Below are 121896 nucleotides of genomic sequence, written 5' to 3'. Positions count from 1 at the left end.
AACTTTCTGGGTTTTCTTGTTTTGGTTTTTAATATATTGTGAAAAAACATTTTAATAGATCATTTATTCTCTTTCAAAGGAAATTTGCAGTTTGTACTACAACTATTTTGGTTATATTCTAGAACTTTTTCCAGAGTTGAAAACACTACTAGGGCTAAGTTTCTGATTAAAGACCAAATTGTTATCCTCTCTTGTAAAAACCTTTATGAATGTTGTCCTGTTTACCAATTTAAATATATATATATATATCCTTAAGCTTAAGAATATTGACAGGAACATTCACATACAGTTAGACACAAGAAAAAGCCTATGGAAGGTGAGCCTGACACCTGCCTGTTGAACATCAGCTGGTCTTGGACTGCATGTCCTTGCACTTGCCTTCTTTCCAGTGTGATTGGAAGCAGCTTCTACTACAACTTGGACAGCCCTGGAAATTTTCCTGAGATAATCAGCAGACTGAGAGAATGACTTGCCCAGCTTTTGAAGGGGCTAAAAGACCAGGGATGATTTGCATTTGGCCCCTGGCAAGATGTGCCTGTAAATAAGGTGTCATTAATTTACTTGTTTTATGTCACTGAATTATTGAGGCACTGGATGCTGCTAAATCAATAATAATCAATATCAGCAAGTGCATGAACAGCATTTTTTTCTTTGCTCTTTCAGCTACGTAGCAGATGCTCAGCTGGAATAACTCTGCTCCCTGCCTCCAGGGGCCCCAGCAGCAGTCCAGTTGGGACTTCACACCTCTAACTCCTGCATAGCATAAAACCATGGACACAGGAGACTGCACAACCCTTAGACTCCTCTCTACAGTTTAAGATGCAGTGCCTGGTGTTGTTTAAGCAGTGCTCATTTTCACTTAATTTCATTTCTGGTACTTTCTGTGGTTTGTCTTCCATCTATCAAAACAGGGATCGAAACAAGGCACTGAAGCACCCAGTTCAATGTATTCCTTTAGATAGGAAAGTATTACTTGCAAAAAAAAAGTTTTTCTACCCTCAGGAATTGTAGCAGCAAATGAGAAATTGGATTCTTTGTGTCATTCTACCATACATTACTAAAGAGTCAGGAAACCTCACTAATAGGAAGTGCTAGAACTGCTTTTTTTTCTGATATTGCAATTACTTCTTTTACAGATACAATTAATCTTCTCTCTGCCTGCAGTCAGTATATTTACCACAAAGTACCATTCCCAAAATCCTTGTTATATACCCTCAAAGCAGCACTGTTTACATTCACACTTAGTATTTATTAGGCAGGGCCTGAAGAGTTTGCATATCTGCATCCAACATTTCTCCACAGCTTTCCATTTCTCACACTTATCTTTGAAACAGCTGGAAGTAATTGCTAGAAAGCTCTGATAATCCTATTCAGATAAGCCACAAGTAATACCACATTTGTATCATCCAACAGTGTTCAAGTAAACCAGAATGTAAAGCAACCAGCCTACATAGATAACAATCTTTGTAATACAGCTTTTTAAACTTTATTTGGTTATTCCATCAAGTGCAGGTTAATAGGTGTATTTTGTGGCATGTAAGTCATTTATAAAAGGGTACAAAAAGCAGCCACACATCCAACAACCCAGCAACATTTATTTAGAAAAACACTACAACTCTTGAAAACAGGACTTCTTTTTAATGCAGCTAAGTGGAAATTATCAGTTTTCTTTTCTTCAAGATTACACCCAAGTTTCATATATGGCATGATCCCCAGCTGTGCAAATGCTTAAGCTGCATTCATGTTAACAGATGTTAAATATTTCAGTTTCTGAAACCATGACCACAAAATGGAGAATTTCAATGGCTACATTTGGATATGCAAATTTGAAATGTCAGTCTTGATGAGCAAGTGGAATGCTTTTGTTTCCTCCAACTTATGGATTCTTTGATTTCAAATCTAAAAGAAACAGATGTGATCATGCCACCTGACCTCCCAAATTCCTGCAAAATTCCTGCAGTACACAGAATTACCCCTTGTGATCACTGCCTGGTTTACTCTCTCATACTTAGCATCAAGCAAAGAGCAAACCCAGGCTGGGTACTGCAGAGCATCTGATTCTTCTGTGACCCAGAAAATCTACACTGGCCTTTAAAGTTAAGCAAGTGCAAAACCTCAGTCAAGTAATGCCATTTGCTGTGAAAACTTTGCAATTTTTTAATTGGATCAAATTATGCCCAGGAAACCAGAGTAGGTACAGTCACGTGAAGCAATAAAGTGCAAGTTGCAGCCTCCGATGCACTGCTGAAGCTTTTACAAGATAAAAATCCACTTCTTTCTGAGACAGCTCTCTCTACAGAGTGACTTTCTACTTCTGCCTGTTTAATTGTTGTGCTTGGACACAGATTACAAATTTACCTTAGATACTTGTTCACAGCAAGAAAATAAATGTATGATGCAGACAGATACAAATATTCACTCAGTTTTAGCTCAGGAGAAGAAATTCTGTGAGAAATAGATTGCCAAGTAACAAATGGTGATTTTCAGGCCACAGACAGGGTAGTATTACAGAGACAACAGATAATTTTTTAGTCATCAGGCAGAGGGCTGTATTTCTCTCGTCCTATTTCCCATAAATATTTCTCTATACTTCAGCTTTCAGTATCTTTCATCAGCCCTCCCTTCTACTTGACATCATTTTAACTAGCTACCCTGTTTCTATTTCTTCCTTTTCTGAGATGTGCAACCATTCTTTCTATACTTGTCTATAATTTGCCTAAACAGCAGCTGATCACATGGTTATAACAGCAAGTATCCACCACAATAGCCAAAATTTTAAAAAAAAATCTAGGAAGCTCCCATGACATTAAGAGGCAGTGAACACAGCCTCGCTTCTTGATGGTAAAAGATGTTTCTCAACTGGTAGAGTTTTCACTCTAACATATTACTTTGAAACAAAAGAAAAAAATTTAAACACATGCTTCTAAAGTTCCATATACAACTTGATATTCATTCAAAGAATAAAAACCCCTCTGACAGACCTACAAGATAAACCATGTTGTGCTACATTCAGCAGCTGCAGTGCAATGCACAGGCTCACTGAAGCCTGTTGGCAAATTTGGTGTAAGTGACAAGGTAATAATTAAAAACTTACTGATAAAAACTAATCAAGTGCAGCTCTAGCCCTGTGAAGAATTTAATTCATCTAGCTCTCCACAACCTTCCAGTGCATGCTAACTACAGGAATGGATTAAAAAAGCATGTCCTTTACTTTGGACTCTGGTACTGTTTATAGCAGGGTCACTACATTCAGCATGTACTGTTAGGCAAAGTGGGTGAATTAAGAGTTCCACCCAGTTTTGCTAGTTATGGGGTTTCTTTAAACTGGGGCTATTTGACTGTGAAATACAAAAAGGCTATTTGAGGAGTAGGGCCAAATTTTCTTCCCTGACTTAATTTAGAAACCACAGTCATGGTGTGAGGCAGATGCTGTTCTGATCCAGTACTGCAAACAACTATTAATGGGTGCTACATACTTTGGGAGAGCTTAGAGTACAGAGCACTACTCCTGAGAAATTTGCTATCTACTTATATAATTCTTCAGATAGATCTGACACCTTTTTATAAACTTTTTACTGATCTAAGTCAAAAAGCAACTCAAAAATCTAACTTAGGTAAACAATCTTACAAATCCAAGTGAACAAACCCAGTCCCACTGCTCACTGACAAATACCAGTTTGCTTTTGCAGCACCTGATCACATGTCAAGAAACCACTTTGAATGCACATATGTCAGTACACAAGTTGAATGCACATATGTCCATTTTACAGCAGAGTTATCAAACAGGCTAAAACTACTTAAGATCCCAGAAGGAAGCAGGGTTAGGCTAGAGCATCATTCGATATGAGAGCAGTAGTCGTTCTTCCAGCACAGTACCAGTGCTCACTAACTTTGGGCTGTTGTTCTGTCTGCAGTTTGATCCACTGCTGCCCAGTTACTGATGTAGCATTTTCTCTAAAGTGCTTTCTAGTGAAGTTAGCATCTCCTTGCTTTTGTTTGAAACATCTGCCATCAGAAAACCTTCCGAGACATCAGCCCAGACCATCCCCATGTTGCTGTTGTTTTACTTTACACTAGGTAAGTTCACTGTATTCTTTACACAGAGATTCTGGTCTAATATCAGTTTTTTAGCCCTTGTATTTAATAGATTTAATCAAACCTACTAGATTTGATGTCCAGATTGGGGATGTTAACAGGTGATTTTTACAGTCAGCATTTCTCAGCTCTTATCTTTACTAATCCCAACTAACCATTTCCATTGCCATTTTAAGGGCTGAGTTGTTACTGTAACATTGCAATCCTACTGACAGCATCTCTCAGCATGCTGTCAGAATCCATGACCAGCATGCAGGAGAACGTCAAACCCAATTGTTCATCACTGACCACAAACACTCAATCCACTGATAAGAAATGCTTGTCCGGTTCAAAACGCATCCTGCTCTGCAGAAACTTCTGGCATTTGTTTGAACACAAAATTCAAGCATGATACAAAGACCAGAGGGTAAAATCTCTGGAGTCTGGCTGGAGTATCATATATCTAGGAAGATTAGACATCAGTGTTGCTACCAGTAACATGAGACTTCAGTGAGCATCTCCCATTGTGTGCTATGCACGTTTCACTGAAACACCAGTGCCTGTGGCTTATCTTTCCAGACTCAGCTCTCCACAAGAAAAAGCAGTCAATTAGCTAAAAGTCCTGCATAGACAAGTTCAATTACATCTATTGCTGCAGACCCCTATGAGGATAAACTATATGCAGGACCAACAGGGTTGATAATTAACAATCAAATTATAAAGCAGAAATTAAGTTACAGTAATCTACAAAAGAGTTAAGCTTGGAGGCAAAAGATGAAAAAGCCTACCAAAAAAACCTATGATAGCTTGTTCAAAATGAATTACTCAGTCTAATGCTTGCCCTTTAAGTCATTCCAGGCTTACTACAATATATCTGCTAGTGTTTTGGCCTCTAGATAACCTGCCTAGTAAATCAAAGCTAAACAGTGCATAATTAAAACATAGTCTGGTTCAGATTATAGAATATACAATTTATTTTTACAAGTAAGGAGACAAACCCCATAATTCACTTGACATTTCACCACTCTTTTGAAATATAGTCTTTCCACTGGTGAAAATAAACTGCCTAGCAGCTGTGTTATATATTTTACCTAAATGTATATTTAGATCCATGATATGTACAGTCTAACAGATTTGTAGCAGTTTTAAAGAGCAGAGACAGTCCCTACTCAGCTTTCACACAGTCAGGCTGGGAAAACATGGTAATAAATGGCATTTGGGTAAATAGAAGAACAGTAGAGACCAGCAGGACACTTCATTAGCACCATTTTATTGAGAAATGGCCTTCACCTTGTTTGGATTCCTTCATTCCAACCTGTGTCTGCAGGACCCCCATGCTCAGAACCAGTGAGGTAACAACAGCACAAATTTCACAGTTAAAATTCCAATGATAAGCCCAACACCACTGACCTCTGTAAACACAGTGGTTTGTACTGGGAGGGATATCCAGGCAAAGCTGCTGCTGTATGTCTCAAGAATGCACCCTGCCAACACACATTCTATCCTCAAACTCGCAGAATTTCAGATAAATCCCTAATATCTGGCTCATATCCTGCTCTCCTCAGTTCATTTCCCTGCTCCAGCCACCCCATTTTTTACAGCATAGATGTTGAAAGCACACTGAATCATTCTGTACATCCTTAGCTGGAATGCCAATTCCATATATTTTCTAATAGCTACATAATTAAGCCCATACACCTGATGGAAGATGCAAGGGAAAAGGGAACAGTCTCTGCACATTCTTGTCCCCTTTTCTGTGGCTCCCACTCCATCACAGACAGAACAACTGCATCCTACTTTCCTCAGTCATAAGCAATGGTAACCGTGGCACATTTTGAAGAAGTAACACAACAGTTTCTCCAGCTACAAGCTTTGAGACAGTTTCTGCAAGGAAAACAAAACCTTAATCTCAAGATAAGAGATCACCGTCTTCTTTACAACAGCCCTCAGCGCTGTTTATTACTTGCTACTCCATGACTGCAGGAAAGTCTGTATTACACCAGATAGAGAAGATGATTTCCTATTGTTACTGTGAGACAAGGTTTGTGTTAATGCTGTGCCACAATCCTGAGGCAACTGAGCTCACAGGCAGCACCAGAGGCTGCACCTTGCCTTTGACAAAGAGCTGCTGGGAAGGTTTCAGCTGAAAACAAGCACCTGCTTCAGGCTAAATTATATACATTTTCTATATTGCTACTTCAAAGATCTCCTTGCAACCAGGCCTTCCCAGGATTTCTGACACTGCCAGTGCTGCTGATAAATTACATCACCTAAAATGGAAGGGGGGAAGGATATTTCAATAATAAGGAAAGACCAATAGTCCTTAGCAAAACTTACTTGTGTTAAATCACAGTCTTGGGAATCACTGAGTACCAGTGGCTCTTTCTCAGTAAAGTGTTTACTGCAGACAGCAGCCAAGGGCAACCCCACAAAATTCTACCCAGAAACATATACAAGAAGAAGCAACTTCTTTTTTGTACATTTTTTTTTTTTTGTTCTGACATGTATAAATTATCTTTTTTGCCCTTTTATATTATCACGTGTTAGTTACACTGGATTTTTTACCATCAACACCACAATTTCCATTCATGTGAGCAATCTGTGGCTCATTTCAATCTCCAAACAAGAAGTTATTCCATTGGCACAGCCTGAATCACTGTCAGAGGAAGGGTTAACCCTTGGGGTCATGTGGCTGTTATGGTATGAGGGACAGTGCTCTGAATAGAATTTCTCCTGTCCAATGAATGCTGTCTAAAGGTGGTGTAAGCACACAACATCCCAGGCAGGATGGCTCCCTCCATAGGCAAGCAGGATAGCCAACACTCACCTGGGCAAAAGGTGCCCCACACATCTCAGAAGGTGAACACTTTTCTCAGGTGTTTCTCAGCTTTAGGAGACTGGATGGTTAACTACCCACACAGTGCAATGGGCAATGCTGTATGAGAATCATCCTTGCTCCCTGAGCACCCTGCAGGCCACACTGAGGTGGTTTGGGACAACTCACATTTGGCTGCCCTCTCTGCTTCTCAGAAACCCTGATTCAGGTGGGCTCCTATTAGCTGGTTTGTAAATTAAAGGTACAAGGCACTGGTCCATGTCCTTCCTCCCTTCCCTGAACCACTGACACCAAGGGACTGTTGGATCAGGTTGCATTTTTCCCCTTGAGAAATACTATGGGACTCATTTGCCTGGACAGGCAAAGGTTTTATGTGGCCTCCCATCATAGCTTCAGGCTACTGCTCCCAAGAATCATCTCCAAACCTAGTGAGCCTGAAAAATTCAGCCCCCCAAGGGATCCTAAACTTTTACATAATCTTGGCTGCATTTTACAATTTCTCATGTCTAAGCAGATCTTAGTAATACACTGCTACTTGTTCTTTCCTAAAGGGAAATCAGTGGAAGAGCAAAGAGTAATTCCCACCTCCAGGTATTGGAACAAAACCACTCAGGTTCAGCCTCCTCTCAAGCCTTCCTCTAGGGTATTTTAAACCCAGAAGGTACCACCATGGACATAATTCAACAGCTTGTCCTCCAACGGTGGGGAAATCCCTGCAGGGCATTTTTGAGCTAACAAAAATAATCCCTGGCAAACATGTTATGTGTTTCTCAACTTCAGGAGGCTGGATGATTAGTTATGCACAGAGAGCAATAGGCAATGCTCTGTGAAAAGCACCCTTGCTCCCTGACCACGCTGCAGGCCACACTAAGCTCATTTGGGACACCTCTTGTGTGGCTTTCCTCTCTGGTACTTGGGAATCCTAATTCAGGTAAGGTAGCTTTTTTTTTTTTTTTTTTTTGACACAAACCACCACCAAGACTTCTGATAGAGGAGAAATCAGGTTTTCAAGAAAAATTCTTCATTGAGTATGTTTAAGTATGTAGCCTCAGCTCAACAACCCCTAGGTTTTTACTGACAACCCCTAAAGCGCTAGAAGGAGGCTCTTGTGTTTAGCAAATGATGCTTTCTCTATCTTAACACTGGAAATAAACTATGACACCACTTTGACTCACTGGGTGTCCTTAGGAGCTTAAAAGTGCTCAGCACAGATTAGGAGCAGCAAAGGACACCAGCTGCAGAGCACATCAAGAATGATCCATGTGACAAAGTAGCAAGTGTCTGAGAATGTTCTGTTGCTGGTACTCAGGTAGCAAATTGGTTGTTCAGCACTGTAGAACACAAGAAAAGAGTTCAAGAAGAGGGATGTCCATGAGAACATTCCTTCATCTTCCACTAGATTTATGTGCTAAGCATGATGCCATATGGTCTGGAATATCCCTTGGGTCAGCTGGGGTCAATTCTCCTGACTGTGTGTCCCCTCCCAAATCCTTGTGCCCCTCCAGCATCCTCACTGGCAGGGGCAGTACAAGAAACAGAGAAGGCCTTGATGTTGTACAAGCCCTGCTCAGCAGTAACCAAAACATCCCTGTGTTATCAGCAGTGTGTTCAGCACAAATCCAAAACACAGGCCCCCATGTCTGCTACTGTGGAGAAAATCAACTCTACCCCAGCCAAAACCAGCACACATGGAGAAAGCAGCTTGTACATTTTGAAAACACTAAAGCCCCTAATTAGCCATGCACAAAAACTGATTATGACATAGGACAGTTAAGAGACATGAAAGCAAGACTTAACTGAGGTGAGCACAAAGCCTGTGACAGGTTAGGTACAAAACCCCAGAATCCAGCACAGCCTGTTTTACCCAGCTTGTCCCCACTGTGTGGCTTGGATATGTCTATGGCACAAACCCTTTCGAGCACAGACACTGGGGGAAAACATCAGTCTGAAACTGAAATCTGCTTTTTGCCGCCTGACTGTCACAAGGCAAAACCCAAAGCAGCGAGGGCTGTCACAGCTTCCTCTCTTGCCACTCACTCCCAGGTGCCACAGGAGCCACTGTCTGATGGACTGAGAAAGGTGCCAGAGCAGCTTGCTGGGTCCTTGAGTGGAAACTTCCATTGTGGGACTCAGCTGCTCATTAAGGGAAGCTACCCAGCCATTTCAGCCTCACAGGTGTGGAGATGCAGCAGCTCTCCAGGTCACCGTGCACAGCAGCAATTTCCAGGAAACAAAAACCAACGGTGTGGAAAACATGAATAAAACATACCCTGTGCAAGGCAATAAAGAAAAGCCCTTATCACAAGCTGAAATAATAACACACCACTGGTTCTTCAAGACATGCCCCCCCCAAAACAACTAAACTGTTTAAAGGATAACTTTTAATGGGGTATAGCTCAGAAAATATTTTAGGTACTAAAACTGGTGCCATTTTTACAGTGACTATTTTTACTATCAGGTATCCTGACAGGGTATTTTCACTTGGGTTTCCTAAGGTGCTTCAGCTGCACATGCATTAGCCTTATGAGCTAATTTCATTCAGAGATTTCTCACCTGCCCAGAAACAGGCCCATGTCACCATACTTCTGTGGAATTCCTGTCAAAATGTTCCCCCTTTCCATGCAACACCAGACATCAGAAGTACAGTTCTGCTAACTCAAGCTGGCATCTCCTTCTCAGGGACTCCCCACTAGGAGCAGTCATTGTTAATCTTGGACACCTGTAGCACTTTGGGACATCCTTACAGCTGTTACACTGGAAAATGGGGCACACTGGGCTGCCAGGGTTGCAACTCTAACCCATCCAGAGCCAGATCCCAGCCACATGAAAGGCATAGGACAGGTTTATAACAGCACCTAGCACACAAAACAACTGGTGAACCCCCAAAACTAGCAACCTAGTTACACTTGCTGTGAGATAGAATCAGGGTTTCATTTCTGAAGCCCTTAAAATGTGAGGTAACAGATTCCTTTCCCATGGACTCTATCTAACATGTAGAAACGCTAAGCTGGCTCCCCGGTGCTCTCAGGATAAATCAATCCATTAAGTACAAAGGGCTTCCTACCAAAATGGAACATATTTCAATGCAGTGATTTGTTCTAGGCACAGCAGCTTAAGAATTGATTGCCAGCTATGGGTGAGAAAGAAAAGCCAACCACTTGCACAGATTCCCACCTCTTTAAGTACAAACTAATACCACAATCAATGCTGATAGCAGCCAGAAGCAATTGCAGAATGTCAACAATGGAAGAAACTGCCTGACAGCTCTACAAGTGTGGCAAACAACAAGCTTGGAGGAGCACATGGAACACCTTTAAACATCTCTTAACTACCAGAATTGTTTTAGACCCTCAGGAGCAGGTAGCAGCTGGCTGGTATCTTGCTCCTAAACACTTGAGCAAAAACAAGTCATCAGGAATGAGCATATTGCTTTGTTCCAGCTCCCACAACATGCATAAACACACCTAAGCATCCCCAGTGCCTGCTCTCAGCACAGGTGGGTTTATAAGAAACGCTTTGATACAAGGGAGTTTTCTGCCATACCTCCTCTTCCAACCAGCTGCAGTTTCCAGTAGGATTCCTCTGCACAGGCTGCTGCATGCAACAGCTTGGCAATGAGATTAATGGTCACAAGGCAACAAAACTGACATCAGGGTAAAACCAGATTCATCCTTGGGCAAAGAGGAACAACTGGCTATGAAATGGAATGCCTGCACAGCAGGATGTGTAATTGAATTGTCAGTCATCTTTTTCAATTAAAAATTATGCAAGAGTCCAGCATGTGATGAAGTACTACAAGTGATAATCCAATCTGTGTCCTTTGGAGGCCTTTTACCCATCTGTCTCCCAAAGGCTGTCCACATTCATGCCAGGAGGCAGTGTGCTGATGGGATTTCATGACCAGCATCAGCCTGTAAGTCATATTCAGGACGAGCCAAATGCCACAGACTCTAGCTGTCAGCAGAAGGCATTTCTGAACAACCCCACCACTCTGCTCACAAGAGCCCACCCACCTGCAAGGTAGGGCAGTCTGATTTGAAAATCACCCACCTGCCCTTTGATTCTCCCCAAGTATCCAGCTGGGTCACTCATCAGCTCTAATGTCGATGTCTCTCACTAGAAGGCAAAGGCACAGCTGTTATTAGCTTTTCACCCATGTTTGGTAACTCCCAGGAAAATGTTTTCCTGACTTAAGTAAGGCAAGCAACAGCAGAGTGCTTCACATGTGGCAATAGATCCTCTAGCATCTCACTTTCTGATCAAGGAATTTAAATATGTATTCCATTAGTTAAAGTCAAACTGTCAGATGAAATGTGATTACCTTATTGGAAAACAGAATGTACCCTTCCACCCAGACCCAAAAGTTAGTGCAGTTATTATTTGATTGCTTTGTTGTCTGGTCATAAATTTCTGATGCAGTTCTGCCTCAAATACAAGCATCACAGAATAAAAACAATTAAAGGCTACAGCACAGCTGCTGTGCAGAACTGGGTAAGGTACAAGTCTTTTCACCTTCAAATCACTTGACAGATTGAAAAAGCTTCAGGCTTGAACAGACCTTTAGGTCATGGTGTGTGTCCTCCTGTAGGTCAGACCCTTGAGTTGCACTGTTGCCTTTGGACTAAACTCAGCCAGTATTAACTGACTAAGCCACTTCCCAGGCAGCCATTCTGGATTTCAAGACAGCAAAGCAGTGGAAGCCTACCCTTGTCCTTCAACAGTTCCAGAGCTTGGTTCCAGAGTTGAATTCCTGCTCTGAGGAACTGCTTTGCTCATTACAGTTGCATATTTTCATTTTTTACCCATTTGTTATTGCACCTCTCACCCTAGTTCAGTGAATATGTTTTGCATGGAAGAAAAAGCATAGTTAGCCACTCTATGGGCTTCTGAGAGAACTCAACAGCCTAAATTCTTCAGGTCCTCCCTAAAAATAATTCACCTTTTTTAAAATCAGTCTGACCACACTTTACCCTATTGTCCACACGTTTTAACACAGCTTTAAAAACATATACAAATATTTCAGGCTTATTTCTCTTAATGGCTTAATCCAGTACCAATATGCAACACAAAAAGCAATGAAATACTGACACACCTGTGTCTAATTTGCATGCAGCCATTTCAAGCACTATTTTGCATTAATTACTCCCTCCACATGGACTGCCTTGCCTTACCAGTCTGCCTTCACTGTAACACAGCACCCACAAACACCATTCCATTAGCTATTTAATGCAGACTGCAAACAGAAATGCTGAACTAAGGCTGTCTCTAACAAAAAGTCCCAGCTGATAAGGATTCCTTAATCAACAGCTAGGATGACATCAGTTTGCTAACTCTTATCCTGTCAGCTCTGAACAGCCAGATCTGGCAAATCACAAGCACCTGTGAAGCTGGGTACCTCTTGTCCCCTGCACAGTTACTTTTTTCAGCCCTACTTAGCTTGTATGCCAGCACCTGTTTCCCTTTAAGTCATATTGACCTGCACTGATACATTCCCATCCTGTAGTTCTTTTTTTGAGTGAATCACATTACTGTTTTGATATATTTTCCCTGGGAATACTGACAGAATAGCCAGCCTATGGATGAGCCCAAAATTAATGTGAACTCCTAGTCCAGTGATCAACTCCCATCAACTTACATCTGCCACAAAGAGGAGAAACAGCACTTACAATACAAAGGCAAATTTCAGCTAAAAACCACACATAAAAATTCAGTGTAAAATTGGAATAGGTATTTTTTTCACTGTGAAAGTTGGAGCAACTTTTGCAAGTGGCAACAAAAAATCCTTATGATCCTGTCTTGGGTCTTCAGTTACCCCTACAGTGCAAATACCCCTTCTTAGGTCATGCATACTGCATTAGCCCCTCTGGCTGGCTGTGCATCCTGAATTCCCCAATAGCCTCCAGGAAATTCATAATCTTACCCTCTCTGCTAATCCTCCCCTGGCTGGTAATCTTTATTCTGCATGGAAGAAAAAAGCATCTGATCAGAGAAGATGCCCTCAGGTGATGGGAGCAGGTATTGAGCTCCATCAGCAAAACCCCACAGATCAAAGCTATTGACAAGCTGCTGGTAAAGGAGGTTTACCAAGGCAGATCTGGATTTTCAGCCCTTCAAAAAGATTACAACAATGGAAATAGCACAGGCTGGGAGCATATTCAAGTAACAAGACATCTTACAAAGATTATGAGAATTTGAAAGAAACTCTCACTACTCCCTGGTTTTATCCATTACTGAAAAGTAGAAATACATCACAACAGTTGTCTATTTTCAGATAATAAGCATGCTAATTCAAAGGACACAAACCTAACCATAATTCTGTCTATAATGCCACAAACTATTCAGGGTCACGACAAAATGCCACATCCAACAGAAATGTACAAGGCAAGGCAGTAGAAACTAAGAAAGTGATTATTCCTCATTCCTCAGATCAGATTATAGCTGGTCATGGACTTTGACCATGTGAAATAGTTACAAAGTACTTCACATACCTCACCATTTTCCTCTAATTTTATAGTCAGTGCAGTACCTTGGGACTCTTCATACCTAGTAGAGACCAGCTAGACAGACAATGCTGGAGAAAGGAGTTTCTCTCCTTCCTGGTTCTTAAAAACCCTCCAAAACCATCAGTGGCAATCGCTTTAGTGGTGTGCAAAAACAGTGCCTGTTTTGAAAGCAAAGTCACAGCAGCTGGAAGTGTTTTGTACCCAGAAACAAAGCATCATACAGGCAATAGTGGAAGCATTATATACCCTGAAATATGGAAGTTACAACCATGATTACAGCATTTGAAAGCCAACAAAAATGTAATCATGCTAGAACTCACCCAAAGCTGTGAGGTAACTGATAACATGTGTTTTCCTCAGTCCTTGCCCCAAACAATCCACATATGCTATGCTGTGAAAATATACCAATTGCTTAATTTACAGCATTGTAACTGATCTAGTTCCAGTTCCCCTGCCATGGGCAGGAACACCTGCTCCTAGAACAGGTTGTTCAAAGCCCCTTTTAAGCTGGCCTTGAACACTTCTAGGGATGGGACACCCACAACCTCTCTGGGGAATGTGTGCCAGTGTCTCACCACCCTCAGAGTAAGGAATTCCATTCTAATATCTAATCTAAGCCTGCTGTCTTTCAATTTAAAGCCATTAGCCCTGGGGTACCCGAGGACTGGACACAGCATTCTGAGTGGGATCCCACCAGAGCAGAGCAGAGGGGCAGCATCCCGTCCCTCTCCCTGCTGGCCACACTGCTCTGCATGCAGCCCAGGGCACATTTGGCATTCTGGGCTGTGGGCACACATTGCAAGCTCATATTGTGCTGCTTTTCCATGAGCACCCCAAGTCCTTGTCCTCAGGGCTGCTCTCAGTGCATTCTCTGCCCAGCCTGCATTTGTGCTCGGGATTGCCTCAGCCCACCTGCAGAGCCTTGCACTGGGCCTTGTTGAATTGAGGTTCAGGGCTCACACAGCCCCACCTCTGAAGCCTGGCAAGGTGCTATGGGTGCCATCCCTTCCCTCAAGAGTCATAATTTCAAGTTTACAACGTTGCAACAAAATGAATGCTGCGCAGTCACTATGAACCTAGGCTGATCCCCTACTTTTCAGTCTAATGTTCTCAGTCTGGTAAACTGCTTTACTTTGCTTTTGGATTATCTTTTGCAATTAATAACAAAGTTAAAATAGTGACTACCACAAAGAATAAAAACAGGATTTCATAGAGAAGTCATTTATCATCTGTAAAGCAAAGTCAATAAGCTTTAAACAAAAAAAAGGAAATGGATTTGCATGGGTGTTGTCCCCCCTGACAGATTACTTACATTGTTTCCAGGTTTCTTCATAGAAAGAAAATGAAACATTTTTAGATAAATGTAGCTCATTGTACTAAGATTTTTTTTTTAATTTTTATAATACTAAAACCTCATCCCAATTTCAGTCCCACATTATACTTAAAAACATTTTATGTATTGTTTTGATCATCCTGTGAGGCCCTGTGGTAATTTTTACTCCCTTACTCTGAGCAAAGTTCTCTTTTTGTCATTTTTAGCTTGGGTGAAGGGAAGACTTTCTGGTACCGGGGGACAGCTAGTTGAAGTCAAGAAGTACAACCTAAGCCCTGCCTATGGAAACAAGCTTTGTAACCTGCTCTGAATGCAGCTAAAGGCTCGCAAATCGACAGAGCCCAGAGGCCAATTCATTTGCTCTCCCGTGCCCGCTGCGGCTGAGCAGCGCCGAGTCCCAGAACAGAAGCGGGAATGTGCCGCTGCTCCAGGAGCGCTGGGGCCTCCGCGCGGCTCCTGCGCGCCCGGCTCTCCATCTAGCGGGCAGCTGCCGGCTCTGGATCCCGGATGAAGCACGGGGGAGCCCGGGGCCAGCGCTGGGGAATGGCCTGGGGGGCTCGGCACTGCCCTGCACGCAGTTTGTTAAGGGAACTTCCCAGTCTGGCCGCCCAGGAGCCGCTGTGGCAGCCACACTCCCGCTGCCCGGGCTGTCACTGCTGGGACCGAAGGCAGTTCCAGCTCCCCACACTCACACAGCTTTCCCCTGCTGGCTGGACCCCAGGTTTCCCATAGCAATGTCCCACTCTTCTGGACCCTCAAAGTTATTTAATGGTGGTGCAGCAACACCCTAACAGCTGGAGTTGTGCTTTCAACAAGCGAACTTGAACAAAGGATTATACTTTCACAGTATATATAGCGTATATGTAAATATATATAACTTTCACAGACATTTACATTTTCACAGTCTGCGTGCCCATTCCAGTGGTGATATTTAGTCTGGGGTGTTCTCGCTGTTCATCAGCTCCTGGTGTGTCTCAGGGTGAGCAATCAGTCCTTGGCATGGTCAGAGCCCCTTGCTGGGGGCTCCTGACATTCCTCCCACCCAGGGCACAGCCTGTAGCCACCAGCACTATGTGTATTCCTCATCATCCCTCTGTTTTAATTGAGCATACCTGCTGATTTACTTTAAGGAAAAAGAAATATAAAGAAAACTTCCAAGGTATTGAACCACTGCCCTTACAAGTAATAAATAAAGGTAACAGAATTAAGGACAACAAAGATTGCCATGGAGTGGTAATGATTAGCTATATAAAATCATGAAGGATTCTCAAAAGTCACCTGTTGATCAATTGGTAGATCATTTAACTACTCATGTAGTGTGAGAATGGTGGATCCAGTTTTCCTTACCTAAAACTGTCAACTGCAGAATAAGAACAAAGTAAGACAGTGTATAGTCTCTGCCATTTATGTTCCCATTTGGATTTTTGTGAGAAAATGTTCATTAACACTTCCATGTCCAGGCTGTATATCATGTACCTGTATCTCCAGTGGGCTGGACTGATACCACTGAGCATACTTTCGCCACTCTTCAAACTCTTTGCATATATATAACATACTGGACCAGGTGCTCCAAGCCATTCCCTTTACTTGTTCCTGTAATGCCTCTAGTGTGGGCTGGGCAATGGATTACAGCAATATCTGCAGGTAACTGCACTTACTGGAATAAATTAGGTCTTCCCTGCTGATGTGAAAATTACACTCTCTTTCCATAGCATTCCTGTTGTATTACATACCCCAAATGCTGCATGTGTCAAGTATACAAGTTCTGTCCCTCATGTATTCATCCTTGCTGGAAGTGGCTCTGCTTCCCTCACCTGTCCCTGGCCCACCATTGCACTCCCAGATGAGATCTGGGAATGTTGTCGGCACAATCAGATAAATCAGTCTGTGGCTTGCAATATGCATCACCAAAGGTCATCTTGGTTTTGAGGCTTGAGTTGGCCACTTCAGGTCTGTCCTTTCAGAAATGGTTTAGTAGAACTGTTTACTGCTTTCTAGAAGTTAGTCCTGGCCCACAGGGAGAAAAGCTATGAACACACATTGCTATGGCTTTTTAGGGCAGGATTCTTCTTTGAGTACCAGACTGAAGCAGCAAACAACATAAATCAGAATGTATACAAATGGCATACATGGCACACCTCCATCTGCAAAGGGCATGCTCCAGGAGGAGAGCTTTGTGCAGAAGCCAGAGCACAAGCAAAAAGAAAAACAACAGGCTCCAAACTAGTAGTGACTTTGTCAGGATTTCTCTTGAAAGTAGAGAAAATTCTCAGCCACTACCACTTTGAACAAGTTACAAGTAATTTCCCTTGGAAATCGGTGGTCAAAATACCCCTCAGCCTACTCTCACCATTTATGTTGTCACTTTGCTCTTACTTTTATGATGATATTGTACTGAGATGTGCAGCACTTGCACAGCAAAGAACATAATAATTGTGTCTATATTCACCAGACAGTTCATTACTGAGTAGTAGTGTCAACACACCTCAAAATGAGGCACTTCTTTACAAACAATGACAAGTGTTAAGTATAGCAAGTGTGCATGCTGCTCATTCCGGTTTAAAGATTTTGATTTAACAGCAATTAGTTTCTGCTGTGTTTGACATCCTGAAACTCATTAATTCCTTTCTTCAGGGATGTTTGTCTTGTTTTTCTAAGCCATTAAAGAACTGAAAAATATTATGGATCCAAAGTATGGAGCTAGATATGCAACTGAGTGAATAATTGAGCGGATGGAGTTTCCAACAGACTGGAGATAACCAAGCATAGAAGCCTCTGAAGACCAAAATATTTGTCATGTTTTTTAAATGTGTGTATCTGGCAAAGCAAGGATGGATAAGGAGTGCCCAACTCCAGACTGATAAAAATCAGAAGGGTCACTTTCATACTTCATTGCTGTGCATAAGCATTTCAAGTTAGTCCTGCTTATCACATGACACCTTGACTTGCATTTCATAAACAAAGAAAGAAAAAAAAAAGTTTTCATTTAACATTTTCAGGAGCTGAAAATGCAATTACAAAAATCTGTTCTATTTCAAGTTACTGTTTAAGAAAAAAAATGAAAACAAAACCACAGGTCCTTACAACACTTAAACCAAGTGGCTTATGTCAGCCTTTATTAGAATAATTACAACTAAAAGAAACATGGTGTTTCTATTTTCACAGCAGAACACGCATCATAGAAAGTAAAGGGCTACAAAGCTATAGCAATACAGTGGAAAAAAAATTAAATAAACCAAACCCAAAGCTTGCTGCAGATTACAGCTTCTTTAAAATGAAAACCACAGAGCAGAGTGCAATGCAGGAGCATCAATCTAAGCTCAAAGAACTGGGAGCCTGTCACACCAAACATGGTATCAGCTAACTGTGTCCTAAGCTGTGGTGAAAGCAGGAGATGGGGAAGTGAAGATGGTGTTTTGTTTGTTTCCCAGTCCTGCTCAACTCCCCCTGCCAGCACAGCAGGCAGGTGACTGCGTCCATTGGGACAGTGGGGCATGGTCACTGAGCCATCTGGGCCTCCATGGCTTGTGCTGTCCACTCTGGGGCTGTCTGACTGATCTTCTCCAGAAGGTTGTTCACCTGGAAACACAGGGACTGAATCTGCTTGTCCCAAGTTGGCAAAGCTTCACGAGCTGAAAAGAAAAAACAACCAATATTAAACAAAGTTAAGTCTTAGCAATTCCCTTGCCTTGTCAACTGCAACCCTTCCTTTTGCCACTTCCCTCACCTAGCTCACAGAGGAAGCTTTCCTTGCAGTGACACCAGGATCACTTCTGTACTCAAAAGCTGCAATTATTTTGGCTGCCTGTTACAAGCCTAACTCCCGCACTGAAGCAGATTGGAACAGAGAACTTGCAAGTGAACCTGTTCCTAGAAGGAGACTGATGGAATAAATTCACTCTTTCCTGTGGGTAAGAGGATGCAAAGACCTCTGCAGGGAGTGGGTGAAGCGTCAAAGGTTGTCCTTTATGGCCAACTCTGCCACCTCCTGGCTACAGCAGGACGAGCAAGCTCACTTCAGGCAAAAGGGATTATTCATAAACTTATTTCCCTTACCCTGGCAGGGACCACCTCAAAAAGCTCACTCTGAAAGGTGCTAAAAAAAGAAATAATACTGTGGTTGCACTTACTCTCAAAATGAACAATTCCATCAATCTGATCAATAAAGCCATTCATGCGACCCTCAGTTATCATCTGAGAAGCGATCTTCTCTGCCTAGAATAACAAGGACAGATGTCAGAAACTTAGCTCATTCTCAGAGAAATTAGAAATTATTCAGACTTAACAGTCTTAAGGGTTTTTAACCAGATTCACATATGGGGGGGGAGGGGGAAAAGAACCTACAGACAGCACTCATTAAATGATTAGACAATCAGTGGCATCTAACTCTACTGCTGTTCATACCACATTGTGCCACTCTCATTCTCATAAGATGTGCTAGATACTTAACATTCCTCATAACATGGAATCTTGAATTATTCCCTAATATTTAACTAATTTTCCTAATATTTACCAGAGACGTTTTCTCATGCCATTCATGCTCCTTGTTTAAAAAAAAAAAAAAAAAAAAAAAAGAAAGAGACAGGAAAGAGATACCTTGGCCGCAGGGATCTCTAGTAATGCTCCAAGCTCTTCAAAGGTAATGTTGTTGTAAAGTTTGCTTGCAGATAGTAAGTTGTGTTCAATAACAGCTCTGTCCAGAATACTGGAACCTTTAGGGTTAGATGAGGAAAAAAACCCCAAAACATTACTGTAAGATTGAAATATTGGTTTATATAGTACAGCAAATCAAAAAATGCTTCTCTTTCTTTTTCTGAAGTGTTACATGTGCAGAAGGTCCAGATGCATCTGCCTTGGATCACTGTTAAGCTGTGCAGAGACAGCAGACAGAAACAAATGGATGGCACATGGCTGATTTTAAAACAGATAAACCTTTAATTTCTAAACAAGTGAAGAATTGGAAGCTACAAGACTGTCTGAATTGAGGGGGTTTGACCTCCTGTGATCTTAGCTTGACAAGTGGAAAGACCCTTGAGGGTTTTCTTACTATTCATTATGGCTCTTGGGGGTACAATTAACCTGTCTCTTACTCTGCTTGTGATAAACCCTTATCTGATGTCTCTCTCTTTGACTGAACAGTTTTCAACAGTATAACTCATTTCCTCCTTAACCTCCAGCTGAAGATAAGCGTATTATTAAACACCAGCTAACCTGCATTGTTTAAGGACAAACAGTACAGGTTATAAAATAAACAAAGTCACCAAGGGAAGGAATGCAGCATATTGCTAGCAAGTACCTTTAACACAGTTTTCACTTCTGCAAGTACATGGTTACTTATTTTCCCTAATCAATAACTATTTTTTAACTAGGAAGGTTTTCCTGATTCAGAGGTATTTAATGCTTATGTATTTTTCCACTTTCACATTCTTCCAAGCTAGAAAACTGAGACCAGAGTGTTTAGGATACAAGCTAAGCCATTACTTGACACTTTTTCTGACTGTTCAGATGTTCAAGATTTAGTGGCATGTCAGTGGAGACGTATGCAAGGGCCAAACCATCCCCTCACCACGTCACCTTCCTGTGAAGTCACGAACCAGTTCCAATAAATGTATCATCAGTGCAGACCATTTATGGCCTGCATGCATGTCACAGGTTTCTAGGCACCCTACTCTTAACAGTGCCTGAGAAGCTTGCGAGGACAGATACTCCATCAGAAACACTGGGAAGTTGTCAGTGAAGAGGACTGCACATGGACAGGGAAAGAAAATGTGACAAGTTATCTTCCAGAAGAGTATTTCAAAACCTTAATGGCAAATCAGAAAGATGAACTACATCTAAGAAGCTTTACTATATAATTATACATGCTGAAAAATATTTTTTAAATGATGATATAAGCAATAATAAATTCTTTTCCATGACACTTCTTGACTGATTTGGGAAGTCTAACTCCCATGGATGAACATCTAGCCTTACAAGGTTTTAGAGAAGTGTGTACCATCAGCTGTAGTTGCTTTCTGATGAGGCATTAGCATAGCTGCAAACTCTTGCAGTTGATTTCCACGGATAATTCTGTCGAGATACATTTTCTCCAAGATCCCATAGGCTGCAAGCTGCTGGCATCTCTCATCCTTGAAGAGAGTAGCAAGCATGCGGGAGCGCTGTTGTCCTAGGAAAGTCAAGAGGAATTCTCATAACTGACCACCAAAACACTAAGTACTTAGAGGTAAACAGGAGGAAGTTACCTTTTTTCCCCAATGCATGCAAATAAAAGCCCACAAAGCTCTATTGAAGAAGGAATTTGGCTGTGTTCAGTTCAAAGGCAAAGACACTGAACTAATCCAACTCTGAGCTAACAGTTTGCCAACACGTAATTCTGACATCGTGTTCACAGCTTTGGATTCCTCACCAAATTTTAGTCATACAAATAATACACAAGCTGACTTGTTTCATGGGAAATACCTTTTACACAAAAATGTGAGGTGTATTTTACCTGCTGATGCCAAAATAGTACAATGCAGCGCGTGTTTCAGTGCCTCCAGCCGCTCAGTCTCATGGACTATGCTCTTGTAGGACAGCTCGTTGTACCTTTGGGCAGCCTCAATGAACTTCCTTCTGTAGTCAAGTACTCGAGCATAGCAAACCTAGAAAGGAAGGACAGCTCAGAAAAAGAAAAGCAGCAGAGGTGGCTGCATAACACAGGTGTGTAAAATGTGCACACTGTCAAGTGATTGCTCCCATAAATATTGCTCTTCTGCGTCCTAGGGAAATGTGTGCCTTCAAAGAATTAGCTTGACTTGACAAGTCCTTGCTAAAGTATCAGGGAAATCAATTGAAAGGACATTTCCCACCACTGTTCACATGTTAAACATTGCAAATGTTGAAAAGCCAAGTATTGAGCCTAAGCAATTGAAATATTGTACAGCTGATACTGCACTTGTGTGAGTTTCCCCTTCACTACTGGCACAGACAGCTACCCCTTAGCCATTTATGTTTCAAGTATTTGCTTTTCCCTTTCAGCACAGGAACATCACCTGATAGCTCTTCCTTTCTTTGTGCTTTTCTAAGATTCACAGAAAATATTTACACTTTCAACCGAGTGCACACTTCAAAACCTTATATAGGATGAAGGAAAAAGGAAAGGGAAGTCAACAAACAAAAACCACCAAATGCTGAATTACTGCTCATGGCACATCTGCTTTGTGTCACAGAATTTTAAACATTACCACATCTTGACCAATTCTGCTACACTGTTGTAATTACTGCTCATCAGTTACTAAAATGGTTTGAGAAATTTGTGTATGAACTATGTACACAGTAAACCCACAAAAAAGCAGAAATGTCAGCAGTCAATTTACTACTTAAGACTTTAAGCTACTTTTATGTATGGGACACTTAATTAGTGGGGGGTGGGAGGTACTACTGTCTCTAATATTTTTGTAGCTTTTTCCCCCCACTTATATTTATAGACAAAGGTGGAGGCAATATTTTCAACAATATTTCAGATTTTTTTAGCCTAGTTTTTATTTTCTATCAGTAAAGCTGGCATTTATGGAACCATTACAGAGTTATTTCCAAATGGTAAGGAATGAGCTGTTTAATAACTGTTAAGATGTGTCTCTCAAGCTCCCAAAACCATATAGCTTTTCCCTTTGTCTCTTTTCTCATGATGAAAGTTCTAGTGGCAGTGCATTAAACACCTCAAGGTAGAATTGTTTCCCTTTAGAAAGAGAAAGTAATAAAGCAGGTTAGACAACCTTATAATGGATTTGCAGCTGTTCATTAGTTGATTCATTCTGAAGCAGGGAAGCTCGATTGATGTAAGCTTCTGCTTGAACTGGGTCATCATCTTCCAAATACAGCCTGGCAATTTTCAGGTAGGTCTCAAGCTTATAATCTACATTGTACTGCCTGTAGAAGAAAGAAAAAAGCAAGTCTCAGAGTTGTTCCAGAACTACCTTTGCTCTTAGCTGCTCTAACATTTGTTATGATTCTTAAGCACTGGGCAACATTCGCTTTACCCTGCTTTCTTCTTCCCTACTGCCAAGTTAGTGCTTTCTGTACAAAGTAAGGAAATTTGAAATGAATGCAAATACAGAACTGGCTCCTGCAAACACCACTAGAAATAATGATGCCCACCAAGACACAAATGTACACTCTCATAATCAGTTTTTTCTGAAGTTTGCCACCAGTGATGAGCCACTTGAGTTAAGAATCAACCTTGCAGTGCAACAAATAGGTCCAAACAGGCAAAACCTACAGCAATTCCTTCTATGTGCACAATGAGAAAGGGGAAAGGACTGACTGACAAGAGAAAACTAACTGCAAGGGTTCTACACCTAAAAAACCCAAACAAACTAAACTAAAACACACCTCACCTCACAAACGCACAAAAGAATCCCCAACTACATTGGTTAATATCCAAATCTGGTTTCAAACCATCTCTTAATTCTGAACTGAGAAGGTGGACGCATTGAAAAACTGCCACCTTCCAAGGACCTTTCAGTAACTTTAGAAACACTTCCACAAAAGTACTATCAAAAAGACTTGTTTATCAAGAAGAATAAATAATAGTGGGTAACTTCTGGTGCAGCAAACCCCAAAATTCTCACTTGCAGGTTTAGTTCAGTACAGAGAGGGCAGGTATAGCTAACCCCACAGAACTGGGTATAACATACTTTTGCCCAGTTTCCAAAGGGATCCCCACCAACACTTGTGCTGCATTTCTCCAGTCTTCTTCTTTCTCATAGATTGATGCAAGATGTTGCCTTATTGAAGCCACCTGAAAGACAATAAAATCAACAGCAAAAGTAATCATCATTGATAAAGCTTTTAAAAAGATTAAACAAATCTTTCACGAACTGGAACACCAAGAATCACAAGCCATTTCTTGCAGTTACATCTCAAATCATGCATGTGAAGTAGGAATGAGGTGATGTGTGATTAGATCCTAATGAAGAAACTTCTGCTTTGGAGGGCAGCTGTCAGCAGGTAAAGTATTAGTGCTTACAACCTGGGTTTTTAACCAGAAGTGTGGGTAAAAAAAAAGAAATCATCTGATGTGTTGGATTTAATTTATGCATGATGAATGAATCACATGGTGAATCACATGCAAGCCTGTTTAGCTCAGAGTAAAAGCTCCTTAAAAAAAGACAAAGAGAAGCAAATAAAAATCATGGCAGAAACTGCCTTGACTTTCTACTCCAATAATAGATCCTAAGGCCTTTTTATATAAACAATTTCTCTAAGAACTCTCAGATGATACTATGCATTTGGACAACAAAACACAGAATTGAACTGACAAAGCAAACCAGCATATTCAGTAGTTAAGCAGAATTGCATTCCAAGAAAATATTTTTTCCTGATAAAATGATTATGGCCAAAATAAACACACAGAGAAAATTTATTTATTTTGAAACAAAAGCTATTTTTCAAGGTGCATGCTCTTCACACCACCTGTCTGTTCTACTGCTCAGGTAAAAGGCAATACAGTGAGTAGCAGCCTGTCTCTCCAGACACCTCCCCCAGCTCAAGGACTTTTTCATTGTAACAAGCCAATTAGGGAAGCAGAGGAATTATGTGTCCATCACCATGATAAAGTGACAGCCTGTAATCTTTGCACAGTCCTAAGTGCTCTCTGCATTTAGCTCAGGTTTTCCATGTACAGGACTGAAAAACCAGACTCTAAGTAGAAATAGCTGTTTTGAGCAGCTTTTTGAAAGACTTGAAATAGTCAGCAGACAAGGAGGGGAAAAACTAAAGCCAAACCCATGAGCCAAAACCCATCTCACCATTGATCTCTCACCTGTTCTTCAAATGAAATAACTCTGGGTTGTATCTTTTCCAAGGTGAAGTGGTAAATTTCTTTGGCTGTGCTGTCAGGGAGATTTGGAAGATGTGTACAGAAATCTGTGAGCAGCTGCCGTGAGATCACCAGACTGACATTCTCATTCACCACTGGTTCAGAGATGCACAGAAGAAAAACACAGAATAGAGGCAAAATTTTGCAGTGCCTTCACTACAGGTGATAATTTGCTTTTACATTTAATTTGAATATTTAAATTTTAAAAACTATGCAAACAAAGGGGATTTTTTTTCTTTTTTTTTATAAAGGTGGGTCATTCTTTTCTTTCAGAAACTGTTTACACTAGAGGTCACCAGACTTATAACTCCTGGCAGATAAATTAATTTTTCATCTGATTTATAGTCCTCGGTTACTGAAATATCTTGGACAAAGTACCTGTTTGGGCTAAAGCTCATTGAGATTATTCTCAACTTTAAAAATTATAGCAGATATAATTTACAGAGATGTTCAACAAGCCAGACACCCAGTACAACACAAAACAAACAAACAAACAAACAAACAAAACCCCTAACAATTTCTTGGCAGTTTTACAAATGGATGAAGAAAGAGGCTGTCAGTTTAAATACCACTTGGCATCCAGTATAAACTTCAGCACTCAAGAGAGACTGCTTTGTTTTCACCTTTCACTGCTGACAGGTTGGAAAGCTGTAATAACCACAAAGCTTACAAACCCATTCCCTCTTCACTTCTGGATGTGGTGATGAGGGTTCCTCTTCCTGTTGTGTTTGAGTTCCAACAGGACAAAAGTACATTGCATTTACACAGTCTCATGTAGAGCTAACAGACACAAATACACAACCCCACATAGCTCTGGCCTTCACTCACTGTACAACCACTCACACCACTTATGCACTTACTTGCTTCTACAAAAGCTTTCAGAGCTTCAAGCTGCTCCACACCCGACAGCTGAATGGCTTTTTCCAATATTTGACGGTACCTGTCCATAAATAAATTTTAAAAAGGTGTTAAAAACCACACATTTTTTCACTAAGAGCTTCTGACTCTCTGTGTACTTTCTATGTCAGAGCCCTATTTTTGCTCATATTTCCTATACCTTGAGATGGCAATTCTCCAGTTTGCTCCCAAGTGTCATGAACATTCACCTGGAATTGGTACTTGGCTCTTCTTAAATCCCGGGACTAGATTCTCAGATGACAGAGCTCAATAATTTTGTTATCTAAGAACATACGTGCAATTTTGTAAGTTTAAAATAATAATAATAATAAAATGCCCAGGATAGCACATTGAAAAAATAATGAAAACTGTATTGCTCATAGATTCAGATTAATCAAGGTAATCAAATGTTCAAAATGCCATATTCAATGTGACTGAGAAATAGTGTTGTGATAAATATTGTTACAGCCACGTGACACCAACACAGGTGTACCCCACGTGTTTTCAAGAGTTTATTTTGCAAAAAACACTAAGTTGTGTTTTATTGTTTCAGCAAGCTAATGAAACTTTTCCTCAGTGTGTGTCACACCGATGAAGTACTACATCCACGTGGAAGCCACGTTTTGAGGGGAAAATTTGCAAGGTTTTACACGAAAATCCTACAAGTGACACAGCCCCCCTAGAACACAAGCAACTGGGCAGGGAATCAAAGAATTCCAGGTGACAGATCCGCTTCTGACTGCACCCTGGGAGTGAAAACCTATGTGACACACCGCACCACGAGAAGCCCAACCCCTGTCCAAAACAGGCGCCTAATGAAAAGGTAATAATTCTTCACAGTAACAGGAGGGTCGCTGACACACACACGGCAGCAGAGGAAAACAAACTCCCCGGCCTCTCGCTGTGGCACACCCAGGGGCAGCAGCAGAGCCCTGAGGGAGGCCGAGCGGACACCTGGGAGCCCGTGAATGAAAAAAACCACACAGCCATGAAGTGAAACCTTTCTGTCTCCTCTTTTATTCCAGAAAACGCAGCCGCTGGACACGACCCACCCTCACCCCCACACCCCGCGGGCGGCTCGCACCGCTCGCCCCAACGCGGGGAGGCGGCAGCGGAGGCGGCCGGCAACTCACTTTCCCGCCAGGTCCTTGTGGGAGCCGCTGGAGTTCATCAGCTGCGCCAAGTCCTGCCTCACCGCGCCCGCCGCCATCTTGGGAGCCGCCTCCCCCCACCATGGAGCCGCGCGCGCCGCCGGGGGGGGTTGGGGAGCGCGCGTGTCACGTGACGGGGAGCGCGCGCAGGCCGCGGGAGGGGCGCGGGCGGGCCGGCCCCGCGCGCGGTTGGTTGGGCTGGGGGGGGGATATCCCACGGAGATAAGGATCCCACGGGATTTCCACCGCGAGTGGGATGAGGCCGGACCACCGCCGCCTCCTCCTCCACGGGTGGCGCCCGCGCGCGGCCCCGGAAGCGGACGGCGGGGAGGGGCGGTCCCGGAAGCGCGGGGCGCTGCGCCGGCGGTTGCCAGGGCGGCGCGGTATTATGGGATGTGGCGGGGGAATGGCGCGGGGCGCGTGATTTTGAACAAACGCGGCGGCGGGATCGGCGCGGGCGCGGCCGCCGCCGCCGCGGCCGCCGGGAGCAGCACCGGGGGGCGCCGGCACCGGCGACAGGCGCCGCTAGCGAAGGAAGAAGAAGAGCGCCCGCCCGCCCGGTGAGTGCGAGGGGCGGGAAAGCGGCGGCGGGAGGACAGGGAAGGGGGCGCGGGCACGGCTGACAGCCACCTCCCGCCGGGAAGGAAGAGGCCCGGCCTCGCCGGGCGCTCTCCCTGCGGAGGGCCGGGCTCCCCGGGATGGCGCGGACAGTCGGTCCCGGCCGCCTCTCCGCCGCGGGGGTGCCCGCCTGGCGCGTCGCCTCCCCGCCGCTCGCCGGGGCCAGCTGCGCGCGGGGGCGCGGCGGCCCGCGGAGCGGCGCGGTTCCCCCGCGGAGCGGCGCGGTTCCCCCTCGGAGCGGGGTCTGCGCGGGACCCGCCGGTGCGGAAGGGGCTGGGGTTCGCGGCTCGGGGGCGGCGCCGGGGCGGGGCGGCGGGGGCAGGTGCGGCGGGGGCGGGAGCGGCGGTGACGGGCTGAAAATGGCGGATCTTTCGAAATGCGGCGGCGGCCGCCGGCGCTGACGGGCCCGGGCCGCTCCCGCCAGGTGAGAGCCGGCCCGGGGGGCGCGGGGGCAGCGGCCGCACCGCGCGGGGCCGGCGGCCGCCGGGGCTCGCCGCGCCGGGCCCGGGGTTGGCGGGGCCCGGTGCCCCGGCCCGGGGCAGCGAGTCGGGCGGCTCCGGGGCCCGGCGGCTCGCCGGCATGCGGAGTTCGGGAAGAGCGGGGCGCGGCCCCGGGGGGTGAGGACGCCGCGGCTGTGTCAGCGGGATGCGCGCTCCGGCTGTGCCCCGCGGAGCGGGTGCGGTGCTTCCACAGCTCACCCCGTGCCGGCGCGCAGCTGTGGCCTGGGCGTGCGCTGCCCGGCTGGGGACAGCCCCCAGCTCCAAGGGAACGTGTCCGCTTCTGGTCTCCTCAGCACAAGAAAAACAAGGAACTCCTGGAGAGGGGCCAGTGGAGGCCACGGTGATGATAAGGGATCTGGAGCATCTCTCGTATGAAGAGAGACTGCGGGAGCTGGGCTTGTTTAGTCTAGAGAAGACTGATGTCATTAATGCATATAAATATCTCAAAAGCGGGTGCCAAGAGGATGGTGCCAGAGTTTTGGTGATGCTCAGCAACAGGATATGGATAAATTGCTATAAGCAAAAACACAAGAAGTTTCACCTCAACATGAGGAAGAACTTTATGTTGAGGGTGGCAGAGCATTGGAACAGGCTGCCCTGGGAGGTTGTGGAATCTCTGTGGTCTGTGTCCTGTGTCACCTGTGCCAAGTGGCCTTGTCTTGTCAGAGAGGTAGGACAAGATCATTTCCAGAGGTGCCTTTCAAACTTGACGATTCTGTGAATGTAGCCAGACCATCTTTTGGGTTAGTCCCAGTTTTCTTGTCACCATCTTGCTTGTTATGAGGTATATCAGTATTCAGATTGTTTTTAGTTGTTTGTGGCTTGAATTTGAAGCATGTCATGTATTAATTATGCTTGATATTGAGGATTTGGGTTCTGGAAAGCCTGTGGCATTGAGACCACATGAAACTGTCCACTGAAATATACTGTAATCAGGAGGAAAGCTCTCAGAATTAAGATGTCAGGTGAGGAAAGGACAGATATTTTCATTACCTTTCCTTAGTTTCATCCTTCTGAACAGTTTCTTGAAATATATTAAGGTTGCTGTAGGAAATACTGACTATAGAAAAATAACTTGAAGTGTTCTTTGCAATGTTTACATGAAACTGGCAATAACAATCAGGTTACTCAATCCTTGAGTATGTGGTTATCTTCTTCACAATAGCTGCTGGCATATTGGAGGCAAGAAGAATAGTAGGATATCAGCTGAATATATTTCTTCTGTCAGTGGAATCTTTTTGTGAAATAAAATGCTTTAGACTTGTGTTTTTTTCTTTTTAAATTATTATTTGTCAGGATATCCAGTTTACACCTCTATCACTGAGTTACATGTTAGTTACATGCCCTGTACAGAGTTGCACCAACCTAGAGAGAGATGTGTGGTTGTATTTCTCTGTAGGCCAAACAATCTTACAGGCTGGCTTGGAGAGTGTGTTTGAAAACGCAGCCCAGCCTTCCTAATGGGATAAAAATGTACATTATGCTTGTTGTGATGGCATAAGCTACAGCAGTGTGTTATGCAGGGCTGCTTGTTCAGCTTACATATCAAGAACTATCTGCTGAAGTTTGGTTTGCTTATACTTTGATGTCCAGCTCAGATTGCTTGTAACTAAAGGCTCTGAACAGTTCTGTCAGGATTCTTGAGAAGTTTTAAATGCTTTCAGGTGGAGTACCGGCAAACCACAGGTGTATAAGAAAGGTGATGATGAAGAGTACTGTCAGAATTCAGCCTTAGAGATGTTGTTATCTTGTGAATTACAATATATTTTATTTTAGATTTGGAAAAACCCTCAAAGCCCCTTAGGTTCCTTTCCCTTACACTGGCTTGTTCCCTTACATCAGAGCTAAGGTAGATTGGAGGGGTTGTGTTTTGATTTCTGCTTCAGCAACAAACTGTGGTTCCTTATCTGTCACTTGGTGTGATTGTTCTCTATATGTGCTATAGAGGTAGTGCTCACATGCTGTGAGAAGCACATCCTAATGTCCTGCAGAGGCTGTGCACTACAGCAGTGCAAGGGTCTGGTGGGCCTCTTCATAGCAAGTACCTAGGAGATAGACTCTGATTTTTTTTTCAGGTTTTTTATTATTATAATTATTTTCAGGAGCTCCCAAAGAGAAGTGGAAAATGTTTCTTGAATTCTTGTTTCAAAAGTTTGTATTTTGCCAGGCCTTTTAGATGAATAGCTTGGTTTCCTCAGTTGCTCAGAAAGCTGATAAGCAACATGTGGCTTTCAGTACAGCCTGTGACTAGGCTTGCTCACCTGACAACATTAGAAATCTGCAAAGGAATATTCTTGCACAAGAAAGAGGGAGACTAACAAAATAATCGCTTAGTCATGGGGTGCAAAGCTATGTGAAGTAGAGATTCCCATGTTCCAGATCTGGATGTAGGTTGGCAGCTCCTTAATTTGTGCATCACTCCCCTTCAGAAGCTATCCTGCTATTGGACGTGCTGCCCATGTGAGGGGTATGCCCTTGGTGTTGGGCTCTGCTTTAATCTGTTGTATGCGTTCTAGGTACCTACAGAATCCCCATTTTTAGGGACTGACTTGTTTTCTTCCTGGGCTGGACACCATTGTCAGTGGCATGGAGAAAATGGGTTTGTGACAACCTACAGTTGGTTTTGGATGGCTTTGTTCCTGCCTGGCTCCTTCATCTGGGTTGCTCTTGCAGCTCTCAGTTATACAGATGTTTGCTAGCACAAGGAGGGAAAATGGATGGAAACAAAAAGGCAGATGCTGAAGGCGGACAGGAGACCTTTAGCAGCAGTGCTGGCATAGAGCACAGAAGGAGTTGAAATACAGGGAAAGTAATACTGCTGCTCGTGTACACACAAAGTAGCAAATGATGGTGTTTGAAGTAACTGTGCAATAAAGGTATTGCTAGGATATTGCTCATACTAAGTCCTATAAAATTGTAGCAGGTGCTTTTTTTATTAGTGTATAATTATCAGTTCATTGACATATAAGGAGTTTCAGCTTTTTCTTTTCCTTTTAAAATTATAATGGAAGCATAAGTGACTCAGAACTTGCCAAGGGAAGAAGGATCTCTTCATAACTTGTATGTGGACAAGTTTGGTTTTTTTTTTTCCTCTATCCAGTCTTAAAAAGAAATCAGCTAGCACCACCATTATAAACATGGCAGTGGGAACATGAGCTTAAGCTATCTTCCCATGGAAAAAAAAATGAAACAAACCCAAAAACCTCAACTGTGTAATATAAAATTCTCATGTACGTATCATTTTACAAGTGTCAGTTTAAACATGTAGGTGTTGCTGATTTGTGTACCTTGCCCATTCTTCTGATCTGCTGCACACAGTTGTTTGTGCGGTGTCTCAGGCAGCAAGCACTCACTTAGCAGAATGTAGAGTAATGGAAAGGGAATGGTGTGCGTTGGTTGAGGGAATTATGGTTGCCTTGGGAACTATTTTGTGACTATAGATGGTTAATTTGTGGTAGAAGAACACCTGGTATTAAATATTCCTTGTAACTGTTGGAAAAAAGACTGGATACTTACACTGGTAATGTATTCAGCATCTGATAAGGAATGATGTTGAGTTTTTTTCCTTCCTGTTGTATGCCATTGGTATTGTATTTTCTAAACCTAGAGCTGCGATCCTTGGGGAAGCATGTAGACAAACTGCCTCCATGACTTGTCTTATGTGGGCATTGGGAAAGAGAATGGAAATTTTGTCTGTGTTCCACATACATATTTTGTTACTGTGTTAATGCTTTCACTCTGCTATTACATATGCAAACATGGTGAGTTTGCAGTCTTAGGTGATTAATTTTTCCACTTACCCTTGTTAATCATAGCTTCCTCATGGATTCATCTTTTCCTAGTTTCATGACACGTGTTTTATTAAAGCATATCTAGCTTAGTAAGCTTAAACAAAAGCCTCTCTGTTGAAAAAACACAGTGCTGAGTGATTTTGTAATTCTTTGCTTTATGACAAAACAAACTTTTCAGTTTTAGAGACAAAGCATGGAGTGTCAGAGAGAGTAAGAAAATGGGGACGCCTAAAATGAATGACACTGTTTTACCCATTATTGGAAAAAATAGCAAAATTGAAGAATGGCAGTTAATTAGGAGAAATGTAGTACAGCAAGATCACCTACATGCAATTGTGCTCTTTTGTTTGACAACATGTCAGCAGAGCAGGGTGAGTTTTTATTATATATATACTTCTGTGGAGGCTTTTCTAACGAATGAAAGCATGTCGGGTGTCAATAGTTTCTTAAGAACTGCATTTCCTATTTTTTCGTGTTCTTTGTGAATTTCAGTTGCCTGAAATAGTTGATGTGCTTGTTTGTATTTGTCAAAAAGGGATATGAGAACACGGCAAATAAGGAGATTACCTAGCCTGTTCTTTAGTTTGTTTTGCTTATAAAATGACCCAATAAAAGGATTTGTTTTCCTCTTGAAATCAACTTAGGCAAACAAGTGACCTTCACTTTCTAAACGGTGACTTGATTCTACTTTGCATAGGTAGGTGTTCTAAATCCTTTGCATTAGCAAGCAGTCAAGAATCTCTGGGAACTATGAACCTTGTGCTGTTATGCATTAATCTTCTCCTAAAATAAGTTTTCTCTTTGCTGGGAGAATTCCTGGACCATTAAATGACCAGTGGGTGTTTTTCCATTTGTAGAGATTAGTTTTGGTGCCAATAGTGTGAACTAGCTACACTGCAATGACCAGCAAGGCTGTAGTCAGTTTTGCAGTCAATGATATTGGCAAAGTTTGTCACTCCTGTTTCTTGTGGACAAAAACAAACAAACAAAAAAGTGCATTTCCCCAAGAGAGAAGCAGAAAATAGGCAAGAGGGAGACTACTTGTGAATTTTTGCCATTTGGAATGACTGGGAAAAATAAGAGCTCATTCTTTGTTGAGCAGGAAGGTGAGTTTTGATGTTATGTCAGCAAGAAGAAGTAGGTTTAATAAAAGGTTTTGACAAATTTGATGTCCTGGATTCTTAACTAAAATTCTTAATGGCATTGATAAATGCAGATGCTATAAAATTTTACGAACAACATCCCATAGTTATTTTCAAGTTTTATTGCTGCTGCTGAGTTGGTTTCAATGGACTGTACGGTTTGACACAGAGCTGTTTGGGTGTGTGTCCTGAGCTGGTTTGTGGGAGAATTTACAGAGTGACAGCCTGTGATTCAGGTGTGTCCAGCTCTTTGTGGGTGTGTGGTGCTGTTCACTGTGTAGTGATGAACTAGGGCAGCTGAGTCACACAGAGAACCAGCCAACTTACAGGTCAGCTCCAGTGTCCTGCCATATGTTAATCAAAATTATGAACTGACAAAAGCTGTCCAAAAAAAAAAGTTGACAAAAGCTTCATTTGTATATACAAATTGGTTTTAGATGTAGTAAAGAGCTTGATCTTCCTACATTAAAAAAAGCCAAACAGCTTTTTTCCATGAGAAAATACAGTTAAGTCTTTGCATACTATTGTTTCTTCACTTAGTAATTCTGAGAAGGAGATGAACATTCTAGATCTGTGTCAACTCGGACAGTGTTGACTTGTTCAATGGGTGGTTGAGCATATCTGCCATGGAAATCAAATTTAGAAGAGTATTCTGTAAAGACGGATTTAGGGCTTTTCTCAAGGCCTGCTGCTTGTTTAGGTTGGGTATTAGGAAAGGGTTCCTCCCCCAGAGAGGGATTGGGCACTGGAATAGACTTCCCAGTGAGCAGCATGGAGAGTGCACGCAGAGCTCTTCTTCCTAAGCGGCATTGGCATCTTACCTTCAATAAAGCTTCTCCAGGGATAGAATAAGATACAGTGTCAATACATCGCTGCACCACTTTCAGCGTACTGAAAACAAAGGTTGTAAGAGATACAGTGTAGTCCTAGTCACTGAAATGTTTCTTTCTGGCTAGTCCTGTCTGTAAGTTTTTGGGGTTTTTTTGAAGTGCTTATCCAAAGCTGTTGTCTTTCTTACCTACAGCTAATGAAACTTAAGAGTTTGTGTCTCAGAAGCTCTTGTTATGTTATGTTATGACATATGAGACCTCAGAGGTCTGAGCAGCTTGCATTTGAAGTGACCCACACGGTACTAGAGCAGGGATGAAGATTCCACAGAAATTCCTATTTGTCCTGTTGAATTGATCTCAACTCAAAATCTTAATGTGGAATTTCATTCCACAAAGGTCAGTCAGCTATTGCACAATCATAGTTGTTTAAGTTTTCCCAAAAAGAATGCAGAAGTGCTTTAGTATCTAGGATTGAAGGGGGAAGGAGGTGTTAATAGTGGTTTTTGAAGGAACTTGAATCAAATCCTGGTTTGCCTCTAGGTGAGCTATTTATCTTCAAGCTCAGCCCTTCTGCAAGTGAATATATTCTGTACTTGTGGAGTGTTGTCCTGTTTAAAGCTGGTAGAACTGCTGAGATTGCAGCTAGAAGCATGTTTTCCTGCAAATCACTGCAAGGTAACTGCTTAGACTATCTTTGTTTTAATGCTCTACTTGAGTAAAAAATTAAGAAAGCCAACCTAGATAAGTTTAAAAAGTGGTAGTGGCCATAGCAGTTTTCACTGCTGTTCAGATCTTGACAGCACTACCTTTAAAGCACTGCACTTTTTTGTCTTAAGGTTTTTCTCTAGTTTTCATTTCTGTGGTCTAGCTTTGAAAAGAATCATGATTGCAGAAGCCACATAGTGAACTAAGCTTTCAGGACAAAATTTTCTATGCCATTATAGCATATTTTTTTGAAATTAAATACCTCACTGCAATCAGTGTACTGTGGGAGGTTTTTGTTTCAGTTAGAATGAACTTCATGTGTTGTACCTAATGGGGCAGTGCTAGTGTAGTATAGGTGAGATGCACTTGGATCATCATTGTGCTTCCCAGTTGGCAAAGTCTCAGTAAAACTGGTAGGTTAGGATTCTGTTATGATTAATTCTTGTTCATACATACAGCTCTAAAATGTACTCTTGCTGACATTGCTGGCAGCAAGCCTGATCTTAAGGGTGTGCAATATGATAACACCTGCTGAAAGTCTGTGAGGAACTTGATATCAAGTCTATGATGGTAGTTTTCACACTTGTTGTTCAGTGTTCATGGTGTGATATTGCTGTGTCCTCCGAATTCTTCTGTAGCCTCACATTCAAGGAGTGTCTGGAGTTTGGAAAGCACGACCTTTATTTCAAGCTGTATGTAGAAGACAAAAATCTGCCTTTTTTTTTTCTTTTTGGCCTAGTGATAAGCACTCCTCACATTTCAGGTGTGTTTGATGTTTGGTTTTTTATCAGTCAAGCTAAGTTCACTACATGTTTATTCAGTGTAACTTTAGATTCGCAGTGCCTTACTATTGGTCTACTAAACACAACAAAAAATTAAATGACTTGAAGTTATTTTAGAGCTTTTTACTTTTGGTCTCACCCCAAAGTTTGTATGGAACATAAGGTTAGAAGCACTTGATTAAATGTAAAGACCCTGGAATCCACGAACCCAAAATTTGTATTGTTCACTGTAGTGAACACCTTCAGAATGTATTTAGTGGTCATAGCACCTGTGCAGTTCTGTGTTTTGTGCTATGGCATGTTTTGAAAATGACTGAAACTGGCATGCAAACCAAGGGAAAGGTGAAGGGAAATGTTCTCATTTTTAGTTTCTATTTTATTTTTAATTTGCCTAAAGCTCTACTTGAAAGTATAACATTGTTTCCCATTACAGAAACAATCTGAACTGCTTTGAAGTATTCTGCATGGAATGTTATTTCCAGTACTTTCCTGGAAAGTTGCTGTGAGTGAGGTGTGTGGTAAACAAGCAGTGTTTAAGACTTTAATGACTGAGTGCTTGAAATTTTGTTGTGTTTTGTTCAGTAATACTGCTCAGTACCTCTCAACAGCTGGAATGTTCTTCTTTAATAATCTTATTTTGTAATAGGTCGTACCTTTGGGCAATGTAGTATTTTCTTGTGGTGGAAAGGGGCTTGTCCAATCCACAGCTAGATATTCCTGTGTTTTGAAACGCTGGTTTTCTAGGAAACAATGCAATCACTTGTACATGTAATGTAATTCAACCATTTGCAATTTGTATGACATGTTTCTTTTATCCAAAACCTAGTTATAGCTTTTTTCCTTTTTCTTTCCACCTTCCATTTTGCCCGAAAGGCTCTGACTCATGGGGATTTTTAGTTATGTACTCTTTCTAAGGACCTTGTTAGTTTAATTGTAAAAATTGCTTTTGTACTTGGTGTGCGTTATTGTATTTCTATGGTAGCATGCTGAGATTCCTTCTATGTGAGAAAAAGTTTTGATGTGAAGAAAACAGCTATAGGTCACAGGATAGCTGAGTCTTAAAGTGTATTTGTAGCAGCTGTTGCGGTGAAGGAAGAAGATGCAGTTGTGTAAAACATTTCTATTTTGAAGACAGTAAGACATTAATATTTTTGAAAACTTAATTTTTTTTTTCTTTACAGTGTGTCTGCAAAGAACATAATCTCTTTCTTCCTCTCTGTATTGAGTTTTTTGGGCAGGAGTGGGTGCTCATGTTTTAAGCGTCCTTGTCAATATTTTGTACTATTATCTGTTAATTATATTGGATAATTGCAACATGCTTTTATTTTTTATTTCCACTGGATTGTACTTAAATTGTTGCACCTTCTAGCTGCTCAGAGAATCACAGAATGGGTGGGGTTGCAAGGGATCTCTGGAGATCATCTAGTCTAACAGAACCTAGGGCAGGCTACATGTGTTTGTGTCTAGGTGGGTTTCTGTAGAAGAGGACACACTGCAACCTCTCTGGGCAGCAGTTCTAGATAGTGACCCCACTGTTCCTAAATCACCCCAGGATGCCATTGGCCTTCTTGACCAGAGGGGCACACACTGCTGGCTTGCATGAAACTGCTCTCATGGAACTCCCAGGTTCTTCTCCACAGAGCTGCTTTCCAGCAGGTAAACCCCCAGCCTGTACTGGTGTGTAGGATTATTCCTCACCAGGTGTAGGACCCTGCACTTATTTTTGATGGATTTCATTATGTTCCTCTCTGTCCAAGTCTTACTGAATTGTAGCACAATCTCTTGATGTATTAGCCATGCCTCCCAGCTTTGAATCATCCACAGACTTGCTGAGGATGCACTCTGTCCCTTCATTCAGATCATTTAACAGGTTCAGCAGGACTAGACCCAGTACTGACCCCTTGGAGAGCACTCCTGGCTGCAGGCCTCCAACCAGACTCTGCTCCAGATCACAACCCTCAGTTTCCCTCTTATGACAACTTTAGTCTAAAACCCTCCTCACCATCCAGACAAGCCTATGGACAAAGATCTCTTTCCTTTCTCTATCAGATGGATCCCCCAGTGCCACACAGACCAGGTTTCTGAAGCAAGTCCCATGGTCTGAGCACACAAGCCCCAAGCAAAGGGAGTAGATGGGGCTGCCTTAGCATCTTTCCTGCTGTGATGGGTGTTTCCTCTTTGTCTGCAGAGCAGTGAAGCAGTTTGGCAAGGGCACCTCAGCCTTCGGGAGAAGTCTCTTCCTCCTGCCAGTCCTTGCCATTGCAAGCCTCCATGCTTCAGCATTATTTCCCCTGTCCCTTCTGGGTGTGCTGGTGGGGGAGTTTTTGGCTGTGAACTGTTGAGTCTCCTGCAGCCTGTGCTTGGAACCAGCAATCCAACTCTTTCCTACTACCTGCTGCAGGAGATCCAACATCTGGGTACACCTTTTGCAGACAGGTCTGCTACCTGTCCCTACCTTGGCAGAAAGGTCTAGGCACTGGCACTTGAGGGCTGGGCATTTCAAATTGCTTAATCTCAAAGTATTAAGGTCCCAAAAAATTTGATTTCTTCAGCTCAGCAGCCTTCAGGAGTTTACATAGTTGCTAGGATAGGAGAGAGCAGATAAGCAGAAGCTGAAAAATTTGAAAAGCAACTAAAATGTAATTGACAGCATCTCATACTTCTCACTTAAATCCTCAAGGATCCATTCTGTATTTCCCCTTTTTCCTCCTGCTCTTGACTTTGTTCTAATGAATAGACTTAGGAACGAAATATATTGTGTTTTTAAACCTTTGCTAGTTAAGGTTAAAATATGCCAATTTTATGAATGCAACCATGTAATGTGGGATTTTTGAGTTTAAAAATATGAGCCATAGCCTGCTTGCAGTCCTCTGCTGCACCCTGATTGGAAAGAGAAGAGATGGTGTTGGCACATTTTTGTCTCAGCTGTGGAAAATCCAAATGTCGCCCCTTTTGTACTGACTAAATGTTGATCCTGCATTCTTTTATATTCATTTTCATTAGAGTCCACTGTACTTGCAGTGAACAATTACTTGTTAGGTTGTTCACTCTTACTTTTCTGCTATTCATCTGACTCAGATTTTCAGCTTCACTCTGCCCTTTTTTGGGGGCAGGCTTCACTGTTCTTCTTTATACTTCTTTTTTAAAGGTTTTTGCATAGTTTTAGCTCGGAAGTTGAAAATATTTGCTCTCGTTGGCTCTTAAGGGTGCTACTTTTAAGTGTATCTGTCCCAGCTTTAAAGAACTACTAACAGATACTGCTGTATCTGGCAATGTTACTTAGTTTCGCTTAGCATTTTCTTACTGGTCCCAAGACAATCCCTGCTGCTTCAGGGGTACCTTAGATGTGTTGCATTTATGAGGCTTTTGATTTTGGGTAGTGTGGGTTTGTGTTGTACTTCAAGAGGTGTTCATATAAAAGCTGTTACTGATTTGGTTTCCTTATTTTCTGGTGAAAGTGACACTTGGGAATTTGGTTAAAAAATGAGCATTGCCAGTGATTTGAGGCAGGTTTGGTCAGTGTTCCTAGATGTGTTGGGTTATTCCAGAGTGTTCCCATGGCTGAGCACCAGCAGTCCAGCAGCCACAAATGATGATGAGTGCCTTGGCTCTCTGCTCTGTTGCTGTGGCCTTGCTAACATGCATCACCTTCTCAGGTGGTCTCAGCAGTGGTAAAGCTGGTCTCAGTAGCCTTGTTTCTGTATAATCTGAATTTATAAATGTGTGTTTTGCTTGCCTGCAATACATAGTCCTACTGGTAGCTTTGTAACCTGTCACCCTACTCTAACTGCTCATGGTTGCAGGCAGGAAGGTTGGCTATTCTTAGTGAAATAGAGACATTTCTTCATGTAATAAAATGCAGTTATTGTAAAATACAGGATATTTTTATGTCTTGCATTTGTTTACTTCTTTGTAGATCACTGTGCTTAATTATATTGATATTTTATTTTCCTGTTTAGTGTGGTTGTTCTGGTAATTTATCAACAAAGGTGTTGATATGATTGATCTCAATACTTTTAATGGAGTTTCTTAGAGATTTTGCAGTGACATGCTAGATGGAGAGAAAAGATCAAAATTCACAGATACCTGTCAGACACCATTCTGTATTTTTGCCTATAATCCTGATCTTCTTTATCCTCTTCCTTACAAATCCTCTTTATCCTTTACACCATCATATATATATTTTTCTTCCTGAATATCAAGAATAGGAATCTGTTTTGTGAGTAAGATGAATACAGGTGGTTTGCTCAAGCTGAGAGTTTGTTCCTCTCCTTCTCGTTACCATGCCTAGCATTTTTCTAAGTTGTTGGTCCAGGACTTTGCTGACAATATGCTTTAGTCTAACTTTTTTTTTTTTTTTAATGTGTTTGGCTGGTTGGGTGTTCTGAGCTAGCTGTGTTTACAAATCTTCATTATATGATTTTTTTTTGTGAACTTTTATTTAATTGTGTGGCCATTGTTTTTGTAGGCTAAAATTGTGTTTAGTAATCTGAACCTAGGATATTTGCTGAGTTTCCTAGTCCGAAGCTTAAGCTTAAACACTTCCTTGGTCTAGATTGTTTTTTTTTCCTTCAAGGTTTGAGTAAACACAAAGTGATTAATCTTTTCAAGGGGTTGTAGTTAGCACTTATGCATTATTCAGTACTCAAAACATAGGTGCTAAGTGAAGGAAACTTTGAAGGGTTTAAATAGTTAAAACTATTTGCTACCCTTTCTTGACGATCTCAAGGCTGTTAGGCTCTTAAGAGGTTGGCATGCTTTTACTGTTGCTAATCGCTTTAGTAGTGGAGCTGGAAAAATGGAAACTGTATAAAAGCATTAGTAAAAAACAAACAGCTGAACTGTTGAGAAATTCTGGCTAGATACCAAGAAGTAAAAATCTGCAGGGATGTTGAAGATGCCTTTGACAGCAGCCTCTGGTGTAGCCAGGATGAAATTTTCATGGTTGGCTTTCATGTATCTATTCCAGTCATGTCCAACCTGCAGTGAAGAAATGGACCAAGTGGGTTGTGTTACAGTTCTTGTTTGCTGTTGTTGAGCACACTAGCCTGAATGCAATAATGAAAGCTAAGTTTAAAATTACCTGATAACTTCAAATCTTCCTATGTGATTGGCATATGTTGTTAATCCAGTAACTATGAGTAATGTTTCTTTCTTTTTCACTTCTCAGTTTCTGATTCCAGAGTAGATGTGATATTTCTTTTTCTTCTGCATTCTGATTTGCAGTGGTTAGTTTGGACTCAAAATGCTGTTTAAAAGCCTGACTCCATGTATTTTAATATAAACATGCTTTCAACTAGATATAGGTATTTAATAAGTACTTACTGCTTTGTAACATAACCAAATGGCAAGGATAAAGAATGCAAATACCTGATGAACTATAAAACTACTTAGATATATTTAAGTATTTTATGATCATACTGTTAAAAGATGCTAAGAATGGCCTTTCTTCTTGGGAAAAACATGTACAAACGGAATACAAAGCAAGTTATTTAAAACTATTTATAATTACAGAGTGAGGTGGGTTTCCCCCTGTCCAATTTAGATTATTCTCTCCTTTTCAAACTTGGAGGCAATTATTACATGGATTGTGCTTGACACTAGGAGTCTAACTTCTGGATCCAAGGCCTATGGGCATATCAGTATAGAACGAGATGATGCTTTGGTTTGAGGTTTATTTTTTTTGTGTCTGAAATAGTTTGAAGTTTTGCTATCTGAGCTGCAAGCCTTTTCAAGTAGCTGAGGTGACAGTCAAGTGACACAGCTCAGAAGAAGGCCTAGTGACCTTAACGTATGCTGTATTCAAAAACAGTCTACTTTGGAGTAATCATCTATGCAGTTAACCTATTTGACTTTAAGGCAGCAATATGATAGTACTACTAATGTGTCTCTTGGAGCTGGCTGTTTTGTCTAGGGCTGCTTACCAGGGCTGGCATCACTGTGCAGGCATTACTGGGGGAGAAATGCTTTCCATAGGAGGTATTTTTGGCAGTGACATCAGATAACTTTGTATCTTTAAATGCCTGCCAATAAGGGAGCTGGGAGTTTGACTGTCAGTGCAGTCCTTTTGGAGCTCAGGCTTCTTGAGTGTCAGGGCAGTTTGGTCTGGCTGGCACTCTGAGGTGAGGGGGGTCAGAGTGGCACCCTTGGCAATCAGGGAGGCCAGGACTGTTCCAGCATAGTCTCTGGAGCTCGGTGTGGAAACTGTGTAATTCTAGCAGGGCTTTTTTCCCCAATCCTTCCACCTTGTGGGTGAAATGCAGCTGTTTGGTAGTTAGCTGCTGTACAAAACGGGCCCACAATGACTCCAGAGGAAATAATGTCACTTGGGCATTTGGTTGGTGTCTTCACTGGCATGGTTCCTCATGAATTAGTATTAAAACTCAGCTCTGCTTTTCCTAGCAAGTAGGAAACAGAATTTGCAAGGGTTTTGTCCCCTTGAGCTTATAATTAGTACTCAGGAGCATGTAGGCAGACCCACATGGTGTGCTCACCCGTCCCGGGCCCAAGTGTGCTCATGGGGTCAGCAAGTGCAGAAAATGCCTTATTAAGCTGATCTGTTTTCAGACTCTTGACACTGATACAACCTTAAGGGAATGGTACAGTTCCACCATTTCCAGCAATGTCTTTAGGTTTTCTCAAGTGGAAGTGGCTCTGGCTTTGAATCTCGCTGCAGGTGTTTGTTTAATATATAATTTGGGTGATCTTAAAAAAAAATCCCTTTTTTTTCATACAGTGTGTTATTTGTTTTGTTTTTAGAACACCTTTAAAATGAATAATGAATTTGTGTGTTATAAATTTTCTGGTGAGTATTGAAGTAAAAAAATTACTGAGCTCTTTTCATAGCTGGCATCAAGGGATTATCTCTTCATCTTGTGAGTGGCAGGGCTTTGGATTGATCCTGTGGTAGGTGGCTGTTGATTGAGCTTTTGGGGTTGTTCAAGTCCATCACTAAATAGTCATTTGATTTTATCAGAGATTTCCAAAATGAAAATTTGGTGATAATGCTACATCTGGTATGGATAATAAATCTCTTGAGTAAGATAACCTGCTAATCAGTGTTGGCATGTATAAGAAAACATCATCATCTATTTGATTTTTTAAAAGCTGTTTATCTCTTGCTTTATATTTCAGTGGGTTTAAATGTCTGTGCCTATATTTTCAGGGGGGAAGCACTGCTTCTTGGTGTACTGTGGTGTAAAGAGTGGAGTGGTAATGCCTTTATTTTACTTCAGCAAATGATGTTGTAAAGGTTTGATATAAATTATTACCAAGACTCAATTCAGCCTAGTAGGTTATATTTTGTTAACAGTTTTTTTTCCCATGATATCCCTCCTGTGCATGCACAATACTTTCAGTCTGAAAAAAATTGACTGTATTTTCTTCTTTGGTAATTTTATTCATAAAGCTTTGAAAATATGTGTTTTCTGGAAGCCAATAACTTTTTAAAATATTGCAGTACCTGCTCCGGCCATCACTGCCACAGCTACTAAGATGGAGGTGGTTTCAGCAGAAGTGAACAGCTTGCTCCCTGAGGAAATCATGGACACTGGCATAACTCTGGTGGAAGATGACAGCATTGAGGCTGTTATTGTGTCTTCGCCAATGGGAGAGTCTATTCCCATGGAAACAGAACTGGAAGAAATAGTGAACATAAACTCCACCAGCGACTCCTCAGCCACGACTACAGCCACAGTCACCACGGAATCGGTCCCTGTGCCCAGCAGCCACTCAGGAGATACAGCACTGACCACCACAGCCCCAAGCCCTGATGTGAATGCAGCTGTAAAGCCTGCCTTCCCAGGTGGCCTCCATAAACTTGGTGCTCAGACCCCTGTCACTATCTCAGCTAATCAGATTATTCTGAACAAGGCCACTGATATTAAAATAGGCAGTCAGAGTATTAAACCAGATGGGCAAAAGCTGATTGTAACAACTTTGGGCAAGTCTGGCCAGCCCATTGTTTTAGCACTACCCCACAGCCAGCTCCCGCAGTCGCAGAAGGCCGTGTCCCAAGCCCAGGGTGGAGAGTCCAAGGTACAAGGCCAGCAGATCAAAGTTGTCATTGGAGGTCGGTCGGAAGTGAAACCTGTTGTGGGTGTCTCAGCTTTGACGCAGGGAAGTCAGCTGATAAACACTGCGGCCCAGCCCTCTGTCTTGCAGTCCCAGCAAGTAAAAACAGTACAGGTAAAATGAGTTATGCTGATGAAACTTCCTAAAACCAGTTCTGTTGCTGCAATTGTTGTCTGTTTCCTGCACTGATTGACACACTGTTGCTTTCAGCCTTTGCATTTGTTCTTTGTATTAAAAAATACAATGCTGCTCTTAGCCCATGCTTTCATCTGTTGATGCGTTTGCCATTTTATGCTGTTTGCCTCTAGCTACTGTCTAGAAACTTAGGGTTTGCCTCAGAGAAAGTGAACTATTCAGTAAATTGAAGATAATTTTATCATTATTTTCATTTATAAAAATAAATTCTACATACTCTCAGGAAGACTGAATTCAACTTTATATGCCTGTTGTTGTTTACTCAAAGTATACCCTCCTTTATGGAAGAGTACCTTCTGCCTATTACGTTCAGTTTGTTTAAATAAACTCTCTGAAAAAACTTCTAGCATCTGTAAAAAAACAGAAGGGTGTATCTGGTCTGCTTCAAATCTAGTTATCATAAGCTGAACATTCAAGGTTTGGTTCCTAATCTCTGGCATGGATCTTGAGATATTTGAAACCACAGAGAATCTGCTTGGATCTGAAAATGTGTTGAAAAGACTTGGGTTATGACTCAAAGAGTCTGATTCTCATCTGTTATGTGGCAGAACTAAATGTGAGTGACTTTGTTCTATTGGTAGTGAGGCAGAAATGAGACTTCTTAAAGTGAAAGACAATTAGAACTCAATGCAGATTATGATGGGAAAATATTTATTTTACTGCCTAAATGAAATGTGAAATTAAACTCTTAAGTATGCTATTAAAAATAATCAGCTGCACATAAAAATGACAAAGTTTAAAGAATTTTATTAGCCAAATGTTCCTTGATTAGTATTTCATGGCAGGTGAATAAGATCAATATTTTCTCTAAAGTTGCAGATGATTTCTACTGCACTAATTTCATTCTCCTTTTTTGTTGCTACATCATATCTGGAAACATTTAGTAATGGCCATTTGAAACATAGATGGTTGTCAGTATAGTTTTCAAGAAAGTCTCTGCACTTTAGTCATCATAGGAACATTTAAGAGTGGATCAGTTCCTGTTGCTTGACTTCATTATTCACTGCCAAGTGACAGATACAGGAAACTGAGGGAACGACTTAGCTGTGTTGTGGTTTTTCCTTGCATGAGATGATTTGTGCTGTCAGTGACTGCAATCAGTGGCTTGGCCATTGACCTCTGCAATCTGCCATTGGAAATTCTACACATTCCTTACTAATGAACTTGCATCCATTTATTAAAAATTGCAAAGTGGGTAAATTGCAGTTTGGGTAAATTTGTCTTCTTGTGGTTTCTTTTTGTTAAGCCATTGGTTCCCTTTGCAAAACAGACTGAATTGTTAGCACTTGACACTGCTTTTTTCCCAGGAGGAGGGAGTAGAAACAAGACAAGGTCAGCACCCAATATTGCAGGGGAAATGTTTACATTAGCACTTCATAGACAGTGCTCTTCCCTGTAGAAAATTTCTGAAGTATCAGAGTGATATATGAGGCTGGGTGAGTGATTCTGGCTCTACTCTACCCTGAATGACAGGGGAGGTAACCCACACCTTGAGTCTCTGTCTTAGAAAATGAAGTGATTCATTTACCCCATCACCCTGAACAAGCCCCTTAAACTTTCAGTGAGTGGAAAAGGAGGCTGTGAATGCCTCCCTGATGCCCCCGTGGATCTTGTGTAATTTATTTCTTGTGAATCAGGTATTTCAGAGAGGGCAGCACAAGACTTTGACTTGGTACTGAGAATGACTTGGTACAGATTAGATGTCAAAGAGCTCTTATCAGTTCTTGTGGTCACTCTCACAAAGGCTTTGCATATCAGAGAAATTCAATTGTCTTGACATCTAATCTAATCTTGTAATCTAATTCTGATAGTTGAAGTTCTCAGCACCTGAGGCATAATTGGTAGAGTTCAGCAAAATGTTTCTTGGAATTTGACTCCTTCACTTACATTTCTAGGTGTGAGACTCTGAGGTGCTAAGTGTGGCAGGGCCTTTGGCCTCATCTATATCCAGAGGTTAATTACTGTCCTTATAGCAGCTTGTCCTGATTTGAAACTAGGGCCATGGATGTGTGGGGAAAAACAGCCGGGCAAGTACATCTGCTTTCAGCCTGTGGCTCTTGCCTGCCTACAGCCTTAAAAGCAGTGGTGTGCCTGCTGCTTTACTGCTTTAGTCCAGGTTTATTAAGCAGCAGTTTGGCCTTGCATGTGACTCTGAACCAGGTGTCCAGACACATCACCATGGCTGCTGTTAAGCCTGTCTTTTTCTTGTTTTGTGTGATAACTGGCTCCGGTTTTAAGTGTCCATACCATTGTTGCTACCATGGCAAGGCAGCTGCTAAGCCATTGTTGTGGCTTTATTTCATCATTGAAAAGGGACCCTGTGCACTCTCTAGCCTCAGACTCCCATTCGTAGCTCAGTTTCTTTATCTCTGAAGTTAAGGTGCTCTTTTCTATTTCTAGAGTCCCTGATTTTTCATACTTGGCCAAATATAAATGACAATAGAAAAGTGGGTACATGGACAGGTCATCTAGGGAGTGGATTTATAGTGTATTAGCTCCTTTGTGGTAGCTGACTATGTGGATATCCAGCAGTAATGTGCAGTACAAGTGTGCCTATTTCTGTGTGATTAGAACAGTCTGAAAACAAAGTTCAGCTGTATGAACTTGCTAGTTCATCTTTAGTGGAGCGTGTTTAGGAAGACAGACTTGACACTTGAAGTCAAGTTGCCTGCAGGTAAATCTCTTGACTTCTGTAGGGGGAAGAAAGTTGGTGTGCGCTCCTAAATATAATAACGTTCCTACAAAAGAACTTGTTGCTCTGGGGAATATATTTGCAGTCTAACTCAAAGTAATTCGCACAGAGCATGCTTAGCTTGCATAGGCAGGGGGATGATGTTATGCTCCTTGTGATCAGAACAGGCAATGGCAAAGTGTTTCAGCGAACTTGCCTATTCTGAAGTATCTGAGTGACATCTTGATTATTTCCTCTGCCTTCTCCAGTCTTTACTGAAATGGGCAGTGAGTTTCCCAGTGGTGCAGAGGAGCTTCTCCCTGGTGGATGGGGTTATCCACTGCCATAAACCTCAGAAAGGCTTGCTTGGCAGGAGTGCTGTTCCTCATTTATAAACAACCACATTTGTCTTGCTGTTTCCTAAGCCCTGAGGGGAATCACTTGTTTATTAGACCTCCCTCTTTGTAGACAAACAGTTCACCTAAAAAGCAGAGGGAAATTTATTTGAAGAGAATACTGCAAGTCGAGCATGAGGGAAGCAGGGCTACTTGTGTTGATCTGTTATTTTGGGATTTTAAAGGTTTTTTTCTGAAATACTTTGTGTTAATGGTTGGTAGTATTTCACACACATTCGTGTAAGTCTTTTAAGCACATTTATTGACTGTTACTGGGAAACAACTGCTGTTATCCAGAGCTGGCTGTTCTGCTGAATGCTCATAATGTTCTGAGCTAGACTTAGCTCTCACTTCAGAGAAAAAGCAATAGCAGTTGAGTTGCAATAATACCTTCCGGCAAGGTAAGATTAATTTAAGCAAAACAGAAATCTGAAATCGAGCAGATAAAATGTGTAGAATTAATCAGAAATTAAAGTGTGTCCAAGCTGAAAAAAAAAAAAGTTACAGATAAAATGTTTGCTCATCTCTCAGTTGTATCTGTGCTAAGATAATGGAATCATTGAAATTTAGAAATGACTTTGAGTTAAATTTGTGAACAGGGCTGTGAATGAAGCTTGCTTCTTCAAACAACTTATGTTTCAAAGTTTTACTTAATATATTTCCAAAAATAACAGGTTTCTTTCTCCTCTCTTTAATTTTAGAGCCTTGAGAATCATGTATCACCCATAAAGCACCACTGTGCCTGAGGAGCACTTAGTGTAACTGTGGAGCAGCATGTGGCTTCCTTTAAATGAGATCCATTTTTTGTGAGTGCCTGGTGTCAGAGCTGCTCCTTGCTGGCTTCCCTGCCTGGGTGTAGCTCTGGCACACAGAGGTGCCCTTGGCTTTCCACACCAGCCTGCTGGGAGGGCTCCAATGCCATAGCAGAGGGAGCTCCAGCTTCCCTGGCAGTACCATGACTGTGCTATTGGGAGCTGGGGCAGCCTCATGTTTGCTTTTTGTGGAGCAGCTGAGGAGTTTATGTGCTGTTGAATACTTTGGTTTTGCCTTATGTGGTTGTAAAAAAAAGATGTTTTCAGGCAACAAATTCTATAGATAGGGTTTTGTGGAGGAAACCATAACTTCCAGCCTATTCAATTGCTTCATTTGAGCACTTGTAATTTTCTCAGGCTGTCAAAAGTAGCTGTCAGCTCTGTATCTTTGCATGTCAGGCAGATTTCTGATTTAGCTGCTTGAGTAAGAAAGGAGTCTCCGTGCCCTTGAGAGGTGGCTCCCCAAGTGGATACTAATGTTGTGCCTCTCTGATATTGCTGGAGTTGATGGTTAGTGCCCATGGGATGTGGTGGAGGAGAGGCAGCATGTACCTCACCTGTGGAGTGGGCAGGTGTAAGGGCTTCAGTAAATGTGAGCAGTGTGCTCACATAGACCCAGGCCACATCCACAGGCAGCCTCTGCAGTCAGCAGGTTAAAAGTCTTTGGGAAAAGTTAGCCGCTCTCTAAATTGAACTATTTTCTAACTGGATGCTTATGTATAAAAACTGCTGGAATAAATGCATTTGGTAATTAACGTCTCTCCGTGTGGAAGGGAAGAAAAATCTTCTTTAAAACTTTAAAGACTATATTCTCCTGCATACAAAGATTAAGCTGAAATAATCTGTCATTGAATTGCTGTACGTGTTCTTGGTCCAGCTGTGTTTCAGGAGACTGGATTGCAATATGAAAACAGATCCCCTTGTACCTGGAGCTAGCCAACTGATTTTTCACGGCTAGTGAGTACTTAAAACTTGCAGGCACTGATGATCCATGTGCTTTCGGGAAACTGTTGCAGAAAGCATTTTCCCCATTTGCAAAACAAGTCTGCTGCTATGTCAAAATGGTCAAGAGATGTTTCAGAGCAGTAGTAGTCATATTTAAATCACTGGGGACAAGTTTTGTCCTGGTTGGCTGAAAAAGAAGTGACTTCATTTAAAGCTTCAAATACTGAGAGTTGTGTATTTAATTTTAACATTTTTGTGTAGACCAACCACACATAAGAAATAATTTCAGTAGCTTGAAAATGAGGTGTTTGCGCAGAGGGGTATGTCCTGAAAAAGCTGAGAGGGATTTGGCTATCCTACTTTGGTAGCTGGCATTCTGAATTGTCAAGGTTAATCTCCTAGTTCTTTCCACAAAGAGAAGTGGAGATGAAATGCAAGATACAGAGTTATTCTTCTAATTATGTGTGCAAGTATTGCCCTTTTTAATTTTTAATGTACTTAACAATACAATAATTTAGATCCAAAATGCTCAAGTTACTTTAGATCTTTTTTCCTCCATCTTTTAGATTGCGAAGAAGACTCGAACCCCAACTTCTGGCCCGGTGATCACCAAGCTGATATTTGCAAAACCAATCAATAGCAAAGCTGTTACAGGGCAGACCACTCAAGTGTCACCAGTCATTGCAGGTTGTACTACTTTGACTTGTTTTGCTTTGCCATTTTTTAAAGGCTTTTCAAAGAAATGGTAATTGTAGAAATTCTTCTGTCTCAACACTTTTACATTTCTGTCAAAGTACCTCAAGCAATTAAAAAAAAAATCAGAAAACTTTTTCGGTAGAAGCAGATAAATGCAGTTGTTGGTACCTTTATACTTAGCTAATTTAGAATAATCTTGGTGATTGCAGAGTTGCTTTTACTGCAAGGTACTTTTAGTTCATGGATTTTAGGGAGGAGAAAAAAAATACCCAAGTGCCACAGAAAAGATTGCTTGATGAACGGAAAATACTTGTAGAAACATTTTATAAATACACAGGGGGAAAGGGAGACACATGCTTTTGATTATTTTAATCTGCTTATCATTGGACTTAAATGTAATACATGCAAGTAACAGAAAAATGTTTGAATGAAGAAAGTGACTTAAACCTGTGTTGTTTTTGTTAAGTTGCTCACCTACTTCAAAAATAACAATTGCAGAAGTATCTAGGAAAGTTATTAAGGCAAATAACAAATAGTCTTTCTGTTTGGAAAACAACTCTATATATCCTTATAAAAAAATAAAAGCCCAACTGATCACAGAACAACAGCAAAACCACCAACAAAATTAAAGTGTAATACCTTTTATATAATGGCAGTGTATCTAATGTTGCTAAACATCTTGGACATCTAATTTTTCTGAAAAAGACAAATGTAGGAAGCTGGTGTCGTCTTTAGAGCTTTGAAAGATGTCTAGCTGTTTACAGATTGATCAGCCTAAGTAGACCTAAAATATTTTTCAGGTATTTAAACAAATTTGTTAAGTCTGTACAGCACTGGGTCTTGAGCTGGTTTTAAAAAGGATTCAAAACACTGATAGATGCCAATGAATGGCACATAGCTGGAACATAATCTTTTTCTTGAATTGCCAGGCTGCCTGTAGCCTGACATGTGTTTCAGGTGAAAGAGGAATTCCCCATCCCACTCCCCAGTTTGTCTTCTTTCTCAAATTCCCTACCAAATATATAGACCTATTAGAAGATTACTGTGCTTATAAATACTTGAATTAAGTCCAAACAAAAAACCCAACCTGAAAACATTAAAAATTACTTGCAGTTTTTACATCAGTATTTTGAAAAATCACCTGTGCATGAGCCATCACTAAAACAATCACTGGGAGGTAAAGTTGCTTCATTAATTGAGAGGGAAATCTGTAAATACTGGTTTTCCCTCACCATTCCAAACAGCCAGCACAACTTGCCAGCTTTGAAAGGCTGGCATCACTTTAGAGAAGGTGTAGCATTTCTGGTTTGTGTTTTGACTTTTTATGCATGTTTTCCTGAATCTGATGAATGTTTTTAATTGCCTGGAAATACCTGCAAGCTCAGGTGGAAGTTGTAAACTTGAAAGACTTGTCAACATAAGCAACCAGATTCTCTTTGGGAAGCTGATGGGAGGAGGAGATGTAGTGAAAAGGGGAGAGCTGTCACCAAGAAAATAACTCAAAGGATTGAAACGTCTAGGTGGTGAATTTCCCCACAGACTGACATTCTTCAGGTTGCATATGGCTTTAGCAGCTGCTGGCAACTATCTATGCTGTTAGACTGCACAAAAGTGGTTATTTTAGAGCACACAGACTTCTGAAGAAATCAACTTGCCATGAGGATAGTGTTTTTTCTTATTAGTTCCAGTTGACTGTAATTGTTATGCCACTAGTTGATTTTGGATGGAAAAGTTATGCTGGTATTTGTTTGATTGTTTCTTATTTTTATAAATTTAGTACAAGAGAATGGGGGACAGAAGCTATGACAGAAATGAGTCTGAGCCAAAGTGGAGCAGAGGGAAAGCTTAGTGGTCAAGCATTCTTTGGAAAGAAACTTAGAAAGTATGGGGAAAAAAAATCTGTTTTCCATTCTGGGACTTTGCAGTATTCCTGAAACTGATGTCATGATTTGGAGCTGCCATTTTTGATGTTTACTCTTCTTTGGCATTGTAAAAATTGAGAGAATATATGACATGAAAACATTGGTGGCAGTGTGACTAAAAACTGATAGGCAGTGAAAGAGGCAACCATCAACAGAAAAGAAAAAACCTCAGAGCTGATTGTAGACAAACGAAACATCTTTTCATATTTTTATTGGTCACTGTAAAAGAGCTCGTGTTTGATGGCTGAGGTTTCCAAGGAAGTAGTCCCCCACAGATGCTCAGTTTCTCTGTGCATTGGCAGCAGCCCAGGGCTTTCCCAGGAAACTGCCAGCTGGCTGGGTGTTTGTGTGTGGTGCAGGTGTACTGGAGTGCTCTGCTCCTCAGGATGCTCTTCTGGCTGTCAAGAATTATCAGCTGAATGGCATGGAAAGCTCAATGTGCATTTGGGCTCCTTTTTTAAGCCCGAGCAAACTGTCTTTTTGTTTGTAATAACAGCAATTGTTTTCTTCTTTTTGGCTAAATCTAATTTAAAGAACATCAATGTCCTTCCTGTCAGGTCGTACACTCTCAGAAGTAGGGATAAATTGCACAAAAGGCAAGGAAAACTTTGCTTTAAAGGTTACTGTGACCAGGGATAACTGGAGCTGATGGTATCTTCATTGTTTATAGGTAGGGTTTTTTCGCAGTCTGCTCCAGGGACACCACCAAAGACAATAACCATCTCTGAGAGTGGAGTCATTGGATCATCTTTGAGCACAACAACACAACAGACACCGAATAAAATAGCTATCTCACCACTCAAATCCCCCAATAAGGTAAGGACTGTTCTGGCTGTAGCCTTCTATCCCTCCTGCAGAGTGGTCTGAATGGAGTTCTCTGTGTCTTTGCTACAAGCTGTTTATTATCTCTCCAGAGATAATAAACATGTCTCCAGAGTCCATAAAAATATCTCCAGAGTCTCCATTTTGCATCACAATGCTCTGTGGTAATGCCCTAAATTAGATTTTTTTCAATTGGCTCCCTTACTGTGGTTTTAACTAGATATGCATTACTGCACAGTTTCCCTTTCCTGCCATTTCCTGCCAGTCCCTAAGCATCGATTCTAAAAGCAGCTGTTCACTCTTAGCCAAGCACTCAAACTATTTTTAATGCCTTTGTAAAACATCAACAGGCTGTTTAAGAGGAGACCTCAATATTAATAGGTCAGCACTTATTAACCACTGCCTGCTATTGCACAGGCAATTTAGTCTTCCCTGATCACTTCTGAAGTGAATGAGATTTACAATGGTCCTTGCACAGAGCTGGGCATTGGCACAGGTCAAGGTGACTCTTGTATTTTAGATTTGATAATTGTCCTGAGAAGAGGAATATTGCTGGAGAAGGGGAGGTGGGGGGACAAGATGCACAATGCAAGCAAACTAAAATAACATATATAAAACAAAGTAAGAATAAAGAATTATTTTAGTTTGGCTATGCTTTAGTGATGCAATGTTATACAGATGGAGTAAAAGACTTGTGTTTCACAATTATTAGTAAGAGAAGCAACGTAAATAAAAAGTTAATTTTTATTCTAAAGTTACTTTTTTTAACTAGAAGTGAGTGTGAAAAAACTGTTTAGGGTTACCTCTTGAATTTACTGTTGATAAGCAATTCTAGGTATTTGATTTTTCTTAAAACATAAGGAAGTTTAGAACGGAAAGTAGAAAACCAGCCTTTGAAGGGGTGTGGTTATATAGAGTGCTTAAACACTGCACTCTGAAGAAATGTGGTGAGAAGATTGGATCTCTGTGGGAAACTGCAGTGTAGATTTGAAAGTACTGATGTTCTTATACTTTGCTGAATCAGTAGTGTGAGGTGAGAAATTTCTTTTCTTTTGAACAGCTTTTCTTTAAAATTCTTCCTTATGATGAAATAGTCATTGTACCAATTACAATGCCTTTATTTAGAACATCCCTCTTGACAATGCTCAGGCTTTAATGGGGCAATTTCCTTAAAAAAAACTCGACAAAACAAGTGGAAAGACAACCCCTTACTCCCATCGAGATGCTGTGCTAGATTTCTGCAGGAGCATTTTGGTGCTGGAAACCAGTGATGCCTTCAAGTTCCTAAGGGCTCTATTAGCTGTTGTCACAGCTGGACCCGTGTGAGTTGTGGTTAAATGCAGCATCCTTGTTCACAGAGCTCTGTTCTGGTGGAGAGCTGTTCTGTCCTGAGGAGGGGAATGTATATGTACAGGGTCCTGTATCCTGCACAGAGGTTTAAACTGCTTTTTGTTTTGCCAAGCAGCTAACAGTGGTGTCAGTGGCCTCCCAGCCTCCCAACTCCCCCCAGAAGACGGTGGGCGTCCCACTGAATGTAGCGTTAGGACAGCAGATCCTCACAGTGCAGCAGTCAGCACCCTCCTCCCCTGGGAAGGCCATAGTCAACCACACAACCACCCAGGTACAGACTGACTTTCCTTTGTCTTCTGCTGTGTCTGTGTCATTGCTTGCTGGAAACTGGAGTGTTGGACCACGGCCTGGCAGCGGTCTGTCTGCCGGTGTTCTTGGAATGGTGTTTGCTTAGGAATTGGCAAAAGTAATGCCCCAAGGAGTGTATGCTTCTTCAGTTGAGGGGTGCAAACCATTGCAAGCCCATACAAGGGCATACTGTTAGAAAGTAACTTTCCAACCTGGAAAGCCCCACTTGGTGCAAATTCTTGTTTCTGTGTGCTGAATCTCCCAAGTCACATGAAGAACTCTGTGACACGAGGAGGAGTTCTTTGGTTGGTTCTCTTTCTTCTGCCAATGTTTCTATGCCACTGCCTAGGTATTTCTGAGGTTTGCAGTGCTGGAGTTCATATCCCTGCTGTAGAGGTCTGGGCTGAAACCTACAGAACCAGAAATTATTTATTATGTGTCTCATTTCTAGAAAAACGGGATTTTCCATAATAGTTTTTATAAACATTTTTGCATTAATTAATCACAACACAAAACTGACCTTTCTTACAAATGACAGCTTTTGCTGTTTTCCTCTTTTGTGGTCTTAGGTAAATCTTTTTTTATCACAATATCTGTTCTCTAGTTCTGGTAAATATGAAGGGATGTGTATGGATATAAATATATCCAGAGTATGGATATAGCTGGGAGTGGGCACACATGTACAGCATGAGACAAGAGATTCAGATAGATTTTCTCGGTCTTATCTTACTGATATGGGAAATAATTGGAATGCTGATATGGGAGTATGGACACCATAGAAATTTGAACTGTTTTTTTCCCCAGGGAAAACTGTCTTCTGAAATAGTTGTTAAAAGGTTTAGTCTCTCTAATGTAAGCACTCTAAGTGAGTGAATGGAGATGTCTGTGGGAGTTCCTGTTGCAAAGCTCTCTGACACAACACAAGGACTTCACCTGTGTTCACTGGGCTCAAGAACATGCCTTTAGAAGAACTGTCCCTTGAATTTTACAATTTTCCCAGTTGTCCTTGGATAGCAGCTGCTCATTTGTGTGCTAGAGAGAACTGGTCTCCCTTTGATAACGTCTGTGACTATGCTTGCAAATAGTGCTTATTTGGTGCTCTGGCTTGTTAAAGTACAAAATGTCCTAAGAAAAATAAAAAATCCCAAGAAAATACCTTTTAGAAGAGCAGGTTGTTTTTCTAGTAAAATGCGTGCAAATTAAGATTTCATTTGTGTAATTGTTGAATGCTAGGCAGCTGGGAAAATGTTCTCATAAGAATTCACATCATCCTGTCAACCAAATGTAATACTTAAATTTGATGTCAAGGACAATATACTTTATACCAATATTAAAAGGTACTGAGGCTAAAAAGCTGAGCTCTAAAAAAAATTAAATACAAGGAGAAAAAGGAAGAAATCAAGGTTTGAGGTTGAGCAAGTCTGGGAAAAGAGGCTGTTACCAAACCAGTAGACTTATGAATGTGTATAAATGAAATAAAACTTTCTTGCTATTAGTTCATAGTTTGAGAAAAGTTGGAAGGATGAACTTTTGCTATATTCCAGGTATACTGATACTCCAGCTGTAAGGTAGCACAGGTCTGCTGAGCTCCCTTTCTTTTAGCATTTTGCCTTTTTTCTTAATGAATTTGTTTTGCTACTCCTCATTGTTCTTGCTTCTTTCATTTCTCAGCTTGTACTCTTTCTGATGTCCATCAGTTATGGATTCTGTTTCCTTTTCCTCTCAAGGGTTGCACAGTGATTTCTGTTGATTAATTATAAACTATCTTAACAGGACATATCTGTACACATGCAGATAAATTATGATGCAGTCCAGAGAAACTGTTCTGCAAGTTCTTACCATGTGCTTTTAATAGTAGGAATATTTATGTGTTTGGTTGTCTGATTGTGGAAGACAAACCGAGCCATGTTCTCTGTAGTCACTTGAAATAGTTTTGGCAGATGTATCTTGTGCAGTGGACTGAGTCACCCTACTCATGTTTACTCTGGTGTTTGGTGTAGAGCATTGAAAATGGAACTGAGTTTACTCTGCGCTATTGAGAGGCATTTAATCCCTTTGCATCTCTTCTCCTTTTGAAAGCAAAAAGAGGGTAACTGTCTTCCCTCTCAAGGGTACGAATGCTGTGCTAGAGTTGCTCACTAACAAATTGAGAAATAAACTTGTTGATGTTCTTTCTGCCTTTGTAGGAGTAATTTTATGCTGTCTGTGTTGGCTTAACAGGCTGTGAAATCAGCAGTGCAGACCATTACTGTAGGAGGAGTGGGTACATCTCAATTTAAGACAATTATTCCCTTGGCAACTGCACCCAATGTTCAGCAGATTCAGGTACCTGGAAGCAAGTTCCATTATGTCAGACTCGTTACTGCCACAACAGCCAGTAGTTCAACCCAATCTGCCAGCCAAAATCCCAGTACGAATACTCAGCCTCTGCAACAGGGTAAGTGCTGGTGGTAACATTGTCTGAAGCCTCTATTGGGTTTTTCTTTCATGTTTGTTCTTTAAGGATTAAAATGAATAAATAACAGAGATCCATGAAGACTGCCAGATGTACTTGGTTTTGTGGTAAGACCTCCATCAATTCTATATTCTACTGCTACCTCTGGTCTGTATGTGAAAATGCTCCTTTGTATCAAATTGCTCTGTAGCTGGGCCTGAATCCTGGGAGTATTTTAGGTTGCTTTTCCCTAGTTTACTGGATTTGTGAGTGGTTCATGGCCTCTTCCATCTCCTCTATATGAGAGCGTGAAGGCGGGACAGCCCACAAGCATATTGCCAAAACTCCTGTAACATGAAGGTGTTACATATAAATTGCTTTAGAAGTGTCAGGTGTTTTTGCTGGTTTCTGTCCATGCTTTCCAGAGGGGTAATGGAATAAAAGATTTCAAAGGGAGAAGGGACGTAAGGGAGATCCAGTGTCCAGAGGAGGTCTGCACTCTGGCTGTTTTTTTTTAATCCATTGATGTGAAATGTGTGCCAAGGACCTGTTTACAAAGATCTTGTCTAGACCCAAGTGTTGCATGCCATGAGTTACAGTGTTAAGTACCTTGTGTTATGCACATGTGAAAGTCTGAAGGGCTGAACTGTGGACTTGGAGTGACTAACACGTGTTCATATGATGTTGTTTCTTGACACCAGCGAAGCCCGTGGTGGTGAACGCGACCCCCGTGCGTATGTCAGTTCCCATAGTACCAGCACAGACTGTGAAACAGGTGAGTTGAGTTTAAGTCATGTAATAGTTCTGACCTGTCTTGGCTGGACAGAAAAAAAGTCTGCTTTCAGCTCTGTAAAGAGGTGTTCTACTAATCAAAGTGTGTTCTGAATGACTGAAACACTGATTTCATAAAGAGCTCTTTTCTCTCCAGGTGGTGCCCAAACCAATCAACTCAACTTCTCAAATAGTCACTACTAGTCAGCCTCAACAAAGACTTATTATGCCAGCCACTCCACTGCCACAGATCCAGCCCAACCTCACCAACCTCCCTCCAGGCACTGTGCTGGCACCAGCTCCTGGCACAGGAAATGTTGGCTATGCAGTCCTTCCAGCTCAGTATGTCACACAGGTATGGCCTTTCCCAAAAATGGTTAAGCAAATGCTGCTCTTGTGGAATATTCTGCCTTTCTCTTAAAGGTTTCTGCTCTGTGACTGCCACCTGACACTGAGGCAACAGTTTCTTTTAGGGACTCTTGTCAGAATGATGACAGCACTTCAATTTCAATCATAGTTGCAATTAAAGCTTTTTAAAAACTGTTAAAGTTTTTTTTAAAACTCCTTTTCTCAAAGGAGTTTTTATTAGCATAATAGCACAGCATTTCTGTAAGCAGAATCAGTGTAGTGCAATTTTGAGTAGTGTAGTACAGAATTTATAATGCCTTACTCGAATCACATAGATCTCAACTTCGAATTTCTAATCACCTAGACCCTGCATATTGGGTCAGATCTTGATACACAGTTTGCTTCATCACTTTAGCATTCATAACCTAGACTTGAAAATCATATGAAAGAGTACAAGTCACTTGGTCCTCAGAGGAAGTGGAGGTGACCCTGGCCACTGGTGGTCACAGGGCTCAGTGTACAACAACAGTTCCAGTCCAGGTTCATCACTTAGAAAAGCTTGATTTTATAACTGCTCTGTGTGCTGTTACACTTCCCTGTTTCCTAACAGTCACCACCACCTTGTTGTCTGGGTGTCTGAGACCTCCATGGCCAGTAAGGAACAGAGTAATTGGCCTGGTGCCCAGAAATATTGAGGGGACGAAGAAATCCTATTGGTTTGTCTGCTTGGTTCACAGGACCTTCAGGGTCTGATGATGAGAAAGAGAGCATATATGTGACCTGCTTGATCACAGAATGGCTGTCTTCATTATAAAATGGTATTAGTTAATGCTGAGCACATTTCCAGGGCTCAGAAGCAGCTGGTACCAGTCACCCAGCTGAGACCTAAGGAATCATTTTTTGCTCTCTTTGCCAGGATCTGACCAACATTCAGGACGAAAAGGAGAAAAATTATATGTTCTGCTGAAGGCTTAAATTTATAGAAACAGACTCTGATAGCTCCTGACATTACTGGTACCAGACTGGTTTCTGGTTGCCTTTTGGTTTTTTCACAGTTGCAGTTTGACCCTGAAGATTGGTACTGTGTCCTTCCAGTCTAATTCTGCAAATTTTACTTAAAACTAGTCTCTGTTGGACCTCTCCTCTGAGGTTTATGTCCAGTCACAACCTGTCCCCATTTACCTGGCCCCTAGTAGGTCTTTATCTTGCTATGTACCAATATGTCCCCAGAACCTGTCCCAGCAGTAGCAAACAGCTGCTTCTGGGTAATGCTAAAGAAGGTAGCCGAGAGCAGTGTTGTTTGGTAGGTTCTTATGAGATTTTGTTTTTTTAATGTGAAAAACAAATGGTGAATTCAGGTATGCAGAGGGGTTGGAATGCAAACCATTTTGTTTACTTTCATACTAAGTGGTTTGTATATAAAGGAAGCTACTAATTTGTGCAGGAAGTGATTCCGCTCTATTAGGGGGAAAATTAGCATGTTTTTAGGTGCTGTTTGTGGTCCAAATATTTCTGTGTGTTATCCACGTCGTCTGTATGGGTCTAGACACTGGAATAGACAACAAAAATACAATCTAAAATAGTATTTTTATGCTAAGTATGGAGGCAGGAAGTTGCCAGCTGGTCCAAGTTCTGTAAGTGTCTAAAAGTGTTCTTAGAAGCAAGTTATTTTTGTAGCAATATCTGAAAAGCTAATTTGAAGACTAGCAACACATTCTCTTCTTTATAATTTCTTTCGTGTCAGGCATTAACCTTTTTGTTTTGTTAGCTACAACAGTCATCCTATGTATCCATAGCAAGCAACACTGGCTTCACAGGGACATCCAGTGTCCAGTCCCAGGCACGCCTGCCGTTTAATGGGTAAGAGTTCTGAAAAAAAAAAAAAAAAATCCCAAAATCTGTAGAATAGGCTGCTTGAATAAATATGAGGTCTTGGAGTTTGGTTTGGGGAATTCTCAAGTCTGCTGTGGTGTGATTATTACCTCTGACTGAAGGGTGTGAATCTCTCTGACATTTGAGCCAGTCTCTTGATCAAAGCTGTGTTTTCCTTTCTGTTTTTTGAACTCATGTAGCAGGAAGTTGACCTGAAAGCTCCCTGTTGCTTGTTTTTTATTTGCAACAGCATCTGTGAGCTACAGGCCTCAATTATTTCTCAACATTGCTTTAAAGAGGTTCTGGACAGCATATAAGCTAGATGCTTAACACATGCAGAAATTCAGCCCAACAGCAAAATGGATCCTGATAGGAGGCTTTGGGTTTTTTCAGTCTTGCATTTTTCATTTAAGGATGAAAATAACAGCTAATGTATATTATTTTCCTTTTGCCAGTCCAGCAGGCTTAGCTGTTTTGCACAGTCCTTTTGTGTTACGGTTTGCTGGAAATTGTGAACATGAAGTTGCTTTTTTGTTGCTGCAATCTCAACTGATGCAAAGTAATCCCAAATCCAGATGCAGCTATTCAAATGAACGGGTTTGATTTAATCTCCCTGGTATTACGTGCAGAAATTGCTGGATAGAGGTGGAACAAATCTCATCAGATGTGATTAGTGTCACAAAATCCAAGTCTTAGGAGCAGTTAAAGACTGTCTCTACCATAAAATTTATCTGGAAACTGAATACTGTGGTTTCGCTTGCTTTCCCATTATTCCAGGGGGGGTATTTTTTGTTTTCTTCGATTTTTTTAATTCCAAGTAGAACAAAAGAAAAGGCACAATCATGTTGTGTGAATTTTGGTTGGATCTGGTCCCACTGCACTTGAAGAGATTCTGGGGAGGGTTTCCCTGACTCCAGATTTTAGTTATGCTTCCTCTAGCTTTAAAGCCTAATTTCTACTTCAGGCATGCATCCAAATTTGCAGCAAATAATCCATCTCTTTCTGGGTTAGAAAGGCACTACTTATGGTAGCTACTTAAACACAGTCACCCAAAAGCCTAATGCGAGGGGAATATAAAGATTTTTTCGACGTTTTTATTATGATCTATTTAAAATAGGCAGAAACTGATAAAACTGTGTGTATATAAATGCCCTTTTCTCCCCCCAGAATTATTTCTTCTGAGTCTGCAAACCGCCCCAGGAAGCCTTGCAATTGTACTAAGTCTCTGTGTTTGAAATTGTAAGTACAACTTGGTACAGTTTTTGTCTTTTAAGCCTTATTTTTAACATCACAAATGTGTTTCAAGTATCAGAATATAATGGTTTTAAGTATGCCTGAAATTTTATGTCTAGATGGTGACTTAAGGTGGATATTGGTGGAGATGTTGCAGAGCCTGTGTGATTTTGCAGCTCCTGTGAGCTATAATGGACCATGACATTTAAAAATGTCTAATTTTGCATCATGTACCTTATTGCATGGTGGAGCCAAGTCCACTCAGCAGCTCTGGTTGCCTTGTTGGTACCATGAGTGAAATGGTATCTCATGGTATCATTAGTGGGTATTTACTATACTTTGGTGAAGTGCATCATGCACATGAAATAATACCATGCTAGATCAAATACTTCAGAAAAATCGGGCTGTGTGTATTTTATTAAAGGATTGAATAGACAAGTGGTTCTTCACTGATAGGTCTGCCTCTTGCTTATCCATGAGATATTGTGCTATTCCATTCCATGTATTTGTAAGAATTTGACACAAAAGCATTTGGAGCTGAGGAGAGTTTCTTCACCTTGATCAAAGTCAATTTACTGATATTTCTGTGACAGGAATGGGAGGAGATACTGAAATTAATCTGTGGTTCTGAATCCTAGACAATGAAGAGGAAATCAGGGGTGTGGTACTCAAAGGGGAAGTGATGTAATGGCATTTGAACCCAAGTTAAGAAGTTTGCTTAAATTCTTAAGCTGGGGTGTCTTTTGTGTAGTGCACCTCACCTCTGTATGGGGAAGTGTACCCTGTGTTTCATAGTCTCAGACTTGTCTGTTGCATAGCAGGAAGATGTGTAGCTGTTTTTCAGATATTTTGCATACGTGACTGACCTCACAGTGCCCAATGTATGTTAGATGTGTAGGGGGCTAGGTTTTGGTGCCTGAATGTGCCCTAGAAATGCTGGGAAAGGAATGGCATCACTGGGAATAATTCGCACCTTCAGAGTGCTGTTAGGAAGAAAACTGTTCTTGTAAAATCACTGATGTTGTGTGTTCTGGGCATTGGTGCAGAGGAGATGGTTCATTCAATCTGGCACAGGTACCTTCTCACTAGTAAAACCTTTTTTTTGTCTGGAGGGGAACTTATTTCTTTCCTAAATGCTTGTGTAAAGTAGGCACATAGCCTATTCTACTAGGAAGTCAACTCAGTTATTTGCTCATGTTTGATGCTGGCCCTGGTTCTTTTGGAAACCAGGGCTATTCTACCTCTGAGTTTTTAAAAAGAACGGAGAGCTATTACACACTGCAAAAGCTTTAGATTTAGTTTGTCCCTGGGACCATTCAAGATGCTAAAAATCTCCAAAATCCAGTTCAACCTGATAACAGGTTGCAGTGGACTCCAGGGCAACCCCAATCTATTTATGTAATGCTAGGCTCGGCCAGCCACAGAAAGCCACTTTAGCAATGGGTTTAGACTGCAAAAAATGACCATACACCCCCAGCAGGATTTGAAAAGCGAGTGAAGAGGATCAGCAGCTTTTAGCTATGAGCTGGAGGTGGTCCTGAAAGCCTTGAAACATGTTGGAGTTTGTTGTGGCCTAAGCCACGTTTGAGCTGGGAATGAACGTGATATTTCCATGTATCAGATCTGTGAGTCTGTGGATTGGTGAGATGTTGTTTTTGATGGCAGGCACCAGAGGTAAATAAGAAACATGGCAACACGATTGGCTTTCACTGTCCATGTTTTGCTGCTTTTTGTTCATATATTTGTCCCTTTTTAAAGTCTGCTTTATCCTCATTCAGCTCCTTGCCCTGGTTACCTGTGCTTCAAAGCCTCTGAGATATACTAATTTTTATCCCTTTTCTAGTCTTCCATCCCAGCTTAAGGGCAAAACTAACAAAAAAAAAACTCCTTGCTGGGTTAGTTTGCCTGTTAACTGTCACTTCAATTGCTTGCCTTTTGTTTTGTCTGTGTGAGGGCTCCTGAGTGCTGACTTGGACTGACTGGCTCAGGAGCTGGCTGTGAGGTGGCTGCAGCAGACTGGCCCTCAATATGTGGGTGACCCAAGAGTCAGTCGTGGAAAAAGTCTCATTAGCTTCTCATGCTGCCTGGGGGACCTGTGCTATGTGATGAGCTCAGGTGGACACCCTTGAGCTCCACCTGTGTCTTTATTAGACAGTAGCTAGACTTGCACTAGAGGATTTTGGCTCTGCAATGAGGTTGGTACTGCTTGTACATGTGGAGTTGAGCATAGGATGACCCTTACCCATATTGGTGCCAGAGTAGGAACCTCTTACTGCAGTGTGGGAGTCAATACTCACACACCAATGTAATGGTCAACATTTACAAATGCTTTTTGCATCTTCTGTTTCAGGTATTGCGACTGTTTTGCAAACGGTGAATTCTGCAATAACTGCAACTGTACAAATTGTTATAACAACCTGGACCATGAAAACGATAGGCAAAAAGCAATAAAGGTGAGGGGCCTCTTCCTCTGCCCCTGGGATCAAGTAATTTAGCTTCTTTTTTCTGAAGCTGCAGAGTGGGGCAGAGTGGGTGTATAATGCCCTGATCTCCTCCCACATGTGCAAGGCTTAAGTTCTTTTAGTGCATCTCTAAATTCTTCTCCCTGCATGCAATGACTGACCCTTTGGGTCTGCATTGACAGGCCTGCCTCGACAGAAACCCTGAAGCCTTCAAGCCCAAAATAGGGAAAGGAAAGGAAGGAGAATCGGATCGGAGGCACAGCAAAGGGTGTAACTGTAAACGCTCGGGATGTCTCAAAAACTACTGCGAATGTTATGAGGTACAAAGCATTATCTCATTTGAAAAATAGTAGCTTTTTCCCTTTAGTGTAGTGACTTCTCTCATTTGCTTTGTCTCTTCCTTGTATTGCTATAATATTTTCTCTTCTGTTTGTTTCCATTCCTGTAATGTTACCCCTTCTCCCAGAAGTTTGCACATAGAAAGCCATGTACATGGAAAAATTGGTTGCTACTGTTCTGTAATTTTAATTTTAAACTATTTAGAAACTTTGAACTTAGGCTTGGATTTGTTTTTTGCTGAATAGCACCGTTTTTTCCTAAAGAAATTTACTGCACCAAGTCCCTAGGAGGAGTTGAAGCAGCATCCCACAGATGCTGTGTGATAGAATGTGTCTTTGGAATTCAAAGGCAGAAGTTGTTGTTACCCCATTGCTAACTGATCAGTGTCTGAATGTAGAGACAGTGTAGACTGCCCTCTCTCAAAAGTCAGCTGACTGGAAACTGAAGGTTGATGAAGAAAGGCATGAATAGGCAACCACTTATTTACATTCTATGCTTTATGATTCAATTGATGTATACATTCTGGGAAGACATCTCAAGGTAAGAATTTAGAGAGAAGACTATTACTTGAGAGTTTGTTCTAATTGCTAATTGGTAAGAGAGTAAAATAAGATCTCCTTTTTGTTGTGATTTCTCATAAGGGGAGTCAAACTTGCAACAGGTTTCTTATGTTTTGTTTGTTTCTTTCAGGCAAAAATCATGTGTTCTTCCATATGCAAATGTATTGGCTGTAAAAATTTTGAAGAAAGCCCGGAGCGAAAGACATTGATGCATTTAGCAGATGCTGCAGAGGTCAGGGTGCAGCAGCAGACTGCTGCAAAGACCAAGTTATCTTCCCAGATCTCAGACTTGCTGACAAGGCCAACGCCAGCACTCAGCAGTGGTGGTGGGAAGTAAGTTAATGCTGCACGCTCTTTGAGTTGTTCTAACACAGGTTTTTTGATGTGTGGGACAGGTGTGTCCCTGTCATCTCTGAGCCTTGTCTGTGTAAGCTGTAGAGGTGGGATGGAACACTGTTCCTCTAACAGTAGGGATTCTGACCCACCAGTTCCTTTGGCTGTTAAATGAGGCTTATTCACTATCTAAAGGCTCTTGAAAGCAATGGGACAGATGAAATCTCATCTCGGACTAAAAAGTTGCCAGCCCTAGAGTTAGGTGTCTGTGTGTTTTTGCTGACACTAAGTGGATGTTTCTTTGTTTCAGGCTGCCCTTTACATTTGTCACCAAGGAAGTGGCCGATGCAACCTGTGAATGCCTCCTGGCACAGGCAGAGCAAGCGGAGAAGACGGGCAAGTCCAAAGCTGCAGCAGAGCGCATGATCCTGGAGGAGTTTGGACGCTGTCTGATGAGGGTTATCAGCTCTGCAGGGAAGTCCAAAGGTGACCCTTGTGCCATGAACTGCTGACTCATGCACATGAGCCACAATGAAGTGGACTGAACAGAACACTTAAGGCACAGGGACACTTTGGTTTAGCATAAAGGATGGATTTAATAATATTTGTTAATTTGGTGCTTGTTGTAAATTGACCCATGTAAGATTGAAACAAGAAATTCTTTTATAACAAGATGTAGAGCCTTTTAAATCTTAGCTAAGTCCTCTTCTATGTCAGACAATGCCTAAAAGTCAGTTCTTCTTCCCAATGTACAGCTTTTACCCCGAGTTTCTTAAAAAGTAGATGTGTTCTCCCCTTTCCCCCAGAATTAATTGTCCAAAGGGCAGATATAAATTATTATAATATATATTATTTACAGTGTATGGATTTGCATCACTGTGCATACAGGAAAACACAGGTGATGTCAACAGCCAGGTCATGCTTTTGCTGAGAGGCCTGTAATATGGAGGTACCAGTGTATCCAAGATAATTCTGAAAGGAAATAGGTAGATAAGCATCTAAATGGAAGGTAGTACTTGTATTTAGGACTTGACACAGCATGTCCCTGTAGTACACAGAGCACTGTGAGATACATAGGTAATAATACAGAGGGGTTGCTTGCAGATGTAGCACTGAGCAAGTAATGGAGAATATTTCTGGAGCAGGGCCCAAGGAGTACAGATGTGAATGGCATTACAAGGAATTTTTGATAGGAATGGGGCAGAGTACTCAGGTGTTTCTTAAGCTGGAACTGGAAGTCTAAGATAGTGGCCTGTCCTCAGAAGTGAGGAAGACAGCCACCATGCCAGACTGTCTGCCCAGTGTAGTGTTACCTAAGTGTGTAGCAGATTGATGCTGTTTTGGTGAAGCTTGGTTTTTCAGAGGTCTTCAGCAGCCTAATCCCTCACTGGATGTAGGGCTGTGCAGTCAGTTATGTTTTCTAGGATCAAGCTATAACCCTGGGAAAGTATTTAGGCCTGAGAGGCTAAAGTCACAGGAGATGACAACGTGCAGCTGAATCGACTTGCAAATGCAGGTAGGGATCATGTTCAGCCTGCTGTGGTTGTTCAGGATGCTGCATCTCTCCATGTTGGTAATTTACTTGGCATAAAGACTCTTTTAGTGTTGTTTAGAATAATTGTGAGAGCTGTGATCAGAGAAAGTGCTAGCACAGAATCAGGATTGTTACAAAAACAGATACAGATCCTTTTTACACTAAATGGGGGGCAGTCAGCTATAGCTGGGCATAGACTAAGGCAGGGGATTTTTTTTCAGTATTTGTTACAGGCAATATCAGATCACATTTTTGATAGTGGAACACAATTGAAGAATTAACCTGGTTGGGTTAGTTACGTATCATGAACATCCATTAACCATGTTTAATGACAGGCATTTTTATTACCTGTCTCACTGCAGCCTGAACTAGCTACATTTTTTCCAAAAGGGATTTTGCATTCCTTCCATAAAACTGTAAATACAGTTCCAGGCTGGGGAGAGGTAGGGGCTAGGCACACCAGCAGGAGAGCCTCAGTGTGTGAAGGCAACAGGGTGGGAAGATGCTTCACCTCCCAACCCTGTGCACTGTGCAGAAGGTCCTTGACCCTTCTCTGGTGCCTCCTTGAAATGCCTGGGTGGCATGAAGAGCCTGGGAGGCAGCCAGCAGCAGTGGTGGGCTCACAGATCAGGTCTGACCTGCCAGTCACTGTCTGAAGGGCTCTGTCAGCTAAGGACATCTCCCTGAGTATAAATAGCAACGTTTGTGCGAATCTCTGAAAAGGGAAGCCACCTCTCATGTAAGTAAATGCCAGGTTTTTTCATTATTAGGACTTGGATTTACTAAAAAATCAGTGCAGTAACTTTACCTGTAGATAGTGCAGATATTCCGTTCCCTTCTAGTGACCTAATATAGTCTGTCCAGTAAGATTTGTATAAATGTAAATTAGTGTAAGTGAATAAAGTAATACCTACTTATGTTATTTTTCAAACAGATTGCAATATGCCTTTTGTTTAGACTTCAATCTCTGTTAATTTTGTATATATTCAGTGTTTTACTCTAAATTGCACCTTTTGTGATGTGTATTTATATACAGTGTGCAAAAGCACTTGTGAAATTTAGATTACAGTTGTAATTATGTATGATGGCATTGCTGGAGAATATTTTGCTTGTAAAGACTTTGAAGGTGCAATCAAATGCTCTTAGTTCTTCTATTTTGTTTTGAACAAGCTTTCTCAAATATTAAGCTTGGATTCCTCTCTCCCTTCTCCCTGGTGTAGAGTGTTTGAATTGGTTTTTGTATTTCCTTAGCCATTTGCATCAAACTGCTGGACAAGATTAACAGTCAAGTTCATCTAGTTACATAAAAAATAATTGGGAATGGGGCAAGGGTTCATTTTATAGTTCTGTTTACATCCAAAAGTAGAAAAATTAAATTTATATTTACAAGACCTATTCAAAGAATACACTTTTCTATATTGTACAAATAAAACAGTCAGATAAATCACAAAAAATAAACATTTATACTATTCTGTAAATATGATTTTTGCACTCCTTTGCTTCAGCACTGATAAATATACACAGAAGGTTTGTCACTGAAATACACAAATTTTTAACACTAGGTCCACTTTTGATGCAAGTACTGACTTGGATTTTCAGTGTGAGACCAAATGCTTCCAGAGATAAATAAATACCCCTTGGTTATTGGTGTGCTGTCATGCACAGCAATCCATGGAACAGTTCATAACTACTCAGAGCAAGTATTCCAACATTTCATGATTGCAATCTGTCACTGAGATTTCAGCAGCATTTTGCCAGTTGTCCCAAAAATCACATTATAGAGCGGAGGGAATAGTTTCCTGCAGTCTCTTGTAGCTGGAATGGCTCTGTGACAGTGATGGCTTCAATGTGCTTTTTTTGCATAGGTATTTGGATTGGGGGAAAAAAAAGCTCAGAGATTTTGGGTTGTTCCTCCCAGCAGTGATTGTATGAATTTCTGTGGTGCTGCTGCTCTCAAAGCAGAGCTTGAGTGCAGCAGAACTAAGGGAAGGAGGAGAAATCAAAACCAACCAGGGACAATTTTGTCAACCTACTGGTAGACAGAATGATACTTCTAGTATTATTACTGCCCTAGGATGTGGCAGATCACCGGTTTCCATCCCAGCTCCATCATGGATCTTGAAAGTGAGTGAACAGCAGGTTTTGCAGGTATTTGTTTCCTTCCACCTCTATGGATGCAACTCCAGTTCTGCATGGCAAAAGGCAACCCCTTAGCAGCAGTTCTGCCAAACTTTGCTATTCCAGGCAAAGCACTGCAGGCAGCTTCCTTGCCATGGAAATGAACTAACTGAAAAAGCCTGTCCTACTTGGTGGCACGAAAGCTATAGTTCAAGTGATCAGTGGAAACATTGAAGGGAAGATGCTATGTGCCCTGGGCTGCAGGACACATGCCAGCCCTAGGAGGATAGGGCCATGAAATGGGAACTGAAATGCTTGCCCTGCTGTAGCACACCCATGTATTTCTGTCCGTAGAGGAGAATACTGGTGCTCCTGGGTGTCACTGGAAACAACAATCTGGTCACAGGCTCAGCACTAATCCAGAGGATCTAGACTGGAGCAGCATCTTTAGCTCTTTCATGAGACATACTGGAAAGTTGATTAGAGCTTGTGTAGAACTTGAGTGCCACTTTCTTTTCACATCTTTATTTTCCTATTTAAGTAGAAACTCTGAAAACTTTCTTGCTCCCAGATTTTATAAAGCCCATCTTTTTGGTAAAATCCAAGTGCCAGTGCATTGATTCCCTGCAACCTCATCAATTATCAGTTTTCTTCTGGCAAGAGCACTTGCAGCACTAAAGCCACCCAGCATTTCCAGGGACACTGCAGTCTCCTACCACTGCCCCAGGCACCTTGTGCAACCCTGGTTCATCCTGACCTGCCATATAAGTTTCATTAAATATGTGGCTGCTCTGCAGGACTGCTAGAGAGAACAGGGGATCAGATAAACTTCCTTGCTTTGCTCAGTTAAACTCTGGTTAGGGGGTTTGCAGTGGCCCAAAACAGCACTGCTTATCAACACCAGTTTTGCCAACATTGTTTCCTCATGTATGTTGCCTAGAGCTATCCAGCACTGAGCTCAGCAAGGAACAGCCATCCTTGGAATTACAATATACTCACTAAGACCATGTGTGGGTTTAGCTTGACTGACAGCTACCCTGTGGTGATGGAAACAAATACTTTCCTTTCAGTCTCTTCAATTTGTGCCTTCCACAAGAGTATTTCAAATTTAGGTGTTCGGTGAGGTGTGTTCTTATGTTTAAGTAACACCGTGTTATTTCCTTTACTAAGATTGTGTAGTGGTTGTTGATGCTCAGTTTCCCCTCAAATAAATGGTTTGTGAGGGTGGGAAAGAGGGGGCTTTCTCCCAGAAGCTCCTGGAAGACTTTATGTTCTAGACACAAATGCCACAGCTTGGTATTTTTGTTGGCACCTCCTACTCTGCCATATCGGTTTAGGACTTGTTCTGAAATGCTTGTTATGTGGTGCACACTGGCCGAGGGCAGACTCATGCCACCTAATTTTTTTATGTGGAGCACTGACCTGCATCTTAGCCTGTTCTCATCCACCTCAAACAGAGAGGCAAAACAAGCCTCACACTGCAAGTCCACAGCCAACTGCTCGGCCACCCAGCCAGCAGTGCAGGTGAGGCTCTGCATGTGCAGTGACAGATCTGTCAGCGCATTGCTCAGGGCAGAGCTGGGCAAAAGCAGGCCTGCGCTGTAGGGGTAGTCTGGGGCCAGGGTCTTGCCTGGAGCTGGCTGATACTGAGCACGAATGCTTCCCAGAGTCAGAGCTCTCCTCTGAGACGGGGATGCGTTCCAGGGGCTGGCATTGCCACTGCTGGGTGGCGAGCTGGGGGCCAGGCTGCAGCTGGCCAGCAGTTTGTGGTAAGTAGCCTGGAACACAGCACAGGTAGGGCTGCTGCTGCCACAGGCTTGGTGGAGGGCCCTGAGAAACTGCTCCAGGGGGTCCAGGCTGAAGGCATGTGTGTGGAGGTGGTGGGAAGGAGTGCCTTTTTGACATGTGTGGTTAGAGGAAAGCCACTTAAGGCTTTCAGTGTTGAGCAAGAAGCTCAGAAATCCCAGTTTGCGTTTGCTCTTAATAATGTATCTCCCCACAGAGTCTTTTAAATTGATAAAGCAGCTCCTGGCTTCATCGAAGAGGTTGCTTATTTTGGTGAAATTTCCAGCTAGCAAAGACTCCTTTCCATAGGGGCCTCTGCCATAAAACACATCGCACAGCGAGCTCATCAGACGCACAAACTTGACAGTCCCACTGCAGTTCTGAAATGAGGTAAGGCCCAGTTTCTGGAGGTGCTCCAGTGCCTCAGCAACACCCTCGCTGAACAGCAGGGTAGCGAGGTTGACCTTCAGGTGGTAACTCCCTTTACTCCCAGCCCTGCCTGACTCAGGACTGCACAGCTCCAACACCCTCTGCTCACCCAAAGCTGCCAGCTCCACCACATGCTGCCACCACATGATGTCACCGAGCCACTCGACCTTGTGGAAGCACTGCAGAGCATTCCTTATCAGCAGGAGGGTATGACAAACATCAAAGAAGTACGCAATGCTGTGAGCAGAACCGGGTGGATGCTGGAAAGTGCACTGAATCCTTTTGGGATCTATCCTGATCCCCAAAGCCCTGGCAGTCTCAGCACCGCGAGCAGAGGCACCCGATGTCACAGCCAGGACCATCATCCCAACGTTGTTCAGCTTATGGATGGCCTGACGAAGGAGCTGAGCAAGGAAGTTGCCGGATATACTGTTCACCAAGAAATAGCCAAGGGGAGCTGTCCAAGGGCTCGAGATGCCGACTGCCATGAGGATTATTGCTTCCGACGCCAGTGGAGCTTCGTCAGCGTCAAGGATGCCTGCTCCCAAGTCAACAAAGCCCGTCAGCTGTTTGCTCTGTGGGTCCCACTCCTGCTGCTTCTGCAGGGACACATCCTGTACCAGCACGGCGCAGTAGCGGCAGGCCTGATCCCCTCTCTCCACCTTTTCCTGAAGCTGGAGAAAAATGTCACTGCTGAAGCCTGCAGCAGCCTCGTTATTAGACAGCCAGCTGAAAAAAAAAAAAAAAAGGGATGTGATTAGGAGACATGATTCTGGAAAAGTTGAAGCAACAGGCAGCACTTTTTACGACTTAGGACATGGTCAGCCATGCCCGAGCTGCAGAGAAGGCTGAGACATGCAGGGCAAAGAAGGCAGCCCTGGTTTCCTTCATGCATAGTCCGAGTTTCTCTCCTCTCACCCTAGTGGTAGGAAGCCAAGGAAAGTGTTGACCATGCAGGGAAGTAACAAGGCAGCTTCAGGACAGATCCGTTACATCTATTTCTACACCAGTACTGGAAATACATTCTGAATAAATGAATAACTTAAAACTTGCTTTGTCAGACTGTAAGGATGAGGGAGAGGAAGAATCTTCCGTAGGTAATCATAGGCCTTAATATGGTAGAGATGGAGAAGACAAGCAAATTGCCTCATTTCTGGTGAGTAGTCTGCCATCTGCCTCCAGCTGTGCAACTCTCGAGGCAAATCTGCTTAAGAAATCACAAAAGGTCAACTTTAGCGAAACAAATAAATGGCTGGAAACAGAGGGATGCATGCCATAAACACCCCGCAGAATACAAAGCAACAGCATGGCCTCTGGAACAACTCAGTCCTGAAGGCTGGCATGCAGTGTAGGGCTCAGCAACTACACTACTGTGCCTCGCCTCTTCCTTGGCACGGGTTAAGCAAAGACATGAACCCGGGGCCAGGGAATGCACTCTGCTTCAGCAAGCGTCCCGGCAGTACCTGAAAACTGCGCCTGCAGCAAACTCACGATTTCCTCAGAAAGCTGCCGCTTTTCCGCCAGCTCCCTGAGGATGCTCGGCACGGTCCTGCGCCGATGCGCGGGGCCGCATCTCCCGGCGGCCGGCGGCTGCTGCTGGTGCCGCGGGGCGTCCGGCGGCGGCCGCGGCTCCCGCTGTCCCTGCAGGCTGTAGTTGTGGTCCCCGGCGGGCGGGCTGGGCAGCGGCTGCTTCAGCGTTCGGCCGGGGGTCCCGCTCCTCCTGCGCCCGGCGGCCGGCGGCTCCTGGCGGGGCAAGGAGAGGGCAGGTCACGGCACACGGCGGAACCCCCGGGGGGGTCGGGGAGCGCGCCCGGTACCTGCCCGCACCGAGGGGAGGAAGCGGGAGGGCACGGCCCCCCGCCGCAGCTTCCGCCGCAGCCCGTAGCGCTCGAAGTCCCCTTCGGCGAAGTGTCGGGAGCAGAGGATGGCACCGGGGCCCGGCCGCCACGCCCGGCGGCTCCGCGGGTCCACGCGGTTCACGGCGCGGATCCACTCGCGGCGCTGCGCGGCGTCCACCGGGAACCTGCGGCAGAGGGAGACGGCGGGATGCAGGGACGGAGGGACGGAGGGAGGGATGCGGGCGGGCGGCGCGGGCGCACTCACTGGTGGAAGGAGATGCCGCGCTCGCGGCTCCGCCCGGTGTCGCGCGCGGTGCAGCCCAGCGCGGAGCAGCTCCGCGTCATGGCCGCCGCCGCCGCACCCGCCGCCGCGCGCGCGCCGCGCCGGGCCCGCCCATTGGCCGCCGCCGCCGCCCGCGCGCCCGGCCGCCGCCTCGCCATTGGCCGGCGGGGCCGTCGGACCGCGGCCCTATTGGCCGCGTCACCGCGGGAGGCGGCGGCGGGGCCGGGAGCGGCCCGAGCCAACCGGGAGCGGCGGCGGCGGCGGGCGCAGCCAGTGGCGAGGGGCGATCCTGAGCGCCAATGGGAGCCGCGCCTCCGGCCCTACTTATAGCGGGGCCGGCAGCGCCCGCCGCCTCTGCCGCTGTGCTCCCGCCGGGCCGCGCCATGCGGTCCGGGCAGCGCCCGCCCCGCGCACGGCGTCTGCCCGCCGAGCGGCCGCGGAGCCCAGCGGCGGCGGGAGGCGGCAGCGCAGCTGTGCCCCGGCTGCCGTGAGGAGGTGGGTCCGGGACTGTGGCCCCCGGCTGTGGAAGCCGGCTGAGCTCCCTTGGGCCGTTCCCCGCCCCGAGGTGGCCCCTGTCCCGTGATGAGTCTCACTGCTGTTCACATCCTGAGCACGCCATGATTACTGCCCTTGAGCTGAGGACAGGCGGCACCGCGGCCACCGCGCTGCCGGCGCTGCGCCGGGCTCCCCCCGCTCCCGGCGCCCCTAACCAGTCTCCCTCTTCCCCAGGCCCGATGGCTGCTCCCGCCCGAGGGACGCGGAGGACACGCGCGGAAGGAGGCGGCCGCACATCCCCATACACACTCTCCCATCACCACCGCCCCCCGGTTCCCGTGCGGAAGGCGCGGCCCCGCCGCTGCCGCCCGGAAGCCGCGGGGCGCGCCCGGAAGGCGGTGGCGGCCGGGAGGCGGTGCCGGGGCTGCCACGTTGGAGCGGTCCGGGGACGGGTGAGCGCCGGGGACGCCGATGTGAGGGCAGGGACGGCGAAATCCTCTGTTTCAGTGCTGTTTTCCTCCGGCTCCTGTCGGAAACGGGGCGAGGGTGGCGGTCCCGCTGGCCGCGCGGGGTGCCCCGAGGCGAGGGAGCCCTGGGAATGAAATGGGAGCCAGGAACGAGCCGCTGAGTGTTCGGCTTCCCGGGGCTGGGTTGGTTTCGTGGGTTAAGGCACAAAGCTGCTGTAGGGTGCTTGCTGCTGTGAGAAGAGGGTTTTTCACAGCTGTTGAAGCTTTGCCCACGTTTTCCTGTGTTAGGTTCAGCAGCCGTCAGTTTCCTCTGCGTGTCAATGTTACTCTGCTAATGGAGAGGCATTCCTTCCCTCCGCCGGGTGCCCTCTGGAGGGGATGGCTTGGCTGTCTGTCTGAGGGATATCTTTAGAAAAATGGTCCCTCTGGCTGCTTCTGCCGAGTCCTAAAGTGGCTTCTGTATCCGTGGCAGTGCAGTCTCACCATGCACCATTTAAGCATCACTTGTCTTGGTCTTACTTTTCAGCAAAATGAAGCTGAAGGAAGTAGACCGTACTGCCATGCAGGCATGGAGCCCTGCCCAGCAGCACCCCATTTACCTGGCTACAGGTGAGTTTTTGGGCAGCACGTGCTAGCAGACCTCGGGCTCTGTTTGGTGGCTGCCATGAAGGGGTTATTGAAAGCTGTAGGAGATACTCTGTGTCCTGAGGGCTGGAGTGCAGTATATGTTGTGGGGTTTTGAGCTGAGTTCTTGCATTGTGCTGATAAAAACATGCTTTGCATTCTGCGAGTAACAGTGAGAACCCTTGTCTTTCTGCCAGGGAAAGGTGACACCAATCCTAAGTACTAGTCACTTGTGGCTCCTTTGTCACTTTAACTGCGTTCTGTGCATCATCAGGGAGGTACTTGCCCAAATATTTTCCTGCTCATATTCTTTAAGAAACATCCAAAGAAAGAGCCATGGGGAGGAAAGTTGTGTGGAACTGCATCTAAGTAATAAAAACAGAAGCCTGAGTCCATCTCAGGATCGTTTTTGAAAGGATGATGTTTTTGTTCCCCTCCTTGTGCTGCATTTGCAGTTACTGCTCTGTGTATCATGGCTCTCTCACTGCCAGGTGTGCTTCCTTGCAGGTACATCAGCTCAGCAGCTGGATGCAACCTTCAGTACAAGTGCTTCTCTAGAAATATTTGAGTTGGACTTAGCAGACCCTTCACTGGATATGAAGAGCTGTGCCACATTCTCCTCCTCACACAGGTAGGCAGTGTTGTAAGGGAAAAGTACAGTGTGTGGAACTGTTATGTGTGGTATGTGTAGAGATGTCACTTCATGTGGTTTCACTGCACTTGTTGAGGAGAGAAGCAGTTCAGCACTGAAAGATGAAGGCAAGTGTGTGCAGTTGATACTGTGGGACAGTGATGTTGGACTGTAAGAAAGTAGCTCATGCTTTGACATAAACAGAAAATTTTTGACTATATGTGTGGAGCCTTTATCTTTGGAAGCCTCTGGGATTCACAAGAAAACAGAAGAACATGTGAAATTTTGGTGGCAACTTTTCATATTGCATCATCCTGTTTGTATTTAGGCATTTCAGGGGGACTCCTGTAGCATAACTAACTTGGGTTATGTTGTGTGTGTTCCGACAGCTGGGAAGCCAATTTTCTGGCTGCACAGCTCTACTTAGTTCCTCACCATGTGCTTATCCAGATAAATATTGTTAGCATCAGAGTATCCAGTTTCCATCTCAGCAGCACTCACAGCAGCTCCCTGGCAGAACTGAAACAGCCACAATCCCTTTTTAAATGCCCTGCTCTGTGAGCAGAGCTGATGTCAATATGTCCTACTGACCTGCTCAGAGCAGGAGGCAGTGCTGGATCTTGAGTTTCGTTGTTCTACCTTGTTTTAACTGTGAGTGAAATTTGTCAAGACTTGTCATTTGCATTCTGAATTTCTAGAAGCACTCCTTATAGCCAGGATGCAGTGCTCCTTGGAAAGTACCTCCCTTGACCAGCAACACGAGAATTTGACTTTGCCCCAGAAAATGTATTAAAAATGAGGTTGAGGGTTGTTTGTTTGTTTCCAATTAAAGATTAGATAGCAATGTATACGTCAGGCTGTATTTTGGTTTTCAGCAAATGAAAATGTCCAGGTGATTATACCCACAAAAGATAAATCCTTAATTGCCCTCCAAGCAAAGTTTTGCACTGCTTTTATAGAACCATACTTTATCTTGGAAAGAGTAAAGGGCAAAAGGAAAGTAATTGCACTGTTAATTTTTGGGGTTTGTTCCTCATTGTTTCCTTCCTTCATTTTGGGTTGTTTTAAGTCCTGTTCAGTCTTGGTGGTGATGCCTGGACAGCCCTGTCAGCTACTTCATTTCTGGTAAACTTGCATAGTTAGGTGCAGAAGCATAACAATCATACCCAGGAATGGGTCTGTCTGATATCACAAACCAATTTCCATTTGTAGCAGCATTCTTCCATGAACCCCTTCTGTAATCTCAATACTGGGAGCCTGAACACTTGGCTGTTATGGTATTTCTCACCCAGCATATGCTCTTTGGGTAGCTTTCTGCAGTCTCCATCTTACCATGCTAAAGTTGGTGTGATTTAAATAAATTACTTGAAGATTGCCCAGAGGTAACAAATGGATGAGCAACATTACAGTGAATGCTAAGGTATCTCCTTGCCACTTTCCAGTCAATGTGGGTTTGCTTTCTGCTTGCATAAGAGCTGGTAAGTAGTTGTGTAATTTTATGCAGAACATACTCATTCTTTGCATGGCTAAGTGCACAGGAATGCTGTTTTGCTTATGCAGGAAGTTAATTGACTTGAAGAGAATTTGGGTATTTACAGATGGGCACAATAGTGTTAATTTCTGGAAGTATGTTTGATTCCTATTGAGTTAGCCTGAAAATAGGCTGTGGTCCAGGAGATGTGTCTGTGAGTGATGCTGAGTCCCTGGTATGGCAGACAAAACACTTGCACATCCAAAAGCATAGATACGGAAAAGCATATGGAATTTTTCTACTTTCACCTGTTTTTTTTCTGTATGAAACTGCTCACAGATAGAGGTTTTTCTCAGGCTGTGGCTGGATGGGCTTACAGCCCTTACTTTGATGACTGCTTTTGTTGTTGGGAGCACTTACCCAATTTTGGAGCCAGGAGATTGGAGATGTTATCAGTTTGTGGATTATTGGTTGTGCACATTGAGCAGAATTGGGACATGCTTTCCTGATGGAAAGGGTTGTGCTGAGACTCATCCTTAGGGAGAAATGCAGGCAGTGCTTTTCTCTCATTCTAGCTGGGGTGAATGGTTCTAAGACTTGGGGCCCTCTGTGTCTTACAGGTACCACAAGCTGATCTGGGGCCCTCACAGCATGACCTCAGGGGACAGAGTGTCTGGAGTCCTGATTGCTGGGGGTGAAAATGGAAATGTCATCTTGTATGACTCAGCCAAAATCATAGATGGAGAGGCTGAAGTAATAATAGCCCAGAAAGACAAGCACACGGGACCAGTGAGAGCGCTCGATGTCAACATGTTCCAGGTTGGTTTTTCTGCTGTTTCTCTTAACATACCATCAGTAGAGGAGTGGCCTATCTTAACTTGCAACCTCAGATGTTTCTGCTGCTTTCCCTCCCCTGGAAAGCATGAACTATAGTTGGTATTTGAGTGTCTGTTTGTATTCAGTAGGAAACACCTGTCCCATTACTGGCATTTCAGGATGGGGAATGAAAGTGCTTGAGGTATCTGCTTCATTCTTTCCCCTCATCAGTTTACCTTGTCAATTTAGTTGATCTTTTTTGCTCTGCTTATATGTCAAGTAGAGGTGCTCTTCAGTGTGGTTTTAGTCAGTTTCTTCTTTTAGCTTCTGTGCATTGTGCCAGTTACACAGGAAGGAATTATGTGCTCTCATTCATGTTTCTGGTGAGATCAGTTTTCAGGTCTCTTTTTTGGCAATTGGGTAGGATCCACCTTCAAGGCCCCCTTCCTAAGAGGAGACAGCAAGGAAACACAGCCATGTGGCCTCTTGAGCAGAAGGGCTCTCAAAAACAGCAATCCTTCCCACATGACCAATGAACATATACTTCCTTCTAGATACAGTGTGTTGATTTTTCCTTGTTGCCACTAACTGTGTGAGAATTCAGTTGGATTTGTTTCCTAAATAACGCTTCTCTCCCTGCACACTTGCCTCCAGCAATGCTGTGCTGTGTTCATTGTGATCTCTCTGAATCACTTCCCTGTCCTTTTCTGCCTGTTCGGGACTCAGGACTTGCCTGTCATCAGCCACAAAATGTGACCAAAGGGCGCTTGGTGACATTGGCTCGTGTTGCCCTGCCTGGACTTTTGCATCCCAGGTGCAGGAGTGCTTTGGATGGCTGCACTCACTGTGGGGGCAGGGCAGGAGTGCCACGCTGTCCAGAGCAAAGCTCTGTGGTGGCCATAACTGCAGCACAGCTTCCTTCCCTGCCCTGTCACTATTTTCCCTGTCTCTTTTCCTATACCCTGAGCTGATAGGGGAAATTCGCAGAGTCCTGCAGATCTGATGCCTCCCAGCAGCTAAGACTGGGAAAGCTGATGCTGAAATACTCTTAATGCCTATTAATATTTCTTACAGACTAATCTGGTAGCCTCTGGTGCTAATGAGTCTGAAATCTATATCTGGGACTTGAACAACTTTGCTACACCAATGACACCAGGAGTGAAGACACAGGTACCAGATTTGTGTTTATAACATTCTCCAGAGCAGACTCATGAAAAAGATGCATGGTAGTTAAGTGACAGCTGATTGAAATTTGCAGTTTTAAAGCAGTCTCAAGAGCATGGAGGAGGGGAAGCCTCTTGAAGTCAAACTTGGGTAGTAGCTGCATACAAGGGTGACTGGATGCTGCTGCTTTTGTAGCCCCTGGAGAGCAGTGTCTTGGCTGTGCGTGCAAGTGTGCACAGGTCCATGCAATGAGCAGTGTGCTCAGCTTCCCCTGCAGCAACCCTGGATGTGCTATCTTTATCCATGACAGACGTGCAGTTTTGGCTTGCTGCACAAGCCAGTCATGTCTTCATGTTGCAATTTTTTATTAAGAAATTGTATTTGGCCAGGGAAATCTTTAAAAAATGTTGCATTTTATCAAGCAACAAGCAGAGTTTCTCAGGTTACACTCCTTTGCAAATGCCATAACCATAACATGTCTTTTAGTCTTCCTCTGCACGTTTCAGTACATGCACAAATCTGAAGATGGTGAAAGGACACAGAGAAAAATAGGAGAAAGATAAAAAGCAGCTACTGAAAAGTCAGATGATGAAGCAGTAGGTTTTGCAGTTACCTTGGTGAGTTTCAGGGAGTGGTTTAATTGCTATACTCGAGGTTCAGTGTTTAGCCTGTGTTTCTTAAAGATGATCTATGGGGAAAAACAAGTCTTTTGTGCTTTTTGCCTTGTGAAGGAAATGGAAGAATGGGAGGAAGTTGTTTCAATGCAAGTACACTTCTGTTGCTGTTACAAAATTCCACAGAAGTTCACGGTTACTGAAAAATGGTTTTATTACTGCATGATAATTTGGAGACAAAAAAGTGTGCAAATGGAACGAGATGTAATCTTCAATTTAAAGATTTTTAGTTTAAACTCTGGGGTTTAGTTGCTTTGGTTCAAGTAATTTATTAACATGCAGGCATTTGAGAGGATACCTTAGAGATCCCTGTAAAAGACTTTTTATGTCTAATAGCGATTTGTTAGGCTGGGATATCCTTTAGTCCATACGTATAATGGTAACTAGAAATAATAGGGCAGCAGGAGCTGGGTTAATAATGCTTTAAATTTTTGGTCTAAAAATAAGAATTGGGGGGGACATGAAAAAAAAAACATGGAATTTCTTCAGGCAAACCTTTTTTTTTCTTTTTTTTTTTTTTTTTGCTAAATAAAAACCTAATAGTCCAAGACAAAAGAGCAGTTCATATGTCTGGATAGACTTTCATGGAGTAAGTTGCTGTTCTTGAAGACAGTTTTGCTTAGTCTTGTTTTATTAATGTGTAGTACTGTAAAGGAGAAAGTAACTTCCCAGAGAAATTCTAGCAGCTTATAAATCAGTGTTTTCAGGTGTCGTACACTACAGCATGCATAGAAAGGAAGCCAGAACACACCCAGTACACGGGGCACTCACCTTGCAGATCTGTCACTTAGCAAGTGCTGGAAATAGCGGGGTTTGAGCAGGCAGTGCGGCGGGGTTGTGACGGGCTGTTGTGTGTGTGCTGCAGCCTCTGGAGGACATCAGCTGCATTGCATGGAACAGGCAAGTGCAGCACATCCTGGCCTCCGCCAGCCCCAGCGGCCGGGCCACCGTCTGGGACCTCAGGAAGAACGAGCCCATCATCAAAGTCAGTGACCACAACAACAGGGTGAGTTCTGCAGCTGCTGGGTGCTTGCACAGAGGTGTAGGGATGGCTCATGGCACCCCTTCTTACGTGACAGAGATACTGGTGCCCGGCCCAGTTTGCTCTTGGGAGTATATATATGTAAGAGGGGTTGTCAGCATTATAAACTAAAATAACCAGATGCAGACTGAAGCAAGGCAAGGCACTCAGGTGTCCTGTCAGAGTGATGACTGAATTTTAAAGCACTTACTGATCTGTTTGGGGCTACTACAGAAGGATTTTATTGATTTTGCCATAGAGAAGTGTGGCATTGAACAAGTTATGTGGGTGCTGCCTCCTATAGTTACAACCACCATGCCACCCCTTTAGGCAGTGTAAATGCAAAAAAGAGCCTGTTCAATTTGTGGACATATTTGTATCATTTTCTATTTTAAATAGAATATTGCTGTAAAAAACTCCAGAGGTACAGCAAGAGTTAAAAATGAAACTTAGAAGTGGGTGGTTGGGAAGTAGCTCTTTCCTCACTGTATTATTATTTTGATAAACTGTGTAACTTTGTGTTTTCTGTGTTTGTTGCCTGACATAACAGCAGCACAGTAGGTTGTCTTTATCATGTGATGGTAGTCCTGTGATACAATGCTTCATTACTCTCCTGAGAGTAATGAAGCATTCTCTGCCTGATGTTGGCTTTTATTAAAATAGCAATAAAAATAATAGAGGAAATGGTTTATATGGTGAGCTTTAGTCTTTTCTCATATTAAAACCTAGGACTGTGGAAAAGGCAGCACAGTGTAATCTCTCTGAGAGGACCTTGGGAAACTTAAGTGCACATCTTCTCATTCACAGGAATAAGGAGAATTTCCCAGTCTGAACACAGTCAGCAATACTGTCTGGAAACACAGCTGCAAATTCCCTTGCAGCGGTGTTTTACCATGCACACAGACATATTTGGGCTAGTTTTCTTTTCCCTTTAGTGCTGCTCAGTTACGTGTGATTGTTTGGCCTGATGTCTCCCTCAGATGCACTGCTCAGGCTTGGCGTGGCACCCTGAAGTTGCCACCCAGATGGTTTTGGCTTCAGAGGATGATAGGCTGCCTGTTATTCAGATGTGGGACCTAAGATTTGCCTCCTCACCACTTCGTGTTCTAGAAAGTCACACAAGGTATGAGTGTTACATAGTGTGGTGTGCTCCGTGGTATTTGCACTGTGGTGACTGTCCCAGTTTGTACACCTCACTTCTGCTGTTCCCTGGGGATGAAGGCTCCCTTGGTGCTGGCAATCTCAGCAGCAGCCATGCTGTAATGCTGGCTTGCTGGCCAGCCAGCCCTGTGCCATGAAAGATTTGTGTTTTTGGAGCTTGGTACTCTGAAGGAAGTAGGCCCCAAAAATAAACAAATAAACCCACCAGGCTCCTGAAACAATAAAGCTAATAGTTTGCTTCTAAGTTTTTTAAGAAGAGGAACCTAAGGGAAAAAAAAATGAGTAGTAGTTGATTTTGGCTGAATAGCATACTGGAGGTGCATGTAGGCACATCCTCATGTGGGTTTGCACAGTTTCTGTGTCCCTATAAATGCATTCAGTTTCGGTATAGTGGATGATTTTGTTAAATTCTTGTCCCTCCTCCATTGTTGGTGAAACTTTCCTTATTGATCAAATCCAATGATTGATTTAAGAAAGGAGAAGAGTGTTGTGGCTTCTGCCAAAACTGCTGCCAGTGGGTGCTGCTGACGTGAATGTCTTGCTAATGAAAAGCTGAAAAACTTCCTAGTCACTGACCTTACCTATGGGTTTGCACACTGGATATTAGTGATACTGCAGGCAAACAAACCATATGGTTACTGATGCCCAGGTTCTCCCATATGACTGTTGCATTTAATTTTCAGATACAATGGCTGCATCTTTATAACCTTTCATGCAGAAAATAGAAAACATCTATTTCAACAAAATGAGGGCTGATAACATTGAAAAATTCCTCCTCCTGTAAGAGGAAGGAGTGGAGAGAGAATTTTGATGTGGAGTGCTGAGCTTCTTAATATGCTTTGTTTACCACCATTTTGCATTAAGCTTTTTTTTGTTGTTGTGGCTTTTCATGCAGGGGTATATTGGCCATTGCTTGGAGTCTGGCAGATCCAGAGCTGCTACTTAGCTGTGGGAAGGATGCTAAAATTCTCTGCTCCAACCCTAACACGGGCGAGGTATTGTATGCATACCACTTTTAAAAACTCAGAAATGTCTGTTCAGAGGGGACAGATGCAAAGCACATGTTCCTGTGCTTGCATTCCTAGGAATGATGCTTCTGGGGAATGTTGCCCTCTATCCTGTTTGCTATATGTGTCTTCTGAGCTTGTTGTGGTGGTGCAGGATTCCTTCCTGGTATTGTCAATATTACGCATTTGTCCTTGTAGCTTCTCTCTTACTGAGTAGTGATGTCCCTGTTCATTATAAGAGATGGAAATGGTTGCACTTCAATTAAGTATATGCTTCCTATTCTTTTATCTTGGGTCCAGTCTGGCTGGATCATTGTTGCAATAGCCTTTTTCCTTCTATAAGAACTTTTTCCAGTCAGGAGGGTTTCTGCAGGTTGCCATAGTTGTAGCAGATCAGTGAGAGCTACTGAGATGTGTTCCCACTCTGCCCTTTTGGGCCTAGGAATACCTTTCAAAGAGAATGCAGATCTGTTTTTCAGACAGTGTTTGTCCCTAGACCAGGAGAAAGGCTTCAGATACGCTGGAGGACTCCTTGCAATAATGGGAAATAATTATATTATAATAGTGGACAATAGTTTTGGAGTGGGAAATGTTTCTAAAATTCAGATATGAGCCCAAAAGTGCAAAAGCTGTACAGTGTTAGATGAGCTGGATCCTGTGCTGTTATGAAGTTTTTACGTGTAGTTGAACAATGCTGCATGTTTTTATTAAAAATAAAAATTAGTTCCATGGGAGACAGCATTTTGCTGACAGCTAGCACTTTGTTTTTTGTGTCTCTCCTGGTTTGTGGTTAAATATCTGCTGTAAGGGGAGTTTGTCTGTTCCAGGGCACAAAAGGCTATCTGTCCAGGGTGCAGGTTTTATCCTTTTCAGTTTTCCTATGAAAACAGACTTCCTCCATATAGCGTGTGAGGATAAATCAGCTCTGAATAAGCTAGCATGAATGTCAGTGGGACAGCACAGTCATACCCCACCTGCATAGTTTGTCCTGTGAGGATCAAACAGAAGATTTAATGGGAGAAGAAGGAGATGAAGCAGTGGTGTGTGATGTTCTCCTGTTTGGAAATGATGAGGGTTTGCCCATTGTCAGTGCATATGGTGATGTGGAAGCTGCTGGGGAGCAGGGAGAGCAGACCAGCCTCAGGGCACATGGGAAGATTGTTGCTACTGGGCCGTGTGCTCCATGAAAGCTCTGATTTGTTTGGCTTGGTTTTGCTCTCCAGGTGCTGTACGAGCTGCCCACCAACACCCAGTGGTGCTTTGACATCCAGTGGTGCCCAAGGAACCCTGCTGTGCTGTCTGCAGCCTCCTTTGACGGGCGCATCAGTGTCTACTCCATCATGGGCGGCAGCGCCGATGGCCTGAGGCAGAAGCAAGTTGACCAGGTGCTGAAAATTGTTCAGAATAGGGACAGAAAGGGGGGTGGGGAACAAAATATGGGAAGTCTTCAGTGGCTGCCTGCAGCCCTGCTTGCCAGGAGTACCACTTCAGTGCACAAATAAATTTTTAGTTTACTAGAGTAATATAATTTCTGCTTTTTCCCCTTTGTGTTATCAAAGCTCTCCTCGTCTTTTGGGAACCTTGATCCATTTGGCACGGGCCAGCCCCTGCCTCCCCTGCAGCTTCCCCAGCAGACTGCCCCACAGAGTGTGGTGATGCCTCTGAAGAAACCACCCAAGTGGATCCGGCGACCCATGGGAGCGTCCTTCTCGGTAAGGAGGAGACAGGGGTGGGCAGGGCTGGCCTGGCAGGTAGGGAGAGAGTGCTGGCACCTGCTAAACTCCTTAGGAAAGGTAGAGTTCACTGTGGGGCTCCACCTTGGGCAATCTTCCTCTTTGTTACCATAATGAGAGATGCTTGGGGCAGCTTCCAGACAGAGTACTGGGGACAGCAAAAGCCTGACCAAAATGCTTGGGACAAGAAACGCTGCTGAGAGACATTTGTTTGTGTCTTGGCATTAGGGCTTCACTGTTGTTTCTGTGCAGTGCTTGCTTTAGAGTAAATAAATATACACTGGGGGGAATGAGACCAAACTGGGCAAGTATCTGAGACTTCATAGCTCCAAACTGCACTCATGTGAATCAATATGGTGGAGATCACTCAGGTTAGCTTGGATCAAGGTAACAGAAGTTGCTGTAGCAGCACAAGGGTGGGTTCCTCCATGGCTGGTTGATTTGCAGAGGAGCCAGCTGAGGGGATGGCAAGCTCAGCTTTTTTGTTCCTTGGTTCCACTTTTGGCTTACTTTCTAAACCCACAGGCTGTTTATTTGGAAACTTCTGGAGACTGTAGCCTGTCCATTTGAATTTGATTTCTCTGCTGCAATTTTCAGCATCGTATATCTGTTTATTCATCATCTGATGCACAAATTAAATGCAATTTTCTCCTGTCAAAGAGATGTTGCCTAGCCACTGACTGATGTGTTATTTTATGATGTTGTTTATTCCCTTATTTGTCCTGGTTTCCTAGGAGTCAGGTGTAAGTCTTTTCCCTGACTAGACTTTTTTCCAATGCAGGTTTTACTGGACTCGCCTGTGTAAATTCACTTTGAGTTATAGAATGACATAATATAAGCCTCTCCTAATTATTTTCTTGTTTTGATTTTACCTCTTCAAATGTTGTCACAACTTACTGCCTATCTCTCAGTAGAGTTTCAACTGCTAAGCAGCCTGGCAAGAGCAGGGTAGACATCATGCTTGAGCATTTACTTAATGATGTAGAGTAAAAGTTTCTTTGGCAACTGCATTGCAATATCATGAGATACTCCACTGTTGCTGGTCTCAGTTTCTGGTCTGTCTTTTGTCTGAGAAAAAACCAGCTACAGGAATGGTTCTGCTTACAGATCTTATTAAATGTGAACCTACTTATCCAACAATCTCCTTACTTGCATAGAAGTATGGGATGGAGGGGAAACAAATAAGTGAGCAGATGTCAGGAGTGTTCAATTATTGGACAATAATCATATATATGTTACATAAAATACATTTTCATACATGCTCCCCTGCTGTATACTTGTATTTTCACATACTGTATGTGTGCTTCAATTCCAGTTTGGAGGCAAGCTGGTGACATTTGAGAATTCCAAGCCTCCGCAGCAGCCGGGCATGGAGCAGCAGCAGCAGCATCCCCATGTCTACGTGAGCCAGGTTGTCACAGAGAAGGAGTTCCTGGCCCGCTCAAACCAGCTGCAGGAGGCTGTGCAGTCCCAGGGCTTTGTCAGCTACTGCCAGAAGAAAATCGACATGGCCCTGGCTGACTTTGAGAGGAATGTGTGGGCCTTCTTAAAGGTAACAGGGTGACAGCCCTTCAGGAGCGCCAGGAGGTGGTTCCTTCTGCACATTTAGCCGAAGGGGTGCTGGGAGCTAAAAGCTGCAGGCTGTGGGAATAGTGCCCATAAGCCATGGCACTGCAGGAGGCCCACCAGAAGAAGGAAGGTCCTCAGGACCAGGGGTGTTTGTGGGGTTTGTGAGGAATCGTGGCAAAGTAAAGGTGTGGGTGAGGGTATCCCATGGTTTTTGATATTCCCCATCAGCACACATATGTACAGGGAGCTGATGAGAAGCATTAAAGCTTTGGGATAGCTTTAGATGGGCTTTCACTGCTCACACTAAGCATTTAGAGGTTTCCAAGTGAAGCAGATAAAGAGATTGTTCACCTACAATAACCAGGTGGAAGCCTTGCCCACCTGCTCAGGTGCCCAAGTCACTGAAGATTTTTGCATTTCTCATTATTGCCTTCAGTCTACTCAGAGTAAACTGACTGGGTAAAGTCAGTTTACTGGGGAGTAAGTCTCACTGGGTCATTTTGTGCCAGTCAGGGAGAAAATGAAAAATTGTGAATTGCAAAATAGTCTTTAACTTTTTAAAGGTGAACTTTGAAGAAGATTCACGTGTTAGATACCTCGAGCTCTTAGGATACCGGAAGGATGATCTGAGGAAGAAGGTAAATGTGCGATATATGAGATAAGTAACTTTTGAATTTCAGAATTTAATTTCAGAATTCTTACTGAAAACAGTTTGCTCTGTTGGGTTTTCTCATTAGTTGTGTCTTCTTGCAATATGGATGTTCAGTGGAAATGCCAGAGCAGGCAGCAGACTTCAGAGGTGTGTCTGCATCTGGCTATCCATTGTTGATATGAAATTCCCACTCATGAAGAAACTTTGATATTTACCGGTTCAGGCTATTCATGTAACTTTGCTATGTGACATCCTTCTACTCGAGCATTGTGGAATGGGATCTGCTTTTAGGCTTTCTGGTAGAAGAATAAGCAGTTTTCATTAACTAGACATGGACAGTCTTTATCTGTGGAAGATACCATTCATTTTTGAAAGTAAAACAAGCCCAAAGGTCAAACGTGGTTATATTTGGAAAAGCAAAATTTGGATTACCAGGAAGCAATTTGCACATCTTTATAGACCTTTCTTCCTAGCTGGAAGACTTTTACTCAGTGTTACAGGGAATTACCTGCTGTGCCTTTTGGCTCTATTGCTTTCAGTTGTTTACCCAGGAACTATCTGGTATTTCTTTAGTTCTGTTTCAGTGGATTTTAACATTTGACTCATTTTCATTATATCAAACTAATGTTTTATTTTCAAAGATTGGCTCCATTAAAGTGTATTGTGCTCACAAATTAAATACCTTTCAGGGCAAAATTAATATGATTATGGAAAAAAAATCATGGTTTTGATAACAGTTTGTCCTCAGCTTTTAAATATTCGTGCAATATTCGGGCAAGCACAGTAAGGGTAATCCTGTTTTTGAAAAGCAGGTCTCAGTCAGAAAATCCAGTTGAAATTTAGTAGTGGTTCTGCAGAGTGGCCTCATGAGATTAAACCCCACTGCTTGCTTTTGCTCTGGTTTTATATGCCCTGTGCATGTGGAGAAGCTGGGAAAATGGGCACAGCTGAACTGGGTGGCTTGGAATGCTGGGCCTATCCCATTATTTCAATATTTAGGAAACAGATGGGAAGAGCTTCAGGGTCCTGTTTTTATGTAGCTGTTTTCTGAAAATGTTCCACAAAGGTGACTCCATGTGTTTTTCAGTGTCAATAAGCAGCACAATACAGCCCATCTAAAAGTCTGTGATACCCAGATGAAATTGGTAGCATTAGGAAAGTAAAAACATGGATCACAGATTGCAGCTTCTTGTAATAAGCTGTTAAGAACGTGGGTTGGATGGGTTATATTCTTAAAACCTGTGATTCTCATGGAAGCCAAGTCCCGGATTTCTCATTTTTATTGTAAACCAGTGATTAAAAAAGAAAGAGAAAACTGTCTCCAGCAATCTGAGCTCAGCTCTTTACACAAACCACTCTACAAGGGTAGAATAAAGCCTACAATACAAAAAGCGGTAGATAATTTTAGGAGCAATGTGAAACCCAGACTCCCTGATGCTGAAATAATATAGAAACTCTGTACATAAAATTGCTGGTTTTGAGAGCCCTAATTGAATCTGGAGTCATGTTTTGCTTTGCAAAGCAGTAGAAGCTGGGCATTTTAACTCTTTTTTTTTTTTTACCTTGGAAAGCCCTAGCCCACAGCCAAGTGCCTGATGTCAGGAACCCACAGCTTCCTGACAGGCTCTCTGTTCCACAAGGATTGTCACTGCTTTATTTTCCCTGACCAGAGTAGACAGAGGATTTTGTCCTTCATGTTCTGATACTGCTTTTATTCCTGTGGTTTCCAGCACCTCTAGTGAGGTTTGAGGCCCTTGAGTTGACAATTAAAGGTTTAAATGTATAGGGTAGCTGTTGTTTCCATCAGAGCTTGGGGTGCAGGTACCTTAGCAGTAAATCCATCACCAGGCTGGAAAAGGAAATGGCTTTAGTTTCATGTTAAAATGTTTAATTTCATGTTAACTGTTGTGCAAGCAATGTAGTGGCTACATGTGCCAGTTTTGCAATCTGAGAATTTGGTGCTTCTTTAAAAGGGTACTTACTTAAATATTTGTTGTTTTCTAGATCACATCTGCTCTGAATAAAGAAGGTCTTCCAGATGGTGTCTTGGGAGAGGTAAGCAAACACATATATGTAACTCTGTGGTTAATTTCATAATGCCATGGTAATTTTTAAAGTAAGAATCATTTTTCTTTCCATTTGATAGTTGTTCCAAAGTAAGTCACAAATAATCCAGCATGTGGCAAGTTTCTACATTCAGTAGGATGGAGGTGTTATTTAAAAAAAACTTCTTTTGCACTCAGATGTTCCCATCCTTTTCCAGTGAAGGGCTCTCAGTCACAGATTTTAATAAGAGATCTTATTGGCACCTGATTTCTAGAACAGCACCTTCATCAGGCTTTAAAGAAAGCAGGACTGAGAGTGTGGTCCTGTAACTTTTCTTACAAGAGTGGTAACTACAGTTCAGGCACTGCCCACACTGTAATTGCAGTGGTCTGAGTTTGCAGCAGGATTGCAGTGCTTTTGTGCCACAGACAGCTGAGAGTCTTCTGTAGCTGCCTCATGGGCAAAAAAAAACTTTTGTTGCATGTTTTGAGGCAGCTAAGATGAAAACAGCACAAGATACTGTGTAATGACAAGAGAGCAAGGAAATAGGGCCTCTACCCTGTTTGTGAGGCTCAAGCATATGTTGCCAATGCATTTCTGTGGTTTTCGGTCTGATTCTAACTGTTGGTTGGTGGAAAGGTGACTGTACTCTGCAATGCAAAGTATTTCTGCCTCTTGCTGGTGGATTTTTATGACATCTTCTCTCTGCTGAAGGCTCCTACAGAATCTGATGGATCTGTGCCAAATGAGGGGGATGAAGGCCAGACTACAGAGGAACAGTTCTTGGGAGAGGTATCTGTTGCCCTCTAGACTAAACCTGCTGACCTCCCCTGTGTTTACTTTTTTCCTTTTAACAGCATTTCATTTTCTTGGCTTTTCCTGCTGCTGAGGATATACAGAAATTTTAAAAATTATTTATAATGGTGAAACTGGACTCTTGCTGAGTTTTTTTTATTTCATCTTCTTCAGGCAGTATGTTCAGCCATGTTTATTGCAGGCAGTTTGTGCTCAACCATGTCATCATTTGGGATCTTACACACTATTTGAATAGCATTGTTTTCAATCCTGTGTTTTACATATGAGGACAGGTCTCTAATTAGCACTAAGGACCCAGCCTCTGCCTTGTGAGGTGTCACTAGCACTGAAAATAGTGTATTGCTGTGTGAACAGGCCAACTTCATTCTTCCCCATTCCCTCAGTCTCCCTTTTGGATTAGAATTTGGCTGTGTTTCCTGTGCTTGGTGCCTGTCTGCAGCTCTCTGTGGAGATGAGGACAGGGTTTAAGGCTCATGCATGTTGGGGTGGTGCACTTGACTCCACATAACAAACAGCCTGTTAAAGGCACTGAAACCAGGATGCTCTCCTTGGGTTAGGTGCTTGATTGCTCATTAGTTCTTTAGACTCTGTAGTGGCAGATGTCTGTGTGTCTGACAGTGTAAGGGTTTTGCTGTATGCAGTCATGAAGATATTGGATATCTCATCACAAATGTCTCTTCTAGGAGAGAATTCACAGCCAAACATGACCTTAGCCTACCTAAATATTTGTGAGTCTGGCCTGAAGCCGCTGGTGATGCATCAGGGCATGCTGTCACATACATAAAGGAACTGGATGGGCACATTATTCCTGTGGTAGTCACAACATGCTCTCAAACTGATACCAGACACACATCCAGAGTTATCTGACAACAAAACCATTTTCCAGATGCTGTGTCTTTTTCACAAGCCAAACATAAAGTTTGTTTCAGACTTGCTTCCCCCTCCAAATTAATGTCTTTGGTCTGCTGTGTCCTTCAGTTTAGCTGAACAAGCAGGGTGTTCCTGAACTCCCTTCATGTACTGGAGCAATGGCTTGTGACAGAGGAGGTGGATGGTGGGTCAGGTTCTGCACTCTGCTTAGCCTGTGGTGTGAAAAGGGGTGGTGAAAAGAGACTTCTATTTTGATGCTATTTTTTATTATTGAAATGTTTTGTTTGAAATCTCAAAATCCAGGTACTCACACAAAGTGGTCTCTGTCTTAATATTCTGGGGGAGTTTTGCAGAAAAAGCAACCTCTATCTACTCAACATTCCTGTCCTGAGTGCTACATTGGACTTCTGTGTTGAAAAATTAAGCTTGTGTTCATGTGTAATTTGCTTAATTAAACTGGGGTGTACATCTAGGGCAGAGAGTTTCTAGGATGAGCTGAAATTTGAAGTGGAGCAGAGTGGAACCTAGGTAGCATTAATGGTAGACTGTTCTTGGTAGGGGTTAAGGCTGAAAGAGAAGGAAAGAAAAGGATTCTGATTTTCTCATTGTAGCTGTAGCTTTGCTCGGAGCAGGTTGTGTGTATATGGCTACAGATGTAAGTTGGTACCCAGGATCCAGGTGTCTGGCTGCTGGTACTTGTGAGATAAAGGAACTTTAATTGGTAAAGGAAAGAAAAGCAAGGCATTAATTCACTGCTTCCCATGAGCAGGCAGATTTGCATCCCTAAGAAAGCTGAGCTCCATCACATGTAACAGTGACTTGAGAAGAAAAATGCCATCACTGCAAACATCCCCCTCCTTCTTCCTCCAGCTTTATATTATGCTGAGCATGATGTTATGTGGCCTGGAATGTCCCTTATTGGGCCTGGAATATCCCCTGAGTCAGTTTGGGATCAGCTGTCCTGGTTATGTCTCATCCCAACTTCCCATGCACTCCCCACTCTCTCACCAGAGGTGCAGTAGGAGAAGCAGAGAAGGCCTTGGTGCTGTGCAAGTGCTGCTCAGCAAAAGCAGCAATATCTCTGTATTATCAACACTGTTTCCAGGACAAATCACACAGCCCCATACTGTCTGCTGTGAAGAAAAGTAGCTTTACCTCTGCCCAAACTGGCACACAGGGATAACCTTCCCTTCTAAGTTAGTGGTCTCTGAGTTGACTGGTAGTCTGAAATTCTAAATTTAACTTGCAGTGCAAGAGCCATATGGTTTTAAAAGGTGTGTATTTTCTAAGTGTTTACATAATCTCAGAGTTATGTTTTGCTTTCTCTTAGACGCTGAAGGACCATAAAAAAGAAACTGAAGATTTGGGATCTGCAAAGACAACATTTAACATTTCTGTTAGTGGAGGTACAAAAAACCCTTGATTTTATTGTATGTACTGTTATTTTTAAGTACTGCTGTTGATACTGGTGTTCCAGTGAGAAGGCAAATTCTGCAGAGATTGTGAAGGATTGTAATTACTTGCCTCTAACTGCATTCTCATGCAGTCTCAAGGCACTTGAAAATATAACTTTTTGAAGGAAGGAAGGAAGTTATACAGCACTTGTGTACCCCATTGCTGTCATGCAGCTCTGAGTGATAAAAGGAGTTACGCTTGGTCAGGCATGAAGTGCTGTTTCTACAGGAACTCCCTGGGGATCTTGAATAACAAAAAGCCACTGACCCCTGTCGAGGTTTGACTTTTTATGGCACTATTCAGATAGTTGTTTTAGGGGCCTCTTAGAACTCTAGGAGCTTGCTCTGTCACAAGGTAAGTAATGCTTGACAGTGTCCTTTGGCATGGCTGTGCTCCATGTGTGTTTGAGGCTGGAGGGGAAGGTGAGCACCCCTGTAAGTACCCAGCTAGGAGCAGGCTGGTTTGCAGAGACCTGTGCCAGCCTTGTACAGTCAGACAGTGTCACCTGCTGCTGCATCTCTCAGTGGCTTTTGTGGCAGCATTTGGAAGTGCACCCATGTCTCGTTGCAGATGTGGATGGGCTGATCACACAGGCTCTGCTGACAGGGAACTTTGAAAGTGCAGTGGATCTGTGCCTGCACGACAACCGCATGGCTGATGCCATCATCCTGGCCATCGCCGGCGGGCAGGAGCTGCTCTCCCGGACGCAGGAGAAGTACTTCGCCAAGATGCAGAGCAAAATCACCAGGGTATGTGCTTGCAGGTCAGAAGTAACATGCTCACATGCCTTTGGCAACTCCTTTTTTCACCTTAAAAAGTTTTCTTGCCATTTAATAGGTTTTTTTCTAGCAGATGTTAGTAAGTGTTCAAGTCAGTAAGATCTTGGAGCAGAAGGATTTTTGTTACTCTTTTTTAATGCATTGATAAGGGGAGAAGAGGCACACCACCTGAATATCAGTACACAGGAGTATTCTTTATCCCATCTCCAGTGTCTCTGAGTTGCATATACGCTAATAGATTGTCAACAATAAAGACAAGTGCCTTAAGAAGGGCACATTTCAGTCTGCTATTCTGTCAGTTTTTTCACACATGACCCATGCTCAGGGCCAGCAGCATTATGTTGATTTCTGCCCGTGATCAGTCTTGACAGATTTTGCTGATGCTTTGTTTTACTGCTTGCTCAGAAGAGAGAGCAGAGTATGCCCAGGGTAGATTAATCACCCTTTGTCTAGGAGACAATGTGTTATGGCCAACTGGTTATTGTTATTTTCAGCTTTTTGCAATGCTAGGGGTTGCAGATGCTGGATGTGCAAATCTTTCTTTTTTACTATCAATATGAGAAAGTAGTGACAGGAGGTTGAAACAGAAGTGGCTTTAAAACAAGAGTTGGTTTAGCAAGGGTGGCAGCTTTTACAGGAATTTCTTCACTGTAGTTCATCCTTTGGAAAATGGTATTTTTATGAAGAGCTGACCAGTTACCTTGTACCTATGCTGACAAGTAAACATTGACCTTGTAGTTAGGATGTTGCATTTGTTGTTCAGGTGTGTTTTTTCTCTTCTGGTCCCAAACTGCACACATACTGCTTGTTCATCTTTTTCTGAGCTTGAAGTCTTGGCATGAGAAGGGCTTTGTTCACTCTAGAGCAGCACAATTGCCAAGTCTGTCTTTTGTCCAAAGCAAAATAACTGGAGGTAGTTTTAGAAGGGAGAAACTGGAGTTTCATTCTGAGGGCTCTGCAGAGGCAGCCAGTGTAGGGTTACTACAGCCAGCTCAGTAATTATATTGCTGCCAACTTGCTGCTTTCTTTATGCAGCCTTTTCAACTGCCCCTTGCTGGTCAGCTAGACACTGAGAGCTTAAAGCCGAATGAAACAGTTTGACAAACAAAATTCATACATCTCCCTGGGCATTGTGTAGAAGACTTTATAGCTAAATACTTGGTAGGTTATCTTTGCAAAAACAGTGCTGAAAACAAGCTGCCAACAGCTTGTGGAGATTTGTGTATTCTTTTCTTGTTTATTTTTTTAGCAAAAATAATTGGCTGCTGTGCTCTCTGAGCTTGTTTTGTGATTTTTTTTCCTTTTTAAGTAAGATGTGCTCTTGTGCAGCTGTTGAACTGCAATGCAGTACCTGCTGTGACCCTGGAGGCAGTGGGAATGAATACACTGGAGCAGATCCAAAGATCCAAATTATCCTGTGTATTATACAGAGGAAATCTTAACAAATCCTAACTATGATCTCTCTCCTTCTCTAGCTCATCACTGCAGTTGTGACAAAGAACTGGAAAGAGATTGTGCAGTCTTGTGACCTGCAGAATTGGAGAGAGGCATTGGCTGCTGTGCTCACTTATGCCAGGCCAGATGAGTTTACAGCCCTTTGTGGTAAGGACACTTCACAGGCTGGATAATTCTGGAGCAGCAGCATGGCTTTGCTCACAGTTCCTTGGCCAGTTGCTTCAGCAGTGGTGGGAGAGATACCCAGAGTGATTTACCAGCATCTTTCTTCTTATTTTATCTAGATCTCCTGGGTAGCAGGCTGGAGAATGAGGGGGACAGCGTTCTACAGACACAAGCTTGCCTCTGTTACATTTGTGCTGGCAACGTGGATAAACTTGTTGCTTGTTGGACCAAAGTTCAGGATGGAAACAGCCCCTTGTCCCTTCAGGTTGGTGATCCTTTTAAGAATGATGTTGGTAATAACAGGCTGAAATCATTTGGTCCTCAAATCGAATTACCTAGTGTAGAGCTTTGCTGTCTGATGCATCAGGATGCAAGCCTTTCCTTTCTGGAAAAATAACATACAAATATGATACTGGAAAATGTGTTGGAAGTACAGCGGCCCCTGTGCTTGCCTTGTTGTTTGAGTGCTAATACACTGTGGTATTAGTACCGCATTAGTACTGCAATTGTTTTACACAAGAAGTGTATTAGTACCACATTAGTGATACTAATACACTTCTTGTGTAAAACAATTGTAGTACTTAGTGTTTTGGTAAAGAAGGGTCTTTCAGTGCTTGCATCTTTTGTGGATAGGAAATACTTGAACTTTTTTACTTTTGGAAGGTCAGGAGAAGAAATCAACAGAGTTAGATTTAAATCTGGAGAGGCAGTTGTAGGAAGGTTCTCACGAGAATTTTCCCTAGGGGTTTACGAAGTTTGCTTTCCAGCAGTGAAATACATTGCTTATAGTAGATACCTTGAGGGAATAAGGTTGATGAGTGGAATGAAGCAGTAATGGAATAATTTATTTTATAATACAATGTTAGTTTCTTCCATGTGTTTATGGCCTTTGAAGAACCAGTTAGAAAGTACTTACTTGACAATACTGTGAGACTCTTTAGTTAATTGAAGGAACTGATGTGTATCTGAGTTTTGCTTCATGTCATTAACTCTCTGAATTATCAAAATAATTTGATTTTTGAGGGCTTTATTTACAGATTTACCTTCAGTTTAAATTTGCATTTTGATTGCACAGCTTTGGTCTCTCAGGCTGTAAAATTGGAAAATATTGTTGAAGTCCTAATTTAGTGGCTTGTTTACTATGATTGTGGCAATAGAAGCTGTTGCTTTGCGGTTTTTTTCACTTGTCTTTTTTGAAGTGCTGATTTATAGGGATAAGCAAACAGAAAACAACCTTTATTAGTAATGTATGGTTAAAATCTTTTTGTGGTACCCTCTCATTAGATCCCTTGTAAGATTTTTAAAAGGGCTTTAATTTTGGAAAATGAATATTTTTTGTATCCTTCAGTATAAATACAGTAAGAAAAACATAAGAAAACCTAACAGAAAATGTTCCTATAATTTAGGACTAGAAGGAAACCCAACCAAGACCAGCTCTGGTACTGGGGAATGTGCAAGGAAGGCAAGATATAGAGTATTTCTGGTGAATATCAGGAAAAGCATTTTGCTGTAACAACCAGGAAACTACAGATAACTCTTCCAAGGGAGTTTTTAGATCCTTTTAAGATGGATAAGAACTGTCTTAATAAAACCCTGTAAATGGATGTGCAGCAGTAATAGTGACAGGTGTGATGTTGTCTGTTTTCTCTGAGGCTGTTGCCAGATAATTTTATGAAAGTATCCACTTGATGGAGATGCTCAGTGCTGACAGAGCCCTGAAATCCTGCTGGTAAAAGCAGTTCTTTTGAACTCTTCTGGCTCTGCTGTTAGAAGCTGCTTGGTGGGTGGCTGCTGTTCCATCCTCTGGGAGCAGCTGTGCCTTTGGTGCTGATGTGGCTGTTTGGGAAACGTGCACTTGGCTTGCACTCCCCACTGGGTGAGAGGGGTCCTGCCAGGGACAGTCTTAAGCCAGGGCCTACTTCACTTTGTTATTTTCACTTGTGGGTGGGTTTTTCCCCTCCTGATCTTCCAGGATTTAATAGAGAAAGTCGTGATCCTACGCAAAGCCGTGCAGCTCACGCAGGCTGTGGACCCGAACGCCATGGGTACCCTTTTGGCTGAGAAGATGAGCCAATATGCCAACCTCCTGGCTGCTCAGGGAAGCCTGGCTGCAGCACTCACCTTCCTCCCTGCCAACACCAACCAGGTATGGGGCCTTGAGGTTCTTTGCTCCCTCTCTGTCTGTGAGCAGGTGTGCTTCAGGCAGAGCTCTGGCACAGTTCAGCATCAGAACTGCCACTTGACGTGTGCCTCGGAATGTGACAGTCAGGCTGTTCCACTCACCCTGCACTGGCCTTGCTGAGCTGGCAGGCAGCAAACTTCTGCTCCCTCTTGGTTTCACACCCTTGTGCCTGCAGCCAATGACTGCCAAAGGGTGTCCCTCCTGTAAGCCAGATAAGGCAGATGAAATTACATTAACATTTAGTTGTTCTCTTCTGACTTCCCATCTTCCATCAGCTGATATTTGTAGACAGCTAGTTTGAGAATGAGGCAGTTGTAAGGCAGTTCCAATGGCCTCATGCAGAAAAGACTTATTCCAATGAAATAAAGCAGGCTCAGAGAGAGCTCATCAGTGAGTGGCCACTCAGCATCTTGGTGTGATGCACTGGGTGCCAGGCAGTGCATCTCAGCTCCCTTCACTGTCCTTTTCTGATTGCAGCCAAACATCGTGCAGCTACGGGACAGGCTGTGCAGAGCCCAGGGGGAGCTCCCAGTGGGACAGGATGGCCTCAAGGGACAATATGAGAGAGAACCCATGCCCAAAGGGCGAGCTGGCCCCGTGGCTGGACGGATGCAGGCGCCCCAGGCTCCAGCCCAGCAGTATTACCAGCAGGTAAATGGCCTTTGGCAATAAGGGAGGGAAATGGTGCTTGAGTTTTGCAGAGTGATGGATGTAATAATTTTTTTCCTTTCTCTTGATCTGTGGCTGTGTGACCATCCTCTACTGAGAGCCTTGTGGTGAAGGTCATTGGTGCTTCCTTTCAGTCAGTACAGATGCCTCATTTATTCCTCACCTGGAAACATCCTTTAAACACCTTGTCAAGTAGCCTGCTTCTGAAGACTAGATGTTTCCCCCTTTGTTTGAAAATGTGCTTCAGTGCCAAGAACAGTTGTGTGGGAGAGCACTGCAGGAGTTCTGTTTGCTACCTCTCACAGTCCCTGATGTTGTCCCATCCCTGCAAGCCTTGGAGCTTGCTCATGCTGCTCTCCAATCTCCTTTGGGGCAGATTATTCCCATCCCTAGCTCTGATTTTGGCTGCAGAAGTTGCTAAGCACTGGTTATAGCAAACTGAGGGCATTTTTCTGCAGCTGTGGGTACAACCTGATGTGAAAACACCTTCCCAGCCAGGTGTAAGAGGGTGTGGGCTGGTGGGGAGGCTGAGAGTGTCTGCTACAAGAAAGACCAGGTGAGTATGAGACATAAGGGAGCTGTGCAGGGAGGAAGAGAAGAAATAGGGAAGGGAAATTCTCTGGTTTTACCTCTAACCTGAGGATGACACTGCAGCAGAACACACTGGCCATCAGGGCAGTGTGGTGTGTTGGGCAGCCCTGGCTGTGTGTATGCTTAGAGAGCACTGCAAGGACTCTTAATCCCCAAGCACAGCACTGCAGCTCATCTGGCCCCCCTCTAAAGGTGCTCTGGGCTTTTCTGAGAGCAGAGCTTTTTTAGGGCTGTGGCTGTTCTCCTTAGGCAGAGATTGGCACAAGCAGAGGTATCTGTTTGTGCTGCCTCCAAGCACTGCCTGCCAGAAAAACCAGGGCAGGAAGAAAGAAGGGATGAAAGGTTGGGGAGGAAATTGGGCATTCTTGATGTCAGCAGTAGTGTGTCTCTGCCTTCTCTCCAGGGTATTAGCATGGTAGATTGCAGAAGAGACAAAGCCTTCATCCGGGATTTACCTTGCTAACCCCATTGCATATGATTTTAAATGCATCCTCATTAATAATCAAGTCTACTCTGCTGTCTGTGTCTTTGGCTTTCTTCCTTGTAACCAATGAGTTGCCTTGAGAAGTGAAGCTCTGTGTGTCCTGTTTGGCTCTGGAGAATAGCAGCTTTCCTCTATATGTTGAGATATGAGCAATGCTTTTTTAAACCAGAGTTCCCTCTTTCTCCCACTGTTTCTGAAATGTCTCAAGCAGTTATTTCAGCAAGCCTTGCTCATTAATTAAAGCCTGGGTGTATCATAACCCCATGAGTTCACTGGGAGTTACAACCCCAGTGTTCATCCTCAGCACAAGGGGTTTGAAGGGGGCAGGTATCAGTCAGAAAGGTTCCCAGCTGATGAACCAGAATGGAGAGAAATTACATGTTTGTGTATTAGGATGCTTGCTTTGTATAGGACTTGTTCAAGCTTGAGGCAGCCTTTGTTTAACTGCTGTCCCAAACAGTAACATGTTCTTAACACTTGGATTCCTTTCAGCATAGTTTTGTTGAACCCTCTTTTTCATCTGAGTAAGCCAGGCGTGACATGGGGAGAAAAGTATTTTAGATACTCTGGTGATGAGTTATGCAGGCATTAGCAGTGGCTGTTGTACATCTGACTGCACCATTAGCTTAGCACTGTGTGGGGTTAGAGACACATAGACTGAAGCCAGCTGAGCCAGCCAGGGCTGCAGGGTCACAGCCTTCCCTCTGCTTATATCCTTGAACCCCAGCCATGTGTCCTGCATTAAGCAGCATCCAGCTCCTTGCTCAGGCATGTTCCAGGCACAGGAAGTTCTTGGTTTCTATCCCATCAGAAAGGTAGGAGTGGTTGTATGGAATTGAAGGCATTTGGAATGACAAAGAAGGAAGATGGAGGAAAGGAGCTATGGGAGACTGGCTAGGAAGCAATTTTCATTAAGACATGTATTTGTGCATGTGCAAGAGCTTAATATCAGTTTTTAATCTTTTAAAATTATATTTTAACCTTTTTTGATTCATCTGAAGCTCAATTTGTACAGACTCATCATGTGTGAGACATATGTTTGAATTTAACATGGAACCTGGGGCTTGCAGCTGTGGTTGATGATGCTCACTGTCATGGACCAGTGGTTGGGGGGACTTCTGCAGTAGGAAAATGTGATGAAAGATGGAGACCTGGCTGACTGGCACACATAACACTGCAGCACTTGCTCCACAGCCTATTGCAACTGCAACACTGTGCTTTGTCTGCACTCTGCAATTCACTTTGGCTCCAGTGCACAGTGATTTTTGTCTGTTTGAATGCTATTCCCTTCTTCCTCTGAGATTTTATGGCTGTTACAAGTGCCAGCATGCAAACCTTCTTGTGTTCACTTCTTTGCATCTTGTTTTGTGAAACCCTTTAAACCTTTTTATTGTTTTGTTTTCCATGATTGGTATTTCTTTGTTCGATTCAGGTTAGAATTGCCCCTACTGTCACTACCTGGAGTAACAAAACTCCTACTGCCCTTCCCAGCCATCCTCCTGCAGGCTGTCCCTCTGACACACAGGTATAACCTTCATTATTCCTCTCTGAGCCTCTGCTCCACCCCAGTGTGTCCCCTGGTGTAATCTGAATGCTTGGCACAGTCTGGTACAGATAGATGGGCAGAGCAGCTTCCATGTGTGCTCTGGTTTTACTCCTCTGCATCTCCTTACTTTTTTTACTTTTTTTTTCACCAATGCCCTGGCACTGGAAAGTCTTGAGTGGGAGCTCAGCGTGACCCGAGTCTCCCCAACCCTTGCCCCACACTGGAATATTTGAAGTGTGATTTTTCCTTTTCCCCTTTTCCATGGAGATTAGAAGCTTCAGAGTTACCATTTAAGTTTAGTTTAAAGATGGCAGGGTGCTCTCGGGCTGCCTGAACACCAGGCAGCATTGGCAGGGAGCTCTTCCTTGTGCAGGCAGATGTGTGCTGCTCTGCTTGCTCCTGAAGTCACTGCACATCCAGCTGTGCTTTCAGTGCTGTGCTGGGCACCCTAAGGCACTGGGGTGGTTGGAGGCATTTGCCCCTGTACTGGTGATTCCCTTCTTCCAGGGAATACGGTTTCAGGCCTTGAAATGTGAACTCATCATTTTGCTGCAGTTCTTCTTCAGCACTGCATTACCATTACTGATTAAATCCTGTGTCTCCCAACCAGTTTTCCTGTAATTTTTTGTTTTTTGACAGGGGGACAACCCACCTCCTCCAGGGTTTATTATGCCAGGAGCTGTTGGCCCCAGCATGCCACCACAGCAAGCCACATCTTCCAACTACAGCATGTACCCGCAAGCAGGAACACGGCCAGTGTACCCACAGAGTGAGTAGCAGCAGCCTCCCACCCAGGTGGGCCAGCCTTAACTCAGGGATAACCAGTCCTCTCCCTGTGGTTGGGAGTGTTCAGACCAAGCCACTCCCAGAGTTCTTGCAGGGTAGGGAGAAAGGTGAGGTGACATCTGAGAGTTGTTATTTCTTGGTGGAGTCCAGGTTTCAGACACCCTCTGTCGAACATTCCTCCTCTGCTGGGGTGTCTACCCACAGCTCTCAGACTCACTGCTCAGCTGGCCTGGCCCAGGGTTGTGCTAGGGTCAGAGACTCCAAAGTCTGAGTCCTGGGAAAGCAGCACAGACCTGGTAGAGAGAGACACAGCTGGGCTATCCATTTCTCATTGGGGCTGCATGAGAATGGGAGAGGGGATGAAGAAATTAGTACAGGTGAGTCTCACTTGAAGCAAGGACTGAAAGTACTGGCATGAGAGAGGAAAAATGGCCACAGATGGGCAGAGGCAGTGCAAGTAGGCTGCAGGACCCACAGTGAAAGGCTGTGAGTTTACATTGCCTTCCAGAGTCTGTATTCGTTTCCTTGGCCTAAGTTTTCCCTTTGTGAAAATCTTGGGACAGGGCTTTCCTTTCTCTGAGAGCCCCTGTGAGGATTGCAGTGGTGCAGAAGGCAGCAGTGTCTGTGTATTCAGCCCCACCCCAAGCAGCACTATGGCTCTGGGCTGGAGGGTTTGTGTGGAAGAGCAGCAGTCCTTTGAGCCAAGGCCATCCTCTCTGTGCCTCCCTGCTCCCAGTGACAGGCTGGGGATTTGAGCAGTCCTGCAAGTGCAGACAGAGTTGTGGGAGCCAGGATTTGGCTGGGCAGGTAAGTTGTTTTGGGGGGTAGGGGCATGAAGAGGGGAGAGTCAAGCAAAGAAGGAAGCAGAGGCAGATGAAGCCTGCTGCTCTGTTGTGAACTCACTGACTGTTTTTTCTCCCTGTTTGTAGCATATCAGGCCACACAGCAGTACTCCTCTGGAACTGGGGGACCAGCTCTCTATCAGCCTCAGCAGCCTATTGCTGCCCCTGCTTCAGCCTCCTACCCCAGCCCTGCCCCTAACACCACCCCCTCCTACGTGCCCTCTGCCCCTGCCCACTCCGTGCCCTCCCCGCTGTACCCCGGGCAGCCTCAGCCCTCCCCAACGAGCCTGAATCCCATCTCTTCCTTCCCTGTTCCTCCTGCTGGCACATCCTTTCAGCATGGCAGGCCAGGACTTCCAGCAACTTCTGTGGCTTATGCATTACCTACTGGACCAACAGGTACTCTGCCTGCAACCAGTGATCTTCCTGCATCCCAGAGAACAGGTCTGCGCTTGGACAGGGGGCAGGCAGGGAGGAGGGAGGGGTTTGGTCTTCACCCACTCAGTTAAATATGCACTTCTTTCCTTGTGAATGCTCTGTAAAAAGTTTGCTTTTGCTTAGAGATCAGTTGAAAGCATTTCTAAACCACATCACCCCTGTGCATCTGTGAGAGGGCTGGGTTGGTGCACAGCAGCATGAGCAGTCACCTTTCTCCTGGGAGCCAGACATTGTCGCTGTCACAGAGCTTTTGTCTTGCCCAAGACAGGATGCTACAACAGGCCTCTTATGAGGCTGTTGTATGCCATGGAGGGATCATGGCTCAGTTTCAACATTGGTGTCAGAGCCTGCAGTGTGACTGGAGAGCAAAATACAAAAATGAGCAAGTTTTCCTAATCACTGCAGACAAGATAATCCCGATTCTCCTTGCTGAATGATTTTGCAGATATGATTGACTCATGTCCCTGATTCTTGAGCAGCCTTTTAAACCTGGATTGGCAGCATATTTAATTTAAACAGCATTTCCCATAGCATCAGCTCTCTTTTATTATTTTTTCCCTAACCTCTTATTGTGATGGGATTTACTGAGGTTATGAATGCCTTAAAAGATAATCAGAAATGATTTAGAAATGCTTTTACATGTCTCTTCCCTGAATGTCAGTTAAAAGCATGTGTGTGTGGCTGACACTTGGGAGCATGTTGGAGCATGCTTGGTGAGAGCACTCGCTGAGGTGGGGCTCCATGCTGCTTGTGACTGCCTGGGTGTCACGGCTGTGGGACAGTGACCTTGCCTGCCATGACAAACCTGTGCCTTCACTTAGCAGCCTGTGAAACAGCAGTTCTGCATGTCAGACAGTGCAGGAAGAATCAAGCAGTCCTTTTCTAAACCTGCTCATGAACACCCTTCACCTCCAGGTGGTCCAGCTGCAGAGTCAAGGAGCAGATCTGGGAAGCAGAGGGTACAGGGAATACTGGGCAAGATTTGAGGGATGTTTTGGGGATGTTTGTTTCACTGACAGACCCTAATGTGCCCACTGTCATTCCCTCTCTGTTAGGGGGTCTGTTAGGGGTGATGCAGTGCAAAAAAGGCATTTTGTCATTGGCAGCATGAATCCTATGAGTAGGTGCTCCTGCTGGTGTCCTTGAGGCTGGCAGCTCACATACCCCCTTCTGTTTGGGGGAAAAGTGGTCTTTTGCTATGTCAAAAAATAGGACTGGTGTAGGACTGCCAGAGTTGCAAGGGGAGAAATGACAACTTTTCCATCCACCATGAAGCCAGATTTGGTGTCCTTTCTGTTTTCAGAGGTGCTGTAGTGTGATCTCTCCTGACCCTACGTTACAGGGCATGTCAAACTTGAATCTCTAAGCCAGAGGATTTATTAAATTGGATGGAGGGAGAGGTGTTGGATAGGGTTCTTGGAATGTCAAGCAACACATTATAATGCAGACAGCATAGCTTCTGCACCTCCAAATAAATGCAAGGAATAAGAAAATTGTTCTTTCTTATCCATTTTACTGCTTAACTTGCATCACTGGCAGGCACCTCAGGTCTGCCACTTGCTGAGTTTCTTGCAGTGACGTGACATAGTCCACATGGCATGCTGGGAGTGGGTGAAGCTCTTTTTAGAGTTAAAAGTTGTTCGTATTAGGCTTTTTACCAAACTTTCTTAGAACTATCAGTGCTTGCTTCTGTTTTTCTCAGCAGCTGTTGTGAGCAGGGTAGCCAGTACAAAGTGTCAGACCTTCAGGAACCAAACTCGGGCATCCTCTCTGATTTCTGCAGCCTTAGGCTGAAATGCAGGGGTGGACTGCAGGGCATGGTGAGGTGCTGAGCCCAGGATGGCTCATGCCTACACACAAGTGATGATTGCAGCTGGAGAACTGTGGAAAAAAGATGAAGTGTGTCTGAAGAGCACACTCTGTTCTCTTCCAGTGTTTAGATTAGACCTTTCAGAAAACAAGAATGAAAAAACCTTGTTTTCTAAGTGCAGCAATGACAGTGTACATGCTTAATGTGCTTAACCACCACCACATTTTCTGAGCAGCTGCACTGCCTAGTGGGGGATGCCTTGGCATGAGATCCTGTAGAACCACTGAGATCTGCAGCCAGAAGTAGATCTCACCTGTAACTCTGAGAGTTCTGGTGCAGTGATGCTGATCCTGGCAACAAAGTGGTGTGCTTTTGTGTGTGGTGATGATCTTATCTGGGAACATCATGCTTCACTTTGCATTTGTGACTCATTTAAAAGCAGGAATAAGGGAGGAAGGAAAAAAAAAATCTCAGATCTGAACTCTTCACAAGCACCTGATCTTTGAACTGGCTTGGATTTAAAGATGCTTGTAAAAAGGAAGAGTTCCGTAAATATTTTCTGGTTTTTGCAAAGGCACATAACATCAGTATGTTAAGCTGTGCTTGAAGCTTCTGTGAGCAAGAAAAGCCCACATTTAATTTTGTATTCAACCCCTTTCACTTTGTTTTGTGTTAGATCTTAGAACGTACTTTCAAGGTAGTTCTAATTTTCAGCATCTTGAATCTTGTTTGAAAATGCAGTAGACCAATCCTGAGCTAAGGGAAGGGTTTTCACCACAAGTATGAGCAGACCAACCCCAGGGAAGGAGTTATCTCCTCCCCAGTGCTCCTTTCCTCTTTGGAATGGTGAGGGCTTTACTGGCTACATTTTGCTATTTGGGTTTGTTGCTCAGTCTGAGCAAGCAGTGTCTTCATGTGAGTGTAAAGCTGATGTGTGAACATACTTGTGTTGTTGGGCTGCATGCAGTTTAGAGCATGCCTTGGTTTGACAAAATACTTGGGAAATCCATCTTAAAGTCAGGTACTTCAAGCAGCTCTTGAAAAGCTTTCTGGAATGGTAAAATGATATTGAGAAGATTGTGGCTAAGAGTAATGATCTGTGTGCTGCACTGGAATAAAAAATGAGAGCATCAGAAGAGAGAAGAAAAAAGGCCAGAACACTGCAACATTTGTTACAAACAACTGAAAACACTGATTTACTGCGTGGAAAGAGCAACAGGCTTAGTTGTGGGGGAAGGTGGATAAAAGCAATTCCGTGGGAGGTTTGAACAAATTACTTGTCTCCAGGCTGGCATTGCAATTTGGTCAGGTGTTTTTTTCTGCTGATGCATGTTGTGAAACTAAATTGCTGGTCAAAAATTAAAGGCCAACTGCTTTATTATTTTTGAAGAAAATTTTTTTTTTTTAGTCATCTTTGCATTTTGTCTGCAGAAAGTCTACCATCTCAAGACCAGGCCTCTCCCTTCGCAGGTGAACTAGGTACCACCTAACCTGAAAATAATTACAGCCACTACATGAAATTAATTGAACGGACATCAATTATGCAAATGTTCTTTACAGAACATTAAGTGTGATGCTGTTTGCCAATTAGACTTTAATCAAATTGATATTTAATTCCTTAATTGAAACCAATAACAATTTATCTGGAGTTTTTAACCACAGAAACAAATATTTTTAAAATATTTTCCTTTTTAATACAAATTATTCCAGGAAATACATCCTATTCCTATCAGTTAGACTCCCTGTATCTGAAGTACTCTGGGATTTTCTAGATAGGGAGGAATAGAGGAGGCTGCCAGGAGATGGCACTGCCTTTGGTTAAAGAGAAAGCAAATGTGAAAGGGGTTTTGAATAGTTTTTCATTTACCCCTTTAACATGCTCTGGATGTGGAATTTGCTTGACAAAAGCCTGGGAACAAATGAAATTTCAGATAAATTGAGCAAATTCTGCAGTAATATTCATTTGTGCTGTCTAAGGTAAATTCATCATCTGCTGAGTGAAAAACACTGTGGTGAAAAAGTCCATTGAGCAGGGATTTGGTTTTGTTGGCTTTTTGTGGCTTTGTGCAATAAATCCTGGTTATTTGGGGCAGCTGTGCTAATGCCATGGGCCCAATTCCACATTCTCCATGAGGAGGTGGGCAGCTCTTCCTACTACGCTGATGGGAGCTTTGGGGTGCAAATCTCACAGCTGCAGGGGGCTTGGTTTCTTGGGAGAGCAGAAGGTTTGGTGCAGAGCAGCACCCCAGACTGGGAGTGAATCTGCTCAGACCCTCTGTGCTTCCAGTTGCAAACAGATCACCCCTGGTACAGACAGCCAGATTTTTCCACCTTGCTCAAGCAGCTCTGCTCTGATTCAGGGATGCAAAGCACCCAAAACCATGCTGTAGCTGTCAGGGGAAAGCTGGGTTTATGGCTTTTTTGTGTTTCCAAGGTGACTGGGTGAACCTGGCCTGAAATGCTTAAGGCCTCTTATGCCTCTTCTTTTTGTGTGGTGTTTTGTGTGGTGTGGCTGGGGAACTTCACGTGATGTTGTGGATAAGCTCTCTTCACATACACAGTCTATGCAGCAGAGCTTTTTGGGGCATGGTAGGCCCTCTTCAAAGGCATGTCTGCTCAAAGCTCTTTTTTCCTGCAAGAGAAGACAAAGTTAATTATTAGGTTATTAGGTTGGGAACAGTTGGTCAAGATCCCGAACTTTGCCCAGTGGGTGTGGAGCCCAAAGGGTCTGATGGCCGGGGTGTTGGGAGGCTCTGGCTGGCACAGGAGATGTTCTGGCCCTCAGGGAAGGGCAGAGGAACAGGCAGGTCAGGGCAGGCTCTGCCAGCAGAGCATGGCATGGATCAGCTGAGTTTAAGAAAGCATCACTGCCTTCTTCCCAGGTACTTAACAGTCTCTGTTTTCTTTCTGTCTCAGGGCCTCAGAACGGCTGGAATGACCCTCCCACCCTCAACAGAGCTGCCAAGAAGAAGAAGGTACTCTAGGAAGTCCTACCTCAACACAACTGAGTGCTCATCCCTTGAAAAACAATAGTTTAAGCTGCTGCTGGGAAACTTGTTGGCAGGAGAAGGGAAGAGAAGGGTTAGCAACAAACAAAAGCTGCATCTCATGAGCAGAAATGGCCTTTCTCTCTCTCTAATATGCATTATCCCTCTCAAAATGTCTTAGCCTCTAAAGAGATGGTGGGTTTTTGCTGAAGTTGTGGTTGTTAATAACAACATTGTTTGTGGTTTGAAGCAAATACTTCCAACTGTTTTCATCTGCAGTAAAGCAGCAGTTTTGCAGGAGATAATACTTAGACAAAATAAGGGGGCTGTGCAAATTGTTACAGATTATTGACATTGCTGGAGCCAAAAGCAATTTATCCTGATTAAGGGTCTGACCCTGAGAGATCTGTTGAGAGCAAGACAATTTCCATGATGGAGATAATGTAGTTTTGCAAAATGGATTTAAATTGCAGCAGGGCAGGATAACTAGGAACACTTGGCACAGAGCAGAGCAAGCCTTTTCATCCCCTGGTGCTGCTGTAGCCTGGAGAATCTCCACAGCAGTTATTTACCACTCTGACCCTGGGAGGCAAGAATTAGTCTGGAGCATGTAAAGTGTGGGGAGAACAAAACATTAGAGCAGCCAAGATAAGGTCTGGGTGAAGGCAAAGACAGAAGTGTTCTTTACCCTTTGGCTTTTGGTCTCTGCAGTTCAAGGTGAAGAAGCTTTTGGAGGCTGGGTAGAGAGCTCTTTGTGTCAGAATAACTGCTGGAGCAGAGAGCTCAAGAAGCAGCCTTCTGCACATGGGGCTCTTGCTACTTCTGTTGTGTGTGTGTCACAGCCAGAATTTCTGCCATAGCCAAGGCTTGCGGGTTGGCTCCTTCTAAATGAGGAATGTGTTTGTTGCATTCCCTTTTCAGTATTTAACAGATCTGTCAGTCATGTTTCTATGTTTGTTTCCCTTCTGTCCAGTGTCTGAGGGGTGGTTTAGGATGTTATGAAATGACTCACCACATGGACTGTTATAAAAGAGAAGAAATATCTGGCATTTCAAGCCATAATTTTCAGCTGTTTTCCTTCTAAGTATAAACTTACTCACCACTCAAAAGTTTATTGCTGTGATTAATTTTTTTTTATAATTGACTTTGTTGCTGGATTGGGAATTTTTTTTTCCTATCTCAAACCACTAGCTCAATTCTAACATCATTCATTCAGGGTTCTGCAATCTTCCTTTTTTTTTTTCCATGCACACCAGAAGAAATGTACACATTCCCATGGAAGCCCTTTCTGTTTTGATTCCTGCATGTTATGTAGCAGAGGCCAGTAGCTCATTTTGTTGTTTCTTCTCTCTACCAAATATTTATAAAACACCCCTGTGTTAAGACTGGCAGATGATCAAGGATGAATCTGAAATGCCCTGGTAATCTGCCTTAGTGCAGACCTGTGTGCCAGAAGCTTGAAGGGCTTTCAGAAGCTTTACTGGGGCATGTTGCTGGCTGTGACCTACGTACTGTACTGCATGGACAAAAATACACCCTTGAAAATGAGACACAAAAGTCTAAATATAATGACCCAATAGTAAGAATAGATGTAGGTGTGGGTTAGTTTTCTCTGCTTATAGTGCTGGTCTGTCAAACCTGTGGTTTGGAGGGAGAGTGGCTCTGATTCGAGGTGGCTGCACTCGGCTCTTGTGGCCAGGGGCAGGCTGGGCTGTACCAAGGCACTTAGTGTGCAGCCAGAGGGATGGGTTTGGTCAGCCAGAGTGCAATTCTGTTTGGGAAGTCTGTAGGAGCTGGGTGTTGTGCTATGCCTGCAGCAGCCACACCAACATAAATTGGCTTTTTTCCCCAGGTTCCTGACAACTTCCTGCCCCCGGTCCCCATCACCTCCCCCATCATGAACCCGCTGGCGGACCCGCAGTCTCAGATGCAGCAGCCCCAGGCTCCAGCACCACCCAGCAATGCCCCCAGCTTCCAGCCTCCACACCTGCCTGCAGGGCAGATGGTGCTGCAAGGTGGCTTCCAGCCTGCTGCCCAGCCCCTGGGGCCATCCACCATGCCACCCACTGTTTCCAAACCCAGCACGGAGGGGGCCCCGGGGGCCCCGATCGGCAACGCCATCCAGGTAAGGTAACCCCAGCTCTGCATGGGTTTGCTTGTCCATCAGCAGAGCCTGCCAGGCAGGATCCTGCTGTCCAGGCTTTTCTTGTAGCCACAAAGTGTACTGTGGAGTTTCTAGGCACTGGCTTTGTACCGTGCTGGCATTTTGCTGCTGTAATCTCCACCTAGATGGCACTAATCCTATAGTCAGTATGGGCCAGCAAGCTGCTTCCTTCTGCAGCTTTCACAGCTTCCCAGAGGGAGCAACAGCAGGTGCTGGTAAAGTCACCTCCACACACCCACAGGGAATGAATAGGAGCTGTGCCAAGCTAGGCAATAATGCCACACGGTTTAGCTGAAAACAACATGTGGGCACAGTGACCTGGAAAAGCCTCACCTGTCCTCTGTTGCTCAGCATGTGCAGGCACTGCCAACAGAGAAGATCACCAAGAAGCCCATCCCTGAGGAGCACCTTATTCTGAAGACTACGTTTGAAGCTCTCATCCAGAGGTGCCTGCTGTCTGCCTCTGATCCGGTAGGTGATTTCTGATAACAAACTCATTTCAAAGGGAAACAACAGTTGCCTGGGAAAGGGAAGGTTAACAGCTTTAACACAAACACTGGAGCTGGATAGGAAAAACATTTCCCATGGCAGTCAGTACCTCGTAAATGAGCTATCCCTCCCAAAGCTGCTCATTTATTTCCGATGGCCAGTAAATAACATGCCACCACAAAGCCCAGGTGCTGACTGTTCAGCTCGTGCCTGCCACATACTAAAAGGTGGTGCTGGTGGCATGCAGAGGGCTTTGTGCACTGAATTTGCTTGGTCAGCAGCACAGACTCGTGCTCTTGTTGGTTCAGTATCATACAATTGCTCAAATTCTTTATTTAAAGGCTGTAGAATACATATGTGTGTGTGTGTGTGTGTGTGTGTTTGTATGTATATATAGTGTATTCTGCATTCCCTTTGACCTTTTCTTCCTCTAAGTGCCCTTTTCCCCCAGGCAGACAGAGAAGGAAAAAGCATTCCACTCATACCTGCACCTGGGGGTTGCTTTTCTGCTCTGCCAACACATTTTGCTTGCTTCTTGTTAAGGCTCTCTGATTTTTTTTAGGCAGTGAAAGTGTTTCAGCCCACAGAGACAAGAGACACCACCCTGACTGTACACATCAGTTGTTGTCACAGCAAATACAGGCACTGCTCAGCTGTTTCTTTCTAAAGGGGAGAATGGGAACAGGACCTAAACACCCAGTTTGCACTTCTGCTGAATTGCTTTGGCTGGAGAGATGGCTTGCTGTTTCCTAGACACAATTTATTCCTCTCTGTCCTAGCTGATCATCTGTACAATAAAAATAGCATGTGCACCTTTTCATGGGTTTTGAAACAAGTGTTCTATGGTCATGCATCTGAGAGTTAGGCAGTCCAAATGAACCTGGGGCTTCTTACCTGCTCCTCTTGGGGTACTTTTTTCTTAGCCATCTCAGTTCCTTGATGATGTAGCTGCTGCTGAGGAGTTTTCTGCATGTGGCCCAAGATCCATGTGCTGTGTTCTCCTTTATGCCATCTGAACAGCTTTCCCTAATTTCTAGCACAGCAAGCAGTCAGCAGTTGGTCTTCACCCTTGAGCTAGAGCATTCCCACAGGCTTTTTTTTCTCCAGGCAGTTATTTAATCCAGAGAAATGTTTTCACTTGCCAGGGAAAATGGCAGTTATCCTAGGTGAAGAAGGATTGATGCACAGACTGATTTAGGAGGAAATTCCATTACTCTTGTACACTGATGCCATTTCTACTGCTGTTGACCAGCAGCTTTTTTGTGCTCCTGCAATTGTAATCTTGATGCTTTCTTTCTGTTTTATTACTCTGGAATAAAATCTACAATTTTAGAAGTTGTTTAAAAAAAATAAGTGGATAAAAATTAATTTCTACAGCAGCTGCAGCTCCAGGTGAAATGTACTGGGGTTATTTTAAGAGCCTTTGGTGGCAAAATAATTCCAGGCACATCAGTGACTTTATAAGTCATGGAAGCACAAAGTGTCTGTAAGGACAGATTGGGTTAGGCTATTAGTTTTTCTGTTGACACTAAAAACTTAGAAAAACTGCTGGCTTTACTATTCACATGAGGAAAAATATAATCAGGATTTGCCATAAATGATGGCTGAGTTGTACACACTTAGAAATAGAGAATCTGCTTGTGCCCTTAAGCTCTCACTAGTGTTGCTGGATGCTTCATTCGAGTAAGAATTTTATCCAGTTATCACTATGCTTTTTCAGTGAACCATAGGAAACTGCAACTCAGTATTCTATCACTTTCCTTATCAGCTATGCCAGTGGGGTTTGCAAATGACCACTGGCTTTTGGGATGCACCTCTACTGTTTCCTATTTTCTGTAGACAGCTGAAGTGTTTACATGTGGAGAACTACAGTCATGTGGTCTTTCCTAGCAAAATCGGGGGAGAAGAATACAGAACAGACTCCAAATAATGATGTGTTAGGGAAATGTTCTTGAGAAAGGAATTTGATGTGCTGCATGGATCTGTTTGCAATGATACCAGATTGGTCTGGGATTCTAAAAATGGCTGTCCTTTGATATATTTATTTGTCTTGCAGCAAACCAAGAGGAAACTGGATGATGCAAATAAACGCCTGGAGTTTCTGTATGACAAACTTAGGGAACAGACAGTAAGTTCTGTTTCACTTCCCCCCACCTCTCAGTCACGTATGGCCAATGACTTCATTGGTGCACTACCACTTCTGCAGTATGCAGCAGGTGCTCATTTTTTCTTTGGAAGTCTGCTCTACATCCATTTATTGGAAGATTGCATGGATTTCTTCAAAAACAATCAGTTACTGTGCTTGGCCCCACGTGCCTGTGCAGACTTCACAGTGTTGTTTTCAGGTTGTGTCATGAGTTCAGTGGTGCTGTGCAGAGGCTGTGCTGAGCCAAAGAGCAGAGCCCCTTGCAGCAGGCATTTCTCTGCTCTAGGCAGGAACTGAGACATACAGCCTGGGGTCAAAACAGAACCCAGGGGACTTCCATTTTGGAGGCTCAGTGACTTCACTGGAAGGCAGATGTGCAAGTACTTTTGAAGATGTGGTAACTTTCCCAAAGCCTTCCAGGAGGCTGTGCCAGAATAAAGGACTGTGCTTAAATGTCTTAGTACCTTAAGATTAGAGTGATGTAATCCTCTTGTTGTCAGGCCACGTTTGCTGAGCAACCAACCTTACCCCAAGGCAAAAAGCTCAGTAGGTTTTTTTGGTGCCAGGAGTGTGTCACAGCAGGTCTCCCACCCCAGGGAAGTGCATCCAGGGACTGGCAGGGAAGGCTTGCAGGGCATAGCAATACTGCAGAGAAGGTCCATTCTGGTTGAAGTCTGTTGTTAGACTTCCCAGTGACTGTTTCCAGTGTGGTGCAGCTCTGAAGATGGCTATCCAAATAAAGGAGCTAAGTGCTACAGCTTCCCAAGAGCCAAGCACCACACTCAGAAGTTTTTTTTTTCTAGGGGGTCTTTTTTCTAGTTTTTCTTTTCCTTTGTGCTGACCTGCCTTGCCTGCCTTCCTTGCAGCTCTCTCCAACCATCATTAGTGGCTTGCACAACATTGTGAAGAGCATCGAGACCCGCAACTACCAGGAGGGACTGAACATCCACACACACATTGTCAGCACCAGCAACTTCAGCGAGACCTCTGCTTTCATGCCAGTCCTCAAGGTTGTCCTCACCCAGGCCAATAAGCTGGGGGTGTGAGGTGGCCCCAGGCTTGCAGAGCCCTGGTGGTTGCTTTCCCAAAGAAGTGCATTTCTACGGCAGACATGCGGGAAATGGACCAAATGCTCGTCCTCACAGCATGGCGCAGTAGAGCTGACAAATGGCATTACACTCTCCCTGCAAAGTACCTGGTTCTAGAAGGGCTGTGTAGCCCTGGTGCTTTTCTTATATTAATCCTTTTCCCATCCCTAACGATTCTCATCTACAAATAGTGTATTTAATGGATGATGTCCCACGTTGTCAATTTTTAGGTGCATGTTACACTGCTAAACAGTGGCTTTTAATAACAGATGTATGTGTTGAAACAACAATCTAAGCTGTGTATTGGACCCTAAAACAGATTATTCCCTTCTACCCCACTGTTCCTTATCCACCAGATTAAAAACAGTCTGATCATGTTACAAGTGTATTTGGTCTCTCATTTTATGAAGCTGCTTGCAGTTCTGTTATTGCAATTTACATGTTAAATAGCTTAATTGTGCACTGGGGCAAATGAGCAAAATAAAAGCTTCTGTGGTATTTGCAATAAGTGTAAATTTGTTAAAATTTGTCTTTATGAAGTGCAGTGGAGGGATTTTGAACTAGAATACAGTGGGGCTGCTTTCTGTTTGTCCTGGGCATGAGAATATTTTTGTTTTTCCTCTTTTTTTATCACTAAAATGTCTGTGTGGGACACAGAAAGATCAGCAGTTGGAAGAAATGTCTGGGTTTGGGAAACAAAAGAAGCAGTTTTGCATGAAAACAACCTAAAATATCAATGCTTGTGGAATGTAGATTTGGCAGTGCATACTGCAAGAAATAATCTCAATAACAATGTCAATCACTGCTGGCTTCTGTGAATTCAAACAGATTTGTTAGGCAAAACAGTTTTATTTCCTTTCCAACATTTTCTTACTTCATAAGTTTTTAAAATTGGTGAACACAAGGCTTCAGTAGCTTCAAGTTACCTTATTTCAGAAGTTTAAACAACACTCAGAGTAAATTTTTTGATCTAGGTATAGGCTTCTAGGCAGTGTTGCAAGTATTCTTGTGTAAGTGTACTTACAGCAGTGTTTTCAGCACCTTTGTATCTTGATTCAAGGTAGAAAAGAAGTTTTAAAAGAAAGAACACATTCAAAGGTAAACAAAAACATTTTAAAAAAACAACCCTCAATAGGGTGAAAAGCAGCTGTGCTGGGCTGGCCTTGTGCTTTCTGTGATGCACTGCTCAGCAAGGAAAAGAAAAAGCAGTCTCAGTACTTCAAGACCAAACATGCAGATAATTAATTTTTTATTTTTATTTATAAATTAATAAAAATAAAACCTGATAAAGTTGTTTTTATTTATAAATTATAATTTAGGTAATGCTAGAGGAATTCAGGATTTGGCCTTGCATCTCCTCTCCCTGAGTTTTTGGGAGTTCTTGACATGGAGCAGGAGTGGTGGCATGCACTGGCACTTGTGAAGGGCAGGCAGATGTTTCATATTTTGGGAAGTTGGCTGTTTCTGGCAGTGACAGCTGGGGAGGGACTGATGTTGATGGCAGAAGGGCATGCCCTCCACTAGGTGCAAGGTTGTGGGCAAAAGCACTGCTGTAAATTAGAAGCTTATAAATTGGGAATAAGAGCAGCAGGATGTGAGAGTAATTAGCTAGGACTACCCCTGTGTAAGATTGCTTTGTGAAAGTTAAGGAATGCTTAATGACACGAACTTTCATGAGACTTGCATCCATGTCAAAGAGGATGCCAAATGAGAAGGAACTCAGCAAGGCACACATGCCAGGGACAGGACTGAAGAGTTTATTTAATGGGAAGAAATTAAATAAATTTTGCTTGTTCCCCTTGTGAAGAGCACAGGGGAATCAGGTTGTTTGGAGCTAGAGAGCAGTGTTGCATGAGAACAAATGTGCTATGGGCTGGCCAGGTGTAGGTTTGCTCTGGAAATTGAAATGATCAAAAATGAGACCACCATATAAGAGAGAAATGAAGAGAGGTTTTGAGGTGATAGTATCCTAAGAGTACCCTGATGTTGCACCATGGCCTGGACACTGTCAGCATTGGAGTAATCTCCTCTCCTTGCTGAAACAAAAGCTGTTTTCCACCTCAGCCATTGCCAGGAGCTCAGGACAGGAAAGCTGCACTGCCCAAGTGCATAACAGGAGTGGATGCAAAAATCTGCTACTTCTCTCCTGAGAGCAGCTGAGATGAATTATCAGTTCTGCTGCCGTCTGTTCATATCTTCAAGGAATGCCAAGCAATTAGCCACTCATCTGATGAGATAAATGCAAAGAGCCATCTTCATTTACACAAGGCAATGAAGTCCTGCCAAGTTATGCTGGTAAAATAATTTGGCCCCAGATAGCCTAATTTTGATCTTACTGAGTGGGAAGGGATTTATACCTTTGTAACACAACCCAAGCTGCTCCTCTTTGCAGTCACCCAAGGCTGCAGAATTCTATGAAGTGATGGAAGGAAATTCAAGGATGTATTCTGAGCAGCATAGGTGTTGTCTGATGGCAGCTGGCATGAGGAGGTACCTTGCTGCTTCAGCGACCACCCTCCAAGCAAAAGGGCCAGCAGAAAGGGGCAGAGTTAATGCAGTTGTGTCCTATTTGCTGGAGACAGGTGGGGATGTAAGAGCAGCAGTGCTGCAGAGAGGCCTGGCTGCAGGCAGGACATCCAAGTTAAAGCTTGAGTGAAAGCCTTTTTGTGCTTGTAAAGCTCTGTAATGGATTTACTTTGGTTGTGCTGGCAGAGGTCCGAGGTCAGCATTAGGCATTAGGCATGAATGTTGGAGGTTGCCTTTCATTGCTGCTGCCTTTCTAGCCTGTGCACAGCGTACATCAGATTTTTGTTGTGTCGCGCCTTCCGGATCACGCAGTTCCCAAACATAAAGATTGGGAATGCGTGTTTACTGCACAGTAACTGTGTTTTCTCTGCCTAGAAGGAAGCATGTGCTATGCTGACTTGGGCTAATGAGAGACAAGGGACAGGGGTCTTGCTGCCAGAATTGTTTCCCCAAAAAGCTATGGAGGGGAGGGGGCATGTTTTGGGAAGCATGGCAGAGCCAGCACGCAGAGCATGGCACCACTGCCCAGAGCTCTGCAGGCTGCCCTCAGCTTCACCCTCACCTTCACCACCATGCTGGTACTTGGCTTCAGCAGCACCAGCCCCGCTGGATCATTAGCCCAGCCCCTTTACGCCTGAGAGGGGGAAACAAAGGAGATCCTGAGTCAGATATTGCCCTTCCCTGCCTCCCTTCCCCACTACCTGCCATCCCACATGGCTCCACACCCCAAAGTGTTCATTGTTCTGAGGCATCCATGGCAAAGGCAGAGCAGCAGGTCTAGAGGCAGGCAGGGCTCAAAGCAGAAGAGGAATCCAGCCAAACATCTGCCACCAACTGACAGCACCTCCCCTGCAGGGAATGCTGAGTGTCCTGTTGAGGTTTTGAGCAGAGTTGCTCAGCCTTGAATAAGGGCCAAGGCCATTGCCAGAGAATACTGAAGAATGTAATAAATACTGTACTGATACCAGGAAAAGTTTCAGCACGTCCAACCCTAAACGGGTAATCTCCCAGCCTTGACTTGCTGTGTGCTGGGTTGATCATTGCCATGTTTCCTCTGGAGATCCTGCAGATTAAACAGATACTGGCCAAATGGCCAGTCAGCATGGATGTATGGACACATTTAATGTAATCCTTACCCAAAAGAGTCTGAACTGATTAAAATTCCTCTGAGCTTTAGAGCTGCAAGTTATCCAGAAGAGCATCTAATTAGGAGAGGATTTATTAAGAAGCACTGTAAAAAAATGCAGCTGCATCTGACCTCACCCAATAAGTTTGTGCCTGCCTGGACAGCACACAGAAGGCTTCTTGAGAAATTGTTGCACAAATTCTTTGCCAGGTACAGAAGAAGCACTTCAATCCAAAAACGTTGATCACATATTCCTTGTCCCTCTGATGTTTAAGGCTTTGTTTCCTTCTTTACCTAAAGTGCTCATTTGAACAATGCTTTGGGATCATTACTTTATTTTTCATGGCAAGAGACAAGGAAAAAAAAAATAGAAAGGCCACTGTTGACAACATATTAAATAGGTCTGCATTGAAATGTGAGAGTAGCAGGCAGGACTGAGAACCATTAAAATATACTCAATGTTCACATGAACGATTCACCACTGCCCTCTTTCTTTCTTCCAGGCAGAGGATTCTAGAACAATGTTTAAAATATATCAAAAACAATCTTGGATTTAATGATATGCTCTCTGCTGATTCAGTTGCCTCAGGAGGTGTAGTTAGTAATTAATAAGCTGCTCAGACTAATGTGCTTTGTAGCAATATCACTCATTAAGCCACGCTCTGCTGGGTCCAGGCCCATCAGGAGTCAAAGCCAGTGCTGCGCCGCAACCCACTTGGGATGGAGGTGAGCTGCTGTCTGCCTGCCTCCCCCTGCCACACCACTCTCAAACCCTGGCAAAAGCCTCCCTCTGACCTCCTTTGGGTGGCTTTCTAAGGCAGGAAATAGCCAGGTCAAATAACTGGAGAAAGACAAATAAATTCTGGAGCTATGCAACATTAGGGGTCAGTTTTTGCTGATGCTGTTGCATTTGTGATAATAAAATTGCGGAGATACAAAGACTTTCAGGCCCTTCTCAGTCTCAGCTCCGGAGAAGCATCCCAGCCTGGCTTACCCCAGTGAGGCAGAGAGCCTCTAAGCCTCGTGTTACTTGGGAGTAAGGATTTTTCATGGCACAGGCTGACAAGCTGCTGCTGTACCCACACAGGCACTGACACACAGAACACAACAGGCAGGGGCATTTGCAGCTGCGAGTGGATTCCCCCATGCTTCTCCCTGCCAAGTGAGGAAAGGAAACAGGTTTTGTCTAAGAGTACCTAACTCCAGCAGCAGTGCTGAACCCCAAACCCCTGCAAATCCATGTTTTCTGCTGCAACAGGAAGCTCCACAAGATTTAGATCCTTGTCCTTTGTTCTCACGTTGGTTGTCGGACACTCAGTTGTGCTGGCAGGGTGACCTATAACCTCCTTCCTCCAGCAACACAGAAGTATCTTTGTGGCCCAGAGACAGCTGTCCCCATCAGCAGTGGGAATCCGCCAGTGAGGTATTCCCAGGCTGGTGTCCAGGGCAGCATTTCACACCTCAGTGCAGGTGATGGATGAGCCCTGTCTCACTGGTGAGGCCGAGAGGATGTGTGATCACTTGTGGGGTGCACTGAAGCACTGCTCAGAGCCTGTGCCAGTGTGTCCAGCAACCTGGTACAGCATTTCAGGCAGGTTCAGAAAGGCAGGCTCAGTCCTGAGGGAATCACACTCCTGCCTGCTTTCCGTGAGTGGGTTTGAGTCTGTAGTCCAGCCCTCTCACCCAGCAGTGAGATTTAAGCAAGAACTGTGCGATGCAGACTGCAGAGTGAGATCATTTGAAGTCAGTGCACAAGACGGGAACAAGAACTACAGACAGGTCCCCTGGGCCACAGCTCAGTGCCCGGTGCCCCTTTTACTTGCACAGGAAAGGCATTGTTGCAGCACTGGAGGCCAAACTCAGCGAGCAGATGGACAGGCCTGGCAACAGAAAGTCCAGCTGGAATTGCCAGCAAAGGCAAGATGAAGGCTTGCAGACAAGAGGGAGGCTGTAACTTTCCTCTCAAAACACACTGCCTTGAGTTCTCTTTTTCAGCTCATCTACGTGCACCATTGGGTGCAGCAGACAAAACAGAGTTGTTTCCAGATCTCTGAACTACACCCAAGCTTTTTTTTTTCTTCCAGACTTGCACATCCTTTGCTTTTAAAAATATGAACTCAGGAATGTTTATTGAGAAAATCTCTTTTTAACTCTGTTGCTGTTTTGGTTGCAGCTCCCCAGGTTTTTTTTTTCTCTAGGCAATTCTGGCTCACTGAATGTTTTTCAATATTTTTTTTTTTTTTTTACACCAGGGGAAGTAGGATTCAGATTTGCAAAATCTTTTCTTTGCATTTCTGGGTACTAGCAAGGCCTTCATCTGAAAGTTCAGACCTCTCTCTCTGACACATAGTCCTGACATTGTGATTTGTGTAACCAGGTACCTTTATTCAAGAGAGTAGATGTTTTCACAGCATCATGTCCCAAAATATGCTGCTTCCCACAGCCACTGTAGTGATCCTGGGACAAATGCTGATGCTGCCACTGAGTTGCCACTGCCCAAGCAGTGATTTCTGGGAGCAGGGGAACAGTGACGGGCTCCATGCATGAGGAATGGCACTGTGCAATGACATTCTCAAATGGGATACCTCGTTCTGCCTTGGAATTCCTCTGCTCCTCCATCAGGACCAGCAGCTCCATGAGCATTAGGGGCTGCTCTGGAGCCATCCGGGATGGGTACCACATAATATCCCCCTTACAGTTTTGCTGCTGCACTTGCCAAGCTTTCTCTGCATGCAGCCAGCTTCACTTGGAGAGGGACAGAGGACTTCTCCTTCACAGAAGTAACCTGACAGTGTCACCCTAAGCATCAGCACTCTGTACACTCAGAGGACCTGCGGCCACAGCAGAGCATTTTTCATGTCATCTTTGTTCACCTGCTTTCCCTGCTGCATTGGCTACTCTGTAAGCAAACTGCTGGAAGCTAGAGATAAATGTGGGGTATGAAACTTACAGCCTTGTGTTAAATGGTTCACAGAGGGAACCTTCACAAATGTGTTCATCAGTGACCTGAATTATCTGGAAATATGGCAGAGTAATTTCTATGTGTTTGTTTCTTGCCAGGGTGGCAGGAATGTCTGTGGAAGGCAGCTAGGAGGCTTCAGTGACACTTGCATCTGCACGAGCATACAAGACTGACATCTATCCTGTGCCATGTTTTAAGAGTCTGCAAAAACAGGTCAGGATGAACAGTTACATCCTGCCTTTTCAGAGGGATGTGCTCCCTGGGTCACCGTACTTCCTTACTGCCTGGTAGCTTTCCCATTTCATTCACCTTGAACCCTGACATTCCTGCCTTAAACATTCAGGGCATCCTATCCGTGGTGTGCAGAGGTGAGCTTGGGCTAAGCCGGTTCCTTCTGCATGGTGTGGGGGCTTCTTCCTGCTCTCAGGCACCGTGACATGGAAAAATCATTGAAGGGATGGAGTCTTCCCTCCTGCCTGCCCCCAACATCAGAGTCCAAACAGGCGGATGAGTATCACATATTAGATCAGGAGTAGGTACACTTGAAATAAGCCTGACAGTTGACCTTGGGCACCTGGAGATGGTCAGGGCAGGAAAGCACAGCACAAGTTAAATCACCTTCTTCTGTGGTCCTGATGCAGCAAGTGAAGGACACATCAAGCTGTAAATCATGGAAAATCCGGTCCCAGCCAGGGCAGAGGGCTGCTGGCACTTCTGGGTTGCTCCCTCCTTCCCTCCAGTCCTCCCAGGAGTATTCAGCCCCAAACAAAATTCACCACAGGCAAACGTTTTATCTGGAATCAGTGTCCGGTTCCCACCTAATGACTTAAACCCTCCGTACACTGCTTTGCGCAGGATGCTCTTGCTCCGCGGCAGGTGAAGCACCTCGCTAGTAACAGCGAGCTGCTTTCCGCCCGCCGCTGCTCCGGGCCGCCCCTGTGCCACGGGTGACCTTGCCCCTGGCAGTGCCCACGCTGGGCTCCCCGGTGCCCCGGGATGCTTTCTCTCGCGCACAGCGGGCAGCGGGAGGTCGCGGCAGCGCGGGGGGGACACCGGGGGCGGCGGCCCCCCGAAACCAGCCCTGAGCGCTGAAACAATGCCGCTCCATCCGCGGCGGGACACACCAAGCGAGGCAGCTCTTCCTTCGCGTGTGCGCTGCCGACAGCTCGCCGCCTGCCTGCGCGCTTGTTGTCAGCGCCCACCTTGTCACTCCCGGGCAGGAAACTTCCCCCACCCCGTCTCCAGCACCTGCTCCCCGCTAGCGCCAGCGGCGTCTTTCGCTTTGCCGGCACGACCTTGCGGAACAAACGCCACCGAACCCTTTGTGTGCGGGGAGCCGGCGGCAGCGCTGCGGGCGGGCAGCGGGGCCGCGCTGCCGCGGGGCCGCGCCGGGAGGCGGCGGCGGGCGGAGCCGGGGCCGGGGCGGGGCGGGCGGCCCGGGGCCACCATTGGCTGTCGCTATGCGGCCCCGCGGCCGCCCCCCGCCCGTCCCCGCCGCGGTGCGGGGCGCAGCCGGCGGCGCGGCGGCTCCATGGAGGCGGCGGCGGCGGCAGCAACAGATGCGGCGGCGGCGGCGCGCCCCGGCCGCCCGTAGCCGCTGCGGGGCCGCGCTGCGCGGGGGCCGCCGCCGGCCCTCCCCAGCGCCCGGCCGGCGCGATGGCCGCGCCCCGGAGGGCGGCGGGCGGCGAGGCGGGCTCGGCGGGCTCGGCGGGCGGCGGGCAGGCCATCGTCTGGCGCAACGTGGTGCTCATGGGGCTGCTGCACCTGGGCGCCGTCTACGCGCTCAGCCTGGTGCCGCGGGCGCACATCCTCACCCTGCTCTGGGGTGAGTGCCGGGGCGCGCTACAGGTGGGGCGGGGCGGGGGCCCGGGCAGCGGGCGCCTCTCGGTTTCGCCGTGTCCCTCCCCTGTTCCGCGGCTTTTGTTCCCCGGCCCCCCCACGGCCGCTCCCGGGATGCCATTGCCAGCGCCGCGCCGGGCCCTCGGTTGCTGTAGAAACAGCAGGCGCTCTCCCTCCGGTTACATTTATCGGGTTTTTTAGTGAAAAAAGGCCAGTCAAGCGCTGACGTTTCCGTTCAAAGGTCTGAGGGAGGACCGTCCTTTAAACGGTCTGAGGGGCCTCAGACCTGAGGGATGCTGGCCGTCCCTTTGCTGTTCACCGTGTTACTTTGGGAACACCCGCGGTTTTCTGCTCCGGTTTGGAGTAGAAAACCCGGCTCCTCGTTTGTTTCTTGAGGAAGGTGATAACAGATTTTCATTAGGGAAGATGTGAAAGTCGAGTAGGTGCTGTAAAGTGCTGGCACAGGCACGGTAAGCTTTCTGAGGGGACATGGCTTGCAGCGTCTGTCCTGCTAGGCATGAGAAGCCAAGGATTCGGTTTGGGGAAGAGAATATGAAATACAGCGTCTTTTCTTCCGTCCTACAGTGGTGAGGTCCTCTTTTCTCCACAGAAGAATGATGTCGGGAGAAAATGCTACATAGAAGCACTGCATTATTGTGCAAGGCTTGTCAGGGTTTTTGAGACCAAATAGATGGTGAATGTCAGCATCACTATTCAGCTGGCAGACTTCTATATTGATTCATATAAATCTCGGTGGCCAAGAGGGTAAAAACTTGGGTGCTGCTTACAGTTGATGCAATTTCTTGGATAAATACCCTGCTTTGAGGTAAGTGGAGGATATAACAGCCTGGGATTCTTTTACACAGAGGAAAGAAGGGTCTCTTCTGCAGGAACTCACAGACATGGAATTTGGGTTGTTAGGCTGCAGTCATTACTGTCGAGGTGACTCTTCAGAAGTCCCAGCTAAATGCTTTAGAAGTCAGGCTTATTCCTTCTGTTTGGAGAAGTCCTAAATCTGTTTTTCACAGGTTCAGCTTTTGATATTCAGTCTGTTTTAAACCCCTAGCAATTGCCACCATTGCTGCTTGCAGTTGGGAAATGAATCTTTCCATCAATTAACCGTGCTCAGTTTCTGGGTCCCTGGAGGGCACCTGCATTTGCCTGGCAGCCTCGTTTGCACAGTCCCCCCTGACTTGCTCGTGACCAGAAGAGGTTTGTGGGGTGGTTGTGTTTTGCATAGTTTCTTTTGTAAGCACTACTCCTGTCACCTCCATATTCCTGGTTGTGTTCAGGCTGATTTCATAGTTTATCTTGGCCACAGCTGGGTGATCAGGGAGACCAGGAGAGTCTGTGGGAGCTGTGTGGCTGGAATGCACAGCCTGTGGTCTGCTTTCAACCCTATTAGGTCCTGTTGTATGCAGGCAGGTGGGCTTCCTTTTTCTGTTTTGCCTTTCCAAGAACACAATTTGAAATCATCTCTGATTTCACTGTGCTTAATTACAAAAATCCCCGAGGCTGGAGGCAAAGGATGGAATTACCAATTCAGCCCTCCATCCTCTGAGGTATTTTTTCCTGCTGGAGATTAAACAGATGCTACATAATAAATAGTTCTCAACGACTTTGCAGCTTAATGCCTTTCCTTCTGAAAGTGAGAGCCTCTCATTTCTTGGCATAATTATATTTAACAGCCACCCTAGAGCGACCACAGAGTTTTTATGGGAGTTTGGTGGGTGGCTTTTACAGGGGCTCCACAGCAGGGAGTGAGTGCACTGGCTCCAGCTGTCCTGGACACTGCGTGCCACTCTCACATCTGGCTGCTGCCAGCTCTGCTCCCCTCAGAGGTGCTGAGCAACTTGAAAATACACACTCTCCTGCAGAATATGTCAGACAAATTAGCTTGCTGTCACGCTGGTGACCTGTTTCTGAGATCCCTCTGAGCGACTCAGGGTAGATAAAAGACGGTGGCTGTTGCTGAAGTTGGCAAACCCACCTCGCTTCAGTGTGGAAGGAGCCAAGCAGTGGAGTTGTGTTGGGAGGAATAGGTGTCAATCAGACGTGTCCCTCACCCTCCCCAGTTCTCCACATCTCCTTCCCTGTGCAGATCAGCTGTGAGACTGCCTTTCTGTGGGTGCTGGCTGCCAGCCAGCCTTTGGAGCAGGGCTGGCACGCTGGCAAACTCTGATGGCGGCTATGAGAGTAGTGTCAGGTAGTGCAGCGATGTGTGTACGCTGAAGGGTGCAGATGGAGGAGCTGCAGCCTTCCATGTATTCCTCTGTGGTTTTCTTTCTCTTCCCAAGCTTTCCTGGCACTCAGGAAGCTTCCCAGTGATCCTGTGCAAGCTCTTGCATTGCTTCACTCTCTGTTCCCCACCACTGCTCCCCCATGGATAAGCTGCAGGAACAAGTGTGCTGGGAGTGGGATGCCAATGCTGGCTGTGACCTCCTGGTGTCTGGCAGGAAGCCACAGCTTCCCATGACTCACCACTGCCTGCTTGGCTTTTTACCTTCTCCTCCCCCAAGATATCCACCTCTCACTGTATTCTCCCCTGAGGGAGGCCAGGTACAAACCCTCCCTCTGTGCGGGGCTTGCTTTCCTCCTTCCCTTCCCACCCCGGGAGGCAG

At 44.0% G+C, this 121896-nt stretch overlaps 5 protein-coding genes across 17 annotated transcripts in view; 3 read left to right on the top strand and 2 right to left on the bottom strand.

The window, feature by feature from the left end:
- Positions 1-17823: 17823 nt before the first annotated feature.
- COPS4 (COP9 signalosome subunit 4) lies at positions 17824-26798 on the bottom strand. The gene is made up of 10 exons (XM_021549230.3): positions 26636-26798; positions 25466-25545; positions 24549-24700; positions 23422-23525; positions 22501-22654; positions 21237-21387; positions 20742-20912; positions 19343-19458; positions 18877-18961; positions 17824-18378 (listed from the first exon to the last, which is right to left on the bottom strand). The coding sequence occupies exons 1-10, from the start codon at positions 26710-26712 to the stop codon at positions 18245-18247; spliced, it is 1224 nt and encodes a 407-aa protein (XP_021404905.1). The 5' UTR covers positions 26713-26798; the 3' UTR covers positions 17824-18244.
- Positions 26799-27079: 281 nt separating this feature from the next.
- On the top strand, positions 27080-66554 carry LIN54 (lin-54 DREAM MuvB core complex component). 4 transcript variants are annotated; one of them, XM_021549318.2, is made up of 14 exons: positions 27080-27213; positions 42481-43208; positions 48679-48799; positions 51401-51546; positions 53018-53173; positions 55411-55627; positions 56326-56399; positions 56553-56750; positions 58512-58603; positions 59783-59854; positions 62199-62301; positions 62493-62630; positions 63340-63542; positions 63853-66554. In XM_021549318.2, exons 2-14 carry the CDS (start codon positions 42516-42518, stop codon positions 64052-64054), a joined length of 2415 nt encoding a protein of 804 aa, XP_021404993.2. In that variant the 5' UTR covers positions 27080-27213; positions 42481-42515; the 3' UTR covers positions 64055-66554. The 4 variants fall into 4 exon arrangements, with proteins under 4 accessions (XP_021404993.2, XP_021404994.2, XP_021404992.2 ...); XM_021549319.2 differs by lacking the exon at positions 27080-27213 and adding an exon at positions 27443-27532; XM_021549317.2 differs by lacking the exon at positions 27080-27213 and adding an exon at positions 27617-27695.
- A 1638-nt stretch (positions 66555-68192) lies between these two features.
- THAP9 (THAP domain containing 9) lies at positions 68193-71591 on the bottom strand. The gene is given in 5 exon segments (XM_077782602.1): positions 68193-70137; positions 70462-70615; positions 70872-71151; positions 71236-71431; positions 71512-71591. Coding segments are annotated over 5 exon segments (2655 nt in total).
- Positions 71592-72360: 769 nt separating this feature from the next.
- Positions 72361-111337, top strand: SEC31A (SEC31 homolog A, COPII component). Of its 10 annotated transcripts, none has more exons than XM_077782991.1 (29): positions 72361-72476; positions 73018-73100; positions 73623-73746; positions 75838-76036; positions 77108-77203; positions 78737-78877; positions 79873-80015; positions 80949-81048; positions 82284-82445; positions 82620-82772; positions 84109-84345; positions 84926-85000; positions 87019-87069; positions 87775-87852; positions 90077-90152; positions 90772-90950; positions 92456-92582; positions 92720-92865; positions 94573-94746; positions 95260-95433; positions 97959-98051; positions 98712-98841; positions 99788-100099; positions 103380-103427; positions 104865-104923; positions 106788-107060; positions 107451-107570; positions 109645-109716; positions 110601-111337. In XM_077782991.1, the coding sequence occupies exons 2-29, from the start codon at positions 73022-73024 to the stop codon at positions 110778-110780; spliced, it is 3801 nt and encodes a 1266-aa protein (XP_077639117.1). In that variant the 5' UTR covers positions 72361-72476; positions 73018-73021; the 3' UTR covers positions 110781-111337. The 10 variants fall into 10 exon arrangements, with proteins under 10 accessions (XP_077639117.1, XP_021404886.2, XP_021404889.2 ...); XM_021549211.3 differs by having other exon boundaries at positions 99788-100144; XM_021549214.3 differs by lacking the exon at positions 97959-98051 and having other exon boundaries at positions 99788-100144.
- A 7755-nt stretch (positions 111338-119092) lies between these two features.
- Positions 119093-121896, top strand: part of SCD5 (stearoyl-CoA desaturase 5) — a 24834-nt gene continuing 22030 nt past the window's right edge. Inside the window, exon 1 of the mRNA XM_021549209.3 lies at positions 119093-119261. Coding sequence (XP_021404884.2) covers positions 119093-119261 — 169 coding nt within the window. The remainder of the gene's footprint in view (positions 119262-121896) is intronic.

Source organism: Lonchura striata, chromosome 4, assembly GCF_046129695.1.
Source record: "Lonchura striata isolate bLonStr1 chromosome 4, bLonStr1.mat, whole genome shotgun sequence".
Classification (NCBI taxonomy): Eukaryota; Metazoa; Chordata; class Aves; order Passeriformes; family Estrildidae; genus Lonchura; species Lonchura striata.
Note: the sequence above shows the minus strand (reverse complement) of the source record. Positions and strands in the feature narration are given on the sequence as shown.

What these genes read in the sequence shown, in the direction of transcription:
- COPS4 (XM_021549230.3), bottom strand. Translation starts at nt 26,712, where the DNA reads ATGGCGGCGGGCGCGGTGAGGCAGGACTTGGCGCAGCTGATGAACTCC. An exon ending in GAAAGCAACTACAGCTGATG is followed by an intron (nt 19,459 to 20,741) that starts GTACACACTTCT and finishes CTAACCCTAAAG; the next exon opens with GTTCCAGTATTCTGGACAGA. An exon ending in TGGAATTGTTCATTTTGAGA is followed by an intron (nt 18,379 to 18,876) that starts GTAAGTGCAACC and finishes TTTTCTTTTCAG; the next exon opens with CTCGTGAAGCTTTGCCAACT.
- LIN54 (XM_077782995.1), top strand. Translation starts at nt 41,793, where the DNA reads ATGAATAATGAATTTGTGTGTTATAAATTTTCTG. An exon ending in CAGCACAGACTGTGAAACAG is followed by an intron (nt 56,400 to 56,552) that starts GTGAGTTGAGTT and finishes TTTTCTCTCCAG; the next exon opens with GTGGTGCCCAAACCAATCAA. An exon ending in ATAGGCAAAAAGCAATAAAG is followed by an intron (nt 62,302 to 62,492) that starts GTGAGGGGCCTC and finishes CTGCATTGACAG; the next exon opens with GCCTGCCTCGACAGAAACCC.
- SEC31A (XM_021549211.3), top strand. Translation starts at nt 73,022, where the DNA reads ATGAAGCTGAAGGAAGTAGACCGTACTGCCATGCAGGCATGGAGCCCT. An exon ending in TCAGTGACCACAACAACAGG is followed by an intron (nt 78,878 to 79,872) that starts GTGAGTTCTGCA and finishes TGTCTCCCTCAG; the next exon opens with ATGCACTGCTCAGGCTTGGC. An exon ending in ATGTGTGGGCCTTCTTAAAG is followed by an intron (nt 84,346 to 84,925) that starts GTAACAGGGTGA and finishes AACTTTTTAAAG; the next exon opens with GTGAACTTTGAAGAAGATTC.